Source organism: Dendrobates tinctorius, unplaced genomic scaffold (assembly GCF_039654945.1).
Source record: "Dendrobates tinctorius isolate UK_male_01 unplaced genomic scaffold, ASM3965494v1 ptg000223l, whole genome shotgun sequence".
NCBI lineage: Eukaryota > Metazoa > Chordata > Amphibia > Anura > Dendrobatidae > Dendrobates > Dendrobates tinctorius.
In genome coordinates, this window is record NW_027361890.1 from 3331143 (window position 1) to 3475321 (window position 144179).

Sequence of the window (144179 nt, forward strand, 5' to 3'; positions counted from 1 at the left end):
TTACACTCATTACAGTAGTATTCCCATTGGTCAGGACTCATATTTAAAGGACGCACACCCACTTTCCGGACACGCCCCCCGAGGAAGCAGGGCGAAACGTGCGCGTCGGGGTTCATGACGGGGCTCCCCACCTATCCAGTTCTTACACTGCTGGGATCCAGGTAAAGTTTCCTTGGTCACTCTACATGCCATTTGGGTTACCAGCTGTGACGGTGGTGCCATTTCCTTAGCCATGACTGCTATTTGTTACTATATAAACCTCCGGGAGAGGGTTTTTTCAGGAGCCAGTGGCATGGATTTGCATAGTGAAGGTGAATGCAGCATTTAATGATTCTCGTGTGTCGCACTGAGCTATTGTGTTTACAAGGCAGTTTGCACTCTGAGGGAAGGCATTTAGTAATATACTTGTTGGATTTGTATGAGTACCAGGGCATTTACCATGCAGTATTTTTTATTTATTTGGTGGAGTCAATCTGTCATGTCTTTTGTTTCTGTACTCTGTATGTAATTATATTTCTATGTAGTTTTGTATTTATTGATCATGAATAAATTGAATTTTTTCAATATTCACTTGTTTGTATGCTCATGTGATTTGGTACGTAAATGAATTTACCAGATGGTGGAATTCTATTAATAACAATTTTGTGAACAATTTTTTTTGTTAGGAAGTTCTAAGGGTTAAAAGTTGACCAGCAATTTCTCATTTTTACCACAAAATGTACAAAACCATTTTTTTAGGAACCATATCACATTTGAAGTCATTTTGAGGGGCCTATAATGCCAACATACCCCTAAGGCTAGTTTCACACTAGCGTTTATGAGCGCAGCGACGGCCTGCGCACGGCCGCCGCTAAGCCCCGCCCCTGCCACGCCTCCGCCGGTAGCTCCGCCTACCGGCGCATGACGCTGCATGCGCCCTGCGTCCCCTATCTTTATCACAGGGGGCGCAGGCCGTGCGCAGTATGCATTTGGCGGCGCATGCGTCCTTTTGACGGTGCGCCGACCTGCGCCAAACGCAACCTGCTGCAGTTTGGTTGCGTCGGCGCACCGTAAAAAAGGCGCATGCGCCGCCAAACGCATACTGCGCACGGCCTGCGCCCCCTGTGATAAAGATAGGGGACGCAGGGCGCATGCAGCGTCATGCGCCGGTGGGCGGAGCTACCGGCGGGGGCGGGGCTTAGCGGCGGCCGTGCGCAGGCCGTCGCTGCGCTCATAAACGCTAGTGTGAAACTAGCCTTACCCTAATTCCAACCCTAACTGTAACCCTAACCAAATCCCTAACTCCAACACACCCCTAATCCTAATCCCAACCCTAAACATAACCTTAACCACAAACCTAAGCCCAACACACCCTTAACCCTAAACCTAACTCTAACCCTAATCCCAACGCTAACCCTAACTTTAGCTCTAACCCTTACTTTAGCCCTAGCCTTAACCCTAACCTTAACTTTAGCCCTAACCCTAAGTTTAGCCCCAACCCTAACTTTGGCCATAACCCTAACCATAACTTTAGCCCAACTCTAGCCCTAATGAAAAAATGTGAATAATTTTTTTTTAAATATTATTATTTTTCCCTAACTAAGGGGGGGTTTATTTACTATTTTTTTTATTTTGATCATTGTGATAGGGTCTATCACAGTGATTAAAATGTACCAATAGGAAAAATCTTTCTGTTGGAGCCGGGTGCCGTCCGGCAGATCTCGACGGGCGCATTGCACATGTGCCTGCCATTTTCTTCCTGTAAGAAGACACCGGAGAGCTGTGGGGGATGCCTGCGGGTCCAGGGACATCAGGAGGGATGGGGGGGTGATCGGGGGACCAGGGGACCCTATTTCTCTCCCCTGATGTGCGATCACATCAGAGAAGAAATTAAATGGAAAATCTGACTTTTTTTGCAGTTGTCGCTAAATTGTTGTTAACGGCAATCGCAACATCGGGGTTGGTGAAAACTGAACACCTCAAAAAGAGGAAAAAAATTCCTCCAAAAAATTCAGTTACAAACCAGACAGGCCCAAATGCATCTGCACTAATCAAGGGTGCAGCGGACCCAAGTAAAATGGCAGCTGCACAGGTGCATAAATACCAAATGAAACAGCCAGCCTACAATCAGGGATTGGCCGTGTGGTACACCAGTGCAGAAGAAATAATCCGCATGTGGCAGTGTTCACACAGGGAATGCAGGGCTTCTGGCTCACAACCTCTTAGTAACACCATATAGGGGGGCTGCCCAGTGCCAACTAGAATGCATTCCGTGTGAACAGAGGCCACAAGTTTGCAGAACCATTTGGGCCCAACTGCACCCTGGAAAAAATATAAAAAGTGCACACAAAACATATCAATATATGTAAGGTATTGGTTGATATTAAGGCCTTAATACGGAAGCTGACAAACTGCGTCAAAGTTCCTTACACTTGTCAGTCCCTACTCTAACATGAACACCTCAAAAAGAGGAAAAAAATCCTCCAAAAAATTCAGTTACAAACCAGACAGGCCCAAATGCATCTGCACTAATCCAGGGTGCAGCAGACCCAAGTAAAATGGGTGCATAAATACCAAATGAAACAGCCAGCCTACAATCAGGGATTGGCCGTGTGGTACACCAGTGCAGAAAAAATAATCCGCATGTGGCAGTGTTCACACAGGGAATGCAGGGCTTCTGGCTCACAACCTGGATTAGTGCAGATGCATTTGGGCCTGTCTGGTTGGTGAAAACTGACCTGAATCATGTTCTCTGGGGTCTCTGCTACCCCTGGCTGCTGAGACACAGGAAAAATTACGACGCTCTGGGAGCTATAACCTTAAACCTCAGCACCGTGAATTCACGGCTCTGTGGTTAAAGTACCCTTAACTGCCACCGTTAAAAGGTGTATCAGAAGTTTTTAAGGGGTTAACTAACTAACTTGCTAGTGCCTGGTGACCTGGATGTCATCATGACAACATGGGGTCAGTATGGCAACAATTGGGCCCCCGCGATGATGTTGCGGGGGCGCTGATTGGGGTGCAGAGGGAATCAGTATTTAGAGGGTTAAAATGCTGGGAGCGGTACGGGGACTGAGTGCTGGGTTCAGCTGTCAACTGGCTGACACCCAGCGGCGATCGAGCACGCACATATCCATACATCCAAGGTCAGTAAGTAACAGCATGGATACGTCCAAGATCTTGAAGTGGTTAAAGGGTCGATATTGACTTTTAGATTTGCTACTTCCAATAGATGGCACTAGAGTTCTAGTCCTTTTCCTCTGTGAAGAGGCAATTTGAATATGTAATATTATATTAAAAGTGAAAACACGACACAGTTACTTGCATTGCAGTAGTTTATTAAAGATTTGTAAATTAAATTGGTAAGGCCTCTTTCACACATCAGGTTTTCGCCGTCAGGCGCGATCCGGCGCTTTTCGCCGGATCCGGTTTCCCCCCCCATTGACTTGCATTTGCGCCGGATCGCGCCGGATGGCCACGCGTTTCATCAGGTTTTCGCCGGATCCGGCAATGTGTCGCGATCCGGCGTCTGGAAAAAACGGCTACTGTAACGTTTTTTGTCTCCGGCGAGAAAGCCGGGCACGCCGGATCCGGCGCGTCCGGCTTTTTCACACAATGAAAGCCTATGAGCGCCGCAATGCGCCTGATCCGGCGAAAGCCGGATCTGGTTTTTTTGGTCTGAGCATGCTCAGTAGCTCTGCCCACAAGACATATATAAAAGCAAGACAATGGGACCCACAGCCACACCTAACATGCCACCCAAGAAAGCAAACAAGCGCAGCAGGAGAAGGCAGGAGACCACTGCAGCACCATCAGCACCACCACCACCCCAAATGGAGCAGCAAATGGAACATGCTGAGGAGGGGAGTCCAGCAGCAGATGAGAGACGGTAATTATCAAATCCCCCATTCCTCCAAACTAGGGCCATGGAATATCAAGATATTCATTGGCCCTTTGTTTCTCTTTATTCAACAGCCGCCCAAGAGATGCAGCAGCAGCAGCAGAAATGGCATCACTGGCAGCAGCAACAGCAGCAGCAATACCCACAGCCATGGAGCCTGGCCATCAACAGGACAGCACATCTTCTTCTGGGAGCCCTCCCTCGCATCGTCAGCGTTTGACGGTAAGTTTTTATTTCCAAAATCCATCATCTCTGTAATATATGTCTATTCATTGCCTTTTATTTCAAAACAGGAATCACAAGATGAAGAGGAGCTCCCAGAAGAAGAAGGAAGGGGTGGACAGACACCTGGAGTGGGCTCACAATTGGTAAGTTTTTTGCATCAAACGCAGAAACACAACATCACACTACACACAACACATAGAAAACAATGTTCTGCAGACCACACACAGCAAACAAATGCCTACATCCAAAGACATAACTTTTTTTGTTTTCTTCTCTAGTCTTCCCAATCTGGTGCTCGGCCAAGAGGTCCTCGCAGTGCCTCCCAGGGTCGTCGGCGACAGCAACGCAGCGGTCACCAGCGTGTAAGTATAAATATTTTTGCTTTGTTTTTTTGCACTTTTTATTTCATTTCTTTTGTGGAGGCTAATTATGTTATTTTTGTCTTTTTCTTTAACAGCCTTCACAGCGTGCTCCCGACTCTGACGGTGAGGATGGAGGACTCGATGTGGACCACCTCATCGATCTCGTCAGAGAAAGGGAGCCGCTCTGGAATATGGCTGACCGCCGCCACGCTGACCTTATCGTTACCCGACGACTCTGGGAGGAAATCTGTTCGCTCCTTGTGGGCCGCTGGGAGGACCTCGATGTTCGGGCCCAGATTAAAGAGCGTAAGTATATACAGTACCGGTTGCTTGATGTAAACCAGTGTTTCCCGAACTCCAGTCCTCGTGGTCCCCTCGGATCATGTGTTCAGGATTTCTATTTACTATGGAAATCCTGAAAACATGACCCCTGGGGACCATGAGGACTGGAGTTTGTGAAACACTGATGTTGTATACTAACCACTCCTTTCTCGTTTCAGGGAACAGAATTGTGAATCGGTGGCGGTCTGTGAGGGATCGTTTCAAGAAGGAGTTCAATAAAGAGATGCGGGCCCCGAGTGGATCTGGAGGACGCAGGAGCAAGTACAAGTACGCACAAGCCCTGTCGTTGCTCCGGGAAACAATGGTCACTAGAAGGTAAATATTACACAGCACATGTGAAAAAAAATGTAAGATGTAACTTTTTTTTTTCAGCCAGGGCCATACCATGTCAGTATTTTAATTGTTTTTTTTTCTCTTTATTCCACAGCACGGTGAGCAGCACTCGGGAGCCTGCACGATTGGACCCTTCTGAGGCGATCCCTGAGGAGACCGGCACCGAGGGACACTTCGACCGCCCCGGTACATCTGCACCTTCCCAGCCTTCCCACACATTCGACCCATCTGTCCCATCCACCAGCACAGGAGCATCGTGGCCGCCTACATTACATGAAGCTGCTGGTGAGGAGATCGCTTTCCCTTTACCCCACCCTTCTGCCCCTGCCACCTCTAGTACACCTGCGGGTACTGGGCGACAGCGCCAGAGGGGTCAGGAAAAGAGTTATGCGCCAGAGTTCTTGCATCTGAATGCATCTTTCCAGAACTGTCTAAAAGTCTTGTCAGAGCAAATCTCCGCAGGCTTTCAGCAGATCAACTCCAGCATTCTGGAGGTGAAGACACTTCTGCAAACCATGCATTCAGAAGCAAGATCTTCGCCAAACCACACCTTTTTCAGGTCTGTTGTGGAGCGCATGGCAACACTATCTCCTACCCAGCAGATGCATGTAATGCATTCGTGCCACGGTGCTCTACAGCAGGTTACCTCCCAACCTCCACCTCCCACCACTGTAGTTCCTCCACCTGCACCCCCTCCAGCCACTTTCCATCCTCCCCCTCCTATTATATCTGCACCCCCTCCAGCCACTTTCCATCCTCCCCCTCCTATTACATCTGCACCCCCTCCAGCCACTTTCCATCCTCCCCCTCCTATTACATCTGCACCCCCTCCAGCCACTTTCCATCCTCCCCCTCCTATTACATACCAGCAACCTCACCAGTACCAGCAACCTCCCCAGTACCAGACATCTCCCCACTTCCAGCAACCTGCCCCGTACCAAACTCCTTCCCCGTACCAAACTCCTTCCCCGTACCAAACTCCTTCCCCGTACCAAACTCCTTCCCCATACAACTTTCCATCAACATCATCTGCTCCTACAGTCCCTGCCCAACCCTCCACTCCACCGCCCACCACCTCTTCTGCCTCCCACATGTCCACCCATTCTGTATCTTTTTCCACACCATCACCTCTAACTGTTCCTTCCCCACCACGATCCCAGTCCTCTCTCCACACACCCAGTGTCGAAGTGTCCCGCAGCCCCTCCAGCAGTATTTCCACCCCACACTACACAGATTTGTAATGTGTGTTTTTTAATAAAAATGCCCATTGGGTTTAAAACCTTTATTAAAAAAGTTTTTTGCACTTTAAAAACATTTTCTAAAAAAAAAAAAAATTTTAAATAAAAGTTAAATTATCGTTTCACAATGGTTGTCTGTCATTTCTTTCTGCGGCGAACTATGTTTAAAAAAAAGGTTAAATACAGGGTATTTCAAAGGTAAAAAGGTATTCAAAACCAAGTATAGAACTGTGGGTAAATTTTAGCTTTTTGCCACAGTTGTGTTCCTGGTTGTGTTTGAAGCAAAGTATTTCACCTAAAAAGTTGTGTTTATTGTTGGTGATTTCCTAACAATGTACACAACTTTTGTTAAAAGGTGAAATACTTTGCATAAAACACAACCAGGTACACACCTGTGGCCTAAAGCTAAAAATAGTAAGACCATGACAAGATAGCCAACTTTGGTTGGCAAAGGTATATACTGTTGGTCCAGAAGGTACACAAGTTTGGTTAGGGCACAAATCTTTCACACTCTGTCATCCTGCCAGTGTACTCTGCCTTGAGGTGACATAAAGTATAGTGCAAAATTGTCCCTCATTACTGAAACCGTCACAGAACTTCTAGTGGTAATATTTCCAATGACAACATCCATCTTCGCCAGTAACTTGCTCTTCTCTCCAACCTGCACTTTCTTCTCTACAACCTGTCAAAGAAGGGCTGTAGGAACATGCTATATATAGTTTTCCAGTAGCCAATCCCGTTCGGAAGGCCACAAGGGTCAATTTTAAAAACCGGATCCGGCGTAATCCGTCGAAAAACGGATGAACCGGATGAGACGGATCCGGTTTTGTCTGTCAAGAACAAGACGGATCCGGCTGAAAACCGGATCCGGCACATCAGGTTTTACAAAACATTTGCCGGATCCGGCATTCCGGCACGACGCCGGATCGCGCCTGATGCCGAAAACCTGATGTGTGAAAGTAGCCTAAGTAGTGTGTACAAGCCTTGTGATTAGTTATTTAGCAATGTCTCATGCCAGCAAGAAAGAGGAATGACAGTTTGAAAAGTGATTGAATTTTCATTTGGAATCTGTTGAGTTGTGTTATCCTGAAATATTGGTCCTGGTAATTTATTTTTAATATTCTGAACATCTGATGCAACCCTATAAAAAAGAAGAGAATAAGATTACAAAATTTGTATGGTTACTGTGAAATAAACAGCGTTTACATACGTGTTTCCAGTACATGTGGCATACACACGCGTACCCATTATAATTTATGTAGACATGTCCATTTTTTTTCCTCCAGAATGACAATGTGTACTGCACACACACAGACCGATGACACATGTGTCATCCGTGTGCCATGCACTGGAATATAATGCAGAATAGAAATAATTTTAAATAGAATAGAAAGATTTTTAGGTGCTAAAGATGTGGCCAACAGCCACTGCCGTGTTGCACTGCATGAGACCCGGCGATTCTGAAGAGCGGTGACGTCATTAACATTGCCACTCATCAGACCCGCCGGGTCACGCCGGCTTCTGTCTGACCTGGCGACTCAGATGAGGGGTAACGTTACTGATAACACTGCTGTTCAGAACCACTAGGTCTCATGCAGCCTGATCCAACAGTGGCTGTTTGCAAAGAATACCATAGAATTTGATCGACTTCGCTGTGCCCACGTCGTATTCGGTGGACTACAGCGGACATGTGTGGGATTTTTTGTTCAATAAAGTGATGAACCAGGTAGATAAAGTGTTTTTGGGTGTGTGGTTTTTCTTTGATTACTGGGATAGTAATGGATCATAGATTCAAAATATGTTTAGGATATTCTGTTATTAGCATGGGTTTTGACCAAATATATAGATGAAATTGCATTTTTGATCTTGAATTACAGTTATGGAGGATTTTAAACTTACAGGGTGGGGTACACAGTTTCTTCCATGTCCTGGGTAGCCAAAGATTGCTGGGATTGGTGTAAGGATTGCCATGTTAACTGCAATAAATGACATTTTAGGGTATTAGTCACAGTAAGGTTTCTTATATTTAGTATAGGCTTAGTATTAGGATCATAAGGTGTTTTATTACGTGAACACTGCAAAAATGCTATCAGCGTTTCCTCAATTTTTCTGGTCACCTATCTTACGATGTCAACAGTTTGCATTGTCCATGCTATAAATCAGCAAGAAACCAAGCAAGAGAACATGAGCAAATCAAATGGCCGCTACCATCTTGAAGGATGCTTCTAGTCTTTACACATGGTAGCTATGGGAAGGGCCTGTAATGTGTGTTTTTGTACTAAGAAGGATATTTTATAAGACATTACACCTCAGTTTATGGCATTTTCTAAATTCGTCAGAAAGTGGCCAATCCCTTTAAAGGGAACCTGTCACCAGATGTCTGCAGATATGAGGTTAATCTGCAGGTTAATAGCGTTACTAACCTGCCCGGCACCCGCTCTTAGCCAAACACTGCAGAGAGAAAATGAATTTTATTCCTCCCTCAGCGGTCCCGTATCAGTCACGGGGCAGCACCGGCGTTTTTTTTGTCACAGAATATACAGAGCTGCCGCTGTCACCACTCTCCCGGCCCTGACTAACAGCATTACAGGGACCGCTCTATATTCTTGGAGCGGTGACTGAACCCGCACCAGTGGCACCCCCGTGAATGCAACCGAAACACCGGGAGGGGAAGGGGGAATAAAGTTAATTTTCTCCCAGCAAAGTTTGACCAAGTATGGGCGATGAGCAGATTAATAACACTATTAACCTGCATATTAACCCCATATCTGCAGGTTAATAGCTTTTTATTCTGGTGACAGGTTCAATTTAAGGGAAGATTTATTGATTTCCTATGGTAGGCTGTTATGTACGGTAGGTGCCATGACGATACGATTAATATACAGTACATATTAAAATATAAGCAGAGGGAAAAGTTAGAGGGAGAGAGTCTAAAGGTGCATCCACAATTGTATGATGAAAAAGTTACTAAATATTCAGCCTAATGGAGACCATTTTACTAAATCTTGTCAACGTGCTTTGACTAGCGCTGTGTGGATGTATTCCTTTTCTCTTCTAATGTCTTAAAGAGGACACGACACTTACTAGGAAATGTGTTTTTTATGTGGTATAAATACTGCTGTTTACCTGAATCTGAAGTTATATTACTTTTATTCCTGCACCTGAGAAAAGGCCCCCTCTGCCTGTGCTAATCTAGTCTTTTTAGCCAAGTGGGCAAGTTCCTTATGAAAGATCACGCCCACTTACCTAAATAACTAGATTTATGTGCAAAAAAAAAATAGGCACGTACCTCAGGAATGGAGAAGCACAGGTACAAGAAAAAAAAAGAAAAATGCCAGATTCAGTACAACAACGGCATTTACACCAGAGGAAAAAAATGCATTTTTATGGCAAGTGGCAGATCCTCTTTAACCTTATGTATAGTCATCCTGCTTGAATGGAGTTTTCCAGGATTACAAAACATGGCTGCTTTCTTCCAGTTGAGTTGTAATACCACACGCAACCAATGGACAGGGGTGGTGCTGTTTTTTTTTTTTTTTACTGAAACAGTCTCAAATTTTTTCCTGTAGGCAGGATATTAGTAACAGGCTGAAAGTGAGACATTTGTCATTTACTGAGGGGCAATCTCTGGAATTATTCTGATTCGCTCTTCCAATCTCAGTACATTTAAATGAGGAAATAAAATAAATCTAATCATTTTTTTTTTTGCCATCCACAACCTGCAAATTTTGTGCAGGAAGCTGCTAAAAAAATTATCCATACATCTTAATGGGATTGTTTCTTTAGCACGTGCATGAATTTTTGTAGGTCCCATTAAGTGACTAGTGTCTGATTCGTATCTGCAGCGTGGAATATAATAGTGTAGACGTCACGACTCAGCCCAAATTTTCATAGTTCTTCAGTGAAGCAGGGAAATAAGCCTAATCTCTTCTATCGTGAAACCAAAGGATTTTTAGAAATAAAATTGCATCTTTGTTTTAGCACCAAATAAGAATTTTGATAACTACACAGACAGTGTCAAAATGTTATAAGGCCTCATATTTTAAAATTAATATTTAGTCCACATACTATAGAGGCAATTTGATATAACTGTAGGAATTTTTTTATTATCTTATCACTTGCTGCTCTATATATAATTGACTAATCAAAAATAGTTAAAAATTCCTTATTCTATACCCTTCACTAGCATAAACAAAGTATAGTACTCACGGTTTAGCTCAGCTCGTAGGTCCCCAAGACAAGAGTTGAGAATAGCAGACAATTTTTCCAAGATCTAGAAAAGAAAAGAAAACAACAAAAAAGGTGTTGAGCAAGAGACAATTCTTTTTTTTTTTCAACTATATTTTAATGCTTAATGATATTATACAGGTGCTTCTCATAAAAGTAGACTATCATCAAAAAGTTAATTTATTTTAGTTCTTCAGCACAAAAAGTGAAACTCCTATATTATAGAGTCATTACAAACAGAGCGATCTATTTCACGTGTTTATTTCTGTTAATGTTGATGATTATGGCTTACAGCCAATGAAAACCCAAAAGTCATTATCTAAGTAAATGAAAATACTTTATAACACCAGCTTGAAAAATGATTTTAAAATCTGAAATGTTGGGCTACTGAAATGTATGTTCAGTAGTGTTGAGCATTCCGATATCGCAAGTATCGGGTATCGGCCGATATTAGCTGTATCGGAATTCCGATACTTACTTCCGATACTTTTTTCAGATCGAATACCGGAATCGGAAGTTCCCATAAAGCTAGGAGCCCGCTCGATTTGATTCAGCCAATGGGGATCCTCAGAAGTGTGGGCACATCCTGTTAGGCATGTAGGCATGTTAACTACTGGCATGGCTGTGATTGGCTGCTGAAATGATGTCATGATGCACTATTAAAAACCGCTGCAGCCGCCATTTCTGGTCACTCTGCTGTGAATTCAGTTAGGGACAGGCTGCTGTTGAAGACTGTGAGGGACAGTTAGAAATAGCGATCATCTAAAATATCTATTGCTCTACCCAGGCTACATAATCCACCACTGTAGCATTTTTGTAGCCCAGCAGCGCTGTTTTAATAGCTGTCCGCAAGGGCTGTGTGAGTGCAGAACCACGCTGTGTAGTGTGTCCTGCAGGCACGTCTGCTTGTAGGCCGCCCAGCGTGTGTCTCTGCCTCATACACATTTTTATTTTATTGCTGCTTTTTTTTTCTCCTCTATAGTGTGCTTCCATACGTATCCATATACGTTGGTTGCAAACACTAAAGGAGTGGACAGCGGAGCCTTTCAGCAGCCTTTCAGTGCTATAGTCCATTTCTCTGCACTGTTTTTGGCTGTCTGATAGGTCTCTCTGTGTGTGAGTGCAGCTCACGTTGCAGTGTGTTCTACAGCCACCGCTAGCTGTAGTCCGCTCAGCGTGCGTCACTGCCTCATACATAGTCCTTTTTTTGCAGCTAATTTATCCAGATTTTTGTTCCTATATTAGTGTGCTTCCATCCGCATCCATTGTCATTGGTTGGTTGCAAACACTATATAGGATTAGATAGAGGAGCCTTTTTGCTGGCTTGTGCCCTTCAGGGCCAGCCAGACTAGTATCACCCTATTTTTTGGAGCCTCATCAATTGCATTGTAGGTTAGCTTCCTGCATTGTAATCGCTCCAAAAAGTTTGTGATACTATAGCTTTCAAACTTTGGTCACATCCTTTTCTTAAGAAAAAAATAATTAAAACATGGAAACATGTGCGTACCAAGCACGAGGTGGAGTTACACAGACACACTGAAGATGTAGGCCAACCTTCAGCAGCACCTACCACCTCTTCAGCTTGTGTTGGGGCCTCTTCCTCCAGCTCACACACAGCTGGTTCGGCTTCCTCACTGGAACGCCATGGAAGAACCACTGCCACTGTTGTCGAGAGACCCAGTGAAATTCCACCCACTGAACCACGTTCTCAGTCATCAGCACACTCCCAGGCCACTCACCAGCAATCGGTAGCACAGGCATGGGAGAAAAAGCGGCCATACTCGGCAAACCATCCCCGAGCACTGGCTCTGAATGCAGGCATTGCCAAACTACTGGCCCTTGAGATGCTGTCATTCAGGCTGGTGGAGACTGACACCTTCCGGAACTTGATGTCATTGGCAGTTCCACAATACAATGTACCCAGCCGCTTTTATTTCAGCAGGCAAGCCGTCCCTGCCCTGCAAAAGCATGTGGAGGGAAAAATTAAAAATGCGCTACTAAACGCCGTCAGTAGCAAGGTCCACCTGACCACCGATGCGTGGACCAGTAGCCATGGACAGGGACGATACCTTTCCCTCACTGCCCATTGGGTCAATGTTGTGGAGCCGGGTACAGATCTGGAGAGTGGCTCTGTACGTATTCTGCCAACTCCAAGGATTGCAGGAATGCAGTCTGTACATATTGAGTCCTCCTCCTACTCTAGTTCCTCAGAATCAGCACTGCATGAGCCTGTTAGGCCAGATATGAGCACAGGTGTGGCCAAACGTCAACAGGCCATCCTTAAATTAATTTCTTTGGGGAATCAGAGCCACACAGCACAGGAGCTCTGGAATGCCATCAAGCAGGAGAGTGATGTGTGGTTTGTGCCAGCGAATCTCCAGCCAGGTTTGGTAGTGAGTGACAATGGCCGAAATCTAGTGGCAGCTCTGGGCCTAGGCAACCTCACTCACATACCATGTCTGGCACACGTGCTCAATTTGGTCGTGCAGAGCTTTCTGAGGGACTATCCGGATCTTGATGCACTGCTGCACAAGGTTCGCCTAGAGTGTGCTCACTTGCGGCGTTCCAGCATGGCAAGATCGTGCATTGCATCTCTGCAACGCCGATTCCGCCTGCCAGAACATCGCATCATATGTGACCTCCCCATCAGGTGGAATTCAACGTTACATATGTTGGAGCGGTTGTGTCAGCAGCAGGCAACAGTAATGGAGTACCAGCTGCATCAGGCGCAAACAAGTCGCACTGTGCGCCGGACACACTTCACCACCACTGAGTGGGCCACTATGAGGGACATCTGCCAAGTTTTGCATGCCTTCGATGACTCCACGTGGATGGCCAGTGCAGATGATGCACTAGTCAGCATGACTGTCCCCCTTATCTGTCTGCTTCAAAAAACCTTACAAGCACTAAGTGAGGAGGTTTTTGAAGAGGTCGAGGATGATGAGTCAGAAATGCCATCTGCTTCTGGCAAGTCTGCGCAACGTGCCTCCACACAAAGGCCCAGGCAGGGGACACTTAGTGAGGAGGATGACGAGGAGTCAATGGAGGAGGAGGAACACATCTCTCCAGAGGAGGGAGGTACACAAGGCTCTAGTAGTCAGTGTGTACAGCGAGGGTGGGGTGATGCTGAGAAGGCTGAGATGCTGCCTCAAGCTGAGGACAGCGTTTCCGGTCCAGTTGGCAGTCTGCAGCACATGGTTGATTTCATGCTGCAGTGCTTGTTAAATGACCGCCGCATTGCCAACATTCTCCACACGGCTGATTATTGGGTGTACACCCTCCTAGATCCTCGCTACCGGGACAACTTACAAAGCCTCATACCACAGTTGAACCGGGAGCGAAAAATGCGGGAGTACCAAGAAACACTTGTGCAGGCCATCATGTTCTCCATTCCCCCCGCAAGTGTTGCTGGTAGTGCTTTTCAAAGCAGCCATGTGGGTAGAGGCAGTGGAGGAAGCTCTGCACAAAGAGGTAGCAGAGGCAGTGCCGCAGGACAAGGCAAGGCCAGTATGGCCCAAATGTGGAAAAGTTTTGTGGGACCACCACAAACGGCTACACCATCACAGACGGCTCCAGTCAGCAGGAGGCAACGTTTCCGTCAGATGGTGACAGACTACTTGTCTTGCCCTGTTAGTGTACTCCCAGACGGCTCTTCCCCGTTCAAGTATTGGGTCTCTAAGCTGGATACATGGCCAGAGCTTAGCCAGTATGCATTGGAGGTGCTGGCTTGCCCTGCTGCCAGTGTATTATCGGAACGTGTCTTTAGTGCTGCAGGTGGTGTGGTAACAGACCGTCGCACGCGACTATCCGCCAATAATGTTGACGGCTTACTTTTCTGAAAATGAACAAGGCCTGGATCTCACCTGAATTTGTCAGTCCTCTTCCAGAATAAATAATTGGCTGGCAACAGCATCCAGGTCTCCTGTTGTGTTCATGTTTCTATGACCTGAACTTTATTTCCTGGGCTACAGCAACGCCCGTTGTTGCTCAGAAGTGCTGTCCACACAGACAAAACACTCGCTCATGTGTAAGTGGGGTTCGGTAACGTCAGCTGATCCCCTGCTGTGTGGAGGGCAAACTCTACTGCTGCCTACAACTTCTGACTACCTCTGATTTAATATGTTCTCTGATTTGCCCTCTGTCTCCACTCTGTTTTGAGTATTTCCTCCGGCCTACAACACCGCCTGTTTCTGCTCTCAAGTGCCGTCTGCACAATCCACACTTGTTCCTGTGTTACCTGGGTCCTGTAACATCTGCTCATCTCCAGAGGTGAGTCCGGCAATGTCTCCTGCTTTGTCTACATTCCCACTACTTGTAGTGTAAAAGTGGACAGAGCAGTAGACATTGCCTGACTCACCTCTAGGGAGAAGCTGCTGTTACAGAACCCCAGTAACACAGGAACAAGTGTGGGTTGTGCAGACGGCATTTCAGAGCAGCAACTGGCGTAGTTGGAAGCCAGAGGAAATACTCGAAACAGAGTGAAGACAGAGGCCTAATTGGAGTACGTTGACAGTTTGTTTGTTTCTAGACTACTACTATCGAAAACTGCCACCAAGTAGGCCTCAGCCTACTACATGATTTTCCCTGGGCTCTGACACCGCCAGTTGGTGCTCAGAAGTGCTGTCCGCACAGACAAAACACTCGTTCATGTGTAAGTGGGGTTCGGTAACGTCAGCTGATCCCCTGCTGTGTGTATGGCAAAGTGTCCTGCTCCCTCCACAGTCAAAGAACCTCAGATTTACACCTGATTTTCCCTGGGCTCCGACAACGCCAGTTGGTGCTCAGAAGTGCTGTCCGCACAGACAAAACACTCGCTCATGTGTAAGTGGGGTTTGGTAACGTCAGCTGATCCCCTGCTGTGTGTATGGCAAAGTGTCCTGCTCCCTCCACAGTCAAACAACCTCCGCTTTACACCTGGCTCCAAGTAGGCCTCGGCCTACTACATGATTTTCCCTGGGCTCCGACACCGCTAGTTGGTGCTCAGAAGTGCTGTCCGTACAGACAAAACACTCGCTCATGTGTAAGTGGGGTTCGGTAACGTCAGCTGATCCCCTGCTGTGTGTATGGCAAAGTGTCCTGCTCCCTCCTCAGTCAAACAACCTCCGCTTTACACCTGGCTCCAAGTAGGCCTCGGCCTACTACATGATTTTCCCTGGGCTCCGACACCGCCAGTTGGTGCTCAGAAGTGCTGTCCGCACAGACAAAACACTCGCTCATGTGTAAGTGGGGTTCGGTAACGTCAGCTGATCTCCTGCTGTGTGTATGGCAAAGTGTCCTGCTCCCTCCACAGTCAAACAACCTCAGATTTACACCTGATTTTCCCTGGGCTCCGACACCGCCAGTTGGTGCTCAGAAGTGCTGTCCACACAGAAAAAAACAATCGTTCATGTGAAAGTGGGGTTCGGTAACGTCAGCTGATCCCCTGCTGTGTGGAGGGCAAAGTGTCCTGCTCACTCCAAAGTAAAAATACATCCGCTTTACACCTGGCTCCTAGTAGGCCTCGGCCTGCACCGTGATTGTCCCTGGGCTCCAACAACGCTAGTTGGTGCTCTGAAGTGCTGTCCACACAGAAAAACACACTTGTTCATGTGAAAGTGGTGGTCAGTAACGTCAGCTGATCCCCTGCTGTGTGGAGGGCAAAGTGTCCTGCTCCCTCCAAACTCAAAATACCTCCGCTTTACACCTGGCTCCTAGTAGGCCTCGGCCTGCACCCTGATTGTCCCTGGGCTCCAACAACGCTAGTTGGTGCTCGGAAGTGCTGTCCACACAGAAAAACACACTTGTTCATGTGAAAGTGGGGGTCAGTAACGTCAGCTGATCCCCTGCTGTGTGGAGGGCAAAGTGTCCTGCTCCCTCCAAACTCAAAATACCTCAGCTTTACACCTGGCTCCTAGTAGGCCTCGGCCTGCACCCTGATTGTCCCTGGGCTCCAACAATGCTAGTTGGTGCTCAGAAGTGCTGTCCACACAGAAAAACACACTTGTTCATGTGAAAGTGGGGTTCGGTAACGTCAGCTGATCCCCTGCTGTGTGGAGGGCAAAGTGCTGCTGCCTCCAAATTGTAACTACTTCAGATTTAAACATTCTCTGATTTGGCCTCTGTCTCCACTCTGTCTCTAGTATTTCCCCTGACCTCCAACACCGCCAGTTCCTGCTCAATTGCCGTCCACGCATTCCACACTTGTTCCTGTGTCCCTGGTGTTCTGTTACGTGAGCAGATCCCCCAATGTGTGTCCGAAACTGTCTCCTGCGCTGTCCACCTTCCCACTGCAAGCGGTGGGAATGTGGACAGAGCAGGAGACAGTGGCAGACACACATCAGGGGATCTGCTGACATTACAGAACCCCAGTAACACAGGAACACATGTGGATTGGGCAGACGGCTGCTGTACGCATAAACTGGCGGTGTTGGTGGTCACGTGAAATCCTGGAAACAGAGTGGAGACAGATGCCTAATTGGAGCACGTTGACAGTCTGTTGTAGCCTACAAACAATCTAAAACTGCCAACAAGTAGGCCTCTGCCTGCACCATGATTGTCCCTGGGTTCCAACAATGCCAGTTGGTGCTCGGCAGTGTCTTTGGCACGGGTACTCCCTGTTGCCCAGCCTGGTTGCAGCACGCCAGCTGTTTCCGGGTAGTGTCAAGGTCACTATGCCACCAATCCGTTGTCCTGTCGTCTTGCGGCCGGGTTAGCCGACTCTACGGTGCCTGCAGTTTAGGTGACTCCTATGTGGGCTGCGGGAACTGGCACTGAAGGCTGGATCCATAGTGCCAATGGGACATGGACCCCCTGTAGGACTGTGGGTTTCGGTAACTGCGGCCGGCTTGCGGCATGGCTACTTTGCTTTGGATGGGTACCTTCTGCTACCCACCCGGGTTCCAGCACTGTCAGCTGGTTCTCGCCAGAGCCTTTGGCCTAGGTGCCTCCATCTCGGTATCCGAGGTCCAGCACCGTCAGCTGGTCCTTGGTAGTGCTTTTTAGCACAGGTACCTTCTGCTTAGTAACCGTGGTCCAGCACCGTCAGTTGGTCCTCGGTAGTGCCATTGGCTCTTGTTCCTTCTGCTACCCATCCGGGTTCCAGCACTGTCTGCTGGTTCTCGCCAGAGCCTTTGGCCTAGGTGCCTCCATCTCGGTATCCGAGGTCCAGCACCGTCAGCTGGTCCTTGGTAGTGCTTTTTAGCACAGGTACCTTATGCTTAGTAACCGTGGTCCAGCAACGTCAGCTGTTCCTCGGTAGTGCCATTTGCTCTTGTAGCTTTTGCTACCCATCTGGGTTCCAGCACCGTCAGCTGGTTCTCGGCAGTGTCTTTGGCACGGGTACTCCCTGTTGCCCAGCCTGGTTCCAGCATGCCAGCTGCTTCCGGGTAGTGTCAAGGTCACTATGCCACCAATCCGTTGTCCTGTCGTCTTGCGGCCGGGTTAGCCGACTCTACGGTGCCTGCAGTTTAGGTGACTCCTATGTGGGCTGCGGGAACTGGCACTGAAGGCTGGATCCGTAGTGCCAATGGGACATGGACCCCCTGTAGGACTGTGGGTTTCGGTAACTGCGGCCGGCTTGCGGCATGGCTACTTTGCTTTGGATGGGTACCTTCTGCTACCCACCCGGGTTCCAGCACTGTCAGCTGGTTCTCGCCAGAGCCTTTGGCCTAGGTGCCTCCATCTCGGTATCCGAGGTCCAGCACCGTCAGCTGGTCCTTGGTAGTGCTTTTTAGCACAGGTACCTTCTGCTTAGTAACCGTGGTCCAGCACCGTCAGTTGGTCCTCGGTAGTGCCATTGGCTCTTGTTCCTTCTGCTACCCATCCGGGTTCCAGCACTGTCTGCTGGTTCTCGCCAGAGCCTTTGGCCTAGGTGCCTCCATCTCGGTATCCGAGGTCCAGCAACGTCAGCTGGTCCTTGTTAGTGGTTTCTAGCACAGATACCTCCTGCATAGTAACCGGGGTCCAGCACCGTCAGCTGTTCCTCAGTAGTGCCATTGGCTATTGTTCCTTCTGCTGCCACTACGGGTTCCAGTACTGTCAGCTGGTTCTCGCCAGTTTCTCAGCCTTCTTGTACCTTCTGCTACATTTCCAAGATCAAGCTTTTTGAAATTGTCTTTGGTAATCCTTATTGATCTCCATGACGATGACCCTGATGATGACGACCCTGAAGACCACACCAAAGAAGACCAGAAATATGACCCTAAATAATAAGACCAAGAGGACAAAGAACATGAAGACAACCACCAAGATACAGAACAAAAGACAGAAGAACAAGAAGCAGAAGAAGCAAAAGCAGAGGAACAGAAAGCAGAAGAACATTAAGCATAAGACTAAAAATCAGCATAGAAGAAATCAAAATTATAAGCAGAAGAAGACTAAGCAGTAAATGGGGGTGAGTCCGTTCCTCCTCGTGGTGCCCCTGGAAAATGCCTGCTGCTGCAGGCCAAACTGAACGCTGACAAATCCTGTTGTAAATCTTTTGTGACAGGCAGAACGTAAGGTGTAATCTTATAACTTTTATAGATAAGTACTACAGGAATGCCTGTCACCATAAGAAAATTAAGAAAAAGAAGAATAGGAAGAAGATGAAGAAATAGCATATGAAAATTAATAATAGCCGAATAAGAAGAATATGAAGAATGGAAAAAAAAAATTAATGGGAAGAAGGTGAAGAAGATGAATAAGGTGAAGAAAAAGTTGATGAAAAAAATGCTACTGCTGCAGATCATGAAGGAGAAAGTTTGGGAGAAGTACAAAAGAAGGTGAAGAGCATGGAAGTTGTGAAACATACATATCTGACAAAATATAAAAAAGTTAACATAGTCAATATCTTTTTAACTCCCAACGTCTTGAAAAAAAAAAAAATTGGAATTAATGCTATGCCATGTGATTTGAATAAACCACTATGCCTTTAATGTCTCCTCCTCCTCCCACAATACATTCTACATGATTCTTATTTGTTTTCCATTATGTAGAATTAGCCAACAAGGAAATAAAGGGCTTTTTTTAATTCCGATACCGGAAGTCCCATTGACTTGAATGGGACTTCCGGTATCGGAATCGGCGATACCCGATATTTTTTTCGTATCGGGCGATACCATCCGATACGATATTTTTGGGTATCGAACGGTATCGCTCAACACTAATGTTCAGTAAATGCAATCAATACTTGGTCTGGGCTCCTTTTGCATCAATTACTGCATCAATGTGGCATGGCATGGAGGCGATCAGCCTGTGGCACTGCTGAGGTGCTATGGAAGCCCAGGTCGCTTTGATAGCAGACTTCAGCTCATCTGCATTGTGGGGTCTGGTGTCTCTCATCTTCCTCTTGACAATACCCCACAGATTTTCATAGTGAGAAGCACTTGTATTTATACCTGCTCGATATAATGTCTTATATTCATATTTTAGCAACAAAAAAGGTCTACCTCAACCGTATACTCTAAGGAACTGATTCATTGATGAATGTGGATAACTGGAGTAATTTTTTAAGAGGCACGCACTGCTTAATGAATTATGAGCTTCTCTTAACTGGCATGCGCCTACACTAGAAATGTACTCCAGTCATTAAAGTGGCGTCAATTTTCATGAATTTGATAGGTGAATGCAGCCATGCCGCTTCCCACCCATGCTGCGCCTATATTGGTGTACAGTAGACTCGCATGTGAATGCCAAAAGTCACAACATTTTTATATAATTAGTTGCTTAAAAATATTGCAGGTTATTAAGGTGTTTGACAGCATAATTCTAGAGTAAACACCTTAATACATTGAGACCTAAATATGTGAACTGATCCTGACATTACTCATTGCCTAACTCCAGAACTATAATGAAGTGCTGAATATTAGGCATGCCAAGGATCCATAAAAAAATGGATATTACTGACTGTATAAGGGATCTCATGTACGGATGACTAAAAAATAGGTGTGCAGGTATAGTAAAACGCTTCCATTAAAGTAAACCTTTACACGACACAACGTTTCCATCCACTTTCAAATAATCAGAATGATCAATTTAGTCACTGCCAGTGAGGGAAGCATCTAATTACTGGCAGGCAAGGAGTCTTAAAAGGGTTTTTCAGGACTTCTTTTAATTGGGCTAAGAATAGAGAATTTTCTAAATAATGAAATCTGCATTACTTACCTGTTAAATCCACCATTGATCCGTCATGCAAGTGAGCCCTGAATTGAGGGTTTTTTACGGTAACAATCCGGTGACATGCCGGGCATGACATGATCTTTTCCCACCACAAAAGGGGAATTCAAGGGGTAAGAGTTTGCTAATTTTTTAGAACGTTCCCTACTCTTTGCCTAACTCTAAAGAGACACTAAACGTGTATAAAAAAATAAATATAATTTTGTCCCAGATAGAAAGTTATGAAATATTTGCATTGCACTGTATTGGGGTATTTGTCATCACTGGAAGAAAGTGGCTTTCAAACCCGGCTTTTCTCCAAACTTATTTAGAGTACAGGTGATGGCAGTGAAAAGGGTCAGCAGTGCACCTGTGTGTTCCTCCGAGTGTTCTGCTTATCAGAGCAATCTCCTGCAGCAGAACACTTTTATGCCATCATGCTTACACCAAACGAGTGCGTTCAGCAAATAGACTGGGGAAAAAAAGGGTTTGGAAGCCGCTTTCGAGATATTTGTTTTACCGGAATGAAGACAAATCCCCTAATAAAGTGATTTGCAAAGTTTCGTGATTTTCCATATTTTAACAAATTGTTCAAAATAAAATGAAAGTTTAGCAACTCTAAAAAGTTGGCAAAATAGAAGGGAATGTTACAAAAAAATGAAACGATCATTACTACTTGACTCCCCTCTTATAATGGAAATGACGTCATGCCCAACAGTCACTTGATCACATCAGGATGGTGGAAACATGGTGGATGTAATAGGAGGGCAATGCTTATTCCATTATTTTAGAACATACTGTAATTGAATGTGAACAAGCCTCAGGTAGTCACCTATGGATGCAGTTTTGTGTCTCAAAATTCCCTCAAATGTCAGGACAAAATGTCATTCAAACCAAGTACAGTCACTCTGTGCACCCTTGGCATGGCCAAATATTTTAGTACACCTGCTTGTTTTTAATCTATGTCTATAATCCTTTGGCTCTAAAAAGCCAGAACCATTAAAGAAGATTGAGGTGGAGATCGATAGAAAACAAGCAATTAGAAGGTATACTTAAAGAGTAACCGTTGTTTTAATTTTTATTTTATAAATGAATAGTATACATGAAAATAAGTTACATTGTAATATGCCTTATCAGGTAAATCTGCTTCTTTCTTCTCCAGGATTGATCATTCATTCTCAAAATTCTCAGTTCATTGGTAAAATCTGTACTCATTGAAGACAGTTTGTTACATTACTGTAATAGGAGATGGCAGTTAGTGCTGATAAGATTCTATGAAGATGGGAGGGGCAGGAGCTGGAGACAAAGCTCCTTCCTCCTCCCCTCTCCATTCAGTCCTATGAACACTACTATCATTTTATATCTGAGTAAAAAATCTGTATTCACTGCAGACCGATTTTACCCGTGAATTGAGAATTTTCACTAATCAGTCCAGGAGGAGAAAGAACCGGATTTCTCTGATAAGCTAAATTAGAAAATTGCTTATCTTCACATGCATTACTGATTTCTGAAATAAAAATCAAAAGGATGGTTACTGTTAAAAAGTTTGGCAACCGAGAGTACGCGGAGTGGCGGGACTTGTTTGAACAGTCAGTTTATGCTGACCCTTAGAGGGACTCCGTCAGCACAGAATGACTGTTTTAACCAAGTACAGGCGCTCGGTGCACCATGGCCGGGCCAATCATTTATATACACCTTCCCACCTGCTATTTCCCATCTATATTCGCCCTTTTCTTGCCATGTGAAGCCACAGTTGTCAAGGGAGGGATGGAGATTGAGAGAAAACAAGTAGGTTGGAGGTGTAGTAAATTGATTAGCCCCACCACTCTGCACTGGTTTGAACAGTCATTCTGTGCTGATTCTTTGCTGATAGAGTCCCTTTAAGCCTCTGACTTTCCATTCATCTGTTGAAGAGATATGTGAGTAAAAACAACACAATCTCCACATAAACAGTGAACCATGGGCTGGGAAGAAGCATGTATACTTACTATATCTTTGCAACCACATCCTGAATCCACATAAATCACTTGGAAATTAGTGTCAACTGAAATGCTAGAATGAGAGAAAAACATGCAGACTATTACAGACATGTATATCTTGTGCATATATCAGAAGACAGTTTCACTGTCTGATTTAACATCTTAAAGGGAATCCATCAGCAGGTTTTTGTTATTGAATCTGAGAGCAGCATAACATAGAGGCAGAGAGCCTGATTCCAATGATGTGTCACCTTGTTTTCACTGTTGTAGATATAGGAGTACTGTGACTGCTGAGCTGTGTATAAGCCCGCCCACACCACTGATTGGCAGCTTCCTGAGTACACTGCACATTGTGAGCAAGCTGACAATCACTGGTGGGGTCGGGGTTATAGATTAACTTCACACATGAGTCCTCTAGTGATAATTTCCTGTTGATAAAACATTGATTGTATTGAAACTACAGCACACAGCCTTGAAAGTGACACATCACTGAAATCAAGGTCTCTGTCTTTACATTATGGGGCTTTCAAACTACATAGCAAAGACATGGTGACAGATTCCATTTGAATATGTAGAATCTTTGTATTTAGCTTTTTTTATTATTGAGTTCAAGGCTGATTAATATTTTCAGTCGAAATATAGCCAAAAAAAGAGCTTGCCTTTTTTGAGATGAGCCAAAGACAGACTGAACTTAGTAGGAGATGTATGAAGTGAAAACAGGAACTGCCATTAAGTACACTGGTTTTGTGTTGCTTTTTTTTGCAGCACTCGTTAAAGGGGTTGTCAGGTCCAAAATGATAAGTCTGCTTTCAGTCTGTGTGACTGCAGACTTATAAATACCCGCAGCGCACGAACTCCAGGGATTTGCCGGTTCCTGAGCCAGGAACAGTGGGTAAGTATGCATTATCCATATTACCGGCCCCAGCCCGACAAGTGGATGTGGCCTCGCTAAATACACTTGTATTGAAGGAGGCTGCACCCCATCTAGTGATGCAGCCATCCAGTTGGCGCAAGGAGCAAGGGGTCAACTCTTTAACGATAGGCTATCAATATCTTAGTTGTGATCAACCCTATTAAGGAAAAAAAGAAGGGGATGAATGAGTTTCAGGTAGTGATAGGGCTTTTGTGACAGTGAATAAATGGTGGTAAATGGGGGAAGTTCAGGATCTGGTACCTGACCTGATCTTTAGTCCAAACTTTGGTGCACATACCCAAACAACCCCATTGAAAACAATGTGGACGTGAACTTTTGAGCTGGAAAATTTTCTCTCTCTCGCTCTCCATCTCCTCTTTCTGCCTCTCTCTTCTCTCTTTCCCTCCTCCTCTCCCCCTCTATCCCTCCCTCTCTCTTCCCCCGAAACTCCGAAGATTGCAACGTACTTCTGGGAGAAGTCCGTGTTCGACATTTAGCACCAGGCACTAACCATCCAGTTCGAACCCCGAAAGTTTAAGTTCAGGTTTGCTCCTCTCTACTGGTAAAATATTGGCTTTGAGTTTTCTATTGCTTTTTCACATTAGATATTTAGTTTTAGTTTACAGCAAAATCACGTGATCTTACCTTGTATCGATATCGATGGTCAAGCCGAGTGATAGATTACACAGGTCAACGAAAAAAATTTTTTTTTCTGGTGTCCAAAATATTTTAATGAATTTGGGGTATTTTTGGGGTGCTGATTCTGAATATGTCATCAGTTTTGCCAGATTGGCTCAAGTTTTTGAGATTTTTGGTATCTTATTTATAGCACTTGTTGGTAAATGCGACGCATCATCTCATTAATTTCTTTGGATTAGTACTTGAACTGAGCAGTTCTCAATATAGTTTTGTGTTAATTAGTGTTCTAAAAGTTTGTTCATAGCTTGATTTTTGCACTAACTTTATGTTGTTGTCTGTTTTCCAGTGAAAAGCATGAACTCATCATGAAGAAGTTGTCTTAACGATCCAGACTCATTCTGTTACATTTGTGGTGAATATACACTGCCAAAACATAGAAGAAACATAACAGACTTCGTAAAAAAAGTGTATTTTGCCTATTTTGGGGTTATGCTTGGGGACCAAGACAAGTTTTGGGCACCACACATAGTGTGCAAAGCATGTATCGAATTATTACGAAAATGGAGCAAAGGACAAAGAAAAAGCTTCAAATTTGGTGTTCCAATGGTGTGGAGAGAGCCAAAAAATCATCATGATGACTGTTATTTCTGTGCAGTGCAAGTGCAAGGATTCAATAAGCATAAGAAACGAAAATGGGAGTAACATGGAATCTGCAAGAAGGCCTGTCCCTCATTGTGAAGATGTGCCTGTACCTGTGTTTACCATAAATAACAGTCATCATGATGATTTTTTGGCTCTCTCCACACCATTGGAACACCAAATTTGAAGCTTTTTCTTTGTCCTTTGCTCCATTTTCGTAATAATTCGATACATGCTTTGCACACTATGTGTGGTGCCCAAAACTTGTCTTGGTCCCCAAGCATAACCCCAAAATAGGCAAAATACACTTTTTTTACGAAGTCTGTTATGTTTCTTCTATGTTTTGGCAGTGTGTATTCACCACAAATGTAACAGAATGAGTCTGGATCGTTAAGACAACTTCTTCTTGATGAGTTCATGCTTTTCACTGGAAAACAGACAACAACATAAAGTTAGTGCAAAAATCAAGCTATGAACAAACTTTTAGAACACTAATTAACACAAAACTATATTGAGAACTGCTCAGTTCAAGTACTAATCCAAAGAAATTAATGAGATGATGCGTCGCATTTACCAACAAGTGCTATAAATAAGATACCAAAAATCTCAAAAACTTGAGCCAATCTGGCAAAACTGATGACATATTCAGAATCAGCACCCCAAAAATACCCTAAATTCGATGAAATATCTTTGGCACCAAAAATGCTGTTGACCAGTGTTATTAATACACACTTTTGCGGCAATATATAAATCCTGTGTGGAAACAAAAAAATTTAAGTGTTATTTTCATTTTACGTTACAGTTAAGTGCCTCTTTGATGCCTTTCTGGCAACTTCACACTGAGGGAGTAAGAGAATAAACTCAATCTTGTCTTTGGCTTTATATACTTGGATCTGCCTTAGGTCGGGGTCACACTTGCGAAAAACTCGCACGAGTCTCGCAACTCAATACCCGGCACTGCCGCCGGCACTTACTTGGGACCGGAGTGTGCGGTGTTATGTTTGGGTCACCAAGGAGGAAAGCAAGACCAGCCCAAGCCACAGAAAACCAGAGAGGTTGGTAACTAAGCGGATTGCAGACCCTTGATCCTATTCACACAACTAGCAGTAGCCGTGGAGCATACCTACGGTGATCCTAGATGCCTCGACACAGCCGGAGAACTAAATAAGCCTAAAGCAAGAAAGAGGAAATCTAAACTGCCCCAGAGCAGACCCCAAAGGAATAGATAGCCCCCAAACATATATTGTCAGTGAGACAAGATGAAAACACAAACACAGGCAGGAAAATAGACTGAGCAAACGATGGGGCCCACACTAACTAGACAGGACAAAAGGAAAGACTCTGTCTGCAATCACGCAAAAAACCCTGCAAAAAATACCCAACACATCTGATAGAAAAAAAAAGTCACTAGACTTCGCACACTATATCAGCACTTTGGTATATTCTAAAAGCAGAGCAAAAAGAGGCCAATCTAATAAGGGACAAAAACAAACTGGCACAAGCAGTAACATATGGATGGTGATTCAGCACAGCCACCACAAGACTGAAATAGACAAAACCAGATCAAATGTGAACAATAGCAAAAGAACACTTAGCTTGAGCATGCAGGGTGTTATGGTCGTCGGAACGCACCAGATATAAAGTAATTAGAGGTGCGATCGCCGCCCGGGGTCCACCGCGCGGTAGTTGGTAAAACCGCTGCTGAGCAATGGCAGATGCACCAGAAGGTGATGTAGTGCGCACGGGTTAACGTCACCCGAACGCTAGGAGCGGCTCTGCTAAGACACAGAGTCGCTTGCCAGAGATATATAAAATGGTGCTGGCCCTGTTAGCATCACAGGAGTCAGCGTGTGGCGTCGGAGACGCGAACACCAATAGCTGCTGTTAGTGCAGCGCGGTGGCAACTAAGGCCGCAAGTGTCGGCGCCAAGGACCGGGCACCGACGGACGCTAGTGTAGGCGAAGGAGCACTGAGGCGTAGCTTGCCTCTAACTGATGCTGACCTAGGAACACACTCTGTCACCAATCGTAGTATCCGAGGGAAGGGGTTTCATAATGAGTCAGCCACCAGTCCATGCATCCATCACCATTCACACACATAGCAGATAAGTCTACACTAGCGCATCGCCGAGCCGCCCTGCGGGCTTTTTATAGCGATGCGCTTCCGGAACCTTCTATTAGCTTTGGAAGGACCAATCAGACCCGACGTAGGGCCTGAGCATGTGACCCCTGCTCTCCAGTGAGAGGTCAAGTTGCGGGCATGCCCAGTAGCACGGCATGAGGACTTAGCCTCAGGAGCGGTTCCCTGCAAAGCAGGTTGCGCTGCCATTGCTGCACCAGAGGTGGCAGCAACATCCAGGCTGTCAGAACGAGTTTGAGCAGCAAGCCTGGCACGTCGTGCTTGCTAAGCAACACACAGAGCGGTCGAGGAAGAATGGGAGACCGCAGGATGTCTGGCTCTGGATTCCCACTGTGCAGTGCCAGGAATCCGATACCTAACATTACCCCCCCTCCTAGGGCCCCCTCCCCTCTGACCCTCACTGCACTCAAAAGCCGCAATCAGGAGCGGTGCGTGAATGTTCTCCACCAGCTCCCAGGTCCGAGCCTCGGGACCATGACCCTTCCAATCCACCAAATAAAACTTTTTGCCACGGACAAACCTGCGCCCCACGATGGCGTTAACCTCAAACTCGTCAGACGATAAGTCTGATGACCCGGTTGATGTTTCAGAAAACCGGACCATGTGGACTGGTTTGAGGAGGGACACATGAAACACGTCCGATATGGCCAAATGTGGAGGAAGAGCCAGGCGGTAGACCACTGAGCTAAGTCGCTCGAGGACCTTGAACGGTCCAATGTAACGTGGTGCGAATTTGGGAGACTCAACCCGCAGTTTGATATTCCGGGTGGAGAGCCACACCATGTCGCCAGGGGAAAAGCTTGGTGTGGGTCACCGATGTGTGTCGGCGGACGCCCTCATCCTTTCTTTAGATGCCCGGATAGCATTCTACGTGCGATCCCAAATGTCCCGGGCCTCCACTGCCCAGTCTGCCACCCTGGTGTCAGCTGAGGACACCGGCATCGGGACAGGAACGCGAGGGTGTTGGCCATAATTTAGGAGAAAAGGCATCTGACCAGTGGAATCGGCCACCGCATTATTTAGGGCGAACTCAGCCCAAGGCAGCAAGGATGCCCAGTCATCCTGCCTGGCAGAGACAAAGTGTCGTTAATAGGTGACCAAGGTCTGATTGGCCCTTTCGACCAAACCATTCGTCTCGGGATGGTAGGCTGAGGACAGATTTAGCTCGATGCTGAGTAGGCTGCAGAGCTCCCTCCAAAAACGAGACGCAAACTGGGGACCTCGGTCACTTACGATTTTGTCCGGCATACCATGTAAACGGAATACATGCTTAATGAACAGGACGGCCAGACCTCGGGCGGAGGGCAGGCGTGCGAGTGGCACCAGATGTACCACTTTGGAAAAGTGGTCGGTAACCACCCAGATGACCGTACTGCCACTGGACTTGGGCAGGCCAACAATAAAGTCCATTCCCACCATTTCCCATGGTCTATCCGCTACTGGCAGGGGAAACAAGAGCCCCGCCGGCCTCTGTCTAGAGGGCCTGTTCCGGGCACACGAGACGCATGCCCTCACGTATGCCTTGACGTCTCGAGCCATATGTGGCCACCAATATGACCTTGCCGGGAGTTCGGTGGTCCGTTTATTACCAAAATGGCCACCTAGCCTGGAGGCATGTGCCCAGGCAAGAACCTCCGGCTGTAGCCGAGGGGGCACTAAGGTCTTGCCTGGTGGTACCGACTCGAGAGCGTTAGGAGCCACGGTCGTAAACTCTCCGGAGGGAGAATCAACCGAGGCTCCGCCTCTCCCTCCTCCGCTGAGACCACCGAGCATGAGAGGGCATCTGCTCGGACGTTCTTCTCCCCGGAGAGGTAGTGTAGGGAGAAGTGGAAACGGGAGAAGAAGAGCGACCACCTGGTCTGACGGGAATTCAGGCGTTGGGCCGTCTGAAGATAGATCAGGTTTTTATGGTCCGTGAAGACTTGAAAGGGGGACCGGGCTCCCTCCAGGAGGTGTCTCCACTCGGAGAAAGCCAATTTCATGGCCAGCAGCTCCCTGTCGCCGATGGAGTAATTTTTCTCCGCCGGTGAGAAGGTCTTAGAATAGAAGAAGCAGGGGTGCTTTCGACCTTGAGCATCCTTTTGGTAAAGGACTGCTCCTGCACCGACGGAAGAAGCGTCTACCTCAAGGATAAACGGCTTATCCACATCGGGACGATGTAAAATGGGAGCGCCTGCAAAGTGGGACTTTATGGAGGAAAAGGCCTTAGAAACCTGTTCGGTCCACGCCTTAGGGTTAGCTCCTTTTTTCGTGAGAGCAACCAAAGGAGCTACCAGGGTGGAAAAGTGGGGTATAAACTGGCGATAATAGTTAACGAACCCTAAAAAGCGCTGCACCGCTTTAAGAGAATGAGGTTCCTGCCAGTCCATGACTGCTTGCAGTTTGGCCGGATCCATAGCCAACCCCTGGGCCGAGATGACGTAGCCCAGAAATGGCAAGGATTCCTGCTCGAACTGACACTTCTCCAGCTTGGCAAACAGGGAATTCGCCCGTAGGCGGTCAAATACCCTGCAGACATCTTTCCAGTGGGTGGCCAAATCTGGCGAAAAGAAGAGGATGTCATCCAAATAGACCACCACCGAGGTAGAAAGCATGTCACGGAAGACGTCGTTGACGAAGTCCTGGAAGACAGCGGGCACATTACACAGGTCGAAGGGCATGACCAAATATTCATAATGGCCATCCCGAGTATTAAAAGCTGTCTTCCACTCGTCTCCCTCGCGTATACGGATCAGGTTGTATGCCCCTCGTAAATCTAGCTTAGTAAAGGGTCGCGCTCCACGCAACCTGTCGAACAACTCGGAGATCAACGGGAGTGGGTACTTATTCTTTACCGTGATGGCATTGAGACCCCGGTAGTCGATGCAAGGGCGTAACTCTCCGCTCTTCTTCTGAACGAAGAAGAAGCCTGCCCCGGCCGGTGACACCGACTTCCTGATAAAGCCCCGTGCCAGGTTCTCCCTGATGTATTGGGACATTGCCTCCGTCTCCGGGAGAGATAATGGGTAAACACAACCTCGAGGAGGTTCTGTGCCTGTCAGAAGGTCAATCGGGCAGTCATAGGGACGGTGTGGCGGGAGTGTCTCCGCGGACTTCTTAGAGAAGATGTCCGCATATTGATGGTAAGGTTCAGGGAGCGTGGAGAGGTCTGTAGGGAGCTCCGTAGACGCTACCTGAAGACTGTCCCTGAGACACCTACCCTCGCAGTCCTTGCTCCAGCCCAATATTCTCCCTGAAGCCCAATCAATGTGAGGGGAGTGACAACGAAGCCAGGGAACCCCAAGGAGTACCTGATCGATGCCATGCGGCATAATAAGCAAGGACAGGGTCTCCCGATGTGAGGGGGACTTGGCGAGACCGAGTGGGACCGTCTGATGGGTCACTCGAGAGGGCAATGGTGCCCCATCCACCACCCTGATGGTCAGAGGTTGTGGGAGTAATACCAGAGGGATAATGTGACTCTGGGTGAAACTCGAGGACATAAAGTTCCCCTCTGCCCCGGAATCCAGAGTGACCACTGCCTCCCAGGTGGAAGAACCATTATCTAGGGTACCCCGGAATACCGGTTTAGGCGAAAAGGACTCCATCTGGGACTGGCCACCACCTACAACCATGGAACGGGGTCGTCCCTTCGGCCGCTGAGGACATGTGCCAGCCAAGTGGCCAAAGTGTTGGCAGTGATAACAGCGCACGGAGCCTCGCACCTGACGTGGCTTAGTGCCGGTGCGAGATACCTCCATGGGCTCGGTGGAGGAAGACTCCTGTGCGGAATGGCTCAGCGGTTCGGTAAAGGTGGGAGCCAGGTTAATTTTACGTCTGGATTGAGTCCTCTCCAACCCGCGCTCTGTGAACCGGAGATCAATACGGGTGGAGACGGCGATCAATTCCTCCAGAGTTGTGGGAATATCTCGGGTAGCTAGAGCATCCTTGACGTGCTCAGCTAGGCTTCTCCAGATCACTGGGACTAATACTTTGTCCGGCCACTCCAGTTCAGAAGCCAATGTCCGAAACCGGACAGCATAATGGCTAACCGAGAGTGACCCTTGTGTTAACGACAGCAGTTGGAGAGCCGTATCGTGCGTGACCCGTGGTCCTAAGAAGACCTGCTTCAGAGCCACGAGGAACTGAGCAGGCCCCTGAACCACGGGATCATCACGTTCCCACAATGGCGTGGCCCACTGCAGTGCCCGGCCAGACAATAAGGAGACAATGAAAGCCACCTTAGCCCGCTCTGTAGGAAACCGTGCAGCCAGCAACTCCAAGTGAATGGAGCACTGACTGACGAATCCCCTACAGGTGGCGCTTTCACCCGAAAACTTATCGAGGAGCGGGAGGGAGGAGATTGTCGGCGAGGGCAAGAGTGTGGGTACACGCGAGACGGCCTCAGCGACCGTCTGGGCGGCAGCTAGCGCAGCATTCGCAGCTGAGTTGGTGCTCTCGATAGCAGCCAACCTGCTCTCCAGCTGCCGAATGTAGCGCTGCAGCTGCTGCACGTCTGCCATTGCCAGCCAGACCCTGGCGCTAGTGTAATGTTATGGTCGGCGGAACGCACCAGATATAAAGTAATTAGAGGTGCGTTCGCCGCCCGGGGTCCACCGCGCGGTAGTTGGTAAAACCGCTGCTGAGCAATGGCAGATGCACCAGAAGGTGATGTAGTGCGCACGGGTTAACGTCACCCGAACGCTAGGAGCGGCTCTGCTAAGACACAGAGTCGCTTGCCAGAGATATATAAAATGGTGCTGGCCCTGTTAGCGTCACAGGAGTCAGCGTGTGGCGTCGGAGACGCGAACACCAATAGCTGCTGTTAGTGCAGCGCGGCGGCAACTAAGGCCGCAAGCGTCGGCGCCAAGGACCGGGCACCGACGGACGCTAGTGTAGGCGAAGGAGCACTGAGGCGTAGCTTGCCTCTAACTGATGCTGACCTAGGAACACACTCTGTCACCAATCGGTAGGCGCGCGAATTTTGGCTCATCTTTCATTGTTTTTAAGAAATCTCAATATGGAAGAGGCCAGGAGCCATTTGGTGAGCTGCATTTCTTGCTACATGTTCACAGATTTACCAGTGGAAAAGCCAAACTTCACATGCCACAAATGCAAGCTTGTGTCCCTGTTGGAGGAAAAGTTACAAAATCTCGAAGAGAGGTTAGCTACGTTGAAGACCATTAAGGAAGGTGAAGAGTTCTTAGACAGAGCAGAATTATCTCTTCATGTTACAGGAAGAGAAGAAATTCGAAGTGCACCTGAAGAAACAGCGGAATGGAGACATGTGACCCAGAGAAGCAGGAGGATCAGGAGGCAGTCAGCACCCATACTTCTCAGGAACCAGTACCAGGCTCTTACACAGGAGAGCGATGAAGAAATACATCAGGATAAGACTTTGCCCACAAACAGCAACCTTGTACGCCATCAGAGTCCTCCTGGATGGAGAAAGAAAAATGTTGTGAAGAAGAAACGGAGAGTGGTGGTCATGGGGGATTCCCTGTTGAGAGGAACAGAGGCCGCTATCTGCAGACCGGATATAACTTCAAGAGAAATGTGCTGTCTTTCAGGTGCAAAAATTAAAGATGTGACTGACAGGATATCAGGACTCTTCAGACCTACAGATGACTACCCATTCCTGCTTCTACATGTGGGGACAAATGACACCGCAAGAAACGACCTGGAAACCATCTGCAGAGACTTTGAAGACTTAGGCAAGAAAGTGAAAGAACTGGGAGCGCAGGTGGTCTTCTCTTCCATCCTCCCAGTGGATGGCCATGGAATAAGAAGGTGGAATAAGATTCTGCAGGTGAACAACTGGCTACGTCGATGGTGCCGTCAGCAACTATTTGGATTTATGGATCACGGAGTGAATTACTTTTACGACGGACTACTTGCTAGAGATGGGGTGCACCTTACGACGACTGGAAAACATGTATTTGGAAGTCGCCTTGCTACACTTGTAAGGAGAGCTTTTTACTAGAACAACATGGGAAGGGAAGCAAAAGACCAGAAAAAGCCATACATCTGACAAATGCTATTGAGAACTCTGCTATTAGAAGTGGAAAGGAAGAACAAAGACAAAAGAATCTAAATAATAAAAATATTGGAGAAAGAGAAACCAATCACAAACTAAAATGTTTCTATACTAATGCACAAAGCATGGGCAACAAACAAGGAGAATTGGAACTACTAACACAGGAAAAGAAATATGAAGTCATTGGAATCACTGAAACTTGGTGGGACAATACACATGATTGGAATACAAGACTAGAAGGATACAACTTATTTTCAAGAAACAGACTTGATAAACGAGGAGGAGGTGTCGCATTGTATGTTAGAAACGCATATATCTGCACAGAGATTGAAGCTTCAGAGACTGGGAGTACTGTGGAAACTGTTTGGGTAAGAATACAAGGACAGAACAATGGAAAGGACACCATTGTAGGCATTTACTACAGGCCGCCTGTACAAGCTGAAGATATGGATGAACTCTTTATGCATCAAATGGCCAAGTTCTCCAAAAAATATGACATAGTTGTCATGGGAGATTTCAACTATACAGACATTTGTTGGGAATCTCTCTCAGGCAAAACTAACAGGTCAAGGAAATTCTTATCCTCTCTTGCTGACAACTCTATCTTCCAAAAGGTAGGGGAGAAAACAAGGGGAACTGCTACCTTGGATCTAATCCTTACAAACAGGGAGGAAATGGTTGAGGAGGTAAAAGTGGCTGGGACCCTAGGAGGTAGCGACCATGCTATTTTAGAATTTTGGATAACTAGAGGAGGAAGACCTGTGAAGACTCAGACGTCAAGGTTAGATTTCAGAAAGGCAGATTTTAAGGGATTCAGAAAGAGAATTGGAGGGATCCAATGGCTGGATATCCTTAAAGACAGAAATGTCCAGGAAGGATGTGAAATCTTGAAAAATGAAATTCTCAAAGCACAATTGTTAACAATTCCAAAAAGAGGGAAGAATAGGAAGCATTTAAGGAAGCCAGGATGGATGAACACAGAACTTAAGCACATGCTAAAAAGGAAGAAAAAAATGTTTATAAAATGGAAAGAGGGAGACATATCTAAAGAAGAATATAATGCTGTCTGCAGAACCTGCAGGGAACAAATCAGATTATCTAAAGCTGACAATGAATTGAGGCTTGCAAGAGATGTCAAAAGCAATAATAAAGGATTTTGGGGATATGTCAAAAGTAAAAGAAAAGTCAAAGATGCTATAGGATTTTTACAGGATGAAAATGATGAAATGGTAAGACAGGATGTTGAGAAGGCTGAACTTTTAAATTCCTATTTTGCATCTGTTTTCTCTCAGAAAGGAAATGCAACATCAACTGTTCTTCACTGTCCTATTAAGGGAATAGAAGAATCCAGGATATCTATAAACAGAAAGATAGTGAGGAAACACTTAGCTAACCTAAATGAATTCAAGTCACCAGGTCCAGATGAATTACACCCCAGGGTACTGAAGGAGATAGCAGAAGAAATTTTTGAACCCCTTTCCATAATCTTTGAAAATTCTTGGAGAACAGGAGAAGTCCCAGAAGACTGGAGAAGAGCAAATGTTGTTCCTATCTTCAAAAAAGGGAAGAAGGTGGACCCAGGCAACTATAGGCCGGTGAGTCTGACTTCTATACCAGGAAAGATCTTTGAACAAATTATTAAACAACATGTATGTCAGTACCTGGATAAGAATGAAGTGATTAAACAGAGTCAGCATGGGTTTGTAACTAATAAGTCATGTCAGACTAACTTAATTTCCTTCTATGACGGAATCACTGATTGGGTGGATCAAGGAAATGCTGTAGATATAGTATATCTTGACTTCAGCAAAGCATTTGACAAAGTATCTCATACAATCCTTATTGAAAAAATGTCTAAGTATGGAATGGACAAAGCAACTGTTAGGTGGATTCATAACTGGCTTAGTGATCGGACCCAAAGAGTGGTCGTAAATGGCTGCACATCCAGTTGGAAGAATGTCTACAGTGGGGTACCACAGGGCTCTGTCCTGGGCCCTGTATTGTTCAACATCTTTATCAATGATTTAGATGAAGGAATTGAGGGTAAACTGATTAAATTTGCTGATGACACAAAGCTAGGAGGGATAGCTAATGCTAGAGAAGAGAGAGAGGATTCAAAAAGATATAAATAAACTGGAGAAGTGGGCAGCAACAAACAGAATGGTTTTTAACAGGGAAAAATGCAAAGTACTACAACTGGGCAATAAAAATGAAAAAAGCATATACAGAATGGGAGGAATAGGGCTAAGCAACAGCACATGTGAAAAAGACTTGGGCATACTAATAGATCAGACTGAATATGAGTCAACAGTGTGATGCAGCAGCAAAAAAGGCAAATGCAATTCTAGGATGTATTAACAGAAGCATACAGTCTAGATCACATGAAGTCATTATTTCCCTCTACTCCTCTTTGGTCAGACCTCATTTGGAATATTGTGTCCAGTTTTGGGCACCACATTTTAAAAAAGACATCAACAAACTGGAGCAAGTTCAGAAAAGAGCGACCAGAATGGTGACCGGTCTGCAAACCCTGTCTTATGAGGAAAGGTTGCAGGATTTGGGAATGTTTAGTTTGCAAAAGAGAAGACTGAGAGGAGACTTAATAGCTGTCTACAAATATCTAAAGGGCTGTCACATTGTAGAAGGATCAACTTTATTCTCATTTGCACAAGGAAAGACTAGAAGCAATGGGATGAAACTGAATGGGAGGAGACACAGATTAGATATTAGAAAAAACTTTTTGACAGTTAGAGTGATCAATGAGTGTAACAAGCTGCCACGAGAAGTGGTGAGTTCTCCTTCAATGGAAGTCTTCAAACAGAGGCTGGACAGACATCTGACTGGGATGATTTAGCGAATCCTGCTTTGAGCAGGGGGTTGGACCAGATGGCCCAGGAGGTCCCTTCCAACTCTATGATTCTATGATTCTCTGTAGTATCCGAGGGAAGGGGTTTCATAATGAGTCAGCCACCAGTCCATGCATCCATCACCATTCACACACATAGCAGATAAGTCTACACTAGTGCATCGCCGAGCTGCCCTGCGGGCTTTTTATAGCGATGCGCTTCCGGAACCTTCCATTAGCTTTGGAAGGTCCAATCAGACCCGACGTAGGGCCTGAGCATGTGACCCCTGCTCTCCAGTGAGAGGTCAAGTTTCGGGCATGCCCAGTAGCACGGCATGAGGACTTAGCCTCAGGAGCGGTTCCCTGCAAAGCAGGTTGCGCTGCCATTGCTGCACCAGAGGTGGCAGCAACATCCAGGCTGTCAGAGCGAGTCTGAGCAGCAAGCCTAGCATGTCGTCCTTGCTAAGCAACACCCAGAGCGGTCGAGGAAGAATGGGAGACCGCAGGATGTCTGGCTCTGGATTCCCGCTGTGCAGTGCCAGGAATCCGATGCCTAGCACAGGGACTGAGCTGAAAACTAAAACCTCAGGAGGCAGGAAAAAATCACCAGCAGGGATAGAGGGAGTCGGCTGTCTTAAATCCAGTCAGGAACTCCAGAGCTCCAGTCATCATCAGGTGGCAGGTCTCTGTTAATTAGATCAGCTCCATTACCTCCAGGGATCCCGGAAAGAGAACCAGCTCCACTAGTAACCAGAGGTAGGCCAGAAAATGAATTCACAACAGTGCGGCTGCATGAATTTCTATGCAGCTGAATGCACCGGTCCAAGTGCCGGCAACAGTGCCAGGTATTGAGGTGAGAGTCTTGTGTGAGTTTCTCGCAAGTGTGGGGAGGTTGGTCTGATGGACGGATCTGCCTAAGAAGAGGGGCAGAGGAGCAGCGTAGTGTAGGCTGAGATATAGAGCCATGGGTGACATTTGGCTGTTTGACCATTAGAGGGCAGTAGGAGAGAGTGGTTATGCCATTGGTTAAAGGTTACTGTCAGGTGATAGTGGGCAGAGCTACTGGGACTGGGGAGTATGAGGTCAGGGAAGGTTCTGGAAGTTCCAGTCAGCTAAGGGAGCTCCCTAGAGAGGAGAGTTTGCTGTAGGTAGAAAGATGTAAAAATGCCTACAGAGAGCTACTGACAGTGGAGACGGTCACAGGGGGTGACCCAAAAGAACAGTGGCTGCGGACAGAGACAGACTGTGAGTATCAGATGGATAGCGTACTCTAAAGGGTGAAACGCTGTGGTGAAGGTGCTTAGGGCAGCCACAGTGGGGAAGAGCCATAGAGGACGCCACAAACGGTAATATAAGGAAGAGAAGGTACCCGGGTCTATGTGAATTGTGGACAAATCCTGTCATGAAGTATGTTATTTGAACCTTCCTATTTAAAAAAAAAAACTATTTATTTACTTACAACTTGAGCGTGGAATACCACATCATTGTATGCATAGATTTCAATGTCAGCTAACAATGTTATATGGACTCCATCACTTGAAATTGCACATTGGGGAGGTGACTTGAAGCTCAGATGAAGGAAGACAGTCACATCTGCTGGAAAGACCTGTAGAAAAGTAAATTCAAGCATAGTTTACGATTCAAGAATTAAAAGGCAAAATTATTGATGGTGTAAAGACTTAGGCTGGGTTTGTGGCTTAGTGCTGTGTGGCCAATTGTTCCTCCTCAAAAATTCAGGAAAAAAAATCTCCAGGGGTGAAACTCCATTTCAGAAAAAAGTCCAATATTTTATAGATAACATACTTAAAAATCCAGCATCAAAAATGGAAAGACATGATGACAAATGGGGTCCCTGGTGGTCTGAAATAACACGTTTCGACCATTCAGGTCTTACTCATGGCATAAAAAATACATGCGTTTTATTGTGAACTACTTTTTTGTGACTTTTTTTTTGGCTATGTGGTTTTTCTCGGTGAAATACAATTCTTTTTCATATCTGTATAAACATGCGGTAATTAACTTTGCTGCACACTGTCAAGGGCAGTTTTGCTTATTTCCCCACAAGTTTTTTTCCTTGCAGATTCATTTTTCCAATATGCATTGATTGATTCACAACTTTTTTTATGCTACTAAAAACCCTCATACAAATTTGAAATATGGAAAAAAAAGCCAAAAGCATGGTCCGCATAAAAGCGATCGTGCTTGGTAAATCAATGGAGTAAATCAGCATTTCTCACGAGTATGTAAAAAAACTCTGATTTTCATCCAGAAACAGGTGATTTTTCATCAGTATTGGCATCCGTAAGTCTGTTTTTTTACAACTGTAACGCATCCATTTTTATACATCAGCAGTCAGTAAAATTTACAAGACCAATTACAGTTTCCTGTTCTAATAATTGCAATGTGTCTGAAAAAAATCAGATGCTATGGATGAGCCATGTGGGATCCAATATTCTTTTTTTCCGCACCCATAGATTTAAATGGGCTGGTGTCAGCCAAAACATGGAAGAGACTAATGCATGCTGCAATTTTTTTTGGGGGGCAGCATGGTGGCTCAGTGGTTAGCACTGTCACTTTGTAGCGCTGGGGACAGGGGTTCAAATCCCACCAAGGAGAATTCTGCAAGGAGTTTGAATGTTGTGTCCATATTCTCGGGTTTCCTCCCACACTCCAAAGACATGGGAATGGGAAATTTTGATTGCGAGCCCTAATGGGGACAGTGATGATGTCTGGAAAGCTATGTGGAATTAATGATGCTCTATACTGTAAGTGAGAAAAATAAATAAACATTTGTCCAAGTTGTTTTTTCATGGTCAGCACGATTATTTGAGTTTACCTTTAAGGTGGCTATCCCCAAAAGCATGCAAATTCAAAAGGAAGAAAAAGATATTGCCTAACACTCCTGACTATTACCTGCCTTTCAGAAGAGTTAACTAATAGGTGTATTCAATCGTCAGTGTACAGTAGGTATTTTCCCATACACATTAGATTGTTGGAAGAATATGCAGACATCTATCAAATGGATGGGAAAATGGAAGCAATTTAGGTCAATCCTTCCTACCAGTAAAGGTTTTTACACAGAATCGAACATCAAAATTCTAATATATTCTAAGCTGTAGTATAATGTTAGTTTTCATTGTTCTTAGCTAATACCTTAGGACAATTGGGCTTTTTGGAGACTCCAAATGGCAGCTCACGGAGAACCTATGGCTTCACAGTACTACTCTGTAGGGAGTATGTACATTTGTACAGGACTTAGTATCTAAAATCTTTTTAATAATTGCCTCCACGGTGAAATGGAGGTAAAAAAAAAAAAACGATTCTCTGTTTTGTTTTCACGGTGTACATTGCATGGCAAAAATGAGCTGACATCATAATTTTTGAGGTCAGTATGATTACAGAGATATAAAACTTAATACGTGATACTATTAAGGGTTAAATACCACACATCAAAAAATCTGCTCAGCTCAGTAAGCCTCCCTACTCTGTTATTAACAGTTATGGCAGAGCATGGAGATGGAACTGCAGGGTTTTTACCTCCTGCTCCCTGTCTCATTGTAAACCTATCAAGGCTGAAGGCCATCTTAATGCATTCCTACAATGGGTAGGAGACTAGAATAGGTGACAGTGGCCATCTTGGATTATTCCTCGGAGAAATTCTTTAAATACCTAGTAAGAGAAGAACAGTTTGTCATCTGTTTCTTTTTGACCAGGTGTTATGGCCGCCTTAGCCTAAATGGTTATGCTCATGTTAATAACTTGGTATAGTAAGTTAGACAGCATGAAAATAAGTAAGTTTGCAAGAGACTTGCTTTTTCTATCTGCTGTGGTTTTCCTGCTATGTGAGCTTTTGTCTTACATTCTTTACAGCTCATTTAAAAGGAGATCGACCACCATAACCTGGCCAGTATATCTAGTACTCACCTTGCAGGCTGAAGCGTCCTGTCACCTCTCACGCTGTAGCCTATTGATTTCTATAGTGTACTGAGACACTGCTTACCTGACCCTCTCTTTCAGTTTCTGATAAAGGGATACTGATGTCAGTCCTGAGAAATCCAACCTCCTCTAGCCCCTTATTCCTGTTGCCCACCCTTTGGCTGTTTCCAGAGCAGTTCTCCTAATCACAGATCACTTGAGCCATGTCCTCATTCAAAGGCCCTTAGGCTTTTACCACTATATGCTAATATAGTGAAAACAGTGTAGCCTACAGAACAGGCCATTGACAGACCTAACTGAATCACAGTTCTATGAGTTCAGTAGAAGAAGAAACAAGAACTGTCACTCAAAGTGGAGAGCCTGCCTGTCCACTCTCAGCTCTGTGGTCCTAAAGACATGTTGAGAATACCCCTTTAAATGATCAGAAACAAATACCTACTACTTCGCTGTATTACAGTTGTACTTTAGGATACAATTTTTTATTTTACCTAAGTCCTGTAGATTCTATAAGAGATTATTTGTGAGACACCGACAATGACATTAGAAGGCAAAAATGAGGAGGTACTTACAGATTCCAATCTCCGCGTTTGGACATTGTTGACTAAAGGAATCTGTAAACCAAAAAAGCACATTTCTTTCAGGTGGATAATCAGTTGTATTATTTGATTACAGGTTGTAATTGAACTCCTGCAAAGACACAGCTAGCTGTATACGATGGCAGCAAAAGCTGAACATGAGAATTTTTGGATGGAAATACCGTATATAAATTCCTTATTTCTTGATGCAGGAAACATAAGTAAATATAATGGGTAATTATCTGCAGGTCATAAGAGACCTGGACCATCTTCATTAACGGTGTTTCCACTTTCAGGTTTCTCCCTTCTGTTAGGCAGCGCTGTGTACGGTAATAATAATAGAATCATGCCACGTCATCACCGGCTAGTAGAGGGGAGAAAGATGGAGCCCCCTGTAAATATAAGGAGGGGTTCTGATTATATTAGAGTGTAAGGCAATACACATAGAAAAAAATACATTATTGCACATATTCAATTAAGCATTTAGCAATCTATCACTTTTGTATTATATATTTTGCAGGTAATCTAATTAAGAAATGGGCCCTACCTCTAAAATTGACAAGAGCATTAATGGTATTTAGCAATTATTTGCACTGTTTTTTCCCTTGCAATAGTTTTTTTTGCTAATATTTGTTTCTAGGAGAGACAAAAGAGACGCAACATGGCAAACCATAATGCACCAGTATTGGAAATCTATAACATTGCTAGCATGAGGCCATGGTCCCACATGCAGAAATGTTGCATTTTTTTCCTGATGGTAGCCACACCATAATATACAATAGTCATCTACCTTGTGTATTATGTTTTTGTTGCTTTTCTATGCATTTTTACTGCAGATCTGACAAACTGGGGAGCATTTATCCATACCGTCAGTTCTAGAAAGTACAAACTTAGACTAAAATGTTTTAAAATGTGCCAGATTTATCATGCTGTTTGATAAATCTGTTTAATGTACATGACTGTCTAGATAAGTTCACACCACTTTTTAGTTGGCTTACTACCATGCCTAGCACGTCCCTTTTCAGTGAGGCCACACATCCCTTGATAACTTAGGCTCCAAAAGTGTCTAAAACACAAAGTAGACATTGGGCAGATTGTAAAAGAGTTTTTCTTGTCACATTTGCCTTGATAAATCTCCCTTCAGTTTTTTTTTGTTTTTTAATGCAGAATTTTTATGATTCTGCACTTACAAATGTAATTATATATTTTACGTCATGTATTTTTTAAGCTCACCATGAAAGTGGATAGAGAAAAAAGCACTAAACAACACATGGTTTGCAGCATCTTTAAATGCAGTGGACGTGAGCTTTAATGAAATCACATCCAACATGCTGCAGGAATGCAAACGCAGCAAAAAAGATGCGGTATTCACGCTATGTTAGAACATGACTGAAAAGGATTGTCCACTAATGGACACCTCATTATTAATGCCTCCAGGATTCTAGACAAATTGCAAGACCAAAATCTGCTGTAGTTTCCTCCTGTACCATCACTGCTGCTCTGCTCTGTTCTTTGTTTTATCAATCAGTCCCCTGACCTCTACAGCCAATCAATGGCCACTGATTGTCTGCAGCCTTCACTTTTTAGTCAAAGCAGAAAAACAGTCTTAGTTCTGCTCAGGAAAAACTGTGAATGCTGCAGTGATCATGTGATTATTTAGCGTATGTCACAAGACTAAGGCTGGTTTCACACTTGCATAGGGCATAGCTGCGGAGGGCTGCGTGGTTCCTCCGTTAAGCCCCGACCACTGCCACAACTCTTCCATTCAGCTCCGCCTACGTCGGCATGCGTCCTGCGTACCTATCTTTAACATTTAACATTGGGTACGCAGGCCATGTGAATGTATGCGGATGCCTCCGCATGTGTAATTTTGACGCTGCGCCAAACGCAACATGTTGCATTTTGCTGCGGTTGGCGCAGAGTCAAAACGACGCATGCGGAGGCATCCGCATACATTCACATGGCCTGCGTACCCAATGTTAAATGTTAAAGATAGGTACGCAGGACGCATGCCGACATAGGCGGAGCTGATTGGAAGAGTTGTGGCAGTCGTCGGGGCTTAACAGAGGAACTACGCAGCCCTCCGCAGCTATGCCTTATGCAACCAGCCTAACAGAGAAAGGATCAGCAGCGCCAGTCTGAGGGTAAGTGTGGATTGTTTTTACTTTATAGAGAACCTTGGTGCCATTGATAAGATGTTGTCTAGGGGTGCCCAAACACTATGATTGTGCCAGAGATGTACAACAGCAACACCAGAAGTTCTTTTCTTGTCTCTTGTGTAATTCATAGGATATCTATTTATTGCAGGGAATTATAGGGGCTGTAATTGACACCCCTGATAGTTTAAGAAATGACACAAAGTTATTCCTTTGGACATGTTTCAATGACTGTATTGCCACTTATGTGCAATTAGCACATGCAGCGTCCAACCCGCAGCGGCCAGATGTTACAGCATAGTAGATGGGATTTGTAGAATACCATGTCCCCGGTTCACGCGTGGAGACTGACATGCGGCACTTCTTTCCAGCAGGTCAATTTCTCCTGTGGAGTCGCTAGTCTCCGCAAAAGAAATTTCACCCATAGAATGTATTGGACGTGGTGAGTCCAGACTGTTCAGTGATCACATGAGGATTCACCTGCGTTCAATAAACGGACGCAGAGAACATGCGCTGCCTCTAAAGCGCTGCTACTTCTGTATTGTGTGCCTGTTGAGCTTACAGTATTACTTATCATCTGAGAAAAGTAATAAATAAAGAACTTAGACCAATACCAAGCTGCTTACAAAGGGCACGTGCTAGTCTATGTCTAACAGTTTCACATTCTTGCCCAATATTGATATATCATATTTTAGAGTTCTAAAATATCTGAAAGGTTTACATTTTAACATCAAATAAAGAAATAAAAACCCAATATGTGTTACAGTTATTACCTTAATTTCCAAACCTGCTATTGCATAATCAATTATTTCTGTTAAAATGTTTTCAGCACAAGCAAAAACATTATATTCACCATCTTTCAGGATGGCATATTCATCATACCCATCACTGTCATATTCATTCGATTCGTTGTCAACAAGCTGAAACAGATAAACATTTTTTTCTTCAAGAACTTCATAATATTAATTAAAGAACATCAGTGTGTGGTGGTATTAGGACAATTATTATTCTTTCCCTCTCAAAGGATTATTTCAATCAAATATCTACTTGATTTCAGTAGACTTAGGGTGAGTGCACAAGCTGCGGATTCATCTGCGGAATTAGCAAAATCCGCAGGTAAATCCACAGGTCAAAAGACCTGCAGTTTTATCTGCGGATTAGCCTGCGGTTTACCCCTGCGGTTTCACCCCTCTACAATGGAGAAGGTGTGAAACCGCTGCGGATTCTGCAAAAAGAAGTGACGTGCTGCGGATTTGAAACCGCAGCAAATCCACTCAGAAAATTCTGCAGCATGTGCACTGCGGTTTTTGATTTCCATACGTTATAATGGTACTGTACACCCCAGCAAAAACTGCGGCGGTTCCACAGGGCCAAATCCGCTGCGGATCTGCAGCAGAATCCGCAGGGTGTGCACACACCCGGTGACCAGATAATGAAGCAGAATCTCGTGCATGGGTAAGTCGTTAGTAGAGATGAGCAGATCTTTTTCAATTTCAATTCAAGTGGTTTGCCGAATTTCTCCCCAAAATTAGAGAGACCAATAGGCAGCCCTAGACCATGTGATGTGATAGTGGCAGGGCAATCGGGTGATGGCCTGTCTTTAGCAGTGTGTGAAGTGGCACTGGCCACTTTTTATTTTGGGCAGGTGTGCAATCCTATGGAATCGCAGTGTTTGAATTTGCAGGGGCCTGTGTATTTGAGAAAATCCTTCTCGAAGTTCATCCTCCGCAGATTGATCTGCTCATCTCTAAACTGATATAGGTACAAATTATATTTAATTTTAGGGATCCTTTAAGGGGCAGATTAACTGCTGTCAGCCAGTGATGTGTCAGCTAAACAGTCATATTTGGTGTAAAGCCACTATTTACATCTTCTTTCCTGCTTTTTTTTCAATCCAGTTTTAAATCATACATTGCTAGCTGCAATCAATGAGAGATAGACTTGCTATGTAAAGCATTTTTGAGAAAGGGGGTCTTTGGTAAATGCAGCAATGATTTAAGTAATAAAATATAAATGAAATGGAAAGGAAAATCAACTTACTTTAATGCCATAAGTACATTGACCAGGATCCAGAGTCACAGACTGGAAGATATAGTGGCATGATGATTGACCAATGTTGAAAGGGGCTGCAAAATCACAATGAAGGGGTTAACTTTGTTTCCTTACTCTTCTTGTAATGAATACATTTTAAAATTCACAATTTTCTATCTATTGTTGACTGGCTTAGCAGGAACTATAAGAAAACAATCCTCAGATAACTGACTTTACAGTTTTAGCAGTCTTCCATCATGTGTATGTGGGGTCTCTTCCACACTGATCTAGCCATTTGCGTGGAAGATGCCCTGTGTGTCGTAGAATATCCTTACACACATAATGAAGAAGCTCTTTATACTAAGGGACTTTTCATATCATGTTTTTCAGCATCTACCGAGAAAAGGGGTATTAATATTAATTAAAGTTAATAATCCTTTACCGACATATGACATACAGTTACGTCATATGCAGGCTCCCTGACTTTGATGTGGACTCAGGAGCTGGCAGATGATGGCTGAAATATTCAGCCATCATCTACCTCTAACATTTAGGTGTGGAGCAAAGCTCTGCCCGCAGCTGTTGAATTGTTTAATGCCATTGTTATGAGAGCGTCTTTACAATGTGACAGCAGTGGGGGTGCGTCATTCCATTGAACCATCGGCGCACCCAATGACTCGATTGCGGGGCGCTGATGGGGTGTCATAACTTCTGTGAATTTGCTGAAGAACCCCGTGGTGCCTGTCATGTTGGTACGCATGTGAATGCCAGCTTCAGGCTAGTGCTCATAGGAGAGCATGCTACATACAGCAATACTGTGGTCTTACTCTGTAACGTACAACTGATCGGATAATCAAAGGTTCAAATTCCCTAAGGGGACTAACAAGTACAGTGAAAAGGGTGAAAAGAATGTTTTAAAAAATTTAAAAGTTCAAATCACTCCTCTTTTCCCCCCATTAAAAACAAAGGAATAAAAGAAATACACGTCAAGTCAAAAATACGAGTCATCCTGCAAAATTCAAGCCCTCATATGGCTATGTCAGCAGAAAAATAAAAAAGTTATGGCTCTTGGAAGAAGAAGAGGAAAAAACAAAAACACAGAAAAAGGAAACTAGCCATGTCGCAAAGGGGTTAAATTGAACCCATAGAATAATGTTGAAAATAGGTGTAAAATCCATACTTTTGACCATGTTTGACCATCTTTGTGCTGAGTGTACTTTATTATCTTTACTTTGAAATTTTTGAATACCTGGCATAAAGGAGGTCATATGTAGCCAAATGTATGCCTTTTTTCTCACTATTAGGGTATGTGCACACGTTATGTATTTGGGGCAGAAATTTCTGCACTTTTTCTACATCTCTTGGTAGTGAAAAAGCAGGGACGTTTTTTACATGCGATTTTGGTGCAGATTTTCCCCACTCATAAATATGGGTGAAATCTGAAGCAAAAAACCCTGAACTGACAAGCTGCAGATTTAAAGCTGCAAGTTGCAAATAAGCAGCGTGTAAATGGGACTTCAGGATTCTCATTCACTTTGTTGGCATCAGTATTCGTGACAAATCTGCTCTAAAAAAGTGCAGCAAAAACACAGCAAACATGCAATATGTGCACACAGCCTAATGGCAACTTTCATGTTTGCACCTATGTATTATTTTATATATATATATATATATATATATATATATATATATATATAATTTTATTTGTGTGTTTTTTTTAATTAACATTACTGTGTTTTGCTTGTTTTCTTTTTGTTGAACAATGTGGGGGCGGTGTTTACTATCCAGACGTTTTAGCCTAATCGATCAGTTTCGACCTCTCGAAATCTTGCAACATTTATTGTGCAATTTGTACCCCAGCATCCTAGTGGAGTAGAAGATCTGTCTATTTTATTTTTGAGCTGTTGAAGAATGAAGTACAACATTAGAATCATGTAACTGTTTGCTCTAGAAAGGTGCAAAAACAATAAAAGACAAAAATAAAGGCATGTTTGTTTTTTGTTTTTAAGGGAACCTATCACCTCTTTTGCCGCCAAAAGATGCGGCCACTGCCTTTCAGGGCTTATCTACAGCATTCTGTAATGCTGTAGATAAGCCCCCGATATAACCTGAAAGATAAGAAAAGCAATGTTTTATTATACTCACCCGGGGGGGGGCGGTCCGGTCCGATGAATGTCACAAATCCGGGTCTGGCACCTCTCATCTTTATGTGATGTCGTCATCCTGCTTGCTTCGTATCACGCTCCTGCGCAGGCGTACTGATCTGCCCTGTTGAGGGCTGAGCAAAGTACTGCAGTGTGCAGGCGCCAGGAAAGAAGCGCAAGAAGATGGGAGGCGCTGGACCGGACACCCATCGTACCGGACTGCACCGGACCGTTCCCCCCGGGTGAGTATAATAAAACTTGTTTTTCTTATCTTTCAGGTTAGATCAGGGGCTTATCTACAGCATTATAGAAATCTGTAGATAAGCCCCGAAAGGCAGTGGCCGCATCTTATAGCGGCAAAACAAGGTGACAGGTTACCTTTAAATTCGTTGACCCACATGCACCATTTCGGTGAAAATGGCACCAAAAATACTACCAATAACATAGAGTGCAACTTGTCATGAAAAAAAACTCTCTCAGGTTCGCTAGGAAATGTTGAAGCATTTCAGAGTTCTTACCAAAGAAATTAACACTGGTCAGAAAATGGAGCTTGGTCATTAAGGACAAAACTGGCTCAGTCACTAAGGGGTTAAAATTCTGTGAATTTTGCCATAAATGTGTAAGGTGGCATACTCCTTAACAGCTAGAAATATGGTACTGACAACTTGTACGTGCTATGGGCTTCATATGGAGGTTAAGAGGACTGACCTACCTGTGAGTGCGCTGGAAACAGCATTTAAGGTCTCTTCCACTATTCCCATTACAGAAAACACCTAAAAAGTTAAGAAACACCTGTTATGTCATGTTACACATGACCTACTGCATCAGATCAGAAACTGAAGTGTTAAACATGAAGACAGACTAGAGAAGTGGAATTTCCCATAAGGGCTTGTCAATGAAAAGTAACATGTACGTGTGTGTTCGCACTGCATCTTTTTCTGGTGTTTTTTAATGCCTCCACTTTTAAAGACGCCAGAAAAATGCTCAAAAGAATCTTCCTATATCTTTCAATGGATAAACAACTTACTGTTCAGAAGTTCAGAATTTTGGTGTTTTTTTAAACGTTATAGGCTTTTAAAGAAGCAAAGCATTTAAAAGGAGTAACTTGTCTTCAGGCATCTTCCGCAAGGAAGACAATCCATACCATGTAATAGAAGTCAATGGAGAGGCTTACAAGATGGTGGGCAACTTTATAAGTGTTTTTCAGCATTTTCGACTGAAAAAAAGCCAGCGTTTTATTCATTGACTAATGGATTTGTAAAAATGGCAGGAAATTGCTAATAAAAACAAGCCCAAAAAATGAAAAAATTTCAGAAATGTGATCTGCTTGAAAAACAGATGTGTTTGACCGGTGTGAGAACATGGTCTAAAATTAAAAGTATGCCTAAATTCACCTTATACATCCGCCAACAGTAAATGCTTAGAGAGCTGCAGTGATACCGTATTGTATTGTACAGTGATTGGCACATCCGTCATATGTTGGTGCAGTATAAATTCAAATCAGCCAGGAACTAATGACTGACGGTTATAGAGCAGCAATACGTTACCGTAAGTGGTGAGTTATGAGAATCAACTTTCATTCTGTAGTGCTGCACATACTTATGAAGAAAAACTAGTATCACCTCTGATTTTCTAATGGCGCTTCTCTAGGTTTGATTGACATCCTCTATATTGGTACATTGCACCATTGGTAAGGAACAGATTTGGACAGTCAGAGAACCTGACATGTAGCTTTTGAATTAAAACGTAGCATATACTTACCTTCGGGTCCTGCCATGGGCCCTCCAGTGGTCCCTAAACTAGCAGTCATGTGCCAACCAGGCAGGAATGGAAGAGACCAGATGGGGAATATGTGCCATTTTTGAACTCAACCAAATCCCATCACTTTACTGGCTTTTAACATCCTAATTGATGTGTCACATTTCATTACAATGTGACAAGTCAGTGTATCTTCACCACAATATCGTGATCCCAGGGCTACCCCTGGGTAACTGTGTTTAGCTCCCCCTGCAAGCAAAGATGATCCAGATGGAATTGAGCTCTGTTAGTGTCTGCATTGTATGTAACAGGTAAATTGCTCCTGTTGTCGCTCCAGGGTGATAGCGCGCCATGAACGGTATTCATGTCATGTGTGGAGTGGTGCCCATAAGATAACGTCTCCTATTGGTAATTACAGCTGTTTTCTGTTACATTTAAGGATCACTCTCTCCTGCTACTACATTCCTTGAGGAAGCCTATGTGAAACATCAAATCGAGTGAGTGGCAAGGGAACAATACTCTACCATCTATGCAATCTTTACTTCTCTGACCCTCTTTATAACTCTATTGCATATATATTTATACTGTATATACAGTTACTTCTAGTTTACCTTTTTTTCCAGTTTTCCAGTATAGACTTTGTGGCAGTACAATATTGATATTTTTATTTTGGAACCTATGCTTTCTTATTCTTATTGGTCACTTTACTGTCAATATTTATAATATATTTACACCATATAATTAGTATTTCTGGCTTTGGTTTCATTAATTTACATTACAGTATATTATTGTTTCATTCTAATCATTAATTATTAGTTTTTTTCCGTCTCGTTACTTTAATTGTGTAATAGGTTTTTCATAGCTATTGTCTAGTAAAATATTACATTTTAATATTATACCTGTTTATATCTATTATTGTAGCCCCATCAAATACTTTTTAACGGTGTTCTTATTTATGGAAGCATTTTATGGCGTTTATAATTAGTGCACATTATGGTATTTTCTCCTAAAATAGGTTTCATTCATTTTTGTGCACCAGTTCAGCATCCACAGAGTCACAAAAAAAAAAAACCCAACGCTCCACACTGAGTTTTTCTTTCCAGCATGGTGTGCCATCTGGCATCAAAATTGGACAGAAGCCTATTCTCATAGAAGGCTATAGCATAAGCCTTGGCATCACTCTCCCTCTGGCAGTTTTGCAGCATGCCAGAAAGAATCATCACAGGAGGCTGGAAATGAGAATCAGGCAGCCTTCACCTATTTATTGATGGATAAGATCTCTACATCATCTGATTGCATCTATATGGACATCTTCCTTATGTCTGTTTTTTTAAATTATTATTATTAGTTTATTAAAGAAAACATTTCAGGACTCATTTCTTATTAGCATATGGAATCTCCCTCATTTATTTAATCCTTTCTATCTTGGAGGGGGCTGCACATTGAAGCCATCCTACTACATAGTAAAAACTGATTTATTTATTTAAAAATAACCCTATCTTCCATTTCTGAGACAGGATTATCTTATTACCCATTTTTTTTACATTATTTTCCCTTTTACCCAGTCTGCAAAATAAATAAATAAATAAACAAAAAAAAAAAAAAAAAAAAATTTTTTCCTAACATCTGGGGATCGTGCTTCTGGTCCATAATCCCTATAATTTTCTTTAGCTATTTTAAAAAGAAATATACTTACAGTTTGTGTCACACTTAATGTAACTGCTGTCACAAGATCTTCACTAAGGACGATAAGGTTTAGACTGCAGAAAGAATAAATGAAGTTATCATCATTAGCGAGGACACAAATACACTTAGAGAGTATATTAAACGACTGGCATAAGTTTGACTAACTGCTCAATTAAGCAGCTCTCTGATCGGTCTAGGAGACTGGCTGCTCCAAGGAAAAGTCTATCTTTGTAGCTTATTAGCCAGTAGATCGAAAGATCATCAAAGCTGAGAGTCCTCAATAGTTGATAATCATTTAATGACTAAGTGAAAAGATGTTTATTTCCAATAAAAAGCATTCTAGAATTCTCTAATAAAGCACCAAATCTAATATTTAAATCCAAATTTATTGCCCATAAAATCCAAAATTTGTTACCACAATGGTTTTTCCCTTTCCCATAGTGACAGTTCTCCCTTACGTCACTTGTTGTATTCATTGCACGTTTCCTATGTCCTGTTGTGTATAAATATGTCTCTTTAGATACTGTGTTATACAATGCCTGATGAAGAGACCTGAGTAGTCTCGAAAGCTTTCTATTTGTTACTGTCTTTTCCGGTAGCCATTAAAAGGTATCAATTGTTTTATTTTTGTACTCAAGGGCAATGGTACTTTTTTTGTTGTAGTTTTATTGATCCTTCTAGAATAAAACACCATCAGGTCTCCAAATAAAATGAAGTACAATAGATTTAAAGGAGCCTGACAGCTGATACATGCTGCCAGATACACAGGCTGTATGTATCAGACACCGGCTGTATGATTTCAGCCATCTATGTTTAATTCTGAAACATAGTTTAAAAACCACAGGGGGCCAAACTGCACAGGAGTCTAGTTGGACAGATAGGTCCCCAGTCACGTCTCCTCGTCGGCTGTCCTGGAGTGACAGGTCTTTCCTTGCATGCATGTATAGACCTGGACCTGTTGCTCCAAGGTGTTGAGAGGCCACGAGGGATTCCCCTAGCTGACTAGTCTTGATGTCCAGTGGCTTCTATACTGTTTTTCTGTGACACAGCACAGATGTTGGAGTTAAAAGTATGTGGCTGAAATCATGCAGCCGCGGTCTAATACATGCTGGGTAGAGTTAAGCGACTTTTGGTTTTTTAGGGTCGAGTTTCGTTTCGTGAAACCCGACTTTTCCAGAAGTCGGGTCGAGCAAGATCGTCCGATTATAGGGAAAAGTCGGGGTCGTCCCGAAACACGAAACCCAATGTAAGTCAATGGGGAATAAAGTCGGCAGTGAGAGGAGGACAGGAAACACACCTACAGTGCCCATTTGAATGCCAAAAGCATCAATTCTTCTTACTTAAGCTTGTCAACCTTAATTAACTTCATAATACAAGTTACGCACTGAAAAATGGGGGTTATTTGGCTAAAGTTGTGGGGGGGAGGGCTGGCTCCAGGTTTTCATGTGCCCTGGGCGAAAGAGCGCCCCTTTAACACATACCACAACTCATCATGCTCCGATACGGCAGAGAAATAGCGGTATAGTACAATGAAAAATACTTCACTTTTTACATCTCATGACGAGGCCCATCTATTTCTCCATACAGAATCATTGGTCCCATATAATGTTTGAAACAGTATATGATGAGCTCCACATAATGCTACAGTATATGTTGGTCCCCATGGATGAAGCTCCACTGTCTTATGGGCCCAAATAATGCTCCAAACATAATGGGCCCCATTTCTAATGCTCTAGTGTATAATGGGCCCTGTAAATGCTGCTCCAGTGTCTGATGTCCACCTTTGGAATGATCCAGTGTATGGTGCGCCCCATCTATCATTCTCCAGAGTATAGTGCTCCCCAAAAATTGCTGTCCCAACATTGAAAACAATCAAATAAGTCTCCTCGCTAGGGAATCCCTGTACTAGTCTGGACTCCTCGTCGTCCCCATCTTCCATCTCACTGCACAGTATTTCAACCTTGCAAGTGCTGTGATCCTGAGCAAGCAGGGGAGGCCCACTCGTTGGCGACGGCACTGGCACAGGGCCCCTGATAGTACGGTGGTGTGTCTGATGGCGGGTGGGCCGAACCTGCACTTTCATCTGCAGCTTCCTCTTTGTCACCGTGTAAGATGGAACTGTATATGGGAAGGGTAACCTGAGTTTCATCAGGGTCAGATTCAGGCTGTGTAGAGTGCGAGGGGAATGTAGTGGTCTGGGTCAATGTACCAGCAGGTTCATCAAGCAGTGGCTGGGCATCAGTGCACTTGTGTCGCCCCCAGGAGTACGGTCGCCACAGTGGCATTACCTTCCTCCTAGGGAGTGTGATGTCATGCTTGGGAGCAACGAACGATCTCTCTAGCAGGTTAACTGATTTGGCGGCGTTATTACCACGAGTCATGACCCTCCAGACAGCGTTCATGAAGGCAAAGTGTTTGTTTTACGTGGGCAGTATGGTTGCAAAGCTGAACCTTAAAGGAATGTCCAGAAGGGCACCACCAGGAGTGGAGCCTACGGTTTAATTTGACTCCACCTGGGAAACCTCAACCATGCAAGCTACAGAAAAGATGCACAGATTGCAAGCTTAATTCCGTTAACGAACGAGACTCCGTCATGCCCCGCGGTCCGAGTCCGGCTTACTAGAGGGACATGTGAGGCTCTGGCACATGAGATTGGCCAATAACTGGTGTGTCATGCCCTTACATGTCCGTGGCTGCATGTGCGCTACACTGAAAAGGCCAGCGTTTGTCGCTTACAGGTGAAGATAACCCGCTGAACAACGTTAGTGATGGGGATCTGTGATTACAATTATTACCCGCGAACGATGATTTACCAGTAAGTGCAGGTCAACCGCAGTTCCGGAATTAGGCCTAACCGTCATTCCTGAAAAAATGAAAAACTTACGTGTGCAAACCACAGGTGCTGTAGCTTGCTTAACAGCTCGCCAGCCGTTCTCAGGCCCAGTATGGATTACACGTGATTGCACAAAGGTGAGAAAGGGTACCGTATCCCCGGATAACATGTATGGATAGCGTACACATTCAAAATATATGTCTATACATCAGGAGGCAGGCTCAGACGGTGTTAGGCCCAGTATGGCTTGCAGGTGATTGCACAAAGGTGAGAAAGGGTACCGTATACCCAGATAACATGTATGGATAGCGTACACATTCAAAATATATGTCTATACATCAGGAGGCAGGCTCAGACGGTGTTAGGCCCAGTATGGCTTGCAGGTGATTGCACAAAGGTGAGAAAGGGTACCGTATCCCCGGATAACATGTATGGATAGCGTACACATTCAAAATATATGTCTATACATCAGGAGGCAGGCTCAGACGGTGTTAGGCCCAGTATGGCTTGCAGGTGATTGCACAAAGGTGAGAAAGGGTACCGTATCCCCGGATAACATGTATGGATAGCGTACACATTCAAAATATATGTCTATACATCAGGAGGCAGGCTCAGACGGTGTCAGGCACAGTATGGATTTGACGGCCCAGATTACACAGCGGAGGAGCAGGGAGAGGTAAAGATTGCAAATGCTGGGGCCCTGCCCGAGCAAGGGGGCCCACTCGTGGGCGTCGGTACTGGCACTGGGCCCCTCATAGTACAGCGGTGTGTCTGATGGCGGGTGTGCACCACCTTCAGAGACACTTGATTGCACTATGAGGGACCCTGTGCCAGTGCCCGCACCCAAGAGTCGGCCTACCCACCTGTCCAGGGCAACGGCACTCACACGGTGTCGTGCGTTAGGTGGTGACCCCGGCCATGGGGGGGGGGAGGCAGCACAGTTAGGGAGTTTTAGAGAGTGGCATATGTTGATGTTGGACATTCAGCTGATGCAAAAGGCGAAATAGGTGAAGTCCCAGGAAGAGGTGGACCAAAGCAAGCCATTTTTCTGTCACCCTATGTGTCATCAGGGGAAGGTGGGACAAAATCCTTGGAAACCCATGCATGGTTCATTTTAATGAAGGTTAGATCATCCACATTTTGGGTTGACAGACGGGTCCTTTTTTCTGTCAGGATTGATCCAGCTGCACTGAAGACTCTTTCCGATAGCACACTTGCAGCTGGGCAAGTGAGCTCCTGTAAGGCATATTGGGCCAATTCAGGCCAGGTGTCCAGTTTAGCGGCCCAATAGTCAAAGGGGAATGACCTGTGTGGGAGAACATCGATATGGGAGGAAAAGTAGTTTGTAACCATAGTTGACAACTGCTGTCTCCTGTCACTTTCCATCGATGCAATATTACCAGTTGTGTGAGCGGTATTTGAAAAATCAGTCCACAACATTGTCATGAAACCCCTGTCTCCAACGCCACTTCTTCTGTGCACCACGAACACCTCTGCCAAGCTGCCCCCGGCCCGTACGGCTCGTGTGAGAACCATCACCGCTGCTGTGTGCTGGGAATGCCTCAAGCAACCGATTTACCAGAGTTGCTTGTTTATTAGCCAATATTAGGTCAAGGTTCTCCTGTGGCATGATGTTTTGTAATTTGCCTTTATAGCGTGGATCCAGGATGCTGGCCAACCAGTAGTCGTCATCGTTCATCATTTTGGCAATGCGGGGGTCCCTTTTTAGGATCCGCAAGGCATAATCTGACATGTGGGCCAATGTTCCCGGTGTCAATGATGCACTGTGAGTGCTGGGTGGAGGAGCATTTTCTGGCAAATCCACATCCCTCCAGTCACGCACAAACCCTGTACCAGACCTTGCCACGCCAACATTTTCACTTGCCCCACGAGATGCATCCTCCTCCCCTAAGTAATCATCCCCATCATCCTCCTCCTCCTCTTCTTCCTCCACCTCATCCAGGAGAGGTCCCTGAGCAGACAATGGCTGAATGTCATCAAGGATTCCCTCCTCCTCTTCCTCCTCATCAACATTGGCTGCAGATGCCTGCTCCTTAATGTGCGTCAAAGTTTGCATGAGCAGACGCATAAGTGGGATGCTCATGCTTAGGATGGCGTCGTCTGCGCTTACCAGCCGTGTGCATTCCTCAAAACACTGAAGGACTTTACAGAGGTCTTTCAGCTTCGACCACTGCACACCTGTCAACTCCATGTCTGCTCTCAAAGTGCCTGGCCGTGTATCCTCCCACAAATGCATTATGGCCTGCCTCTGCTCACACAGCCGCTCCACCATGTGCAGGGTGGAGTTCCACCTTGTTGCAATGTCGATAATGAGGCGGTGGTTGGGAAGGTGGAGCAATCGCTGCAGCTTCTGCATACGAACGGAGTGTACAGGCGACCGGCGGATGTGCGCGCACAGTCTTCGCACCTTCTGGAGCAGGGCTGTTAATTCCGGATAATTTTTGAGGAAGCACTGCACCACCAGGTTCAAGGTGTGAGCCAAGCAAGGTATATGGCTGAGTTTTGAAAGGGCTATGGCTGCCACAAAATTACGGCCGTTATCACTAACTACCTTGCCTGCCTCAAGATGTACACTGCCCAGCCATGACTCAGTTTGTCGCTTCAAGTACTCGGCCAGCACCTCGGCGGTGTGTCTGTTGCCCAAACACATCATCTGCAACACAGCCTGCTGACGCTTTCCACTAGCTGCTCGATAGGGGGACACATCGTGTGCAACAGTGGCAGCTGCAGATGGAGTGCTCGTACGACTGCGCTCTGTGGACGAGCTTTCGCTTCTGGAGGAGGAGGAGGAGGAGGAGGGTGGAACACCTACAGCCAACTGTTTCCTATACCATGGGCTAGGCAGCACTGTCCCACCACCGCTGTCCCCTGTGGACCCTGCATCCACCACATTAACCCAGTGCGCAGTGATGGACACGTAACGGCCCTGGCCATGCCGACTGGACCATGCATCAGTTGTGAGGTGCACCTTTCCACTCACTGACTGCTTGAGTGCATGGACAATGCGGTCTTTCACATGATGGTGGAGGGCTGGGATGGCTTTGCGAGAGAAGCAGTGGCGACTGGGTAGGTCATAGCGTGGTACTGCATAGGCCATGAGTTCGCAGGAAAGCTGCGCTTTCCACCAACCGATAGGGCATCATCTCAAACGAGATTAGTTTGGCAATGTGGGCGTTCAAACCCAGTGTACGCGGATGAAAGACTGAGTACTTTCTTGACCTACTCATAGTGTCTGGGAGGGTGAGCTGGACTTGAGAGCTGCATATGGTAGAAGTAGCGGTGGACAGGGCGGACTGAGAGAGGGTTGATGGTGATGGAGTTGGTGTTCTTTCTGATGGCCTAGATTCAGTATTTCGTTGATATAACAGTGGGATTCCCTGACTGCTGTGGCCTTGCAACGACACCTCGACATTTGCTGCTGTGCTAACCGGTGGGCTTACAGTGGGGGAAACAATGTAGCGCTGCTGACTACCTTCTTTGTGATCAGTTGCACATGTGGCACTTGAGGTTTGGTGTTGTGTCCACGCTTGCAAGTGCATGCTGGTTAAATGTCTAAGCATGCAACTGGTATTCAAATTTTTCAGATTTTTCCCTCGGCTAAAGGTCTTTGCGCACTTCTTACAGATAACCTTGGCCTGATCATGAGGATTTTGTTCAAAAAAGTGCCACACTGCACTTTTCCTACTTTGGCAGACATTTTGCGGCCTAGCACGCTGTGATCTTTTGACCCTCTGGACAAGCTGTCCAGCAACTCTTTTGATGTTTGGAACCTGTCTTTGGAGTGCTCCGGGCCTGCCAGATAACAGCTGTTGCGATGTCGATGTCTGCTGTGGATGCTCCTCATCTGAGCTATTGGAAGCAGCACCCTCTTCCCCCAATGGATGCCAATCTGGGTCAACAACTGGGTCATCCATCACCTCCTCTTCTATGTCATGTGCACCTTCCTCTGTGTCACCGTGTATGGTGGTATAGTGTGCGGGAAGGGGCACCTGAGTCTCATCAGGGTCAGAATCTGGCTCTGTACAGTGCGAGGACACCATTTAAGGCATTTAAGGAAACCAGGATGGGTGAACACAGAACTTAAGCACATGCTAAAAAGGAAGAAAAAAATGTTTATAAAATGGAAAGAGGGAGGCATATCTAAAGAAGAATATAATGCTGTCTGCAGAATCTGCAGGGCACAAATCAGATTAGCTAAAGCTGAAAATGAATTGAGGCTTGCAAGAGATGTCAAAAGCAATAATAAAGGATTTTGGGGATATGTCAAAAGTAAAAGAAAAGTCAAAGATGCTATAGGATTTTTACAGGATGAAAATGATGAAATGGTAAGACAGGATGTTGAGAAGGCTGAACTTTTAAATTCCTATTTTGCATCTGTTTTCTCTCAGAAAGGAAATGTAACACCAACTGTTATTCACTGTCCTATTAAGGGAATAGAAGAATCCAGGATATCTATAAACAGAAAGATAGTGAGGAAACACTTAGCTAACCTAAATGAATTCAAGTCTCCAGGTCCAGATGAATTACACCCCAGAGTACTGAAGGAGATAGCAGAAGAAATTTCTGAACCACTCTCCATAATCTTTGAAAATTCTTGGAGAACAGGAGAAGTGCCAGAAGACTGGAGAAGAGCAAATGTTGTTCCTATCTTCAAAAAGGGGAAGAAGGTGGACCCAGGCAACTATAGGCCAGTGAGTCTGACTTCTATACCAGGAAAGATCTTTGAACAAATTATTAAACAACATGTAAGTCAATACCTGGATAAGAATGAAGTGATCAAACAGAGTCAGCATGGGTTTGTAACTAATAAGTCATGTCAGACTAACTTAATTTCCTTCTATGACGGTATCACTGATTGGGTGGATCAAGGAAATGCTGTAGATATAGTATATCTTGACTTCAGCAAAGCATTTGACAAAGTCTCTCATACAATCCTTATTGAAAAAATGACTAAGTATGGAATGGACAAGGCAACTGTTAGGTGGATTCATAGCTGGCTTAGTGATCGGACCCAAAGAGTGGTCGTAAATGGCTGCACATCCAGTTGGAAGAATGTCTCAAGTGGGGTACCACAGGGCTCTGTCCTGGGCCCTGTATTGTTCAACATCTTTATCAACGATTTAGATGAAGGAATTGAGGGTAAACTGATTAAATTTGCTGATGACACAAAGCTAGGAGGGATAGCTAATACTAGAGAAGAGAGAGAGAGGATTCAAAAAGATTTAAATAAACTGGAGAAGTGGGCAGTAACTAACAGAATGGTTTTTAACAGGGAGAAATGCAAAGTACTACATCTGGGCAATAAAAATGAAAAAAGCATATATAGAATGGGAGGAATAGGGCTAAGTGACAGCACATGTGAAAAAGACTTGGGTATACTAATAGATCACAGACTGAATATGAGTCAACAGTGTGATGCAGCAGCAAAAAAGGCAAATGCAGTTCTAGGATGTATTAACAGAAGCATACAGTCTAGATCACGTGAAGTCATTATTTCCCTCTACTCCTCTTTGGTCAGACCTCATCTGGAATATTGTGTCCAGTTTTGGGCACCACATTTTAAAAAAGACATCAACAAACTGGAGCAAGTTCAGAAAAGAGCGACCAGAATGGTGACCGGTCTGCAAACCCTGTCTTATGAGGAAAGGTTGCAGGATTTGGGAATGTTTAGTTTGCAAAAGAGAAGACTGAGAGGAGACTTAATTGCTGTCTACAAATATCTAAAGGGCTGTCACATTGTAGAAGGATCAACTTTATTCTCATTTGCACAAGGAAAGACTAGAAGCAATGGGATGAAAATGAATGGGAGGAGACACAGATTAGATATTAGAAAAAACTTTTTGACAGTTAGAGTGATCAATGAGTGGAACAGGCTGCCACGAGAAGTGGTGAGTTCTCCTTCAATGGAAGTCTTCAAACAGAGGCTGGACAGACATCTGACTGGGATGATTTAGCGAATCCTGCTTTGAGCAGGGGGTTGGACCAGATGGCCCAGGAGGTCCCTTCCAACTCTACGATTCTATGATTCTATGTAGTGCTCTGAGTGAATGTACCAGCAGAATCATCCATCAGCGGCTGTGCATCAGTGCACTCCATGTCAGATTCATCTTGGCCTGGGTAATTCACCATTTCACTTGATAATCCAGGCATGGTATGTGAAAACAGCTCCATGGAGTAATCAGTAGTATGGCCTGCGTCATCCTTCAATCTTGGTTGGGGTGAAGGACACAAGGAAAGGTGTGGTTCATGAACATGAGCCTCCAATGACGACTCAGTGCTTTTACTTTTTACAACTTCAGAAGAGGAGGCGATAGAGCTGGAGGCTGAGTCAGCAATGTAAGACAAAACTTTTTCCTGATGCTCTGGCTTTAAAAGCAGATTGCCAACTCCTAGAAAACTAAGCGTTCGAGGCCTTATGTAGCCAGACGATGACGCAGGCTCAACACCTCCTGCATTCGGTCCTATTTTGCTCTTGCCACTACCATCAGATCCACCACCAACACCATCATTACCAGCTGCCAACCCCCGCCCAATTCCACGGCCTCTTCCACCAGCCTTCCTCATTTTTGGTAGAAATGTAGACAAAATCCAACAAACTATATAGTAATGTAAAACAAGGTACAAGGTGTCTATAGGACAGGGGAGATTTTTAATTTCTGCAGACACTTGTGGACACTGGACACTTTTGGATTGTGTGAGGCCCACTGAATATCTGAGCGCTCTGTCACAGGCTCGATGGCACAGCTGTGACCAAAGTGACTAGAGGATAAGGGAGATTTGGAATTTCTGCACACACTTGTGGACACTGGACACTTTTGGATTGTGTGAGGCCCACTGAATATCTGAGCGCTCTGTCACAGGCTCGATGGCACAGCTGTGACCAAAATGACTAGAGGATAAGGGAGATTTTGAATTTCTGCACACACTTGTGGACACTGGACACTTTTGGATTGTGTGAGGCCCACTGAATATCTGAGCGCTCTGTCACAGGCTCGATGGCACAGCTGTGACCAAAGTGACTAGAGGATAAGGGAGATTTTGAATTTCTGCACACACTTGTGGACACTGGACACTTATGGATTGTGTGAGGCCCACTGAATATCTGAGCGCTCTGTCACAGGCTCGATGGCACAGCTGTGACCAAAGTGACTAGAGGATAAGGGAGATTTTGAATTTCTGCACACACTTGTGGACACTGGACACTTTTGGATTGTGTGAGGCCCACTGAATATCTGAACGCTCTGTCACAGGCTCGATGGCACAGCTGTGACCAAAATGACTAGAGGATAAGGGAGATTTTGAATTTCTGCACACACTTGTGGACACTGGACACTTTTGGATTGTGTGAGGCCCACTGAATATCGGAGCGCTCTATCACAGGCTCGATGGCACAGCTGTGACCAAAGTGACTAGAGGATAAGGGAGATTTTGAATTTCTGCACACACTTGTGGACACTGGACACTTTTGGATTGTGTGAGGCCCACTGAATATCTGAGCGCTCTGTCACAGGCTCGATGGCACAGCTGTGACCAAAGTGACTAGAGGATAAGGGAGATTTTGAATTTCTGCACACACTTGTGGACACTGGACACTTTTGGATTGTGTGAGGCCCACTGAATATCTGAGCACTCTGTCACAGGCTCGATGGCACAGCTGTGACCGAAATGACTAGAGGATAAGGGAGATTTTGAATTTCTGCACACACTTGTGGACACTGGACACTTATGGATTGTGTGAGGCCCACTGAATATCACAGCGCTATGTCACAGGCAGAAATTGGCTAGTGTATCACAAACTACAAGGTGTATGTAGAATTGGGCAGAATAGGAATCTCCCTAGAGTGCAGGTCTGTAAGAACAGAACATGTCCTCGTTTTATTCTCACAGAGTGACACACTGATAGCTTCACTGTGGCTGTGGTAACAGCCGATACACGGTACTGTGTGAGGAGCGTACACCGCTGTATGGTGTGAAAAAATGCACGCTCAGTACCTCAGCAGGACAAAAAAAAAAAATTGGGATTGCTTTTAAAAAAGCAGTTTGTGGAGCAGTGGGTAAACAGCAATGCAGGAATGTCAGGAAGCCTTAGAAGGCAGCCCAACAACCAACACCACTGATACACCACTATATAGCCTCCCCTTGCACTGCACACACAGTGACTGGTGTGTTGTACAGGCAAAATCGCTAGCAGCAGAAGCAGTTTTTTTTTCTTCTCAGTAGGACAAAAAAAAAAATTGGGATTGCTTTTAGAAAAGCAGTTTGCGGAGCAGTGGGTAAACAGCAATGCAGGAATGTCAGGAAGCCTTAGAAGGCAGCCCAACAACCAACACCACTGATACACCACTATATAGCCTCCCCTTGCACTGCACACACAGTGACTGGTGTGTTGTACAGGCAAAATCGCTAGCAGCAGAAGCAGTTTTTGGTGTCTTCTTCCCTGCCTAACGCTCTCCCTACAAAATCATCATCAGCAGCAGCTCTCTCTATTCTGAGATCAGCATGAGTAACATGGCGGTCGGCGTGCACGCCCTTTTATACCCCCTGTGATGCCCCCCAAAGCAAGCCAATCACTTGCATGCCCTTCTGAAAGATGGTGGTGACCCGTGCCTATGTCATCACGTTGCCCACAGTGTCCGTGGATCCTGATTGGCTGAAAAAGAGCGCAAAACAAACTTTTGAAACGCGACTTTGGAGCGTAAGTCGCCGACCTCGTGGCCGTCCTCATCCTAGGGTCGGGTTTCGTTTCATGAAACCCGACTTTGCCAAAAGTCGGCGACTTTTGAAATTTTTCGACCCGTTTCGCTCAACTCTAATGCTGGGCCTGGATCGGGCAGCATGTTTCAGTTGTATCAGCTGCCAGGTTCCCTTTAAAGCGTACTACTTTCACAATGCTTACTTTAAAACTTTTGCCATTTGACTTTTGTTAAAAGGCAGAAGCGCTGTTTGCCATCCAATGAATGGCTTTGGAAGGAGAGACTTGTGGATTTTTTTCTAATGCTAGTGGAGTTTGAAACTTGTTTCTTCAAAATCAATACACTTTCAAATAAAATAGTCAGAATATGATTTTGAGTAGAGATGAGCGACTTTGCCTTTTTTCGGGTCGAGTGAAATCGGCCGACTAAAGGGAAAAGTCGTGTTTCGTTCAGACCGAAACACGAAACCCAATGTAAGTCAATGGGGAAGAAAAGTCGGGAGTGAGAAGAGGACAGGAAACACACTTACAGTGGCCATTTGAATGCCAAAACCATAAATTCTTATTCCTGAAGCTTGTCACCCTTTATTTACTTCATAATACAAGTTACGCATTGAAAAATGGGGGTTATTTGGCTAAAGTTGCGGGGGGTAGGGCTGGCTCCAGGTTTTCATGTGCCCTGGGCCAAAGAGTGCCCCTTTAACACATACCACAACTCATGATGCTCTGATACGGCAGAGAAATAGCGGTATAGTACAATGAACAATACTTCACTTTTTACATCTCATGACTGATATCCATTTAAAATTCTCCAATAGCTCCAAAAACGAACAGTATATTACTCCATACAGTATTATGGCCACCGCATAGTGCGCTATACAGAGTAATGAGGCCCATATATTTCTCCATACAGAATCATTGGTCCCATATAATGTTTGAAACAGTATATGATGAGCTCCATATAATGCAACAGTATATGTTGGTCCCCATGGATGAAGCTCCACTGTCTTACGGCCCCAAATAATGCTCCATACATAATGGGCCCTATTTCTAATGCTCTAGTGTATAATGGGCCCTGTACATGCTGCTCCAGTGTCTGATGTCCACCTTTGGAATGTTCCAGTGTATGGTGGGCCCCATCTATCATTCTCCAGAGTATAGTGCTCCCCAAAAATTGCTGTCCCAAAATTGAAAACAATGAAATCAGTCTCCTCGCTATGGAATCACTGTACTAGTCAGGACTCCTCGTCGTCCCCATCTTCCATCTCACTGCACTTGGCTGTTTAGGCAGAGGGCGTACAGACGTGATGTCATTGCGCTCACTGATCAGAATATCAGTGTCAGGAAACGCGGAAGACGTCATGGCGGTGGAGCAGGGAGAGGGAAGTATTTCAACCTTGCAAGTGCTGTGATCCTGAGCAAGCAGGGGGGGCCCACTCGTTGGCGACAGCACTGGCACAGGGCCCCTGATAGTACGGCGGTGTGTCTGACGGCAGGTGGGCCGAACCTGCACTTTCATCTGCAGTTTCCTCTTTGTCACCGTGTAAGATGGAACATTATATGGGAAGGGTAACCTGAGTTTCCTCAGGGTCAGATTCAGGCTGTGTAGAGTGCGAGGGGAATGTAGTGGTCTGGGTCAATGTACCAGCAGAATCATCGAGCAGTGGCTGGGCATCAGTGCACTTGTGGCGCCCCCAGGAGTATGGTCGCCACAGTGGCATTACCTTCCTCCTAGGGAGTGTGATGTCATGCTTGGGAGCAACGAAGCATCTCTCTAGCAGGTTAACTGATTGGGCGGTGTTATTCCCATGACTCACGACCCTCCAAACAGCGTCCATGAAGGCAAAATTTTTGTCTGACGTGTGTAGTATGGTTGCAAAGCTGAACCTTAAAGGAATGTCCAGAAGGGCACCACCAGGAGTGGAGCCTGCGGCGTAATTGGACTCAACACGGGCAACCTCAACCATCCAGCAACCAAAAAGATGCACACATTGCAAGCTTAATTCCGTTAACGAACGAGACTCCGTCCTGCCCCCGCGGTCCGCGTCCAGCTTACTAGAGGGACATGCGAGGCTCAGGCACGCGAGATTGGCTAATAACTGGTGTGTCAAGGCCTTACATGTCCGTGACTGCATGCGTGCTACACCGAAAGAGCCAGCGTGTGTCGCTTACAGGTGCAGATAACCCGCTGAACACCGTTAGTGATGGGGATCTGGGATTACAATTATTACCCGCGAACGATGATTTCCCAGTAAGTGCAGGTCAACCGAAGTTCCGGAATGAGGCCTAACCGTCATTCCTGAAAAAAGGAAAAACTTATGTGTGCAAACCACAGGTGCTGTAGCTTGCATAACAGCTCGCCAGCCGTTCTCAGGCCTAGTATGTATTACACGTGATTGCACAAAGGTGAGAAAGGGTACCGTATCACCGGGTAACATGTATGGATAGCATAGTTTACACATTAACCCTCTGTCAGGAACAATATTCGCACTAACTCGTAATGGAACAATGTGCCTGTCAAGCACAGGCTAGAAAAATGCCTAGAATATCTAATTTTCTCAATTTCAGTGATCTAAAAGTGATCAGAGACCTTCATAGGGATGTAATAAAAGAGACTACACATTATCAGGTGCAAAACAAACCCATTTACTCAACATAAAAGTAATAACTTTGATATACACAAATTTCAAAACTCCCACCAAATAGCCCCCAATGATATCAAGTAACGGTTATTAAAAAGAGAAAATTTTGGCACAAAAACATTTTCTAGGCACCTAGAATAATATTACACACAGAATTAATCTGAATTAGATCCTGAAGGTTCCCCAGAAAAAACACATTTGCAAAGCAAAGAGCAAGAATTGCAATACATTTTTGCTTGTGTCAGGCAGATTGCATGATGACATTTGAGACATTCATAATTAGAAAGCCTTCTGTTCCCGCTTTCCATGGTGCAGGTGGTGCATCTCCTTCTTTTGGGAGGTAGTACAGGTGTTGGATTTTCATTATCAATATCTGGGCGGAATCTTTTGAGCCTAACTTGAAGGCCAGAGGGGATACCGATGGTTTTCATACTTCTCCTGCATAGCTCTCCAAGCATTAGTTCATGTGCCAATTATTTCAGGTACAATCGTCTACGGAGTGGTTCAAGCTGGTTTTCAAGGTAAATGATTTGTTAATTTATACCACCCAAATTTAGCATAGCGAAAAATATGACCATTGGCCAGCGATTGGTGTTTCTGCTGACGCTGAAAGTTGAGCACATCTGATCAGCTGTATCAACACCCCCTTTGGTTTAATTATAAAATGTAATAATCTTTGGTTTTTGTTGTGCTTCAGATTTAGGATCGATGGCATCATCATTATGAAGCGTTGAGAGAAGAAGTACATTTTTTTTTTCGCGTGGTACATAGGAAACCAAAACATTTCCATCATGGAATGCAAACATACTGCTGTACTGTTTTCTCCCTGTCACAGTAACAAGCTGTGGCGGCAATTCTTTTTTATTTTTTCTTACAGTTCCGACATATGAGAGCTTCTGCGTTTTTAGATAATCAATAAGATCACAATTTGAAAACCAATTATCAGCAGTTATATTGCGACCTGATCCAAATAAGGGCTCAGACATTCTTTTCACAACATCAGTGGGTTTGTTGCTGACACAGTAAGGACCATCTGGCTGTTTTCCAGCATAAATGTCAATGTTGTATGTGTAGGTCTTACTGGCATCAACAAGGGCATAATACATTTTTATTCCATATTTGCTAGGTTTTTATGGTATGTATTGACGAAAACCAGGGAGCATTTCGTCAATTGTGACATTTGCCCCAGGGCGATAGTTTATCTTACAGTTTTCCACAAATTTTTGGAATACATCGCGAATTGGAGCAAGCCGGTCATATGTTTTACGTTCGGTTCGGGTAGTTCTGTCATCAAACCGAAGGCAACAAATAAGAATCTTGAATCTTTTTAGAGACATAACAAGGCTAAATTTTTCAATTCCATCACTTTCTATACCCCAAGGTTCCTCCAAACTTTGCCGATTTGCCCTAGAAGCTCCTGCAAGGTACAATAATCCAAAAAATGCATGCAGTTCGATTTCATCCGTGGGCTCCAAGATTCTGTCACAGATGAACTTGTGCTTTATATTGTCTATATATTGATTAGTGTATATGACAATAGAGTCCAGAATGTCATCTGTGAAAAAAGTATTTCAGCATTCAGCTGCATTTTTTGCATTACGTGCTGTTCCCATAAGTGCAGGAAGGTGAGTGATAATGTTATGAGGTTCCATACATTTTTTTATGGGTGGATTCTTGTTCCATTTGTTTTTTTTATCTTTTCCCATATAATAAGATTCTATATCTTCTTCCTCCTCATCACTGTCACCATCTTGCTCAGTTTCAGAATTTAGTTCACAGACTTCCACCTCATCATGAGAATCAATCTCACTTTCTTCAAAATCCTTATTCATTGTGTGGTCTGCATCATCATCATCATCATCTAACAGCATGTTTCCCACTTCCTCAACCTGATGGGGTTTTGAAAGATCATACATTTTCTTCTCCATTTCAGAAGATAATCTGAAGCAAGAGAGAATATGCATTAGGGAACAATGTGCCTGAGAAGCACACTTTCATTTGTAAGAAAATCTGCCTTATTTATATGAAATATCCACAAACCTTTCTCTATTCATTCATAAAACAAGCTAAATAAACAATAGTAATGACTAAAAACATTACATACCAACCTTGTAAAGTGTGACGTGTTCGGGACCAATGAGCCTGAGAAGCCAGCACAGCTATATCTTCCTTCCTGAAGTTCTGCAGACCAACTGTGGTATCAGGTTTCACACATCAGCTAGAGCCAGGAGACTATCTAGAGGGAGGGGGTTTCCTGAAAATCTGGTGAGAAGGGAGAAATGAAAGTAGAAGAGCTGCGCCTGTCAGATCCATTGTTCCTGACGGAGGGTTAAAAATATATGTCTATACATCACGAGGCAGGCTCATACGGTGTCAGGCCCGGTATGGATTTGACAGCCCAGACTACACAGCGGAGGAGCAGGGAGAGGTAAAGATTGCAAATGCTGGGGCCCTGGCCAAGCACGGGTGGCCCACTCGTGGGCGTCGGTACTGGCACTGGGCCCCTCATAGTACGGCGGTGTGTCTGACGGTGGGTGTGCACCACCACCGTCAGAGACTCTTGATTGCACTATGAGGGACCCTGTGCCAGTGCCCGCGCCCAAGAGTCGGCCTACCCACCTGTCCAGGGCAATGGCACTCGCACGGTTGCATGCGCTAGCTGGTGAACCCGACCATGGGGGGGCAGCCCAGTTAGGGAGGTTTACAAAATGGCCTATGTTGATGTTGGACATGCAGCTGATGCAAAAGGCGAAATTGGTCAAGTCCCAGGAAGAGGAGGACCAAAGCAAGCCATTTTTCTGTCAACCTATGTGTCATCAGGGGAAGGTGGGACAAAATCCTTGGAAACCCATGCATGGTTCATTTTAATGAAGGTTAGATCACCACATTTTGGGACGACAGACGGGTCCTTTTTTTGTCAGGATTGATCCAGCAGCACTGAAGACTCTTTCCGATAGCACACTTGCGGCTGGGCAAGCGAGCTCCTGTAACTCATATTGTGCCAATTCAGGCCAGGTGTCCAGTTTAGCGGCCCAATAGTCAAAGGGGAATGACCTGTGAGGGAGAACATCGACCTGGGAGGAAAAGTAGTTGGAAACATAGTTGACAAGTGCTGTCTCCTGTCACTTTCCATCGATGCAGTATTACCAGTCGTTTGAGCGGGACTTGAAAAATCACTCCACAACATGGTCATGAAACCCCTTTCTCCAACACCACTTCTGATGTGTGCACCACGAACACCTCTTCCAAGCTGCCCCCGGCCCCTACGGCTCGCATGACAAACATTACCGCTGCTGTGTGCTGTGAGTGCCTCAACCAACCGGTTTACCAGAGTTGCTTGTTTGTTAGCCAATATTAGGTCAAGGTTCTCCTGTGGCATGATGTTTTGGAATTTGCCTTTATAGCGTAGATCCAGGATGCTGGCCAACCAGTAGTCATCATCGTTCATCATTTTGGCAATGCGGGGTCCCTTTTTAGGATCTGCAAGGCATAATCTGACATGTGGGCCAATGTTCCCGGTGTCAATGATGCAGTGGGACTGCTGGGTGGAGGAGCACTTTCTGGCAAATCCACATCCCTCCAGTCATGCACAAACCCTGTACCAGCCCTTGCCACGCCAACATTTTCTCTGGACACATGAGAAGCATCCTACTCCCCTAAATAATCATCCCCATCATCACCCTCCTCCTCCTCTTCCTCTTCTTCCTCCACCTCATCCAGGAGAGGTCCCTGAGCAGACAATGGCTGACTGTCAGCAAGGATTCCCTCCTCCTCGTCAACCTCGGCTGCAGACGCCTGCTCCTTAATGTGCGTCAAAGTTTGCATGAGCAGACGCATAAGTGGGATGCTCATGCTTATGATGGCGTCGTCTGCGCTTACCAGCCGTGTGCATTCCTCAAAACACTAAAGGACTTTACAGAGGTCTTTCAACTTTGACCACTGCACACCGGTCAACTCCATGTCTGCCCTTAAAGTGCCTGTCCGGGTATCCTCCCACAAATGCATTACAGCTTGCCTCTGTTCGCACAGCCGCTCAACCATGTGCAGGGTGGAGTTCCACCTTGTTGTAACGTCGATAATTAGCCGGTGCTTTGGAAGGTGTAGCAATCGCTGCAGCTTCTGCATACGACTGGAGTGTACGGGCGAACGGCGGATGTGCACGCACAGTTTTCGCACCTTCTGGAGCAGACCTGTTAACTATGAATAATTATTGAGGAAGCACTGCACCACGAGGTTAAAGGTGTGAGCCAAGCAAGGTATGTGTCTGAGTTTTGAAAGGGCTATGGCAGCCACAAAATTACGCCCGTTATCACTAACTACCTTGCCTGCCTCAAGATGTACACTGCCCAGCCATGACTCAGTTTGTTGCTGAAAGTAGTCGGCCAGTACCTCCGCAGTGTGTCTGTCGCCCAAACACATCATCTTCAACACAGCCTGCTGACGCTTTCCACTAGCTGATCTATAGGGGGACACCTCGTGTGCAACACTGGCAGCTGCGGATGGAGTGCTGCTGCGACTGCGCTCTGAGGACGAGCTTTCGCTTCTGGAGGAGTAGGAGGAGGAGGGACGAAAGCCTACAGCCAACTGTTTCCTATTCCATGGGCTAGGCAGCACTGTCCCACCACCGCTGTCTCCTGTGGACCCTGCATCCAACACAGTAACCCAGTGCGCAGTGATGGACATGTAACGGCCCTGGCCATGCCTACTGGACCATGCATCAGTTGTGAGGTGCACCTTTCCACTCACTGATTGCTTGAGTGCATGGACAAAGCGGTCCTTCACATGAAGGTGGAGGGCTGGGATGGCTTTGCGAGAAAAGAAGTGGCGACTGGGTAGTTCATAGCGTGGTACTTCGTAGGCCATGAGTTCGCAGAAAGCTGGGCTTTCCACCAACTGATAGGGCATCATCTCTAACGAGATTAGTTTGGCTATGTGGGCGTTCAAACCCAGTGTACGCGGATGAGAGGATGAGTACTTTCTTGTCCTACTCATAGTCTCTGGCAGGGTGAGCTAGACTTGAGAGCTGCCTATGGTGGAACTAGCGGTGGACAGGGCGGACTGAGAGAGGGTTGATGATGGTGATGGAGTTGGTGTTCTTTCTGATGGCCTAGAATCAGTCTTTCGTTGATATAACATTGTGATTCCCTGACAGCTTTGGCCTTGCAACGACACCTCAACATTTGCTGCTGTGCTAACCGGTGGGGTTACAGTGGGGGAAACAATGGAGTGTTGCTGACTACCTTCTTTGGGAGTATTTTCACATGTGGTACTCGAGGTTTGGTGTTCCGTCCACGCGTGCAAGTGCATGGTGGTTAAATGTCTAAGCATGCAACTGGTATTCAAATTTTTCAGATTTTTCCCTCGGCTAAAGGTCTTTGCGCACTTCTTACAGATAACTTTGGCCTGATCAGTAGGATTTTGTTCAAAAAAGTGCCACACTGCACTCTTCCTACTATGGAAGACATTTGGCGTCCTTGCACGCTGTGCTATTTTGACCGTCTGGCCAATCAGTTCAGCAACTTTTTGTCTTTTTGTAACCCGGTTTCGGACTCCTCCGTGCCTGCCAGATAACAGCTTTTGCGATGTCGATGCCTGCTGCAGATGCTCCGCCTCCTCTTCTGAGCTATTGGCAGCGGCACCCTCTTCCCCCAATGGATGCCAATCTGGGTCAACAACTGGGTCATCCATCACCTCCTCTTCAATGTCATGTGCACCTTCCTCTGTGTCACCGTGTACGGTGGTATAGTATGCGGGAAGGGGCACCTGAGTTTCATCAGGGTCAGAATCTGCCTCAGTACTCTGAGAGGACAATGTCGTGCTCTGAGTGAATGTAGCAGCAGAATCATCTATCAGTGGCTGTGCATCAGTGCACTCCATGTCAGATTCATCTTGGCCTGGGTAATTCACCATTTCACTTGATAACCCAGGCATGGTATGTGAAAACAGCTCCATGGAGTAATCTGTAGTGTGGCCTGCCGCATCCTTCAATTTGGGTTGGGGTGAAGGACACAAAGAAAGGTGTGGTTCATGACCATGAGCCTCCAAAGACGACTCAGTGCTTGTAGTTTTTAAAAGTTCAGAAGAGGAGGCGATAGAGATGGAGGCCGAGTCAGCAATGTAGGCCAAAACTTTTTCCTGAAGCTCCGGCTTCAAAAGCAGTTTACCTACTCCCAGAAAAGGGAGCCTTCGAGGCCTTGTGGAACCAGACGATGACGCAGGCTCAACACCTCCTGCATTCGGTGTTATTTGGCTTTTGCCACTACCAGCAGAGCCAACACCAACACCATCATTACCAGCTGGCACCCGCCGCCCACTAACACGGCCTCTTACACCACACTTCCTCATTTTTTAAAAAAATGTATCCACAATTCCACCAACGATATGGAACTGTAAAACAAGGTACAAGGTGTATATAGAACAGGGTAGAATTTAATTCTCCTATCACTTATGGACACTGATGTATTGTGTGAGGCCCAGCGTATATCACACCGCTGTAAAACAGCCTTAATTTCGCTGTTGCAACAAAGGTTAGATAGGACGGAAGAAATGGAATGTCCTTACACCCTTCTGGACACTGATGTATTGTGTGAGGCCCAGTCTATATCACACCGCTGTATTACAGCCTGAATTTCGCTGTTGCGACAAATGTTAGATAGGACGGAAGAAATGGAATGTCCTTACACCCTTCTGGACACTGATGTATTGTGTGAGGCCCAGTCTATATCACACCGCTGTATAACAGCCTGAATTTCACTGTTGCGACAAATGTTAGATAGGACGGAAGAAATGGAATGTCCTTACACCCTTCTGGACACTGATGTATTGTGTCAGGCCCAGTCTATATCACACCGCTGTATAACAGCCTGAATTTCGCTGTTGCGACAAATGTTAGATAGGACGGAAGAAATGGAATGTCCTTACACCCTTCTGGACACTGATGTATTGTGTGAGGCCCAGTGTATATCACACCGCTGTATCACAGCCAGAATTTCGCTGGTGTGAAAAATGTTACATAGGACAGGGCAGGATTGGAATCTCTCTAGAGTATAGGTCTGTAAGAATGGACAAACTCCTCGGCTTTCCCTTACAGAGTGACACCCGTATATAGGTTCAATTTGGCCGTGATAACAGCCGTTACACGGTACTGAGAGAGGAGGGTGCACGTACACTGCGGTACGGTGTATGTAAAATTGTCAAGTTCCGTGTTTTTGGATATGGACTGACACACGCTGTCTCTCTCTAGTTTTGAATGTAATCAAACAGCAAATCAACTATACTGTTTGAAAACCAGACAAAACTATAAGGTGTAGGTCTGTAAGAATGGACAAACTCCTCGGCTTTTCCTTACAGAGTGACACCCGGATATAGGTTCAATTTGGCCGTGATAACAGCCGTTACACGGTACTGAGAGAGGAGGGTGCACGTACACTGTGGTACGGTGTATGTAAAATTGTCAAGTTCCGTGTTTTTGGATACGGACTGACACACGCTGTCTCTCTCTAGTTTTGAATGTAATCAAACAGCAAATCAACTATACTGTTTGAAAACCAGACAAAACTATAAGGTGTAGGTCTGTAAGAATGGACAAACTCCTCGGCTTTTCCTTACAGAGTGACACCCGGATATAGGTTCAATTTGGCCGTGATAACAGCCGTTACACGGTACTGAGAGAGGAGCGTGCACGTACACCGCGGTACGGTGTATGTAAAATTGTCAAGCTCCGTGTTTTTGGATACGGACTGACGCACGCTGTCTCTCTCTAGTTTTGAATGTAATCAAACAGCAAATCAACTATACTGTTTGAAAACCAGAAAAAACTATAAGGTGTAGGTCTGTAAGAACGGACAAACTCCTCGGCTTTTCCTTACAGAGTCACACCCGTATATAGGATCAATTTGGCCGTGATAACAGCCGTTACACGGTACTGTGTGAGGAGCGTACACCGCTGTACAGTGTGTGAAAAATCAACGCTCAGTAGCTCACAAGGACAAAACAATAAAGTCTGGATTGCTTTGAAAAAAGCAGTTTGCTCAGCAGTGTGCACACAGCAATGCAGCTACCATGTAGCCTTAAAAGGCAGCCTAATAACCAACAGAGCTGTTGCACCAAGATATAGCCTCCCCTTGCACTGCACAGTGACTGGTGTGTTGTACAGGCAAAATCGCTAGAAGCAGAATCAGTTTTTGGTCTCTTCTGCCCTGCCTAACGCTCTCCCTACAGAATCAGCAGCAGCAGCAGCTCTCCCTATTCTGAGATCAGCATGAGTAACATGGCGGTCGGCGTGCCTGCCCTTTTATACCCCCTGTGACGCCCCACAAAGCAAGCCAATCACTTGCATGCCCTTCTCCAAGATGGTGGTGACCGCTGCCTATGTCATCACGTTGCCCACAGTGTCCGTTCTTCCTGATTGGCTGCAAAAAGGGCGCTCAAGCATAATTTGAAACGCGACTTTGGCGCTAAAGTCGCCGACTTCGTGGCCGACCTCACGCTGGGGTCGGGTTTCGTTTCATGAAACCCGACTTTGGCGAAAGTCGGCGACTTTTGAATTTTTTCGACCCGTTTCGCTCAACTCTAATTTTGAGGCCTCAGTGAGAGTCAATCTCACGACCCTTGGTTTACGAGACCAGTGCTCTAGCCTCTAAGTTATGAAGCCCCTTTTATATCTCAGAGTTTAGCGCTTTGGTCTTGTAAACCAGGGGTTGTGAGTTTGCCTCTCACTGAAACCTGAGAAATTATTTTAATGGCTTCATAGTCAGAATACAATCGCCACAATTCCATTTTCTGAAAAGTTTTACATCATATCCAAGAAATATTCAGTCCAATGCAGGAAATTATTTATATTTATTTTTACTGAATGTGCTTGCAGCAGTTAAAAATAACAAACTCGGTTATACTGACCCACCTCTGCACCAGCGATGACTCTCCACTACTCCTACTGGTCATTATTGACAGCCTGCAGCGGTGATGGGTATGGGTGAGTATAGCTGGGTTTATTCTTTTCAATCTCCACAAGTGTATGCAGTTAAGAAAATTGATAACCAAAACCCCCTTTAAATATCAATTGTATAACACTAGAACTACCGGAGGGATCATTTTGACCCTTTTGCTATTTCTTTTTCCTATAATTTCTAAAATTTTAACAAATGAGTTCTGACTTTGTGACTTTTATTTATTCATGGTAGTGTATATTTTAGGACACAAAAATGAATTGTAACTTTTTCAGGGGCCCGGATTTTACAATTCATACCTATAAGTACTGAAGGGTCAATTTGACCCCATACATAAAAGTAGTAGTAGGCAAGTCACCTAATATTACAGAGTACAGAAAATCACAGTGCGTCTCCCTAGTTGTAGATTGTAATTGTATTTTTGCATATCAGGGATGATTTAGCATTTTGTTTTGTCTAAACTTGTCTGAACATGTTTGATCCATGTCTCTTGTAGCGATTTTTGTCTGCACTTCAGTAGCAAACATTACAGTTGAAGCTACAACTCTGCATGTTTGTACAGTGTCGTTTTATTACTTCTGTGATCTTACAAGTCCCTTTTTGCGACGTATATTTGAAGCATGAGTAAGCAGAGGGGTCTGACAAGTGAAGAAATTTTGAAATGTCTTCAGAATTTATCTGAAAATGAGTCAGAAGAAGTGGCCCATCATCTGCTATGTCTGAACCACAAGCAAAAGGACAAGAAATCCGCGTCGAAAATGTGGTGTTGGAAGATGCAACGAAAACAAAACAACTAACTTGCGCAAGCTGTAACAAACCAGTTTGCGGAAAATGCACTGGCAAAGTGGAAGAAAGTACTGCTTGTGTTAACTGTTGGACACCGCATGCTATGACCATGTAAAAGGAAAATGTGTGCTGTACTTGATCTTAACACTGTTCCTACTAAGTTAAAATAAATGTTCTTTCATTTGTTGGCAATAAAAATGTTATTTTTACTCCAGAGTCAGTACTTTTGAATGGGGGTCAAAATGATCCGTAATGGTAGTTATAGGTATTATGAAACATGCAGTAGTTCTAGTGATAAGACTAATTAGGTCTCATAACAGGAAGCATCAACAAACTACTGTACCTTCTTTTCTTAGTGTACTTACTCAGCTATCGATATTTCAATTGTTGCAGAGTCTTGGCAGAAGTGATAATGAGGACAGTCATTCAGCACAGTAATTTCAGTGGGAAGGCTTATTTCAACCTTGATGTCAAAGCTTGTGATCCTTAGAAGCAGAAAAATAGAAAGAATGGAATTAGCACTTTTCCATGAGTTTACTTACTGAAACAAACATCCAAGCAAACTATTGAACACGGTGCTGATTAACCCATTATAAATCTGGTATCACTTGTGACAGAGTCACTGGCTTTGTGGAGGTAGGGAGGTACGTGTTACTGTGCATTCAGCGGTCAGTGCTGTGAAACAGGGATGTTTATGTGTTTCCAGCACACTAGGTGCTGAGAGGCTAGTGCAGAGTTTAAAGGGCCGGTTTTATGTGATTACCCGCAATGCTCACCGTACCCCTTATCCCTGCAGGACCTTCAGGTGTATGAGGACCTGCAGTGATGTCATGATCACATGACTAGTACATGTGATATATACCTGGACCAGTGGTTCAGTCTGGGTGTGTTGGGAGAGAGGTGGAACTCCCAAGTGGTTCCCATAGGAGCAAAGGACGCTGTGTGCGCTACCTACAGTGAAGCCTGCAGTAAAAGGGCTTTGATAGACTTTAGTTTTGTTTTACCATTTTGCCAGAAAGGCTTTGTTTGTTTTTCAGAAACCCGCGAAGGTTAATGCTGTCTAAAATAAACCAGCAGGTGAATTTCTACTAGGACTGTTCCTGTGTCTACCTTTGTGAAGCAGCGGAGCAAGTCAACCCCTCACTCACTGTAATCTCTCCGACTCAAAGAATAAAGTAATCTAATCACTTATACTGCATGAGGAATGGCATGAAAAATAAATGAAACCAATTCTTCACCTGCTGCTGATTTGTGCATTCTGCCTCCCAAAGATCACAATAAGGCTCGGTCACATTTATTCTGCGCTCTATGCTGGGCACTTACACCATACATTTCTAAAATACGTGATTCAGACGGAAATCTGAATGGAAGATTCCCTATAATGAGACAGATAGAGACACTTTGGACATTGTTTGGCCTATGATCCGGTGGTGTCCGTCTTTTTATGTGTGCACAAAAATGCTGTCAGCCACAGTTTTGTGCACTCCTGAAAAGACAGACACTACTGAACAGAGGCCAGACAGAGTGCAGAGTAAGGGTGCCGTTACACATAGCGATGCACCAGCGATCCCGACAACGATATGGATCGCTGGTGCATCGCTAAGTGGTCGCTAGTGAGCTGCCATACAGGCAGATCTCACTAGCAACATCGCAGGGGTCGGGGGCGCTACTTACCTGTCTGACGCGGCGATCCTGGCGTCCTCCCGCCCGGCTCCACGGGTCGCTCGTCGTCACAGCAGGAAGCGCCGCAGGAAGCTGACGACGAGAAATGATCCAGGAGCTTCTCGCGCGACCAACGATGAGCAGCGGGGGAGCGGGTCAGAGGTAAGTATCACATGCAGCGATATCGCTAGCGATATCGCTGCAACGTCACAAAATCGGTGACTTTACAGCGATATCGCTAGCGATATCGCTGTGTATAACGGGGGCTTAAGTCTACTCTCTCATTATAGTGAATGGATCCCTCAGGAGTTTTATCTGAAACAAGTGATTCAGAGGTTTAGATTGACACCCCGATGTAAGTGCTCAGCGTAGAGCGCCTGATAAATGTGATGCTAAATGGTATATAAAATGTTCCCAGTAAAATCTTTAACTCAAGCAACAAAAAAAAAGTCTCCTCTCAGGTCTGAGATCTGTAAATGGTAATATAGGGTGCTTCCATGTTATTGGTAGCACAAAAGCTCTTGAAAATCACTATGGATGGCTCCCCCCAAAATAAGAAATAAAATCCAGGAGATTCTGTGCTTCCAAATACAAAAGTTCCCTCCATTCCAAATCCTATAGTGTGCCTAAACCATATTTAGCGTCCACATATTTGGCATTTATGGAGCGATGAGAGCCTGCTTAATTTACCGGGTGCGTGCCTCCAGAATCAAGAGCTGAAAACAAGGACTGGAACGTACTGGGCACTACAACATACTGGGCACTACAATGGCGCATTTGCAATTTTCACTAAGCAACATCCATTGCTGCTTGTTTCTGGAAGACACACATTGAGTCAAAATCATCACTACATCGATTGATAAATTCCAAGAAGGATGCAATTTCCAAAATAGGCTCACTTGAGGGGAATTCTGCTCTTCTAGAACTTAGGGGCTCTGCATATAGGGCAAACTATTCTATGAAAATTAGTTCTCCAAGAGTCAAATAGCACTCATTTCCTCCTGGTCATGCAGTATTGTACAGCCACAAATGGAGTATTGCCTTGTTCAGCTGAAAAGGTGTAATAGATTTGGTGCTATTTTTTACCCATTTCCCCTTCTGAAAATGTAAAATTTGAGGCTGAAACAAATTTTTATGTGGTAAAAATGTAATTATTTTTTCTTCACTGCCCAATGGTATAAAATTCTGTGACACACCTGTGATGTCAATATGATCACTGCTCCCTAGATGATTGATTGAGAGGTGTAATTTTTAAAATGGTGTCTCTACCAATATGACATGGCACCGGCATACCATAACAGCAAAATCTGTACTCCAATATGGCTGTACTGCCCTTCTGAGCTTTGTACTGTTCATCAAAAGTAGTTTTTGACCACTTATGGGGTATTTAGATACTTACATTTATATAAATTTCTTGAGGGGTGTAATTTTCACAGTGGGGTGACTTGCAGGGGTTTTTCCCTGTTTAGTCACATTAGGGGCTCTACAAACACCACATGATGTTCGCTATCTATTCCAGCCAATTTTGCATTCCAAAGGTCCTTTCCAAGCTCTGCCGTGTGCCAAAACAGCAGGTTTCCATCACACATGGGGTATCGGCATACTCAACAGAAATTGCACAACAAATTTACAGCTCATTTTACACTGTTACCCTGGTGAAAATGCTAAATTAGGAGTTAAAGTAACATTTTTGTGGGAAATAGTAAAAGTTTCATTTTTCTCCTTTCATATTGATTTAAGTTCTGGGAAGCACCTGAAGGGTTAATAAACTTCTTGAATGTGGTTTTAAGCACTTTGAGTGGTGCAGTTTTTAAAATGGTGTCAAGTTTGGTTCAGTCACATAGGCCTCTCAAAGTCACTACAAATTTGTTGTGATCCCAAAAAATTGGGTAGATTTGGTTGCAAAAATGAGAAATTGCTGATAAACTTTTAATCCTTCTAACTTCCTAACAAAAAAATATTATGTTTCAAAAATGATGCTAATGTAAAGTTGACATGTGGTAAATAATATTTATTAATTATTTTGTGTGATATAACTCTCTGGTTTAAGAGCATAAAAGTTAAAAGTTTGAAAATTGTAAAATTTGCTACATTTTAGCCAAAATTCAGATATTTTCACAAATAAAACAAAAAAAGCGACTTAAATTTAACACTACTATGAAGTACAATATGCCACGAAAAAAAAAGTGTCACAATCACTAGGACACGTTGAAGTGTTCCAGAGTTTTTACCACATAAAGTGACACTGGTTAGAAATGAAAAAATTAGCCTGGTCAGGAAGGTGAAAACAGGCTCTGGAGCTAAAGGCTTAAAGGGAACCTGTCACCTGTTTTGGCCGCTATAAGATGCGGCCACCGCCTTCCGGGGCTTATCTACAGCATTCTATAATTCTGTAGATAAGCCCCCAGTCTGACCTGCAAAATAAGAAAAATAAGCTTTATTATACTCACCCGGAGGGGCGGTCCGGTCTGATGGGTGTTGCAGGTCTGAGTCCAGCGCCTCCCATCTTCTTGTGATGCTGCCCTCCTGCTTGCTTCATCGCTCCCCGGCATCGCACTTCTGCGCAGGCATACTTATCTGCCCTGTTGAGGGCAGAATAAAGTACTGCAGTGCGTAGGCGCTGGGCCTCTCTGACCTTTACCGGCACCTGCGCACTGCAGTACTTTGCTCTGCCCTCAACAGGGCAGATAAGTAGGCCTGGACAGGAGCGCTATGCCGGGGAGCGATGAAGCAAGCAGGAGGACGACGTCAAAACAAGATGGGAGGCGCCGGACCCAGACCTGTGACACCCATCGGACCGGACCACATCGGACCACCCCTCGGGTGAGTATAATGAAACTTGTTTTTCTTATCTTGCAGGTCGGACCGGGGGCTTATCTATTATTATTATTATTATTTATTTATATAGCGCCATTGATTCCATGGTGCTGTACATGAGAAGTGGTTACATACAAATTACAGATATCACTTACAGTAAACAAACTAACAATGACAGACTGATACAGAGGGGAGAGAGGACCCTGCCCTTTCGGGCTTACATGCTACAGGATGGTGGGGAAGGAGACAGTAGGTTGGTGGATTGCAGCAGTTTCGGTGTTGGTTGAGGTGATATCACCGGTAGTGGTGAGAGAGAAGGAGGTAGCGGGGTCATTGCAGGCTGTAGGCTTTCTTGAAGAGGTGGGTTTTCAGGTTCCGTCTGAAGGATCCAAATGTGGTTGATAGTCGGACTTGTTGGGGCAAAGAATTCCAGAGAATAGGGGCTATTCGGGAGAAGTCTTGGAGGCGGTTGGGTGAGGAGCGAATAAGTGTGGAGGAGAGAAGGAGGTCTTGGGAGGACCGGAGATTACGTGAGGGAAGGTATCGGGAGATTAGATCAGAGACATATGGGGGAGACAGGTTATAGATGGCCTTGTAGGTCAGTATTAGTAATTTGAACTGGATACGCTGAGGGAATGGGAGCCAGTGAAGAGATCATTGTAGAATGCTGTAGATGTGCCCTGAAAGGCGGTGGCCGCATCTTATAGCGGCCAAACCTGGTGACAAGTTCCCTTTAAACTTGCGATTGCTTGTTCTTCGAAGTGCAAAACTTACAGTAAATATGCAATATATAGAGAAAATGACATTCTAATATGTATACATGTACAGCACCATGGAATCAATAGCACTATATAAATAAATATTAATAATAATATAGTGTTTATGAGCTTGTTTGGATAAATAAAAATAAAAAAATCAAATTACCACAACCCAATAAAAATAAAGAAAATAAAAAAATTAAAGAAATTAAAATAATTATATGTGATAATTGCCCCCATCCATGACAGGTCTATAAAAATAAATAGAAAAAAATTGAAACTCCAGAATTGCGTTTTATGATCACCGGCATCACCACAACTTGTAACGAATTTCTAAATTCTATATCACCGCTTAAATAAAAGAAAAATGATATAAATTGTATACTGGCAAAAAACTTTGCTCAAATCTGGAGAATCTTGGCGACAAGTCATTTTTACCATGCAAAGATTATTAGAAAAACAAACCCAAAAACAATTGCAGAATTGTGGATTGGTTTTTTTCATAATTTCACCACTCTTTTAAGTTTTTTTGTGTACACTGGAAAAATGAATGATGTCATTCAAAAATACATTTTGTCTGCGAGCCTTCACGGCTATGGCGTCAGAAAAAAAGAAAAAAAGTTATGGCTCTTGGAATCAAATGGGAGATAAAAAGGAAAGCGCAAAAATAGAAAATCGCCAGATTTGGAAGGGGGTTAAGCAACAAAGAATGTTTTTGTTTTTCAGCTTATTATGCATTATTATTCTAGCAAACAGTCATTTTAGGCTGCACAATAGCCTCCTGGTACTAAGGCATCATGGCTGCTGGGTGCGCTTGCACTTAGGTTCTCTGGCTGAACATTACCATTGAAAGCATCTCTAGGTGATGTGAGCATGACGACAATTGGTTTTTGGCTCTGACATACGCTGATGTGCCAGACTGCTGGCAACCATCCGGATTTAACAACAGAGCACGTTCACTGTATTACACATTTGACAAAATTATCAATTTCAGAGTCAGGTCTGAGTGAATCCCCTGAGGAATCTACACGCGAAATGTGTGTTGGAGTGAACAAACAGGCGTGGAACATTTTGGTAAGAACGGTCTGGGGAATTTATGGCAATCATTTATGGCAAATGATGTTAAGGATCAGGACATTGCCAACTATGTACTAGAGCTTTATATAGTGGATATTATATCCATGATTGTTGGTCTGGTGTGTCCCCCAAAATGTTGTGTGACATATGTCTCAATGAATGGGGCCGCAGCACTTCAGTGATACTGAAGTTTTGTGAACATTGGATATGAAATGAAAATAACTTGATGACTAAGGGTTCATGCGCATGATAGTATTTTCTCTCATCCGAGAGAATCGGGACGATTATACAAATCACATTGATGAAATGCTGATCAGTGCTTGGACACAGTGTGATCCGATTCTCTCGGATGAGGAGAAGATAGAGAGAAAAAAAAATCAGACTGCACTCAGATGTCATCCAAGTGCAGTCCAATGTTTTCTCATTGGAGCCTGAATATTGGATTAAACTCGGACATGCTGGCATTTTTTCCTAGGACAGACTCTGTCCTGGCAAAAAAAATGGACACGTAACAGGCCCCATAAAACAACATTGGTCTGAGTGCGATCCAATGTTTTGTCGCATCCCAATTAGACTTAAAATACACTCATCTGCATCTGTCCTAAGAGCAAATAATTAATTTATGAAGTATTCCTGCTCCCCAAAGTGGGTGTCTAATTTTGCAGTCTTTCAATTTTGTAGCTCATTGTTTATTTTTCCATGTATTGCTAATTGATTTTAATCATGAATCACTTAAACATCTTGTATTTTAATAACATGGGAGTGTATGACTCCAAATGTGTGTGAGTGATCTATGTTGGGAGCTGCTATCTGTAACAACTGACTAAACATAAAGGAGGACAAGAATAATGATGAAGGTCATAGCCCAAATGTTAAGATTGAGCCTTGTAAGCATGGTGTTATAGTTGTAACTTTTTTTATCATAACACGCATACCATTATGGAACTAGATATCTTGCTACCTAGCTTCAATGGCCTGTGCTGTGTTAAGTCTCATATTACAGTTTTCTCGCATTGAGGTATTGTTATTGGGTTGTCCGTTAAGGTTAACAAGTGCAATATATGTATCCTGATGGTGGATCTCTCACCTGGAGCATTAAAGCCAATCTGTCGCAAGGTATTTGCAATATAATCTGAGAACAGCATGATGTAGGGACTGAGACCCTTATTCCAGTGCAATCTTGCTGACAGATTCCCTTTAATTTTTTGAGCTGCATGGAATTACATATTTAAATGCTTGTTCGCATGGTCATTTTTATGTTCCATGCTCAATTAGCATATATCCTATAGAGTATTTTTTAATAAAAGCAAAACTATAATAATAAAAGTTTTTAAAGTATACTTACTCTGTGCAGCTAGAGTGAAGGATGACAACAATGTCTAAATAAACACCATCAGTCTCTTGTCTAATCTTGACACTAAGAACGTCTGTTCCAATAATTGAAAGACTGTAGAAAATTGGAAAAAAAAAGGTAAATCAACGTTTTGAATTCCAGATTTTTATTAGCACAATAGCAAGTAGAAAATAGGTTACTATATCATGTGTTTAAAGGGGTTTCCCAGCGCTAGGCTACAAGTCTGTAGTCAGTCTATATGACTGCACACTTGTGAATCCTGACATCTCTCACCGCGTGCTGTAAGGATTCTCCGGTGTCGGTGCCGAGAGCGACAGTCACGTGACTGCAAGTAAGCGAAATGCATATTCCGGGACACATTCTGACTAGACTGTTTCCAGCTGAGCGCAATAATAATAATCTTTATATAGCGCTAACATATTCCGCAGCGCTTTACAGTTTTTGCACACATTATCATCACTGTCCCCGATGGGGCTCACAATCTAAATTCCCTATCAGTATGTCTTTGGAACGTGGGAGGAGACCGGAGTACCCAGAGGAACCCCACGCAAACACGGGGAGAACATACAAACTCCTTGCAGATGTTGTCCTTGGTGGGATTCGAACCCAGGACCCCAGCACTGCAGCGCTAACCACTGAGCCACCGTGCCACCCTATTGCATTGAGAGAGGCCACGCTCATCTAGTTGGAATGTGGACTGGAGTAGCATATGAAATACCTGCTGTCACATGACTGCCACCACTGGCGCCGGCACTGGAGAATCCTAACAACGCACAATGTGAGGATTCACAAGTCTGTAGTCACATGGAGTGACTCCAGACTTGTAATTTAAGACCAGACAACCCCTTTAATACCATGTCGGTAAATGTACCATATTAAGATTCATCACCATAAATATAAAAACTGATTACGCTAATTATTTAAATGTATACTGAGGAGAAAGGAACCTTTAAAGCGTAACTGTGCTTTGCAGTAACTTTTTGTATAAATTGTAGAATAACTTTATATCTGGTCATTATATGACTTGTATTTCCCATTTTTAACAGTTTTCTCCTCTACATACTCTATCTGTAATTTGCAATTAACTGTTTGTTGTGGGAGGAGACGGCCTACAGTAATTTCTGCCATACACAGCTTAGTACAGAGAGTAAGGCCTTCTCCTCATTCACTTTTTAGCTCACAGAGACAAGCTGTACTAACATGGAGGACATTTTACAGCAGAGCTCAGCTGTGAGGTAAAACACTTGCTCTAAAGCTCTGCACCATGTTTTTCTATCTGCCTGTTTCCTTTGCTGCGCCACACTCCTCTACTCACAGGGAAAAATGCAAAGTACTACATCTGGGCAATAAAAATGAAAAAAGCATATACAGAATGGGAGGAATAGGGCTAAGCAACAGCACATGTGAAAAAGACTTGGGCATACTAATAGATCACAGACTGAATATGAGTCAACAGTGTGATGCAGCAGCAAAAAAGGCAAATGCAATTCTAGGATGTATTAACAGAAGCATACAGTCTAGATCACGTGAAGTCATTATTTCCTTCTACTCCTCTTTGGTCAGACCTCATCTGGAATATTGTGTCCAGTTTTGGGCACCACATTTTAAAAAAGACATCAACAAACTGGAGCAAGTTCAGAAAAGAGCGACCAGAATGGTGACCGATCTGCAAACCCTGTCTTATGAGGAAAGGTTGCAGGATTTGGGAATGTTTAGTTTGCAAAAGAGAAGACTGAGAGGAGACTTAATAGCTGTCTACAAATATCTAAAGGGCTGTCACATTGTAGAAGGATCAACTTTATTCTCATTTGCACAAGGAAAGACTAGAAGCAATGGGATGAAACTGAATGGGAGGAGACACAGATTAGATATTAGAAAAAACTTTTTGACAGTTAGAGTGATCAATGAGTGGAACAGGCTGCCACGAGAAGTGGTGAGTTCTCCTTCAATGGAAGTCTTCAAACAGAGGCTGGACAGACATCTGACTGGGATGATTTAGCGAATCCTGCTTTGAGCAGGGGGTTGGACCAGATGGCCCAGGAGGTCCCTTCCAACTCTATGATTCTATGATTCTATGATTCTACTCCTCTCTCCAAAGAGCAGGGGTGGGGTACCTCAGGCCTTTTCTCCGATCCATGGGCAGCTTCCCGGGCGCCGCTGTACTTGGGCCAGCAACTGTGCCTTGATGGCCACTGACCTTTTCAGTTCTTCTCTCTGTGAGCATGTGCAAACAGCGTTCACTACTGAATGCTGAGGCACGTGCAATGAAAGATGACACCAGTGCCAGCAGGAACATGTATTTTGCCGCAGGATTTGTACGGCTCCCGAAGGATGGTATAAATAGCCAAATGGCCCGTTGCAGAAAAAATGTTCCTCACTAGTGATGAGCGAGTATACTCGTTGCTCGGGTTTCTCCGAGCATGCTCGGGTGTCCTCCGAGTATTTTTTCATGCTCGGAGATTTAGTTTTCGTCGCCTCAGCGGCATGATTTGCGACTGCTAGACAGCCTGAATACATGTGAGGAATGCCTGTTTGTTAGGAAATTCCACATGTATTCAGCTTGTCTACAAGTCGCAAATCATGCAGCTGAGACGATGAAAACTAAATCTCCGAGCATGCCAAAATACTCAGAGATCACCAGAGCATGCTCAGGAAAACCCGAGCAACGAGTACACTCTCTCATCACTATTCCCTACCCACGATCTACAGGCTAAATCCATATCTTGAAATCATTGCTTATATTCTCTTTGTAATATATAACTTACCCAGTTATTTTAGTTATAGGGTTGAGTATAGTTGACATCAGGCCAGAGTCCACCAACTGAGGAAGTTGTAGTGCTAGAAACTGACTTTCACATTCACTCGAAAATATTTCATAAACACCTGCAAACGATACAAAAAGAGAAGTGTACGGCTTATTACTTTATATACAAATGACACAAAATACAACACAAATAAAACTGCAGTGTTTTTAAAAGTCTGTGGCATGTCAATTCTTTTAGCTGTTTTGTAGCAGTTTTTTCACCCAATAAGAAGATATAAAAACTCAGCAAAAAAAATAATACAGCATCACATTTGCGCTATGTTTGCAGCCCTTTTGCATTGTTTTTGGTAAAAAAAAGTTAGCTGTATCAACGTGTTACTGTAAAGACAAAGCATACACATATGCCACCTGAAAAGCGCATTTATTTGCTGCGTTTTATACACCGGATATTTTACCTATAAGAGTAAAGGCTTTGGCTGCAGAAAAAACAAAACAGCCAAAATGCTACATTGACGCTATTTCTTTTCTGCCAAGAGTGCAGGTATTGCTGCAGAACAAAAATGCCTAGTGTGAACTTAGCCTAATATATATTATAGCCCCATTAGAGCCTTCTTTTTTTACTTTACATTAAATAATCACGCTGACAGGTTCTCCTTAAATATCTGGGATCCTGCCCTAAGATTTCTGTATTTTGGAGTCATTGATATAACATTAATTGCAAATTCAAAATGTTGGGACAGAGACTTCCGATTCTGATCATTACTGATGACTGGTGATGAACACTGGAGGGCTAGTAGTGCTATGTGTTTTTAAACTATTGGAAGTTTGAGCTTTTATCTTCAATGGAGGAGATCATCCGACTTATCATCATATCTCAGAAAATCAGTATTAAGTACATTTCCCATTTAAAGATAAAATGAGTAGATGCATGTGTGGTAGGTTTATAAGCTGTATGACAAAAGATACTTATGCCCAAATCATACATGCAAAACCTGCACAGCATTCTGAAAAACCTGCAGCAGTGGGATCAGGCCCAAGTTTTGGTGCCTGCTACTTGGACAAAAACCTTCTCATTTCTCATGTTTGACCTTGTTAAAATAAAAACACCGCTACTCCACTACCGTGCCGGCAGCTGTTCGCGGGGCTCATGTGAGGTTGTTACGTCATGTGATCCATGCACCCAATCAGCGCTGACGTCACTGTCTCCCACCTTAGGACAAATCAAATATCAAGGTGAAGTGAGAGAGCAGCCGCAGCCCAGACTTCCTGTTGATGTCCAATATGTCCGAAGGCAGGGACGGTGAAACCGGCACTGATGTAACAACCTCGTGTGAGCCACAGGAACGTGAGTAGGAAGTAAATATAGGTGTTTTTATTTCAATGAGGCCAATCATAAGGAAGGAGAAGAGGTTGTCCAAGTAGTGGACAACCCCTTTAAGTACTTTTCATAAAAAGTGCAGAATGGTATGAAATGTAGTTCTAATTTACCATTTCATTACTATAGTTATACTTAATTACAGTATTACTATTTAGTCACAGTACATACAAATATGGAACTGTCTTTTTCAAAAGATAATGAAAATGATGCTTACGTTGTTCAATGCTTTGGTATGACACGCATGCTTGTGAATTGACTGTCACCGAGGCAGCTGCCAGCAAGAGAAGTGTCCACACCAAGTTCATTTTATGTTGATGAGAGCCAGGAGAACTAAAAAAAAGAAGATAAAAAAATTAAAGTGCATTGCATAAAATGACATCAAAGAGTTATTATGCATATTGTCTCTTCAGAGAGAAAAAGGACTTGAATTGTATAGCGCCACCTGTTGGGAAGGGTTGATAATGACTTGTAGGATTGCTGCTTCCAATAGGTAGCGCTATAGAGTTCAAGTCCTCTTCCTCTCTGAAGAGGCAATTTGCATATTAATTTTCCCAGAGGAACATTAGCCTCCTTACCTTGGCATTACAGAGCCTGTATGTCACTCTCCACAAGACGAAATGCTACCCTTTAGACCTCATCAAAGAGTTAGTAACGTTAACATTTATGATACATGACAGTATGGCCCCTAATAACTAAGACTGGTATTTCAAATGGCAGCTTTAATTATGGGAATGCAGGAGTAAGATGTGCCAAATTCATTAAGAGCATCATGCAACTTAATGAAATCAGTCCATTTTATCAATGTCATACACTTAGCAGGCTAGGAGAATCCTCCGGTGGGCCCCTGTGCAAGACTAGACCACCACCCTCTTATATGATCAGTACTTGGCACTATGTACTTGAATCTCTATGTACAGACAGAGGCAGCATCTTATTAATTTACCAGTCTACAAAGTCCATTGTTATATATATTTGTGATTGAGGATAATGTCACAGTTTATTATTATTTTTATTATGCATTTATATAGCGCCATTTATTCCATGGCGCTTTACATGTGAAAAGGAGAAATATAGACAAGTATAGTAAACATGTGTAAGACAAGGGACACACAAGTACATAAGGAGAGGGGACCCTGCCCGCGAGGGCTCACAGTCTACAGGGATGGGTGAGGATACAGTAGGAGAGGGTAGAGCATGTCGTATTGTGTTTCAGTAGACCGAGGATCATTGCAGGCTGTAGGCTTGTCGGAACAGGTGATTCCTCAGGTTCTTCTTGAAGGTTTCCGTTGATGGTGAGAGTCTGATGTATTGCGGCAGGGAGTTCCAGAGTATGGGGGAAGCACGGGAGAAGTCTTGTATGCGGTTGTGGGAAGAAGAGATAAGGGGGGAGTAGAGAAGGAGGTCTTGAGATGATCGAAGGTTGCGTGCGGGTAGGTACCTAGAGACCATTTCACAAATGTATGGAGGAGACATGTTGTGGATGGCTTTGTATGTCATGGTTAGGGTTTTGAATTGGAGCCTCTGGGCAATAGGAAGCCAGTGAAGGGCCTGGCATAGGGAGGAGGCTGGGGAATAGCAGGGAGACAGGTGGATTAGTCGGGCAGCAGAGTGTAGGATGGACTGGAGCAGAGCCAGAGTGGTAGAGGGGAGGCCAGAGAGTAGGAGGTTGCAGTAGTCGAGGCGGGAGATAAGAGCATGCAATAGTGTTTTTGTGGTTTCGTGGTTGAGGAATGAGCGGATCCGGGAAATATTTTTGCGTTTGAGGAGGCAGGAGGAGGCCGTTGACATTGATGGATAGGTCTGGTGGAAGGGTTGTGTGAGATGGAGGAAAAATTATGAATTCTGTTTTGTCCATGTTCAGTTTGAGAAAGCGAGCAGAGAAGAAGGCTGAGATAGCAGACAGACATTGTGGGATTTCATTCAGTAAGGAGGCGAGGTCGGGTACAGATAGGTAGATCTGCGTGTCATCGGCATAGAGGTGATACTGCAAACCGTGGGATTCTAAGAGCTGTCCCAAGCCGAAGGTATAGATGGAGAATAGTAGGGGTCCTAGGACAGAGCCTTGGGGAACACCGACAGACAGGGGGCGAGGTGAGGAGGTGGTGTGTGAGATGGAGACACTAAATGTTCGGTCTGTTAGGTATGATGAGATCCAGGATAGGGCCAGGTCTGTGATGCCAAGAGATGAGAGAGTGTGACGTCTGCCTGCGGGTCTGGGCTGCAGCCAGGCAACACCCCGAGAAACACTGATACCCTTTACCCCTATACAGGGATCTGGATTTATAGCAGAGCCCAGGAGGCGCTGTCTGAATAGGAGCAGTGACCAGAGCAGGACGGTCGCCAGAAAGGTGTTCCAATACGGGACACAAACGTGGAGATATGCAAGTCTAAACCAGTCGGACAGCAATGGTACAAAAACGGTAGACAGAAGCAGAGTCAGATTCAGGCCGAGAGTCATAAACCAGGAGAGTAGCAGAGGTACAGAATCGTTAGGCAGAGGCAGAGTCAGATTCAGGCCGAAAGTCATAAACCAGAAGAGTAGCAGAGGTACAGAATCGTTAGGCAGAAGGAGAGTCAGAAGTCCAGGTCAAAGTCAGAGTCAGTCAGAAAGTAATTCACACAGTAACACACGGGGGGAACCAAGAATATATCCGGCGGCTTGCAAGACCAGTCCCAAGGTATTTCAGGGATCAGGTCACCCCTCATAGGTTCCTGAACTGATGATGTCATCAGTACCGCCCCCAGGACCAGGCCAGATGGAGATGCAGTAACCTCTTGATGACTGACAGAGGGGCGGAGCCTGCGTCCACCAGATGCCTGCGCAGGTGCCCTTACTCTGTCAGCACCATAACTCCCGGGCGAGCCATAGCGCCTCCTAGTGACCACGACAGGAGCAGCAGACCCAGAATTTAACGGCGACGTGACAGACCGGCGCCTCCTAGAGGCTAAAGCCGGGACAGTAGGCTCTGAGCCTGACGTGACAGAACCACGGCCCCTTCCAGTGGCCGAGGCAGGAACAGCCGTCCCTGAGTCTGACGATAAAGTGGCGGTACGGCGCCTCCTAGTGGCCGCGACCGGAACAGCAGGCACTAAGTCTGGCGGAAACGTGACAGAGAGTCTGTAGCAGGAGGGAATGGTTTACGATGTCAAAGGCAGAGGACAGGTCCAGGAGAAGGAGGACAGAGTAGTGTCGCTTGCTCTTGGCAGTTAGTATGTTGTTAGTGACTTTAGTTAGGGTAGTTTCAGTTGAGTGATGCGGTCGGAAGCCAGATTGTAACCGGTCAAAGAGGGAACAGGAGGAGAGGTGGGAGGACAGTTCAAGATATACATGATTTTCCAGTAGTTTTGAGGCGTAAGGGAGAAGAGATATTGGGCGGTAGTTAGACACAGAGGATTGGTCAAGGGAGGGCTTTTTGAGGATGGGTGTGATTGAGGCATGTTTGAAGGATGAGGGAAAGACACCATTTGTAAGTGAAAGGTTGTAAAGGTGTGTTAGAGATGGGATGAGAACTGTGGCCAAGTTAGGGATGAGGTGAGACGGGAGTGGGTCGAGGGCACAAGTGGTGAGGTGTGATCTTGACAGAAGGGTGGAGAGCTGATCTTCTGTCATGGTGGAGAAGCTGGCTTGTGCAGAACAGGGCGGAGTGGCTAAGAGGGGCATTGGGGGCTGCGGGCCAAAATTTTGTCTGATTGTGTCGATCTTCTGCTTAAAGAAGGAGGCAGTCTTTGGCAGAAATGAGAGGAGGGGGAGGAGGTGCTGTGGGACGGAATAGAGAATTGAAAGTGTTGAAGAGCTGTTTAGGGTTGTGAGACAGGGAGGATATGAGAGATGCGAAGTAAGTTTGCTTTGCGGCAGAGAGCGTGGACTTATAGCTGGCAAGGGACTGCTTGTATGCGCTGAAGTGCTCAGTAGAATGGGTTCTCTTCCATCTCCGCTCAGCGGCCCTGGAAACCCGTCTCAGTTCTTTGGTCAGGCTGGTCAGCCAGGGCTGCCTGTTGATTGTTCGAGTTTTGCTCTGCGTGAGGGGGGCAGCCGAATCAAGCGTTGCTGTTATTGTGGTGTTATAAAAGGTGGCAGCAGCATCTGTGTCATGAAGGGAAGCTATGTCTGTAAGAGGGAGAAGGGATTCAGAGAGTGATTGTAAATTGAGGTGTTTGAGATTCCTGCGAGGGTGAGCAAGTTTATGGAGCGGGGGTTGCGTAGTAGGAGAGGAGAGGGAGGAGAATGTCAGTAGGTTGTGGTCAGACAGGGGGAGGGGTGAGATATTGAGATTAGTGAGGGAACAGAGACGGGTGAAGATAAGGTCCAGTGTGTGACCATCTTTGTGAGTGGCCGCAGAGGACCATTGAGTGAGGCCGAGGGAAGCCATGAGTGATAGAAGTTTAGAGGCAGCTGGGGTGGAAGTGTCAATGGGGATGTTGAAGTCACCCATGATGATGGTGGGGATGTCAGCAGAAAGGAAATGGAGTAGCCAGGTGGTGGAGTGGTCGAGAAAGGTGGAGATGGCTAGTTCTGGGGGGCGGTAGATGACAGCCAGTTGGAGGTTGGAGGGGGAATAGATGCAGACAGAGTGCACCTCGAATGAGGGAAGAGTAGCGGAGGGTGGCAAAGGAATTGGGGTAAAGGAGCAGGTATCAGACAGGAGCAAGCCAACTCCTCCACTATGTTTGTTGCTGGGGCGAGGGGTGTGAGAGAGATGGAATCCGGCATAGGAAAGCGCAGCTGGAGAGGCTGTGTCAGAGGGAGTGAGCCAGGTTTCAGTGATGGCGAGGAAGGAGAGATTGTTGGTGGTAAAGAGGTCATGGATAAATGATAGCTTGTTGCAGACAGAGCATGCGTTCCATAGGGCTCCAGGTAAGGGGGTTGAGGGAGTGGGGGCTGGATGAATGGGTATGAGATTATCATGGTTGCGAAGACGTGTAGAGGATTGTGGCAGGGTGGTAGAAGTGAGTGCAGGGAGGTGTTGAGGAGGGCCAGGATTTGGGGATACGTCGCCAGCAATAAGGAGTAGTAGACAGAGCATTAGAAGGTGGGAGCAGGATAGGACATGATGTGGCCGTGTGTGTCTGGAGAAAAAGGATTGTATGTGGAGGAACAGTTGTGATGAAGAGGTGAGATGGCTGTGAAGGATGGAGGGGGAAATGACAAGTTCCTTACTGGGTGGAGGGATTGCAGGAGTTAGGGAGAAATAGAGTAGTATGGGGGTGATAGTAAAAAGAAGGCGAAACATTGTTGTGGTGTTATAGTCCGTTACCTTACAGTCAATTCCAGTCCAATTCAAGTCTAATTCAAAGTACTTGGAAATTAGTACTTTGAAACTGATGGAGCCGACTACGTCTGGAGCAGACCCATGGTGGTGAATATATGTGCAGCTAAAGACAATCAGGTGTGAGTGAAAGTGGGGTGTGACTGTCCAGGCCAAATGCACAGAGTTAAGCAGAGGTCATAAAAGGGGGAAGGGGTTATACAGACCACTTAGATGTGTGGCAAAGATAACAAGAATGGAGTACAATTATGGATACAAGAAGATGGGTAAGCTATGCATACCATATAAAATACAATGCAGTTCACATGGGGCATTCAGGAGCATGAGAAAGTGGTGGAAATTCTACATTTGCATGTAGATGAAAAATGGGGCCCTGGAGTTGGTTACTGTTGGGGTCTTAGCACCCCAGTCCGACACTGTTCATATGTGTGCCTTACCGGAAATGTGAAGATTGGAATAATTTGTCTAACTTAAGAAATGCCAACACATTTTTAATTAATTTGACATGTCCTACGCCACCCCAGCTCTGTTTATTTTGGCAAAGCTGCACACAACTGGCATGAACATGCTGATCCTACTAAAATTTTTGTACCGCAAAGTGTATTATGCCATTTTATTATGGATAAAACACTTTGATTAACTGGGGCCTAAGTATTCAGTCTTCCTGCTGTGACACTATGGGGAAAAGTAATTTTACAGGTCCCAGATCCTAATTTTACAGGCAAATTTTACAGGGCATTTTTTCAAGAGTTGAAGATGATATATGTAACCCCTCTCCACTCTGCCACACAGATGAAAACAGTGGGCCCCACTTTACTAACAATAGTACAATAGCATATATGAAAACGGGTTTGCTAAACTGGACAAACTAATGCAATACAGATTGTATGTACTTGACCACCCTATAATGATAATTAGATACTTATTCTGTCTCAGAATATAAAGCAAAGCAACAGAAAATATGAAGCATTAACCCGTTGTGATGCTTTAGTAGCCTGTGTAAAAACTGGATTTTTTAAGAGGCAAAATGTGGTATCAATATATTTATTCATCATAAGAACTCTGTTGAATTAAAATAGAATTTTATTATAAGGAATCACTTTTAATACAAGTCCCATTGTCCTCTTGTCTGAAATAGTATTTCTAAATAATTCTTAAAGTATAACCATTGTTTTAATTTGTATTTCATGAACCAATAGTACACATGAAAATAAGCAACTTTGTAATATATCTTATCAGAGGAATCTGTTTCCTTTTCCTCCGGGACTGATCAGTCATTCTCAAAGCTCTCAATTCCAGGGTAAAATCAGTATTCACTGAAGACAGACTTTCCCATTACTGAAGTTGCAGTTGCAACTGTTTTCTCCTATCTGAGTTATTTAAAAATCTATTAGCACCATCTCCTATATCAGTAATGTAAAAATTTGTGTTCACGGAAGACAGATTTTACCCTGGAATTGAGAATTTTGAAAATGAAAGATCAGTCCCAGAGGAGAAAGAAGCAGATTTCTCTGATAAGATATAATACAAAACTTCTTATTTTTACCTGTACAATTGATTTATGCAATAAAAATTAAAATGACGGTTATTCTACCTTTGTCGGTATAGATTAGCAGTATCTTCTTTGCTGTGAAGGCATATAAAACAACAGGACACAACAAATATTAAAGTAAAAAGAAAAGCAGAATATTATCTAACAGACAGATAATACAACAATTATAATTCAGTTTCTTATCAATAAAACTATGCAATAAATATGAAATACCTGAAACCAATATATGGGACCTGAATTGGTAAAATACAACTCTTAGGTTAATGCTGGTTTGCTTCCCCTTTATATACCCATCAACCCACCTCAATCAAGGAAATGTCCTAGATTTCTTGGTAAGTACATCCTTTTTTGTACAATCTCCAAGTTAAATAGCTGTTGGCAACTTCTGGAAACTTTCTTTGGAACGTATGAAACTATTTTCCATATTTGATGAAAATGGGGAGATGCTCAAAAATTTCCCTCTATTTGGGGGCAGAGAGGGCCGCTACAAAAAGCAGCTCTGGTAAACTTTACGTTACCACGTAGAAACTCTCTTATTTGTGGGATTTGATTGGTAGCTTAAACCAAGTCACTTGACCCAAACTGGGGTACTGTTTATGCCATATTTACAGTCTTCTATTCCATAAATTTACCTCCCTGTTTACCTTGAGGAAGATTTGATAATTTTGTTCTTGTGCACAATGAGTTACAAACTGGCAAAATGGCAAAGTGTGCTAAATGAATGGCATCATATATTTACTAGCCATGTTAGGACTTGTTCACACGTTGCGTTTTTGTTGCATTTTTTACTGCGGGAAAAAATGCATCATTTTAGAGTACCACCAAAGTGAAAGGCATTTCTGAAATCACATGCTGCTTATTTTTTCTTGCAGATTTGAAGCATCAGATCCTTTTTTCAAATCTGCCACAAGACAATTATTTTACCAGTTTTGCAGTGTTTTTCACCCATGTAAATGAAGGGGAAAAAATGCAATTAAAAACGCTGCAAAGATGCACCAAAACATGTGCATTTTATGTCAATTTTTTTGTAATTAAAATGGTAAAATAAAATTCAAGCCTTTGGAAAAAAAAATAATTTGTCTAAAAGCTGTGAGAATAAATTTGAGTGGAACTGAATTTTATAAAAATCTGCTTTTACGAAAATGTAGAATTTTTGTAATTTGTTTCTGCTGGCCAACATTTTTCTAAAGCAATAAAGGCCATCAAAATGTCTCACCGGCATTACTCTGTCCCTCGTCGCACCAGTCTGCTTCTTGTCACCTCTTTAGGGCTCATACTCACTTGCGAGAGACTCGCACGATTCTCATGCGAGTCTCTCGCATGAAAGCCCAGCACTGCCATCGGCACTGGGACTGGAGCATGCGGCTACATGTATTTCTATGCAGCCGCACTCTCCAGTCCGAGTGCCGGCGGCAGTGCCGGGTTTTCATGTGAGAGACTCGCACGAGAATCGTGCGAGTCTCTCGCAAGTGAGTATGAGCCCTTAGATTGGTGTTGGCAGCAGTGAAATCCTAAGGCCTCGGTCACTAGGCGTGTTTGCTAAACTCGGGAGGTTTCTGTGCATGTGCCAGCAAAGGTCATTTCCTACTGAGATGTATGATGTCATCGCAGGCACCGCCACCTTTGCGGGCACATGTGCAGAACCTTCCCGGGTCTAGGAAATTCAGAGATTTCACCTCTGCCGATGCCAAACAAAGATGGAACGGGGACCAGACAGGTGGTGGTGAAAAGCACAGGGACCTGAGAAGTGAGTCCCGAGATGAGTATAAGAATTTCTACTATATTTTACATATTAGGGTATGTATATCGACGTCCAGCTCCAGCAATGAGACTCGTAGGTCTTTCCCGCCTGGTAGTCAAGCTCCTGCAAGGACTGGATTAGGAGTCAATCCTTCAATGAGAAAACAACAAGGAAATCCAGCAAGGACTCAGCAAACCAGGTTTGGAGTAAAATAATTCTTTTCTTTATTTCTTCAAAAAAGTTAAAAAAGAGACCCACAAGGATCAGGAACCAGAGTACATGGCAGAAATAAACTCAATTGGGACTACGCGTTTCGGCGGCCTAATCCGCCTTCCTCACGGTCCAAACCTATTTTACATATTATATACTGTATATATATTATGCTCTGGGGACTGGAGAGACCCCAAAGCATAAAGCACATTAAGGCTATGTGCCCACATATGCAGAAAATTTCTGCTTGAAAACCGGACTCCTTCCCAGAAAACGCATGTTTTTTTTCCTGCGTTTTCCGTGCATTTTCTGCACAAAAAACGCTCGTTTTTGATGTGTTTTTTTCCACGGGTCCCCAGACACATAGAAGATAGCTAAAAATGCGGACTTTTCCGCAAAATTAATGAGCATGCTGCGTTTTTTTACCGCGAAGCGTTTTTTTTGCGGAAAAAAGCACATCAATATGTACAAAAAATGCAAAATGCATTAAAATGAATGGGATGCTTCTTTTAAGTGTTTTTGCCAGTAAAAACACTTAAAAAACACAAAAAAATGCTTACGTGGGCACACAGCCTAAATTAGCGGATAATTACTTCTCTGTGATTTCAATTTCCTAGGAAAAAATGCACAGGTGATTTCAGATTTTGTCTGTTCCCTCATCTCTTTTTTGGGTAGCCATTGTCTGAGACTCAATTTTTTATATTTTATGTTTGTCAATTTTGAATGGTGACCTATTGATCGCAATGGTACCATTTTGGGGTACATACAATGTTTTTACTGCTTTGTATTACAGTTTTTGGATGTGGTTCTGTAAATAAAAACTAGACAATTTTTGCATTCACAGCGTTTACCTTACAGATTAAATCATTTTTTCACTTTTGCAAACATAGCGATACAAACAATATTTAATTTTTAATTCTTTTTTCTTGTCTTCGAAAGAAAGGGGATGATTCACACTTCTTTTTAAACACTTTTTACCTTTTGTTTTAGTCTCCTCAGGGTACTTTCACTATAAAACTGCAATACATCAGTATGTAAATAAATACCGGAAATATGGACAATACCAGGGACTATGGCCCAAAAAATAATTTGGGGAATTTCCAAAGCAATTAGGAAACAAATTTACAAAAAGTGGAGAATATTTACCCCAAAGGTAGGTATAAAATAGTAAAAAAAAAATATTTCAAAAAATTGAATTTTATTGAAAAAGTCAACAGTTTTTATAGGCAACATTACAATGGTTAATCCATGAAAAAAATAGTAGGTCAAATGGTGAGGAGGACACAAAAAATGTGACAACATCAAAGACACATAAATGTCATGAATAATTCGATACCAAAAAAAGGATTTTTTACATTAGTAAAGTAGATCTGATAAATGGTCCCAATCCACAAACATTCACTGGAATGATCTCAATGTCATAATAGCCACTAGACGGCACCCAAATGCAAATGTGCACAAATATCATGTAGCAAATAGGCGCCAGTGACACTAATAACGTAGATCACATATCATTGAAGATCAGTGGTATAGATGGACTGTCAATGTAAAAGCAGCAACATCATAAGTGACATGTGCTTTCCCATAAAGTGCCCTGTGCCTGCGTATGTCAGTGGCTCCTGATGCACATTTCACGTGGTCTTCCTTGGAAGGCTATGTTTATTGCAGTATGTAGTAAAATGAAAGACCTGCAATTAAGACCAACACTAGGCTAGACTTCATAGGAGTACAAAGATAGTGGTGATGGGTGCCCTCAGTAAACTTCTGGCTGCTATAGCGACCAGGGCCGGCATCAGAACCCAGTGCACCCTGACAAGTGCCAGGGCCCTGACCAGTCAGGGGTATGCTATGAGGGCCCAGCGCCTGTCCCAGTTTACCTTCACTCACCCTGCTCCAAAGCTGTGGCGTCTTCCGCGTCTCCTGACTGGCGCTTCAGGTCAGAGGGCACTATGATGTTACTTCTTTGCACCCTCTGCCTGAGCAGTCACAGTGTAGAGAGCCAGAAGACACCTGCGCTGAGGAGTCCGAAGGAGAGCAGCGGCCAGCGAGGAGAGGTGAGGATTTCATTTTTTTTATGTTTGTAGCAGTATATGGGCCAATTATATATGGAGTGGTATATAGGGCAAATCATATATGGAGCTGTATATAGGGCCAATTATATATGGAGCATTATACTGTATGTCGCCAGTTATATATGGAGCAGTATATGGGGCCAATTACATATGGATGTCATGGGGAGCAGTAGGAAAACAGGAGACAAGGAACCTGGGCCCCTGAACTGCCCCTCAGGCTAGGGGAGCCTTGTCTTTCCTGAACTCAGGGGTACCCTTGATGGTAGGGAGGCTTGAGTCACCAACCTGTCACTATCTCTTGTCCACCCATGAGCTAAACCCCAAACCCCACCTCAGGAGGTGAACCGTAATGGAAACCATAGATAAACACCAACAGGGATAAAGTAAACTGCAACACAAAGCAAACTATCAGAATGACACAATGTGTGTGGGGGGAACACAATACAAATAGGGAAATGAACGAACAACAAAGTATACTTCACCAGACTACAAATTAAGATTTGAGTAGCAACAGCTACTGCAACACAGGACTGGTATGCAAGAGGCACACAAATTCCATAGTCGGCATCTAGTAATGTTCTGAGCCATTCTTAAAGGGAAAAGGTGTTCCTGTCATGCTGGCGCCTTGGCAGGTAGGCACGAGCGAGGGGATTGTGGCCCCACTGTGCCACAAACCAGACTACCCTGGAAGGGGCGTGACTAGGACAGCTACCTCGGTCTTCGCTGGAGCCTCTGATGGTGAGGTCAGGCTTGTGCGGCAGGTAGCTGCCAGATGCCACTCCAAGGTGGTGTCTGGCTGTGGCTGCTGATCCCACTGGGGAACAGGACTCTAGGACAGGTGCGACTGACAGACAGGCAGGTGAGTAAGGGAGTCAGGCAAGGCTGAGACACTGGCAGGTGAGCACAGCTGAGACTGGCATGCGGGCATGGCTGAGACACTGGCAGGTGGGCACAGCTGAGACACTGGCAGGGGGGCATGGCTGAGACACTGGCAGGTGGGCACGGCTGAGACACAGGGGCAGGGACAACTTGAAAGGCACAGGGACATGGTCAGGAAGGAGTAGTGTATGGAATAGGTAGGGTCCTGTTCGCACAGGAGGTGTAGGATCTGGCACAGGTAGGATAGAAATATGGACAGGTATGAGGGAACAGGTTTGGACCTGTTCACACTGGAGACTGTGGGGAGGAGCTGTGTTTTTTATGCATATTTTTCTTTTTTTTGTATATATTCATTGTTTCTCTTTTTTGTTTTTTACTATTATAAAATGCATATATTATAGCACTTAATTGTCCAGTCAATCATGTTATTGGCCACCATGTTAATATGCTGTTCAGTGTGCACACAGCCAGATCTTAATAAAGACCTTACGTCGAAACACGTAGATCTGTGTTTCCATGCAGTGTTGCCAGACATTATGTGCCTGAGAATATTTTAATGCCATTTTGACAATAAATATTTGTTTTTAACCGTCACCCGACATAGCTGGATCCTTCCATTTTTGTACTGATGTTTCCTTAAGCTCACTTGGATCCGTGCAGGGCGTTGGCTGATGGTGAGACAAGCTGCACATAGCAGAAAGGTGCTTTTTTTATATGGAACAGGTAGGGTCCTTTTCATACAGGAGGTGTAGGAACTGGTACAGGTAGGATGGAAATATGAACAGGTATGAGGGAACAGGTTTGGACCTGTTCACACTGGAGACTGCAGGGAGGAGCTGCAGTTTGGAGCAAGAGGTTCCACAGCCACAGAAGCAGAGCACAGGCCGAACCGCGGGAGTGCGGAACACAGGCAGCACCACGGGAGTGTGGAACATAGGCAGGAGGAAAGGACACAGGGATAGACAAGGAAGGGAAAGGAGCACAGACAAGGAGACTAACAGACATAGGTAGGACTGAGTTCAGATAAGGTAGTGGTTCGAGGCAAGGTACTGGAACAAAGACAGAGCCTCAGATATAGCGCCTCCTGGAGGGCAGAGAGGACAGGAATGAAATTGTTATGAATGAGTCACCAGAGGAGGAAAAAACAAAAATGCAAGCTAAGTCCAGAAAACCGGAGAGGTTGGTAGCTGGCGGATTGCAGACCCCTGATCCTATTCACAACAACTAACAGTAGCCGTGGAGCGTGCCTACGGTGGTCCTAGACGCTTCGTCACAGCCGGAGAGCTAAATAAGCCTAAAGAAAGAAAGGGGAAATCTAAACTGCCCCAGAGCAGACCCCAGGGACAAAATGGAAATTCAGCACAGCCCAGCCGGGGCTGGCTGAACACAAAACTAAGTAAATCAGTAAAATCTCATGGAACAATAGCAGAGCAAAACTTAGCTTTAGAAGACAGGGACTGAACTGGAGGCCAGAGCTCAGAGCAGAGAAATCACCAGCAACCCTATAGGGTGTCGGCTGCCTTATATCCACTCAGAGATTCCGGATGTCCAATCGCAATCCACCTGTTCAGATGACAGGTCTCTCCCATCCAAATCAGTTTGACCACCTCCTTTCACCAGCAGAGGCAGTTCATCGGACATCAAAGGTGAACGAGAAAATGAGCTCACAACAGTACCTCCCCCTTGAGGAGGGGTCACCGAACCCTCATCCACGCCACCAGGCCGATCAGGATGGGCCCGATGAAAAGCAAGAACCAATCTTTCCGCATGAATATCGGATGCAGAGACCCAATAATTATCCTCCTGGCCATAACCCTTCCACTTAACCAAATACTGGAGTCTCCGTCTAGCCAGACGAGAATCCAGTATCTTCTCAACCTCATATTCCACATTACCTTCAACCAATACAGGGTCAGGAGGAGCCACCACAGGAACTACTGGCTCAACAAACTTCTTCAACAGAGACTTATGAAACACGTTATGGATCTTAAATGTAACAGGAAGAGCCAATCAAAAAGAGACCGGATTAGGAATCTCCAAAATCTTGCAAGGTCCAATAAATCTAGGTTTAAACTTTGGAGAAGCCACCTTCATAGAGATATTCTTTGATTACAACCAAACCATATCACCCACCTTAAACCGGGGACCAATGGTCCTATGCCGGTTGGAAAACCGCTGGGCCTTTTCCTGGGAGAGAGACAACTTATCCACCACTTGGTCCCAAATCTGGTGCATTCTCTCCACCACAGTGTCAACACCTGGGCAGGCAGAAGACTCCACATGCCCTGAAGAGAATTGAGGATTAAACCCAAAGTTACAAAAAAAAGGTGACATCAAAGTGGCAGAACTCGCTCTATTATTTAAATCAAATTCGGCCAAGGGCAAAAATGAGATCCAATCATCCTGATCAGCAGAGATAAAACATCTCAAATAAGACTCCAAAGTCTGGTTTGTTCTCTCCGTCTGCCCATTGGTCTGAGGGTGAAACGCAGAGGAGAAGGACAACTGAATTCCCAGCTTGGAACAAAAGGCTTTCCAGAATCTGGAAACAAACTGAACTCCTCTGTCAGATACAATGTTCTCAGAAATCCCATGCAAGCGAACCACCTGTTGCAAAAACAAGGGCACCAACTCTGAGGAAGATGGCAACTTAGGGAGTGGTACAAGATGGACCATCTTAGAGAATCTATTACAAATCACCCAGATAACAGTCATTCTCTGAGAGACAGGCAGATCAGAAATAAAATCCATTGAAATATGGGTTCATGGCCTCCTGGGCACCGGCAAAGGCATCAACAACCCACTAGAGTGAGAACAAGGTTTAGACCAGGAGCAAGTCCCACAGGACTGCACAAAATTCCTGACATCACGAGATAAGGCGGGCCACCAAAAAGACCGACTCACCAAATCTCTAGTACCAAAAATACCTGGATGACCAGACAATGTGGAGCAATGAACTTCAGACATTACTCTCTTCCTCCACTGGTCAGGAACATACAATTTTCCAATGGGACAACGCTCAGGTTTGTCCTCCTGAAACTCGTCCAGAGCACGTCTCAAATTGGGCGAATTGGCAGAAAGAACGACCCCCTCACCTAAGATGGTAGCAGGCTTGGTCACAATAGGAGAATCAGCAAAGAAACTCCTAGAGAGGGCGTCTGCCTTGACATTCTTAGTGCCCAGAAGAAAAGAGACCACAAAATCAAAAGGGGGGAAAAACAAGGCCCACCTAGCCTGTCTAGGATTCAAGCGCTTGGCCGACTCAAGGTAAATCAAATTCTTGTGGTCAGTGAGGACCACGACTTGATGTCTAGCTCCCTCCAACCAATGTCTCCACTCCTCAAATGCCCATTTCATGGCTAACAGTTCCCAATTCCCCACATCATAGTTGCGTTCGGATGGGGAGAACTTCCGGGAAAAGAAAGCACAGGGATTCATTTTAGATGTTACCGGATCTTTTTGGGACAAAACAGCTCCTGCACCAATCTAAGAAGCCTCCACCTCTACCTGAAACGGGAGTGAGACATCAGGTTGCTGCAAAACCGGAGAAGAAGTGAACCTCCGCTTCAGCTCCTGAAAGGAAGAAACAGCCTCTGGAGACCAATTCAGCACATCAGCACCCTTCTTAGTCAAATCAGTCAATGGTTTGGCAATACCAGAAAAATTAGCTATAAATTTACGATAAAAATTAGCAAAACCCAAAAACTTCTGGAGGGCCTTCAAAGAAGTGGGCTGAACCCAATCATAAATGGCCTGTACCTTGGCCGGGTCCATTTCAATAGTTGACGGAGACAAAATAAATCCCAAAAATGAAATCCTCTGTACACCAAAAAGGCATTTTGATCCCTTAACATACAGGGAATTCTCCCTCAAAATCCGGAACACAGTCCGAACATGTTCCACATGAGAGTCCCAATCCCTGGAAAAGATCAAAATATCATCCAGATAGATGATCAAAAATGTATCCACAAAGTCCCGGAAAATATCATTCATGAAGCACTGGAAGACAGAAGGGGCATTAGTGAGCCCAAAAGGCATCACCAGGTACTCAAAATGTCCCTCCGGAGTATTAAACACCGTCTTCCATTCATCCCCATGCTTAATGCGAAGAAGATTATACGCCCCCCTGAGGTCAAGCTTGGTAAACCAGCAAGCACCTTTAACTCTGGAGAATAGATCAGAAATCAGGGGTATCGGATACTGATATTTAACAGTAATTTTGTTGAGGGAACGATAGTCAATACAAGGCCTTAATCAACCATCTTTCTTGTCCACGAGAAAAAAACCAGCACCCAAGGGCGAAGAGGATGGTCTAATATGACCCTTCTCCAATGACTCCTTAATATAAGATCGCATAGCCTCGTGCTCGGGTACAGATAAATTGAAAAGTCTACCCTTGGGAAATTTACACCCAGGGCTCAGCTCAATTGCACAGTCATAACTCCTATGAGGAGGCAAAGACGCAGACTTATTCTCACTAAATACATCATAAAAATCAGCCAAATAGTCAGGAACATCATGCGACTGGGGAGAGGTGGAGAAAACAGGAGTGTCACTAAGAGCACACTGACAACCCCAACTAACCACAGACACAGATTTCCAATCCAAAACTTGATTATGGATTTGCAACCAGGGAAACCCCAGAACAATGGTATCATGCAAATTATGCAACACCAAAAATCTGCAATTTTCTTGATGGTCTGGGGCGACCTGCATTACCACCTGGGTCCAAAACTGAGGTTTATTCTTTGCCAAAGGAGTAGCATCATTACCCCTCAAAGGGATAGGCGTCCGCAGAGGTGTCATAGGAAACCCACAACGTTTAGCAAAATCCAAGTCCATCAGGTTTAGAGCTGCTCCTGAATCCACAAAAGCCTTAGCGGAAAATGTGGACAGGGAGCAGATCAGAGTAATTGCCAGAAGAAACTTAGGTTGTACACCACCCACAGCAAATGTGTGGGCAAAACGTTTCTCTCATTTAGGGCAGATAGAAATAATATGAGAGGCATCTCCACAGAAAAAACACAGCTTATTATGCCTTCTGAACTCCTGACGGTGCACCCTAGACAAAACTCTATCACATTGCATAGGTTCAGACATTTGTTCAACAGGTGGCAACATTTCTCGTGTAATTTTACGTTCACGTAAACGCCGATCAACCTGAATGGCTAATGACTAGAGTTGAGCGATACCGTCCGATACTTCAAAGTATCGTATCGGATGGTATCGGCCGATCTTTAAAAAAAGTATCGGTATCGCCGATTCCGATACCGGAAGTCCCATTCAAGTCTATGGGACTTCCGGTATCGGAATAAGAAAAACCCTTTCCTGCCCTTGTACAGCCTCTCTGGGGTCTGTACGGGCCTTTCGGGGGGCTGTGCCGGCCTGCCAGGGGGTCTGTGCAGGCTCCGGTGGTCTGTGCCGGCCTGCCGGGGGGCTGTGCCGGCCTGCCGGTGGTCTGTGCAGGCTCCGGTGGTCTGTGCCGGCCTGCCGGTGGTCTGTGCAGGCTCCGGGGGGCTGTGCCGGCCTGCCGGGGGGCTGTGCCGGCCTGCCGGTGGTCTGTGCAGGCTCCGGGGGGCTGTGCCGGCCTGCCGGGGGGCTGTGCCGGCCTGCCGGGGGGCTGTGCCGGCTCCGGGGGGCTGTGCCGGCCTGCCGGGGGGCTGTGCAGGCTCCGGGGGTCTGTGCAGGCATCGTCCGATGGGACTACAAGTCCCATCGGGCGATGCCTGCTACCATGACAGTGATTGACACATTAGCCAATGATGGGACAGTAGTAGTCCCATCATCCGGCTAATGTGTTAAATGTAAAAAAAAAAAAAAAAAAAAAAAAATTACATGCTACATACATACAACATGCATACTACATACATGCTACATTCATACTACATACTACATACATGCTACATACATACTACATATATACTACATGCATGCTACATACATACTGCATGCTACATACATACCACATACATACTACATACATACTACATATATACTACATGCATGCTACATACATACTACATGCTACATACATACCACATACATACTACATATATACTACATGCATGCTACATACATACTACATGCTACATACATACCACATATATACTACATACATACTACATATATACTGCATGCTACATACATACTACATATATACTACATGCATGCTACATACATACTACATACCACATACATACCACATACATACTACATACATACTACATACATACTACATGCTACATACATACTACATGCTACATACATACTACATATATACTACATGCATGCTACATACATACTACATGCTACATACATACCACATACATACTACATATATACTACATGCATGCTACATACATACTACATGCTACATACATACCACATATATACTACATACATACTACATATATACTGCATGCTACATACATACTACATATATACTACATGCATGCTACATACATACTACATACCACATACATACCACATACATACTACATACATACTACATACATACTACATGCTACATACATACTACATGCTACATACATACTACATATATACTACATGCATGCTACATACATACTACATATATACTACATGCATGCTACATACATACTACATGCTACATGCATGCTACATACATACTACATACATACTACATGCTACATACATACCACATATATACTACATACATACAATACATTCATACAATACATACATAGACATACAGTACATATAACATAGAGTAACATGCTTACCAATACTTGTCACATTGTTCCCCGAAGCCATTGTCGTCTACGGAATAAATATTAACATAACAAACCACAAAAATACTCACCCACGATCCGAAGCAGTCCACGAGTGTGTCCCACGACGATCTTGGGTAGAGAACTGCAGCATCAGATGATGCTGCCGTTCTCTACGGGCTGCAGGAATCCAATGACGGAAGGTAGGTATCCTTCCGCACTGTATTCCTCCGCCACTTAAAAAAAAAAGTCCCTAGTCTCACTTTATGCCATTGCTGTGTGGGAATTTCCCACGCAGCAATGGCATAAAGTGAGACTAGGGACTTTTTTTTTTTTAAGTGGCGGAGGAATACAGTGCGGAAGGATACCTACCTTCCGTCATTGGATTCCTGCAGCCCGTAGAGAACGGCAGCATCATCTGATGCTGCAGTTCTCTACCCAAGATCGTCGTGGGACACACTCGTGGACTGCTTCGGATCGTGGGTGAGTATTTTTGTGGTTTGTTATGTTAATATTTATTCCGTAGACGACAATGGCTTCGGGGAACAATGTGACAAGTATTGGTAAGTATGTTACTCTATGTTATATGTACTGTATGTCTATGTATGTATTGTATGAATGTATTGTATGTATGTAGTATATATGTGGTATGTATGTAGCATGTAGTATGTATGTAGTATGTATGTAGCATGCATGTAGCATGTAGTATGTATGTAGCATGCATGTAGTATATATGTAGTATGTATGTAGCATGCATGTAGTATATATGTAGTATGTATGTAGCATGTAGTATGTATGTAGCATGCATGTAGTATATATGTAGTATGTATGTAGCATGCAGTATATATGTAGTATGTATGTAGTATATATGTGGTATGTATGTAGCATGTAGTATGTATGTAGCATGCATGTAGTATATATGTAGTATGTATGTAGTATGTATGTAGCATGCAGTATGTATGTAGCATGCATGTAGTATGTATGTAGTATGTATGTAGTATGTATGTAGCATGCAGTATGTATGTAGTATGTATGTAGTATATATGTAGTATGTATGTAGCATGTATGTAGTATGTATGTAGTATATATGTAGTATGTATGTAGCATGTAGTATGTATGTAGCATGCATGTAGTATGTATGTAGTATTTTTTTTTTTTTTTTTTTTTTTTTTTAACATTTAACACATTAGCCGGATGATGGGACTACTACTGTCCCATCATTGGCTAATGTGTCAATCACTGTCATGGTAGCAGGCATCGCCCGATGGGACTTGTAGTCCCATCGGACGATGCTTGCACAGACCCCCGGACATCAGCACAGCCCCCCGGCAGGCCGGCACAGCCCCCCGGCAGGCCGGTACAGACCCCCACAGGGTGCACAGACCACCGGCAGGCCGGCACAGCCCCCCGGCAGGCCGGTACAGACCCCGGGCAGTCCACACAGCCCCCCGGCAGGCCGGCACAGCCCCCCGGCAGGCCGGCAGAGACCCCCGGAAGGCCCGAAATGACGGCGCATCATGATGCGCACACACCGCGCATCATGATGACGTCAGGCCGTCAATCAACTGAACTTCCGATTCCGATGCCGAATTCCGATATTGAAAAAATATCGGAAGTCGGTATCGGAATTCCGATACAGCAAGTATCGGCCGATACCCGATACTTGCGGTATCGGAATGCTCAACACTACTAATGACATAGAATCGTCAAGACCAGAGGGAACAGGAGATCCCACCATAGTATCTTTTACGGTTTCTGACAAACCCTTCCGAAAGAGAGCTACCAAGGCACCATCATTCCAGGTAGTAAGGACCGCCCACTTTTGGAATTTTTGACAGTATAACTCTGCAGAATCCTGACCCTGGCTCAATGCCAACAGGGCTTTCTCAGCTTGATCAATAGCATTAGGTTCATCATACAACAACCCCAAGGCTTGAAAAAATGCGTCCACATTAGTTAGAATAGGATCATCAGGTGTCAAAGAAAACGCCCAATCCTGGGGATCGCCGCACAGCAAAGAGATGACTATTTTAACCTGCTGCGCAGAGCTCCCCGATGAGTTAGGCTTCAAGGCAAGAAAAAATTTGCAATTATTCTTATGCAAATTATCTCTTCAGAGAGGAAGAGGACCAGATCTCCAGTACCACCCACCGAAGGCAGCAATCCCAAAAGTCAATGTTGACCCTCTAACGAGCCTAGTTACATGACCTAGGATAAAAACCAAGCCAGAGTCTCCACTTGCAGACACTGTGTTCCGGGGCACTGCCCCTCGTCAGTGCAAAGTGGGAGATCCGGTCTGGCTGTGAGAGAGGCGTCCGACCGATATCCAAGAAGTATCATTTCTCCTTGCGGAGAATGACATGCCAAGCATGTCGAGGTGAGGAGACTTAAAGCCGCAATGCTCCTCTGGGAAATATGCTAATTCTGCAAATTGTCTCTTCATAGAGGAAGAGGACCAGAACTCCAGTGCCTGGTCCTCTTCTGGTCCTCTTCCTCTCTGAAGAGACAATTTGCATAATTAGCATATTTCCCAGAGGAGCATTGCGGCTTTAAGTCTCCTCACCTCGACATGCTTGGCATGTCATTCTCCGCAAGGAGAAATGATACTTCTTGGATATCGGTCGGACGCCTCTCTCACAGCCAGACCGGATCTCCCACTTTGCACTGACAATGAGGGGCAGTGCCCCAGAACACAGTGTCTGCAAGTGGAGACTCTGGCTTGGCTTTTATCCTAGGTCATGTAACTAGGCTCGTTAGAGGGTCAACATTGACTTTTGGGATTGCTGCCTCCGGTGGGTAGCACTGGAGTTTTGGTCCTCTTCCTCTCTGAAGAGACAATTTGCATAATTAGCATATTTCCCAGAGGAGCATTGCGGCTTTAAGTCTCCTCGCCTCGACATGCTTGGCATGTCATTCTCCGCAAGGAGAAATTATACTTCTTGGATATCGGTCAGATGCCTCTCTCACAGCCAGACCAGATTTCCCACTTTGCACTGACGAGGGGCAGTGCCCCGGAACACGGTGTCTGCAAGTGGAGACTCTGGCTTGGCTTTTATCCTAGGTCATGTAACTAGGCTCGTTAGAGGGTCAACATTGACTTTTGGGATTGCTGCCTCCGGTGGGTGGCACTGGAGTTCTGGTCTTCTTCCTCTCTGAAGAGACAATTTGCATAATTAGCATATTTCCCAGAGGAGCATTGCGGCTTTAAGTCTCCTCACCTCAACATGCTTGGCATGTCATTCTTCGCAAGGAGAAATGATACTTCTTGGACAATTATTCTTAAAATTCAAAAATTTAGACCGAGCCCCAAAAAACACATCAGGTGTAGGGATCTTTGGTTCAGCAGTATGTGAATGAGCCAGATAGGTGGAGATTCGCCGCACTTCAGCAGTGAGCTGCTCCACACAATCAGACAATTGCTTAATCTCCATTAAGAAAAAAATTCCTCCTACGGCCCCAGAGAAAAAGAGGAAAGAATATACACAAAAAAAAAATTCTGACACTTTTTTTTTTTACAATTCCTTCCTGCTATTGAGTACCCTAGAATCTGTGGTATGGCTGGTGATTCTGTTATGAATGAGTCACCGGAGGAGGAAAAAACAAAAATGCAAGCAAAGTCCAGAAAACCGGAGAGGTTGGTAGCTAGCGGATTGCAGACCCCTGATCCTATTCACAACAACAGTAGCCGTGGAGCGTGCCTACGGTGGTCCTAGATGCTTCGTCACAGCCGGAGAGCTAAATAAGCCTAAAGAAAGAAAGGGGAAATCTAAACTGCCCCAGAGCAGACCCCTAAGCAATAGACAGCCCCCAACATGTATTGTCGGTGAAAAAAGATGAAAACACAAACACAGATAGAAAGACAGGCAGAGCAAACGATGGGGCCCAACTAACTAGATAGGACAGGACAGAAAATATGCTGGCTGTAATCCGCAAAAACCCTACCAAAAATGTCCCAACACGTCTGATAGGAAAAAAGGCCCTGAAGTCACTAGACTTCAAAATCCCTATATCAGCACTCCGACATATTCTGAGGACAGAGCAAAAGAGATCAAACCGATCAGGGACAAAATGGAAATTCTGCACAGCCCAGCCAGGGCTGGCTGAACACAAAACTAAGTAAATCAGACAAAATCTCATGGAACAATAACAGAGCAAAACTTAGCTTTAGAAGACAGGGACTGAACTGGAGGCCAGAGCTCAGAGCAGAGAAATCACCAGCAACCCTACAGGGCGTCGGCTGCCTTATATCCACTCAGAGATTCCGGATGTCCAATCGCAATCCACTTGTTCAGATGACAGGTCTCTCCCATCCAAATCAGTTTCACCACCTCCTTTCACCAGCAGAGGGAGTTCATCGAACATCAAAGGTGAATAAGAAAATGAGCTCACAACAGAAACAAGGCAAGGAGCAATAGCACAGGGGCCAAGATATTGTGCCTCCTGGGGGTGTACGGACAGGTAAAAGGCAAGGCTAGAAACAAGGACACAGAGACCGGGATATTTTGCCTCCTGAGAATGCGAAACACAGGACAGAACTTGGCAGCTCAGCAGCAAGACACTAACTGAGTTAGGACATTGCACAGGCAGCTACCACTGGGTGGAGCTGCCCTAAATACTAGAGGCCTCTTAGTTATTGGCCAGGAACACATTAGACAGGTGCATCCTGAGTCCATAAGAACCAGAGAGTTCTGGCGCCACCCCCTATACACAGCCAGGAAGCATGCAGAAAGCAGGCAGGAAGCAAGAAGCACACAGCATAGAGTCGGCAGCAGACGGAAGTCACAGCATGGCCTGGAGAAGTGAGTAAGTTGGTGTGTGGGGGATGGGAGACCATGCAGTGATACTGGCAGGGTTGTAACAGTTCCCAGCAGCCTCAGGCTTCAATTGACACTAATCGAAATGTTAACTTCTGCAAAGCTGAACATCAAACATCAGAAAACAAATCATTTGAAAGTGGTCTCTTAATTTTTGCCAGAGCTGTATATGAAGCATTATATGAGGCCAGTTACAGTTGTGGCCAAAAGTATTGACAGCCCTGCAATTCTGTCAGATAATACTCAGTTTCTTCCTGAAAATGATTGCAAACACAAATTCTTTGGTATTATTATCTTCATTTAATTTATCTTAAATGAAAAAAACACAAAAAGAATTGTACTAAACCCAAACTGGATATAATTCCACACCAAACATAAAAAAGAGGGTGGACAAAAGTATTGGCACTGTTCGAAAAATCATGTGATGCTTCTCTAATTTGTGTAATTAACAGCACCTGTAATTTACCTGTGGCACCTAACAGGTGTTGGCAATAACTAAATCACACTTGTAGCCAGTTGACATGGATTAAAGTTTACTCAACCTCTGTCCTGTGTCCTTGCATGTACCACATTGAGCATGGAGAAAAGAAAGAAGACCAAAAAACTGTCTGAGGACTTGAGAAACCAAATTGTGAGGAAGCATGAGCAATCTCAAGGCTACAAGTCCATCTCCAAAGACCTGAATGTTCCTGTGTCTACCGTGCGCAGTGTCATCAAGAAGTTTAAAGCCCATGGCACTGTGGCTAGCCTCCCTAGATGTGGACGGAAAAGAAAAATTGACAAGAGATTTCAATGCAAGATTGTGCGGATGTTGGATAAAGAACCTGGACTAACATCCAAACAAGTTCATGCTGCCCTGCAGTCCGAGGGTACAACAGTGTCAACCCGTACTATCCATCGGCGTCTGAATGAAAAGGGACTGTATGGTAGGAGACCCAGGAAGACCCCACTTCTTACCCCGAGACATAAAAAAGCCAGGCTGGAGTTTGCCAAAACTTACCTGAAAAAGCCTAAAACATTTTGGAAGAATGTTCTCTGGTCAGATGAGACAAAAGTAGAGCTTTTTGGGCAAAGGCATCAACATAGAGTTTACAGGAGAAAAAAAGAGGCATTCAAAGAAAAGAACACGGTCCCTACAGTCAAACATGGCGGAGGTTCCCTGATGTTTTGGGGTTGCTTTGCTGCCTCTGGCACTGGACTGCTTGACCGCGTACATGGCATTATGAAGTCTGAAGACTACCAACAAATTTTGCAGCATAATGTAGAGCCCAGTGTGAGAAAGCTGAGTATCCCTCAGAGGTCATGGGTCTTCCAGCAGGACAATGACCCAAAGCACACTTCAAAAAGCACTAGAAAATGGTTTGAGAGAAAGCACTGGAGACTTTTAAGGTGGCCAGCAATGAGCCCAGACCTGAATCCCATAGAACACCTGTGGAGAGATCTAAAAATGGCAGTTTGGAGAAGGCATCCTTCAAATATCAGAGACCTGGAGCAGTTTGCCAAAGAAGAATGGTCTAAAATTCCAGCAGAGCATTGTAAGAAACTCATTGATGGTTACCGGAAGCGGTTGGTCTCAGTTATTTTGGCTAAAGGTTGTGCAACCAAGTATTAGGCTGAGGGTGCCAATACTTTTGTCTGGCCCATTTTTGGAGTTTTGTGTGAAATGATGAATGTTTTGCTTTTTGCTTCATTCTCTTTTGTGTCTTTTCATTTAAGACAAATTAAATGAAGATACAGTAATAATACCAAAGAATTTGTGATTGCAATCATTTTCAGGAACAAACTGAGTATTATCTGACAGAATTGCAGGGGTGTCAATACTTTTTACCACAGCTGTATATATGGAGCAGTATTTAGGGCCAATTACATATGGAGCAGTATATGGGGCAAATTACATATGGAGCAGTAGCCCTGGTTGCTGCTGTTAGAGGAAGATGCCGACTGTATGAAGTCTCAGTCAGATGTCTGTGTTTCATGTATCAGTTCTATCCATAACTTTCACTAATAGAGATCCCTTATATATTATAAGCTATATGGCTTTTTACATGTCCAAGTTCTTTTGTAGATCAAGTGATTCACAAAAAAATGGAAAAATGGAGTATCTTCTGCTTTTTGATTCAAGTTACAGATCAGATTGAGCCTTTCAACTCTTAGTCAATAAGAAATCAAATTGCTATTCTAGTTGCTTCGTTATGCAGTCCAAAGTTCATAATTATTTGATAGGAGAAGCTCGAGAAACCTCTGTGCAAAACACATTGATGATAAAAACTGACATAATGACCAAGAGCTTGTTCATATGCTGCATTTTTATGGGCATTTTTGTCATATAAAAAAATCCAGTGATTTACAATACCAGCAAAATGAATGTGATTTCTGAAATCTTATGCACTTGCTGCTAATTGTTTCTTTGTCTATTTAAACCAAATCTTTTTTTTTAAATCTGCAGCATGTGAATTCTTTCTAGATTTTTATAAACACAATCTTTAGAACAGATAACATAGTTTTGGTCCATTAAGCCTTATCCATAGTGGTAAAGGGAGCAATAATAGCTTGGGACACTCTCATAATACATGAAAACACAAGAAAAATAGAGCGCAAAAAGGCCAACATAAAAGATATATCAATGTTTATTCAAAAACATATTAAACATAGAGGATAAAAGGTAGTAATAATCACATTTTAGACAAAATTAATAGTTGATTACACAGGCATAATATACAGGGTCCACCTTTGTTTTAGTGGATGTGTAAGGGGTTGCAAAATATAGCTCTCTTCCAACTCCTTTAAGTGTTGCCCAGTTCAATATAATTGTGATTTATTTATAATGTATATTACTGTGTATTTATGTACAGTATCAGCTTTACCTTTTTCTATCTAAATGTGTAAAGTATTTTTTGATGTATAGTGACCTAGCTGTGAACTATAGTGACATTATAGTGACCTAGCTGTGTGGTAAATAGTTAAATATAGGAGTGGCATGGTGGATAAGGCAGGGAGGACTTCCTGATAGTTTCACTTCAGGGCCAGAGCGACCATTAGCTCAGGTAGGCTGACTAGCCCTGGACAACACCATGCCATGCAACGTTGAATAAGTCTAAGGCCCAGCCATATAGTATCCGTGGCCAGGACCTGATCAGATGTAGCAAAAGCAACAGTGCTAGTGGTGCAGTATTAGTGTGACTGCAGTTGGTAGAGAAGACTAAGTATGGGCAGGTTGCTCACCATGTAGCTGAAGCTTATTGCATGGGCTGATGCCCTCAGAACCAGGGCAAAACGGCTGAGGGAGTCCTCAAATGGAGTAAGGCTGAACAGAGAGGATGCTGAGGGATCGAAAGGTATGGTCCATCCCGGAAGTGGGCTTAGTGACAGAGAGAGAAGGACAGGGACAGAAGAAGTTGCACATTGTGAAACTTGATGTTGATGCTGGAAAGAATGCTGATATGCTGTGTACAAGATTCAGTAAAGTTTCCTATTTAAAAGTTGAGTTGGACTGTGGCTCAATTTGTATAAAACCGGACTGAGAAAATCTCCATAAACGTACAGAGGATCCTGACGGTACTGGTGAAGGAGCCACAGGTATGCAGAGTTGTGCACGGAGTGTTCATGTGAAGGGAAGTCAGGGTGTGCTAACGCAAATGCTACAGTCATATGTAAAAGTTTGGGCACCCCTATTAATGTTAACCTTTTTTCTTTATAACAATTTTGTTTTTTGCAACAGGTATTTCAGTTTCATATATCTAATAACTGATGGACTCAGTTATATTTCTGGATTCAGATAAGGTTTATTGCACTAACAGAAAATGTGCAATCTGCATTTAAACAAAATTTGACCGGTGCAAAAGTATGGGCACCCTTATCATTTTCTTGATTTGAACACTCCTAACTACTTTTTACTGACTTCCTGAAGCACTAAATTGGTTTTGTAACCTCATTGAGCTTTGAACTTCATAGCCATGTGTATCAAATCATGAGAAAAGGTATTTAAGGTGGCCACTTGCAAGTAGTTCTCCTATTTGATTCTCCTATGAAGAGTGGCATCATGGGCTCCTCAAAACAACTCTCAAATGATCTGAAAACAAAGATTATTCAACATAGCTTTTCAGGGGAAGGATACAAAAAGTTGTCTCAGAGATTTAACCTGTCAGTTTCCACTGTGAGGAACATAGTAAGGAAATGGAAGAACACAGGTACAGTTCTTGTTAAGCCCAGAAGTGGCAGGCCAAGAAAAATATCAGAAAGGCAGAGAAGAAGAATGGTGAGAACAGTCAAGGACAATCCACAGACCACCTCCAAAGACCGGCAGCATCATCTTGCTGCAGATGGTGTCACTGTGCATCGGTCAACAATACAGTGCACTTTGCACATGTCATGTCGGACGCTGTTCACACCACAGCATCCGGCAGGCAGAGGTAGTTCCACCTCCAGCCACTATAGCCTCAGTAGCGCCGGCCTCATCTTCAGGCTCTCGGGGGTTAATCCTGCTGGAGACCAGGTTGGATGGTTAGTCACGCCCACGGTCTTTAAATAGTCATGCTGGCCTATGGGCGTCGCCGATTATAGCTTGTGTTTCATACCAAGTGGTTCCGGTCTGGAGTGGAGGTGTTCAAGAGAGAGAGATTCATATCTGGTGTCGTATGATCCGTCGTTATCCTTTCTCCTTCCCATATTTGTGTTTAGTTGTGCCCTGTTCACATTACTGTTTATTCCTGTGTGTGTGCGGCGCAGTGCAGTTTAAGTTCTCCCTGTCTGTCATTATTTGTGTGGGAGCTTTGGTGGTGACTTCTCACTGGGTGGAGGGTGGAGGGTTAAGTGCAGGGCTGAGCAGGAGATAAGGAAAGGTCGGAGGCTCAGGCATTTGCACCTTCAGCAAAAACCCTGGGTTGAGGGTCAGACAGGGTTTCCCCTAGTAAAGGGACACCACAGGGGCCCCGGGTCTTTCAGCCTTAGTTGAACTAAGCCCCCGTGACATTATAATCGGCCCACATTTTTTCAGGAGTCCATGGATCCATTAGATTCCATAACCCGCCAGTTGGCGGCGCTGTCCATACAGGTCTCCGAGTTGAATGGGGCAGTTCAGCAGCAGGGCCTGGTAGTAGCAAAGGTGCAAACGGCATCTGCAGGTATCGGTGCAGAGCCGAAGTTTCCGCTGCCAGAACGATTTTCAGGCGATCGCAGCAAATTTGTCGTATTTCGGGAGGCCTGCAAATTATACTTCCGCATGCGGCCAATATCCTCAGGTAATGAGGCCCAGCGAGTAGGGCTGGTGTTGTCATTACTGAGTGGTGACCCCCAAGCATGGGCATTTTCCTTACCACCTGACTCTGCTACATTTCATTCGGTCGATAATGTTTTTTCTGCCCTCGGGCTCATTTACGATGACCCTGACCGACTGGCTCTAGCGTAATCTAAAATCCGCGCCGTCCGCCAGGGGGAGCGCTTGGCAGAAGACTATTGTTCGGAATTTCGCCGCTGGGCTGTAGACACACAGTGGAATGACCCAGCACTGCGGAGCCAGTTTATTCATGGGGTATCAGGGAGGGTGAAACAAGCCCTCCTGATGTATGAGACTCCGGCATCATTGGAGTCTGCCATGAGTTTGGTGATACGTATTGATCGCCGTTTTCGTCAGGGGGCACAGGAGACGCTACCTCTGGGGGAAAACAGAGGTGCAGGTGTGGTTGAAGTAGATGAGTCCCCTGAACCTATGCAGATTGCTGGCGTGGCACAGGTTCAGCCTCGCGCTCCGGGAGTCCGGAAGTCCGGAGCATGTTTCTACTGTGGTAAAGGTGGTCATTATGTTAACGTTTGCCCGGTACTACCTAAGAGGGTCACACCGGCGGAAAACTGTTAAGCTCAGAGGGTATGGAGGAGACCCAACTGAGCGTATGCATATCCTCCATGATGGTATCTCAATGTATGCTCCCTGCCAAGGTTATTGTCGCCGGCAGAGAGCTACCTATATCAGTGTTCGTGGATAGCGGTTCCGCCACCAATCTCATAGATGAGGAGTTTGCACACACCGCCGGGTTTAAGATTGAAAAACTTCCTCACCCCATACAGGTGGTGACCATTAATGCTGTTCCCCTCCCTCAAGGGGAGATTACTGAGTTTGTGGCAGAGGTGAAACTCCACATTGGGGTCCTACATTCTGAGTCGGTTACATGTAGGGTCCTCCGTAATCTCCCAGCTCAAATGGTCCTGGGTTTTCCATGGCTGTCCAGGCACAACCCGGTAATTGATTGGAAAACTCAGGACATAGTACAATGGAGTGGTTTCTGCCAAGACAATTGCTTGGCCACATGTGTGTCCGCCGTGACTCCCAGCCTGCCGGAGGCTTTGCAGGATTTCGCGGATGTTTTCTCTGAGAAGGGTTGCTCAGAACTGCCTCCACATAGAGCCTATGACTGTGCTATTAGGTTAAAACCCGGGGCCAAATTACCTAAGGCCAGGATGTTTAATATTTCTGGTCCTGAGAGACAAGCTCTGAAAGACTACATCGCGGAGAGTCTGAGTAAAGGTCACATCCGGCCTTCGTCCTCGCCTGTAGCCACGGGGTTTTTCTTCATTAAGAAGAAAGATGGGGGGTTACGCCCGTGTCTGGATTTCCGAGAGTTAAACCAGATTACTATCCGTGATCCCTACCCAATGCCGTTGATCCCGGATTTGTTCAACCAGGTAGCGGGGGCAAAATGGTTTTCCAAGCTGGACCTCAGGGGGGCGTATAACCTCATAAGGGTCCGTCAGGGGGATGAGTGGAAGACGGCGTTTAACACTCCTGAGGGTCATTTTGAGAGTCTGGTTATGCCGTTTGGGTTGACCACCGCGCCTGCCGTTTTCCAACATTTTATTAATGATGTCTTTGCTCATGTCCTGGGGAGATTTGTGATTGTATACCTGGATGATATCCTCATTTATTCTAGCGATCGGGACACTCATTTGCAGCATGTTAGGCAGGTGTTACAGTTGCTCCGGGAGAACCAGCTCTATGCTAAGCTGGAAAAATGTTTATTTTTTGTCCAGGAGTTGCCCTTTTTGGGATATATTGTGTCCGCAGCTGGTTTTAAAATGGACACCGCTAAGGTGCAAGCGGTGTTGCAATGGGAGAGGCCGGAGAGTCTGAAAGCACTCCAGCGGTTCCTTGGGTTTGCGAATTATTATAGGAAATTTATAAAACACTTTTCGACTGTCGCCAAACCGCTCACGGACATGACAAAAAAGGGTGCCGATCTGGCGAACTGGCCTGAGGTGGCTATACGTGCATTTGAGCGTCTGAAGAATAGTTTTGCTTCAGCCCCCATTCTGGTGCAACCAGACGTGTCTAAACCTTTTGTGGTAGAGGTTGATGCGTCGGAGGTGGGAGTGGGGGCAGTACTGTCTCAAGGCTCGTCCTTGAGCGAGATGCATCCATGCGCCTACTTCTCCAAGAAGTTGTCGCCGGCCGAACGGAATTATGATATCGGCAACAGGGAGTTGTTGGCCATCAAACTGGCTTTTGAGGAATGGCGACACTTCTTGGAGGGGGCGGCTCACCAGGTCACAGTTATCACCGACCATAAGAATCTGCTCTACCTGGAGTCGGCCAAGCGTCTGTCTCCTAGGCAGGCTCGCTGGGCATTGTTTTTTACTCGTTTCAATTTTCTTGTGACGTACCGTCCCGGGGCTAAAAACACCAAGGCGGATGCTTTGTCTAGGTGTTTTCCGGGGGGAGAACCTCGGGAAGAGCCGGTACCCATCCTCCAGAAAGGGGTAGTGGTCTCGGCTCTCACGACTGAGGTAGAGGCGGAGATTGCCGAGGCCCAAGAGGAGGTACCACCAGGACTTCCCGCCAACAAATCATTTGTACCCCTGCATCTTCGGCCTAAGGTGTTGAAGGAACACCACGATTCGGTACTGGCTGGTCACCCAGGGGTGAAGGGCACCTTAGAGCTGGTATCGCGTCGTTTCTGGTGGCCCAAAATCCGGCAGGACGTGGTCTCGTACGTGGCAGCTTGCATCACGTGCGCTAGGGCTAAGTCACCCCGAACCCGTCCTGCTGGCACGCTACAGCCTCTGGGGGTACCCAATAGGCCATGGACAGAAATCTCCATGGATTTTATCACTGACTTGCCAGCCTCGGCAGGGAACACGGTCATCCTGGTGGTGGTTGACCGTTTTTCAAAGATGGCGCATTTTGTGGCGTTGTCCTCTTTGCCCAATGCTAAGACGTTGGCTTAGGTATTTGTGAAGGAGGTGGTCAGACTCCACGGAGTACCATCTGACATAGTATCTGATAGGGGTACGCAATTTGTGGCGAGGTTTTGGAAAGCTTTTTGCTCAAGGTTGGGGATCAAGTTGTCACATTCATCGGCGTTTCATCCACAGTCTAATGGGCAAACTGAGCGCATGAACCAAAATCTAGAACAGTATTTACGATGCTTTGTGTCCGACAACCAGGAGGAGTGGTCTACTTTCCTTCCTCTGGCCGAATTCGCATTAAATAATCACCGCCAAGAGTCATCAGGAGAGTCTCCATTCTTTTGTGTGTACGGTCAACATCCTCAGTTTTGTACCTTACGTCAGGGTGACTCCGGGGGTGTCCCGGAGGAGGATCAGCTAGGAGCCCAATTGTCATCAGTCTGGAGACGGGTGAAACAGCGTTTGTTGAGCATGAGTGCCAGGTACAAACGGGTGGCTGACAGTAGACGCGTGCCAGGTCCGGACCTGTGTGTGGGTGAATGGGTGTGGTTAGCTACGAAGAACATAAAACTCAAAATCCCTTCTTTAAAACTGGGTCCAAGGTTTATTGGGCCTTTTAGGATTTCTGCCATTATTAACCCAGTGGCTTATCGGTTGGAACTTCCCGCAGTGTACAAGATACACAACGTGTTTCACAGGGCTTTATTGAAAAAGGTGGTAGGCTCTGTGGACACAACGCCGATGCCACCTCCAGTCATGGTGGATGGCGAGTTAGAGTTCGAGGTCGCCAAGGTAGTGGACTCTCGAGTAGTACGCCGTACTCTTCAGTATTTGGTGCACTGGCGGGGGTATGGTCCAGAGGAGAGGTCTTGGGTTCCAGCCTCAGACATACATGCGGATCGGCTGGTCAGTTCTTTTCACCGTCGTCATCCGGACAAGCCGGGTCCTATGAGTCTTGAGGGCCCTGGGGTCCCTCGTAGAAGACGGGGTACTGTCATGTCGGACGCTGTTCACACCACAGCATCCGGCAGGCAGAGGTAGTTCCACCTCCAGCCACTATAGCCTCAGTAGCGCCGGCCTCATCTTCAGGCTCTCGGGGGTTAATCCTGCTGGAGACCAGGTTGGATGGTTAGTCACGCCCACGGTCTTTAAATAGTCATGCTGGCCTATGGGCGTCGCCGATTATAGCTTGTGTTTCATACCAAGTGGTTCCGGTCTGGAGTGGAGGTGTTCAAGAGAGAGAGATTCATATCTGGTGTCGTATGATCCGTCGTTATCCTTTCTCCTTCCCATATTTGTGTTTAGTTGTGCCCTGTTCACATTACTGTTTATTCCTGTGTGTGTGCGGCGCAGTGCAGTTTAAGTTCTCCCTGTCTGTCATTATTTGTGTGGGAGCTTTGGTGGTGACTTCTCACTGGGTGGAGGGTGGAGGGTTAAGTGCAGGGCTGAGCAGGAGATAAGGAAAGGTCGGAGGCTCAGGCATTTGCACCTTCAGCAAAAACCCTGGGTTGAGGGTCAGACAGGGTTCCCCCTAGTAAAGGGACACCACAGGGGCCCCGGGTCTTTCAGCCTTAGTTGAACTAAGCCCCCATGACAGCACAAGGAGAAGCTGTATGGGAGAGTGATGCGAGAGAAGCCGTTTCTGCCAGCACGCCACAAACAGAGTCGCCTGAGGTCTGCAAAAGCACATTGAGACAAGCCAGTTACATTTTGGAAGAAGGTCCTGTGGACTGATGAAACAAAGATTGAGTTGTTTGGTCATACAAAAAGGCGTTATGCATGCGCTGTATTGTTGACCGATGCACAGTGACACCATCTGCAGCAAGATGATGCTGCAGGTCTTTGGAGGTGGTCTGTGGATTGTCCTTGACTGTTCTCACCATTCTTCTTCTCTGCCTTGCGGATATTTTTCTTGGCCTGCCACTTCTGGGCTTAACAAGAACTGTACCTGTGTTCTTCCATTTCCTTACTATGTTCCTCACAGTGGAAACTGACAGGTTAAATCTCTGAGACAACTTTTTGTATCCTTCCCCTGAAAAGTTATGTTGAATAATCTTTGTTTTCAGATCATTTGAGAGTTGTTTTGAGGAGCCCATGATGCCACTCTTCATAGGAGAATCAAATAGGAGAACTACTTGCAAGTGGCCACTTTAAAAACCTTTTCTCATGATTTGATACACCTGGCTATGAAGTTCAAAGCTCAATGAGGTTACAAAACCAATTTAGTTCTTCAGGAAGTCAGTAAAAAGTAGTTAGGAGTGTTCAAATCAAGAAAATGATAAGGGTGCCCATACTTTTGCACCGGTCAAATTTTGTTTAAATGCAGATTGCACATTTTCTGTTAGCACAATAAACCTCATTTGAATCCAGAAATATAACTGAGTCCATCAGTTATTAGATATATGAAACTGAAATACCTGTTGCAAAAACCAAAATTGTTATAAAGAAAAAAGGTTAACATTAATAGGGGTGCCCAAACTTTTACATATGACTGTATCAGCCACAAGTACCACCCTGTACCTCCCTCACAGATGGCAAGGACAGAATATAGCAGAGAATTACCTAAAGCACTAGTGCCAATCAGGTCAATGTTCCCATGTGGGTACATACTTCCATGGGAGATCAATACTCAACGTCTCAGAATGCAAGTAAATACAAGAATAATAGAATTGTATATTAAGTGGTAATAAGCTAGAGAGACCAAGACTGGAAAGTCCACCATAGGTCAAAGAATTTGGTGTATATCACTTTAAGGGAACAAGAGGTAACATATCATGCTAACAACTGCTCTTACCCATTGTCTCCACTTTAGGACACTGTATATTCAGCCCCAACGAGTGTTTCACATGGGTTTCCTCGGGGGGCTGTCTTTCTATATATTTGCAACGCTTTTTCACATAAATTAATAGGGTAAAAGCACATAAATAAATAGTGTAACATTGCATAAAAAATGCATGGATTTTACAAGCACTCTGGTTTTTGGTACAGAAATATCTGCTGCAAATACTCAATGGTACACATGACCTTATGCTAAATAAAATTTGTCTTTTTTATCATTGAGGAGAAAAAAGTACGTTTAATTAATACCTTTTTCAGCCTGACACCAGTCATGCATGGTGCAGGCACAACTACTGAGCCCACTGTATACAGTTGTGGCCAAAAGTATTGACACCCCTGCAATTCTGTCAGATAATACTCAGTTTCTTCCTGAAAATGATTGCAAACACAAATTCTTTGGTATTATTATCTTGATTTAATTTGTCTTAAATGAAAAAACGCAAAAAGAATTGTCCTAAAGCCAAATTAGATATAATTCCACACTAAACATAAAAAAGAGGGTGGACAAAAGTATTGGCACTGTTCAAAAAATCATGTGATGCTTCTCTAATTTGTGTAATTAACAGCACCTGTAACTTACCTGTGGCACCTAACAGGTGTTGGCAATAACTAAATCACACTTGCAGCTAGTTGACATGGATTAAAGTTGACTCAACCTCTGTCCTGTGTCCTTGTGTGTACCACATTGAGCATGGAGAAAAGAAAGAAGACCAAAGAACTGTCTGAGGACTTGAGAAACCAAATTGTGAGGAAGCATGAGCAATCTCAAGGCTACAAGTTCATCTCCAAAGACCTGAATGTTCCTGTGCATACCGTGCGCAGTGTCATCAAGAAGTTTAAAGCTCATGGCACTGTGGCTAACCTCCCTAGATGTGGACGGAAAAGAAAAATTGACAAGAGATTTCAACGCAAGATTGTGCGGATGTTGATAAAGAACCTCGACTAACATCCAAACAAGTTCAAGCTGCCCTGCAGTCCTAGGGTACAACAGTGTCAACCCGTACTATCCGTCGGCGTCTGAATGAAAAGGGACTGTATGGTAGAAGACCCCACTTCTTACCCCGAGACATAAAAATGCCAGGCTGGAGTTTGCCAAAACTTACCTGAAAAAGCCTAAATCGTTTTGGAAGAATGTTCTCTGGTCAGATGAGACAAAAGTAGAGCTTTTTGGGCAAAGGCATCAACATAGAGTTTACAGGAGAAAAAAAGAGGCATTCAAAGAAAAGAACACAGTCCCTACAGTCAAACATGGCGGAGGTTCCCTGATGTTTTGAGGTTGCTTTGCTGCCTCTGGCACTGGACTGCTTGACCAGGTGCATGGCATTATGAAGTCTGAAGACTACCAACAAATTTTGCATCATAATGTAGGGCCCAGTGTGAGAAAACTGGGTCTCCCTCAGAGGTCATGGGTCTTCCAGCAGGACAGTGACCCAAAACACACTTCAAAAAGCACTAGAAAATGGTTTGAGAGAAAGCACTGGAGACTTCTAAGGTGGCCAGCAATGAGTCCAGACCTGAATCACATAGAACACCTGTGGAGAGATATAAAAATGGCAGTTTGGATTAGGCACCCTTCAAATATCAGGGACCTGGAGCAGTTTGCCAAAGAAGAATGGTCTAAAATTCCAGCAGAGCATTGTAAGAAACTCATTGATGGTTACTGGAAGCGGTTGGTCGCAGTTATTTTGGCTAAAGGTTGTGCAACCAAGTATTAGGCTGAGGGTGCCAATACTTTTGTCTGGCCCATTTTTGGAGTTTTGTGTGAAGTGATGAATGTTTTGCTTTTTGCTTCATTCTCTTTTGTGTTTTTTCGTTTAAGCAAATTAAATGAAGATAATAATACCAAAGAATTTGTGTTTGCAATCATTTTCGGGAAGAAACTGAGTATTATCTGACAGAATTGCAGGGGTGTCAATACTTTTGGCCACAACTGTATACATGCACCCAACAGTACATACCAGAGCTTCTTTTTTTGAGATGGGGATGAAAGAATTTTTCTAAAGTTTATGATTCCACTTAGCCACTCTTTACACCTTTTAAAACTCTCAATGAAGATTCAAAAGTGTGAAACACATAAAAAAACTCAATTTTATGACCTAATTTACAGTAGAATTTGCTTATGTACTATTTGCTTACCAATTGGCTACGTACAGAGGTTGTTCTAGGCATGTTGGGTCTCCCTGACGAAGGATGCGCTCCAAAACGCGCATCCGGGAGTGCGCCACACTCGAACCAACGACCACCCAGGTAACCATTTCTCCATACATCCATCTATTATAGGTTTATATGGATGTTGTTCTCACTTTTCAGGTATATGCACCTATATTATCGCACAATATTGGAAGTGTCTACTTCTACTTCAGAGCCACCTTCCTAACAGGCACCTATACCTTCCTTGCATTACACTGGTGTGTATCTTGATTCTCTTAGTCTAACAGACACCTCTATTTGTCTATTGACATCTACCTCTATTTTATATATTGATTTCTGCAAGACAAAATAACTCTCCTTCCCTGTTCCTTCTAATGAAGTACTCTTATGGTTCACTCAAAATGCTATTTACTTAATGGAGATACATATACCATGGGATTGCACAGCCAATACCTGTAAATAACCTTCAGCTTACCAGACATGGAATAATAACGTAATAGACAGGACACGTTTACTTTGGTTGGAATGGTATTTGGGCACGGAATTTATTAAAGATTCACATACAAAGCTTTTAAAACTTATAACCAATACCGCAGCTTTGCCAAAGCTCAAGGCCATTTACCATTTCAATAAACCTGATGTCCATTCAGTTCCCTGTATGACTTACCCAAAGGCCCGTGACAAAGCAAAAATTAAGGGAGGAAGGGGCAACACTTCCTCCTGGCAGCGATGTGGAATGACAAACCCTCCTCATCGCTGCCCCTTCTTATCCCCTCCAACCCTCTTCTGTTTTCAAACAATATGACCTATCAGCAGACGTCACTGGGGGAAGAAATAAACTTCACCCAGCGACGTGCCACTGACAGGCTAATACCCCTAACCAATTCTTAACCCTAGAATAACGGGGAAAACACCTGGTGGGAAAAATTTTCCAACCAGGCTTAACCCTTAGAAGGAGAGTTAGGCTATGTGCACACGTTTCGGATTTTGATACGGATCTGCAGCGTTTTTAGACGCGCATAATTGCATCAAATCCGCAGTGTAGTGCACAACCAACACCGCAGGTCCAGGCTGCTCCCATGCCATCAGCCCCTGTTTGGGACTTCTGAAAATGCTCTAATTAATCTTTTAATTAATCTAATTAATCTTTTTCTTGACACTACTTGAGTATGGTTTGAGAAAGGCCTCCTAGTAGGTCGAAACGTAACCATAATATACTCATATCCTGGATTACGATATTATACCCACATTTTGGATACTTCTTTTGTCTGCGGTGTTACACTATTTGATGCATTTGAAATAAAATAAAAATCCAAAAATTTCACAAAATCTTCAGGATTTTTTGCAAGATTAATCCACACTTGAGTGCGACTGTTTATCTACTGACTACTGTTTGTGGACCCTCCACGTACAGTCAGCACCTATCTCCTCCACAGCAAGAGTGCGCGTCTTTCTTCTTTTGCTAGTGCACAACCAATGTTAGTCAATGGGAAATTCAGAAATGGTGTGCATATGCACGGATTTGCAGCATTTTATTTTCCACAGCATGTCAATCGATCTGCAGAGTTTCTGCACCCATTGACTTCCATTGAATCAGTTAAATCTGTAAGCAAAACTGCAGGTGTAAAAAGATTTGCGGTTTTGCTGCGGATTTGCATGCAAAAAACGCTGCAGATAGGGTGGAGGAAGAGTGTAAGCGGAGACTGTGTATGTGGGTGGAGGCTGTGTGTGCAGAGAATGTGTGCGGGTCTGTCTGTGGGTGTCTGTGTGTATCTGTGTGTGTGTTTTTGGGTGTCTGTGGGGGTCTGTGGGTGTGTGCGCGAGTGTGTGCCTGTGTTTAGGCAGGCATCATCTGATGAGACTACTAGTCCCATCCAGCTATGTCTGCTGTTACATATAACAGTGATATCATTAGCCAATGATGGGATAGTAGTCCCATCATCCTGCAACTGCTGAATAGTAAAAAAAAAAAAAACCCACATACAGTACATGCTCACCAAATAACTAATACCCAACGCCCTCGATCGCCTGCAGAAAAAATAAAATAAACCAACAGTATACTCCCTGTTCCGATGTAATCCTTTTAATAACGATTATCCCACAACGATCTCCCATGTAGAGCTGTCACATCGGGAGATGTGACCGTTCTACAGGGGCTCCGGTGTACAGTGACTGGAGATGATCCTTTGCATTGTATCCCTCCGCTGCCTAGAAGTCACCAGAGTTCGTCCCGTCACTTGCAGCACCACCATGTGAGAATATTCTCACGCTGGGGTAGTGCTGTAAAGTGAGAGCATGAACTCCGATAAAGTACACTGCAGGAGTATTATCTCCAGTCAGTGTGTCAAGTGAGTCACTGGAGGCCCTGTAGAGCAGTCACATCTCCCGATGTAAGAATCCAGCTCAAGGAATAAAATATCAAGTTTATTTCGCAATTCAGTAAAACAGATAGTTCAGAAAAAAAGGATGCTATGTTCATTTGGGTATACCCATGAAGGCAATTACCTTGGATTTATCTGCACTTGGATGCATTTCGAACACGAGGTTCTTAAACTCAGGCTGAGCTCTGAGAGGAACATTGTATAATATAAAGAAGATAAACAGGTGAAGGTAATAATTACAAAATTCATTACAATCAATACAAAGACACAAAATATAGCAAAAAATATGACAGATTTACATAAAAATTAAAAGGAAGTAATTAGATCAGTATGCAAAAACCAAAAAATCAAAAGTGTAACATGAATTCTTTTCTTAAATTGAGACCCGAAGGTACACATGTGTCCAACAAGAAAATCCAAAAGCCTTCTTTGTTGCGTAGCACTTGTTCTCGGTCACCTCCTCTGGGATGTTTTCTGATATGTTCAATTGCATAAACCCTGCAAAAAGAAACACTTCTATTGTGTGCAGACACAAAGTGTTTGGAAACATTAGACATATGTCTGGTAGAAGTAAGAAAAATATCATATAAATGCTCCCGAAACCTCTCTCTTAATTTACGAATAGTGGATCCTACATATTTTAATTTGCATTGAGTGCATTCAATAATGTATATGACATAACTAGAATTACTATTGTCTGCAGGGCAAGTGGGAAGTGAGAGGCTAAGTGCCGGAATTGGCGCATCTTAGAGATGTGCCATTTCTGGGGCAGATGAGAGATGGTGTTTGTATCAGGGGAGCAATATCCATGGTCCCTTCCTAGACTATTAATATCAGCCTGCAGCTGTCTGCATAGCCTTTTCTGGTTAATAATAATTAGAGGGGGACCCCACATCATGTTTGTTGAGGCTCCCCTATTTTAATAGCCAGTAAAGACTAATTATACAGCTGTGAGCTGATTTTAATAGCCTGGGAAGATCCTTGGGTATTACCCCCTTCCAAGGCTATAAACATCTGCCCCCAGTTGCTGGCTTTCCCTGTTCTGGTTTTGAAAATTGTGCAGGAGCCAAAACAATTTTTCCCCCTTTTTTAAATTAAACAGATATTGCATTTAAGGCCAGGGTCACACTTGTGAGAAACTCGCAGGAGTCTCACACCACAATTCCCAACACTGCCGCCGGCACTCGGGACCGGAGTGTGTGGCTGCTTGTATTTCTATGCAGCTGAATGATCCGGTCCGAGTGCTGGTGGCATTGCCGGGTACTGAGGTGTGAGACTCGTGTGAGTTTCTTGCAAGTGTGACCCCAGCCTAATGCAGAGTGTGTGAGTGTGTCTGTATTTATTTAACTCTTTATGTACCATTTTATTATGTTCATTACTAAACATCAGCCTTGGTATTACCTATCTATCCATCTATCTATCTATAGATATATCTATGGACAGACAGATATATCTATCTATATATAGATCAATCTTTCTATCTATAGATATATCTGTCTGTCTAAACATATATCTATCTGTAGATAGATCTATCTATGGATATATGTCATGATACGCAGAAAGGGATGTGGGAGGAGTTCCCCAGAGGGCGCTGCAGGGCTTGAACAGAAACTCAGCGAGAGTTAATACCTGCCGGAAAGCAGTGCAGGTGTCACAAAGTGAAGTGCAAGCAAGTCGGGTAGGACCTGCCAGAGCTGAGAGTCTCTGGCAGGGCACACATCCAGTCCCTGTACCCGCTGCCTGATAGACCCTTGGTAGCTCTGCCCCCTCCAGGGTAAAGGCAAGCTCCCAGCAGGGGAGCACATCCTGCCAAGGGCAGGCCAGCCTGGGCTCTGCTTCTGAAGCAGGAACTTCCTGTTTCTTCTTGGGCTGCTAGCTCAGCCCACCAGCTAACCCCTAATATCCCTAACTCTAGCAAACAATACATATAATGGAAAAAACACAGGAACATCACACATGACATTGACAAAGCATAACAATAGCAGATGCAATACATTGCAGGGCAATAGACATAAATGACCACATAAAGAGAAGGAGAGAGAGGAGGCAGATGAGGGTCTCTGCCACCTCCTTACACATACAGGTCCCTTTAATGGAAGCAGAATCAACTATGCATACATTTACAAGATGGAAATAGTCAATAAATTTGCTGTGATCTTCAAAGCCTGATACAGTGGGGAAAAAAGTATTTAGTCAGCCACCAATTGTGCAAGTTCCCCCACTTAAAAAGATGAGAAAGGCCTGTAATTGACATCACAGGTAGACCACAACTATGAGAGTCAAAATAAGAAAACAAATCCAGAAAATCACCTTGTTTGATTTGGCAAGGTTTATTTTGCAAATTATGATGGAAAATAAGTATTTTGTCACCTAAAAACATGCAAGATTTCTGGCTCTCATAGACCTGTAACTTCTTCTTTAAGAGGCTCCTCTGTCCTCCAGTTATTACCTGTAGTAATGGCACCTGTTTGAACTTGTTATCAGTATAAAAGACACCTGTCCACAACATCAAACAGTCAAACTCCAAACTCCACTATGGTGGAGAACAAAGAGCTGTTGAAGGACACCAGGAGCAAAATTGTAGCCCTGCACCAGGCTGGAAAGACTGAATCTGCAATAGGCAAGCAGCATGGTGTGATGAAATCAACTGTGGGAGCAATAATAAGAAAATGGAAGACACCACTGATAATCTCCCTTGATCTCGGGCTCCAAGCAAGATCTCACCCGTGGGGTCAAAATGATCACAAGAATGGGGAGCAAAAATCCCAGAACCACACGGTGTGACCTAGTGAATGACCTGCATCGAGCTGGGACCACCGTAACAAAGGCTACCATCAGTAACACACTATGCCGCCAGGGACTCAGATCCTGCAGTGCCAAACGTGTCCCCCTGCTTAAGCCAGTACATGTCCGGGCCCATCTGAAGTTTGCAAGAGAGCATATGGATTATGCAGAAGAGTATTGGGAGAATGTCATATGGTTTGATGAAACCAAAGTAGAACTGTTTAGTAGAAACAAAACTCATCTTGTTTGGAGGAGACAGAATGCTGAGTTGCATCCAAAGAACATCATACCTACTGTGAAGCATGGGGGTGGCAACATCATGCTTTGGAGCTCTTTCTCTGCAAAGGGACCAGCACAACTGCTCTGTGTATAGGAAAGAATGAATGGGACCATGAATCGTAAGATTTTGAGTGCAAACCTCCTTCCATCAGCAAGTGCATTGAAGATGAAAAGTGGATGGGTCTTTCAGCATGATAAAGATCCCAAGCACACCCCAGGGCAAACAAGGAGTGGCTTTGTAAAAAGCATATGAAGGTCCTGGAGTGGCCTAGCCAGTTTCCAGACCTCAACTCCATAGAAAACCTTAGGAGAGATTTAAAAGTCCGTGTTGCCCGGCGACAGGCTCAAAACTTCACTGCTCTAGAGGAGATCTGCATTGAGGAATTTGCCAACACACCACCAACAGTGTGTGCCAACCTTGTGAAGATTTACAGAAAACGTTTGACCTGTCATTGCCATCAAAGGATATATAACAAAACATTGAGATGAACTTTTGTTAGTGACCAAACACTTATTTTCCACAATAATTTGCAAAATAAATCTTGCCAAATCAGACAAGGTGATTTTCTGGATTTGTTTTCTCATTTTGACTCACATAGTTGTGGTCTACCTATGATGTCAATTACAGGTCTCTCTGGTCTTTTTAAGTGGGAGAACTTGCACAATTGGTGGCTGACTAAATACTTTTTTTCCCCACTGTATATATTCACTTTTATTCACTTTTTAGCTTTATTTTCTAATTGCATTTTTTTGCAACTAAAACACAGTGATGTTAGCTGAAAGTCTCTCGCTCCCCTCCTCCCCCTTTCCAAAATTAAGATCTGCGTGAATTCATAGGCCATGAATCTAAAATTAATTAGAATTTCAAACAATCCGATAATCTTTATATAAGACCCTTCTTTATTACCATTATACTGTATTCCTTTAAGATGGGATAATTAAGTTTCCAGTTTCAAGACATTGCTTGAAAATGAATATATTGAGAATCGCTACGCGGATATTTGCTGTGTACACGGAATAATTATTTTTAAATAGAAAGCTTCTTCAGGAGCGCCCATTGTCTATACGGATAAATTGTATTTGATATTGAAGAAGGAACTGATGTGTTTAACTTGGATGCCAATGTCTCCAGGATATACAGTAACTCCTTTCATATTTCCTCCTGTCTGTGAAAACTACCGTAGTTTATATCCTCCTGAATCTGCAATTCACAAATATTACAGTTAATCAGAAAATAGAAGAATACCAAATATTCAGACATAATGTTAATCTGAATAATAATGGGCTTTGTCCAGTCCATGCAGGGCTGCATGAGGTGGGGCTAGAGTTGGTGAGAATTGATTTACCTGACCTGGGTCAATTGGCCATGTCAGAAATCTATGCTGGCTGGACAAGAGCCATTCCGCCTTTTACCTGATGGCATTGGTGGCTCTTCTTTCAATGGGAACCTGTTTTATGACATAGCAGCTAAAAATATCACCTTATTCAGCATCTACTATGCATTCCCTAAATCTTTCTATAACCCCCCGACTCCCCTTGTATATTCCCAAAAACCTTTTTTAATTTCTCCTGCGCTGTATGGTAATCGTCATGGTTTCAGGCCTCTGCATTCCTCCCCCCGGCTACTGCTCGCCATCCTCCTGACATGGATAACGATCCACATCAACATGCGACATATCGCGCCTGCTCAGAAATATTGCATGTTGCACCTGCGCAGTATGCTTTGCCCAACTGCAGGCAAAGCTGAAAAACAGAAATACACATGCCCTGGCAAACATAGTTCCGGTACCTGAAGGTTTTTGCTATGTAATCAAAAGACAGCTGTGACACTTTATTAGGCTGTGTGCTGTTGCCTGCTTACAAGTTATTTTCAACAGGAGTTTATCTCTGTCCTGACTGCAGCTCACTGAACTGTTAAACTGACCACGCCCCTTCATCTCATAAGCAGCTCACTGTCAATAGACAATGTAAACAGCTGCGGTGTGGGCGGGGTTAGATTTCTGTGCTCTGCTACATGCTTCATCTAAGAACTCCGATTGTGTCACAAATGCTGCACCCAGTAAACTAAGTATGACATCATTGGAATTAGGGCACCTTTTCATAGATTATGCTGCTCTTGATGAGGTGACAAAAACTTGGTGACAGATTCCTTTTAAGTATTAATACAAATATTTGTGCAAAATCAATTGATATTCTGCTGCTCTCCATATACAGTACTATTTAATCTGGATTAGTTCAGCAAGTCAATTTCTCACTAAGGCTAGTCCAGGCTCAGTAACTGCAGTCATGTTCCCCTTGTCAATCTTTACCCACGACCAGGGGTCGTGGGTAAATACTTCACCGAGACAATCAGGTTCAACTTGCATATGTCGAATGGCAACATAAAGGCTGATCACATTGTTCTACAGCCAAACTGGTTTAGAGACAAAAACAGTTGAATTTATTTTTTTGTGATGTTGAAAACAAATATGATTCTTAAATTTGCTAACTGGCTCTAATTTTTAGGGTCCAGAGGAGATTGTAATTTCTTATGACACCTTTCATGCAGGACAAATTGTGTCTATTATTTTATCATCATTATTGCATTGTTAGTATCTAGTCTATTACATTATCTATTTAATCGATTGAGCCTTCAGTATTCTATGATCAAAATGCCAACTCACTTCCGATGATGTAATCGTAATTAGAGTTACATCACCTACTTTTATAAATGCTCTCAGAGTAAGCTATTCAGTTTTAGGATTACTTAGCTTAGATTTTGCTACATATGCAGAGAAGTCACTTTTGCATCACAAAAGTGAAAGTTAACTTCCATGTTAAGAAAAGCCTACAACCTGTATTTTGGCTGCAGAATAGGAAATCAGGACAAACGTTGGGCTCCAATATACAGGTGCATCTCACAACATTAGAATATCATCAAAAAGTTAGTTTCAGTTCTTCAATACAAAAAGTGAAACTCATATATTACATAGAGTCATTACAAACAGAGTGATTTATTTCAAGTGTTTATTTCTGCTAATGTTGATGATTATGGCTTACAGCCAAGGAAAACCCAAAAGTCTTAATCTCAGTAAATTAGAATACTTTATAACACCAGCTTGATAAATGATTTTAAAATTCGAAATGTTGGCCTACTGAAATGTATGTTCACTAGATGCCCTCAATACTTGGTCGGGGCTCCTTTTGCATCAATTACTGCATCAGTGTGGCATGGAGGCAATCAGCCTGTGGCACTGCTGAGGTGTTATGGAAGCCCAGGTTGCTTTGATAGCAGCCTTCAGCTCATCTGCATTGTTTGGTCTGGTATCTCTCATCTTCCTCTTGACAATACCCCATAGATTTTCTATGGGGTTAAGGTCAGGCGAGTTTGCTGACCAATCGAGCACAGTGATACTGTTGTTTTTAAACCAGGTATTGGTACTTTTGGCAGTGTGGACAGGTGCCAAGTCCTGCTGAAGAATTAAATTTCCATCTCCAAAAAGCTTGATGGCAGAAGGAAGCATGAAGTGCTCTAAAATTTCCTGGTAGACGGCTGTGCTGACTTTGTTCTTGATAAAACACAGTGGACCTAAACCAGAAGAAAACATGGCTCCCAAAACTATCATTGATTGTGGATACTTCACACTAGACCTTAGAAATCAAGGTCCCAGAAACTGTAGCAAGAGTGTAGAGGCACACAATCCAATCTACTTGAGGTCTGCCGTGGTGAGGCTAGCGCCTCTTGCCGGCCAGTGCACTAGCCAGGGCAGTAATAGGTGACAACTAAGGACGAGGTTCCTGTTGGCGGTGAGGGGAAGGACCCACTTAGGGCGTTAGTGGGATGCAGGGACAGGCTGCCCCCATTTTCCTATGAGTAGGGCCTTCCTCTCCCCAATACCATCCAGTTGTGTGTGTGTTGTGCCGTCCGCTGACCGACCACCCATTGAGTCGTGTCTAGAGATGAGCGAGCACTAAAATGCACGGGTGCTTGTTGCCTAGGTCGAGCAAATTGGAATACTCCGGTACTCGGACAGAACATCGAGCCCAATGTACTGTAAGTCTATGGGAGACCGAGCATTTTTACCACGATCCCCCCGGGGATTCTTTCAAGGTCTAAAAATGTCTGAAAATGATGGAAACACTGCTCAAATGACACAGGAACATCATGGCAAATGCCCCTGAAAGCATTTCTGACTCCTAGGTCACAGCTGTAGACAATGTTATCAGAGTTTCATGCCATTTTTACAGGTGCACAAAAAAACATACAAAAACGAAAGCAAAATGGATTTTGCTGGGAAATATGTTAAGGAACATCCTTTCCAGGTTAATGACTTTTATCTAAGGCAGAATAATTAAACCAAAACAAAAATGTTCCTCCACCACTTGGGCTATGTTCACACACAGCGTTTTCGAGGTGTTTTGCAACTTTTGCATGGCTTTCAAACAATACAAATGCGTTCACTGGGAAATGTCATTGTAACATTTAACAACCCTAGCTGGCGATGTGGTGTGTGAAACATAAGCAGACACAGCAGACACATCTTGTTTCATTTATGAAGGAGGGACTGTTAAAGTCACAGAGCTTATTTTTTTACATGGGCATCAGGCAGCATTAATCTTCTTAAAGGGCCATTATTAAACAGTGGGTCTCCTATGCTGTTATTGCCTATGCAGCGAGTGGATGGGCTGCCAAGAATTATGACGCACCCCAATACCACTTTCACGAGATGTACAGGAGGGCTTCATGAAAAAATGTTGCATTGAATGCAAGGCCTGGCCTGCCCCAAAGTTACATGCACCCCAATAAACTTTTGAAGCCAAGTACTGGAAGGGCACAGGAAAATCCACTTCACATTATTCATTTCATACTCCCATACTGGTTTCTTATGCACTTACTGCAAGGCCGCCTTGACTCAAATTTGCACGCATCCCAATCCCTCCTTGGAAGAAACATGGAGGAGGGCCTCATAAAAAAAATGTCTCATTACAAAGGAACGGGTCTCCTAGACTTGTAATGCGCTGGCAAACATTTTGCCCTGTGGGGTACACCTTAACCTTTTTCATAACAAGTATTTTACACCCAGCATAACCACTCACCCTTGTTAAGCAATCGACACTGGCTGTAGCAGTATGGAACGCGTTAATCCTGGTGATCTAGTGGCGGCGGATGATGAGACGTGGAGGAAGGTCTCATTAAAAAATAGGCCCAATTTAAAGGAGTGGGTCTTCTATACTTGTAATGCCCATACACTGAATGCATGGGCTGGCAAACATTTTCCCCTGTGGGGTACACTTTAACCTTTTTCATAACATGTATTTTACGCCCAGCAAAACCACCCACCTTTGTTAAGAATTCGACACTGGCTGGAGCAGCACGGAACACATTAACCCTGGTGAAGTAGTGGCGGTGGATGATGAGACGTGGACGCAGGCTTGTTTAAAAAAATAGGCCCAATTTAAAGGAGCGGTTCTCCTAGAGTTGTAATGCCCATACACTAAATGTATGGGCTGGCAAACATTTTCCCCTGTGGGGTACACCTCAAACTTTTTCATAACAAGTATTTTACGCCCAGCAAAACCACCCACCCTTGTTAAGAATTCGACACTAGCTGGAGCAGCATGAAACACGTTAACCCTGGTGATGATAGTGGCGGTGGATGATGAGATGTGGAAGAAGGCCTCATTAAAAAATAGGCCCAATTAAAAGGAGCGGGTCTCCTAGACTTGTAATGCACTATACACTAAGTATATAACATACATAGTAACATAGTAACATAGTTTTGAAGGCTGAAGGAAGACCTTATGTCCATCTAGTTCAGCCTATTTTTAGTGCAGCTGTTCTGCATTGTTGATCCTGGGGAAGGCAAAAAACCCACAGAGTAGAAGCCAATTTTCTCCATAGGGAAAAAAATTCCTTCCCCTAAGCTGGGTCAACCATCTACCTATAATATTCTGGTATTCGTAACTTTCTATACTGTTACTCACAAGAAAAGCATCCATTCCTTTCTTAAATTCATTCAGTGAGTTGGCCATCACCACTTCCTCAGGAAGAGAATTCCAGAGCCTCACTGCTCTTACCGTGAAGAACCCTCTTCTATGCTGGTGCAGAAATTGTCTTTCCTCCAAAAGAAGAGAATGCCCCCTTGTACTTGTCACAATCCTTGGTACAAACAGTTCATTGGAGAGATCTCTGTATTGCCCTCTGATATACTTGTACATATATATTAAGTCTCCCCTAAGCCTTCTCTTTTCTAGAGTAAATAGACCTAATTTTGATAACCTTTCTGGGTATTGTAGTGAACCAACTCCATTTATCATTTTAGTAGCCCGCCTTTGAACCCTTTCAAGTTCAGTAATGTCTTTCTTGAGCACCGATGTCAAAAATTGCACACAATACTCCAAGTGTGGTCTGACGAGTGATTTGTACTGAGGGAGAATTATGTACAAATCACATGTCAGATCACACTTGGAGTATTGTGTGCAATTTTGGACGTATAGGCTGACAAAAATTTCCTCTTGGGGGGTACATATTTTTTTAAATTAGGTGACAGGCATCATAACACGCTTGCCAAAAACTAGAGTGGCTGGAGCATGACGGAATACTCTATGTTCACCCTGATGTTCGACTGGTGATGGATGGTGATGATGAGGAGAAGGAGGAGGAAGACTCCAAATAGCCAAAATCAGGAAGTGTATACCCATGTGTGGGTGTGAAGAGGTGCATGGGAATACAACTCCCAAAAAGATACTACATTGGAGGTTATGTATCACTTTCATCATTTGGTGGTGTCGAGAAGTCTGGCCCAATCCAGCCCTTGTTCATTTTTGTAAGAGTCTGCATTTTCCGTTGACAGGCGAATGTGCTTATCTGTGATAATTCTACCAGCTACACTTAAAACCTTCTTCTGACAAAACGCTAGCGGCAGGCCAGGACCTCCAAGCCATAGAGAGCTAGTTCATGCCACGTGTCCAGCTTGGATACCCACTAATTAAAAGGCACAGGGGAATCGTGGAGGACATTGGTACCGTCAGCAAGGTACTCCCTCAGCATCTTAGAAAACATTCCAGTCCTTGTGACATTACCCCGCGCCTCAGGGCCTGGGCGATGGGAGGGTCTGAGAAAACTGTCCCAGAACTTTGCCAGTGTTCCCCTGCCTCTGCTGGATTGGAGTTGAGTCTCTCTCGCGAGTACTACTTGGTTGTCCGATGAACTGTTATGTCTGCCACCAGTGTTTTGAGATGGGAATTGTTTTAATAATTCTGCAACAATGGCCCTCTGGTACTGCACCATTTTAGTACACCTGTCTGCCTCTGGAACAAGAGATACAAAGATATCCTTGTAGCGTGGGTCTAAAAGTGTCACTACTCAGTAATGACTGTTGCCCAATATTTTTACAGTACGAGGGTCACAGGAAAGGCAGCGCAACATAAAGTCAGCCATGCGTTCCAGACTGGTAACAGGCAAGCCTTCTGTGTCATGAACTCATTTTCTGCTCCACCAGTTGAGAGTTCCCCTTCCGTTCTCCCTCTGGTGGTGACAGGAGGTAGTGCTGTTGGTTTAAGTGGTAGTGATCTGCCACCTGATGAGGAAGATAACGATTAGATCTCTGGAGTATCAGACTGGATATAAGACAGCCGACGCCCTATCTGGGTGCTGGTGATTCAGTCTGCTTCTCAGGTCCTGGACTTCAGCTCTCTTCCAGTCTTCTCAAGTTAAGTTTGTTTTTTTGCTAATGTTCACACTTGCGCTTGTTGGTCAATTCAGTTTTTTGTGTAATCAGCTTGCCCCTGCTGGGGCTATGCTGAATTTCCACTCCTATTAATCAGTATTTGCCAATCTGCTTTTTGTTCCTTATTAGATTGGCCTCTTTTTTGCTCTGTCTCAGAATATTTCAGAATGCTGATATAGCTTTAGAAGTCTAGTGACTTCAGGGTTAATTTTGCTATCAGAAGTGTTGGACAATATTTTTGTAGGTTTTTTTGGCAGATTGCAGACAGTGTCTTTCCTTTCCTGTCCCTTTTAGTTAGCCGGGCCCCATTGTTTGCTCAGCCTATTTTCCTGCCTTTGTTTGTAATTTCATCTTGTTTCACCGTCAATACATGTGGGGGGGCTGTCTTTCCTTTGGGGTCTGCTCTGGGGCAGTTAGTTTTCATCTTTTCCTGCTTTAGGCTTACGTAGCTCTCCGGTTGTGACGAGGCGTCTAGGACCATTGTAGGAACACTCCACAACTGCTGCTAGTTGTGCGGTTAAGTTCAGGGATCTGCAATCTGCATAGTTACCAACTTCTCTGGTTTTCTGAGACTTAGCTTGTTGTTTATTTTTTCCTCCTCGGTGACCCATTCATAACACTTCTGTGTCCTCACCAACAGAATGACTGACCAAGGTGACCTCCTCCTCTCCCTCCCTGTACTCAGGCCATCCACGCTGAACAGACGGTATGGCAGTTGTCCTTGTAGTACCATCTATAGTACATGAAAGTAGCTACTGTTCTTCCTCCTCCTCTTCCTCATTGTCAACCAATCCACATTGAGATGACATGAGGCTGGGTTGTGTGTAATCACCCTGTATGGTTCCTTGCTTCATGTCCTTGTGCTCCGCCTGCAATGCATCCTCTTTCATTGTGAGCAAAGAGCTTTTCAGAATGCAGAGAAGTGGAATGGTGACGCTAATTATGTCATCATTGCCGCTCATCATTTTGGTGGACTCCTCAAAGTTTTGGAGGATAATACATATGTCTGACATCGATGTCCACTCCTGAGGTCTTATGTGTGGAGTCAAACTTGAATAACGACTGCCTTTTTGATGCTGGTATTCAACAACTGCCCTCTTCTGCTCACAAATCCTTTCCAACTAAGGAAGTGAAGAGTTCCAACACGTGGGGACCTCACACACCAGTCGGTGAGCCAGAATCTGCAATCGCTGTTGAAGCACGGCAAGGGCAGCTGAAGCTGTAGCTGACTTTCTAAAATGGGCACACAGGCGGTGTACTTTCACAAGCAGATCTGGCAGCTCTGAGTAGCTTTTGAGAAACCGTTTAACAATGAGGTTAAGCACATGGGCCAGGCATGGTACGTGTGTCTGTTCGCCTCGCCTCAGAGTCGCCACCAGGTTCCTGCCATTATCACACACAACCATGCCTGGCAGGAGGTTCAGCTGTGTTAGCCACACATCTGCCTGCTCTTTCAGAGCTGTCAACAACTCTTCAGCATTGTGCGGTTTGTCACCTAAGCAAATTAGCTTCAGCACAGCCTGTTGCTGCTTGGTGTTGGCAGTGCTGCAGTGCTTTTAGCTTGTGACTGATGTGCTCATTTCAGAGATGGAGGCTGAAGAGGAGGAGGACGTGCAGGAGCTTTACATTGTGGGGGCAACCCTGATTGACGTAGGGCCCACAATCCTTGGCAAGTTCTGACAAGGGTCCCGGCTTCCACTATGTTAATCCAGTGTGCCGTCAGTGAGATGTACCATCCCTGGCCACAAGCACTTGTCCATGTGTCCGTGGTTAGGTGTACTTCCCTAGTAACTGCATTGTTGATGGAACGGGTAATGTTGTGGGACACATGCTTGTGTAATGCCGGGACCTTGGGACGGCCGCCACCATCAGGTTGGCTGTGTATTACCTAATTTACATAAGAAAAATGGAGTGCTGACTTCAGAAACATGTAAAAAATTGGATTTAGATTTTATTATTAAATTGAACATGTATACAGCACAGTACAAACAACAAGGAGGGACGCCTGCATGTGATGGTGCTTCCGGGTGCAGTTCCGCACTGCGCATGCGCCGCTTTGGGCACCACGGTAATTAGTCTGTAAATAAAAAGGACAGACTTACTACACTAACTATCCCTGTTGATAAAGCATCCCGCGAAACGCGCGTCCAGGGTCTTCTTAGGGGATCTGTCAGCACTGTTGCTTATTTAGATGGGTAAGTGTGCCTAATCGGTTTGATTAATCCTTTTGCACTATGCACCTTATGTTCACCCTCCCAGGGTTACTGCTTTTACCCTGGTAATATTATGTGGGTGATTGGGTCATTATTTATATAACTCTAGGCTTTTGGCACTAACTTCCCCATGGCAAATCTCCTAATGACTACTTGTGTGGAATCTTTCCTTGTTGTTTGTACTGTGTTGTATACATGTTCAATTTAATAATAAAATCTAAATCCAATTTTTTACATGTTTCTGAAGTCAGCACTCCATTTTTCTTATGTAAATTCTATATTGCGGAGTTTCTTCCCTTGATAGCTTTATTTAAGCGTTTTATATACAGCTATGAGATTAGTTGTGATTTATATAGCTGTGGTTGTTCTTGAGTATCAGCTAATATTGGCTGTGTATTACCGCTTACGTTCCAGTGACTGAGGTATGGCAACTGAAGGTAGCGCTGGGACAAGGACGTGGACGTGCTTGATGATGGTGCTATTGACTGTGGGCAACGGCAGGTGCAGGGCAAGAGGCATCTTCACATGCACCGTGGACAGGGGATTGGCTTGCACGCACAACAGTGGAAGAAGCAGGGGTGTCTCCCGCAGACAATGTTCCTGGAGCCTGGGGTTGGGCCCACAAAATCGGATGCTTTGCTGCCATGTGCCTGATCATGCTGGTGGTTGTAAGGCTGGTAGCTTTGCTACCCCTGCTGATGCTGGCAAGGCAGGTGTTGCAAATGGCCTGTTTGGGGTTATCAGTAGAGTCTTTAAAAATAACCAGACTCAGTAAGACCTAACAGTTGGACTGGCAACTTCCGTCATGCTGGTGTTACGGTGAACAGTTGCCCGCCTTCTGTCTGCAGCCACCACACTGATTCTTCCTGCCTGAAGGGGTGCTACGCCTCCCTCCCCCTGTGTGCTGCTGTCCTCGCTCTGCATGTCCTCCTGCTAACTGGGTCAGTTACTATATCATCCACCACCTCATCTTCCACTTTCACATCCTGGTCCTCCTCCTGACTTTCTGGCAATTGTGTCTCATCTTCGTCCACCTCTTGTGACCGTGGCTGCTCAAATATTTGGGTATCGCTACATGGAACCTCATCTTGCCCCGCTTCAAGTGGACCAGGTGAGAGGCACGAATCTATAAATGGACAACTAAACAGCTCTTCGGAGTGTCCGAGTCTGGTATCAGTTATCTCAGGGCACTCAGCATGCTGGGAGAAAGGAGGTTCAGGGTGAGGAATATGCAGTCCCGATTCACGGCTACTAAAAATTGATGGTGTGGAAGACAGTGTGATGGTGGTTGTGGATAAGTAACTGGAAGTATTATCCGCTATCCAACCAACAACCTTTTCACACTGCTCTGGTTTCAATAGTGCTGTCTTGCTGCGGTCCCCTAGGACTTTGGACACTAACGTCTAGCGAGAAGATGTGGGTGTATTTGGTGGTGCAATTTCAGCTTGCCCACGGCCTTGGCATGCACCATCACCATCCCGTCCACTTCCCCGTCCCTTGCTATGCGACTTGCCCATTGTAAATGGACTAGAATATTATACATGTTCACTACAAATGGCAAAATTGGGAGCAAACTTGTATGTGATACGTGTGAGGGAAAACCACACTTTAAACTATCTGGACTGTAGTTAAAAAGGTTTTTTTGGTTATGAAATTGCTGTCAATAAGTATGGAAACAGACTGCAAAAACACTAGAATATGTAGGCCTAAAATGGCCAATTTTTTTTCACAGATATGTGGCACGGAGATACCACACTGCCAAATATGTGCCCTGTTTTTGTTTAAAAATGCAAAATACTGCTGTATATAACTAGAGCGACACACAGGAAAACACTGGAATAATGGCCTAAAATGGCCAAACTTGGACAATGCAGATATATGAGGCCTGGCACGGAGATACCACACAGCTAAGGGTACCATTACACTTAGCGATGCACCAGCGATCCCAACCATGATATGACCCGGTCAGGTTCGCTGGTGCATCGCTAAGTGGTCGCTAGTGAGCTGCCAAACAGGCAGATCTCACCAGCGACATAGCAGCGGTCAGCGTTCGCTACTTACCTGTCAGACGCGGCGATCCTGACGTCCTCCCGCCCGCCTCCACGCGTTGCTCGTCGGTACCTCAGGAAGCCCAGCAGGAAGTGGCCGACGAGAAACGGCAAATGGAATTCTAGCGCGATCAGCGACAGACAGCGGGGGAGCCGGTCGGAGGCAAGTATCACATGTAGCGATATCGCTAGCAATATCTCTATAAAGTCACAAAACCAGTGACTTTATAGCGATATTGCTAGCGATATCACTATGTGTAACGGGCCCTTAAATATGTGGCCTGAATTTTTTTGAATGCAAAATAGTGCTGTATATAACTAGAGTGACAGACAGCAAAAAAAAATGTAATTTAGGCCTAAAATGACCCAATTTTTAGCTCACGGATGTATGAGGTGTGTCACAGATTTACCACACTGTAAATATGTGGCTTGTTTTGTATTCTTTTTTATGCTAAATAGTGCTGTATATAACTAGAGTGACAGACAGGAAAAAAAGGCATACCGGCCTAAAATGCCCAAACTTAGAGCACGCAGATATGAGGCCTGGCACGGAGATACCACACTGCCAAATATGTGGCCTGTATTTTTTTTAAATGCAAAATAGTGCTGTATATAACTAGACTGACAGATAGCAAAAAAATGGAATTTAGGCCTAAAATGCCCAAATTTTTAGCACACAGATGTATGAGGCGTGTCACAGATATACCACACTGTAAAATATATGGCCTGTATTTTTTGGGGGGGGTTTCAGTAAAATTATGTCAAGGATTTGTGTAAAGCTGCAGCAAAGCGGTCTATAGGAGCGCTAAAGGAGAGGCAGATTCCACCTGAGGAAGATGGCTGTGACCGTAGAAACGCGTTGTGGGTATTGGAGGAAGAATAAAAGCTGATTTTTAAAACCTTTTTTATGGTTTCTGCCTCTCCTTTAGCGCTCCTATAGACCGCTTTGCTGCAGCTTTTCACTTATTTTCCTCTCCTTGAGGACCAGCGGCAGGAGCAGTTGGAGGGCAGTCGCTTGCGGGAGGGCCTGCGGTTTTTTCAGCGACGCTGAAAAGCTCCAGGACCTTTGGTATCGCACTTACGGCTGTGGCCTGCTACAAGATATGTCCAGAAGCTGGTGAGAGACGAACCGAACAGGAGAGCGGAGGTTGCTGACAGCCACGTGCAGTGCCCTCCTGGGGTGAGAGGACATGCTCCCCACCCACTACTAACATTCACACCGTGGTTGTGCAAGGGTGGCACAACCCTCTAAGGTGAGCACCCTGTTCATTTAGTTAGGGAAATCAATTTTAATACAGGTACACTCATTGCGCCTCTCATTTTATTTTTTCCTTAAGAAATTGTGTAAGACACTCAAAAAAATTTCTACTCTACTGTACCACATAAAGATGAGAGATTTCTTTGCACACTCAAAAGTGATTTTTGGGACCCCTTTAAAATTGCTGGATTTTCATGCTGTGCTAGGAAAAGGATCGGACTGTATTGTGCAGTGTCAAAAAGCAAATGGAGAAAAAAAAGGGTTCTGGATTGCTTGGCAAGAAAATAATCTCTATTAACCTTGCAAAAAACATTTGCCTAGCCAATTATACCTGGGTCTAGGTATAAACAGTCAATATATGCTATAGGTAGCAGCAGCAGCCAGTAATAGAATGGAACCTCTTGATGTATGCAATGATATCTATATACACACATACAGTGCCTGCAGGCCTTGCACTGATATGTATAGTAACAGTTATTAAGGTTGAAGGAAGACTTTAAGTCCATCTAGTTCAATCCATATCCTATCCTAACTTGCCCTAACATGTTGATCCAGAGGAAGGCAAAAAAAACCCATGTGGCAAACAGTAATCTTCACATTGGGGAAAAAAATTCCTTCTCGACTCCACATACGGCAATCAGACTAGCTCACTGGATCAACACAATAGTAAGGAAACTAGTGTATATACCCTGTAATATTATACTTTTCAAGAAAGGCATCCAGTCCCTTCTTAAATTTTACTAGGGAATCACTCATTACAACATCATATAGCAGAGAGTTCCGTAGTCTCACTGCTCTTACAGTAAAGAATCCACGTCTGTGAGTATGCTTAAACCTTCTTTCCTCCAGACGTAGAGGATGCCCCCTTGTCCCCATCACAGGTCTAAGAGTAAAAAGATCATTAGAAAGGTCTTGTTATTGTCCCCGCATATATTTATACATTGTAATAAGATCACCCCTAAGCCTTCGATTCTCCAAACTAAATAACCCCAAGTGTAATAACCTGTCTTGATATTGCAGACCCCCTAGTTCCCTAATAACCTTGGTCGCTCTTCTCTGCACCCGCTCCAGTTCAGCTATGTCTTTCTTATACACCGGAGACCAGAACTGTACACAGTATTCTAAGTGTGGTCGCACTAGTGACTTATATAGAGGTAAAATTATGTTCTCCTCATGAGCATCTATGCCTCTTTTAATGCATCCCATTATTTTATTTGCCTTTGCAGCAGCTGCCTGACACTGGCCACTAAATGTGAGTTTGTCGTCCTCCCATACACCCAGGTCTTTTTCAGTGACTGTTTTGCCCAGTGTTTTACAATTAAGCACATAATTATACATCTTGTTCGTTCTACCCAAGTGCATGACCTTACATTTATCCCCATTAAAGCTCATTTGCCATTTATCAGCTCAAGCTTCTAGTTTACATAAATCCTCCTGTAATATAAAATTGTCCTCCTCTGTATTGATTACCCTGCAGAGTTTAGTGTCATCTGCAAATATTGAAATTCTACTCTCTATGCCCCCTACAAGGTAATTAATAAATATGTTAAAAAGAAGCGGGCCCAAAACTGACCCCTGTGGTACCCCACTGCTAACCGTGACCCAGTCAGAGTGTGCTCCATTAATAACTACCCTTTGTTTCCTATCCCTGAGGCAGCACTTAACCCACCTACACATATTTTCCCCTATCCCCATTGTTCTCATTTTATGTATCAACCTATAGAGCGACATACACTACCCTGCCTACCTAATACTGGAACCTATATACTCCTGAATTAGTCCTTAAAAGGACTGTTGGTTTAGCTGGATTTGAGTTGTTTAGGATGGTAGACCCCACACTGACTAATAAATCCCCAAATCTGACCCTATCTCGGCAGCAGCTCTCCCTACATTATCTCAATCCGGAACTGAATGCGCTCGGCAGGTCGACGCCCGGTCTCTCATTCCACTGATGATGCTGTGCGGCCAGCCAATCACTGCACGACCACAACAAAAGATGGCTGCAGCGTTTCAGTGCCTGGCAGACAATCCCTGCATCGTGATTGGGTCTCTAAAGACCGCCAAAAATGCTGTTTGGAGACCCAGGTTCCCGCCGAGTAAATCCCAGAAATGCTCGGTGCTCGCAGAGTACACCGAGTACTGTGATTCTTGGGCGAATAACGAGTAGTGGCGAGCACTTTTGGAGCACCTCCAGGGCAAGTGGGGTTTCACTTACTCGGTACCGGGCCGGTATCTTAAAGGGATGTGTCGTGGTGGCAGTGACCCGGTCCGTGGCCCTGAGTGTCCGTGTAAAATAAGAGGATTGATGCTGAATAAAGTTTATATCTAGACAGTTTGTGATGCCACCTGTGGTATCTGGTCAGAAGGGGGACCAGCGCTGCAGTACAGATCCTCTGGGACAGATGGTGGGATGCAGCAGAGGTGTAATAGCTCTCCACAGGCATAGCTTTAGTCCCAGGGCAGTTGAGAAAGATGTTGAGAGGTGGAGGAAGATGTAGTGTGAAGCAAGGATGTAGTAGTGCTGAGAAGGTGATGCAGGGAGAATTCAAAGGACACAACAGAGTGCAGTTTCTTTTACCTTTTACTGTGCTTTGTAGGTACAGTCCAGGATTCAGATTACAGATGGTACAGGAGTTGATCAACCTGGAAGCAATTTGGGAATCTCTCTATGCAGATGGGTTGTGAGGTCTCCTTTTCTAGTGTTATTCTGAAGTACTTGTAGTTATGAATTTCACTCAAGTTCCTCTTTCTGCTGTTACTCAGAAATCCATTCGCATGACAGGCCGCTGTAGCCCTCTCTCTCTGGCTCAAACACGTTGCTGCTGTGTCGTCGAGTCTCAGTTGGGAATAAAGTTGTCACAACTTCTATTCCTCCGATTTCTGCTGTAGGATCATTAGTATCACACACAGCCTCGGATACCGGGGTCCGGCCTTTGCGCTTCAGCTTGGGGACGAGCTCTGCTCTAACTCTAGTCCCCAGCTCATCTCCACACGTCCACACTCTTCCCTCTCTCGGCACCAACTAACTAACTTCCTTCCTCCCGACCACAGAGAACAGCTCCTCAGCAGTTAGGTTCAAAGCTCCCTCTACTGGTCTGGAGTAGGAACTGTGCTGTGTGCTGGAACTACCTGTGAGATCCTCATTGCTTCC

At 44.5% G+C, this 144179-nt stretch overlaps 1 protein-coding gene across 1 annotated transcript; it reads right to left on the reverse strand.

The window, feature by feature from the left end:
• Positions 1-6409: 6409 nt before the first annotated feature.
• LOC141059048 (uncharacterized) lies at positions 6410-93006 on the reverse strand. Its single transcript, XM_073555257.1, has 17 exons — positions 92941-93006; positions 86123-86238; positions 84532-84649; positions 81758-81859; positions 74464-74583; positions 50187-50250; positions 47445-47505; positions 44598-44683; positions 43331-43477; positions 40396-40437; positions 37350-37496; positions 25609-25643; positions 24258-24293; positions 22709-22772; positions 10590-10653; positions 8280-8356; positions 6410-7521 (listed from the first exon to the last, which is right to left on the reverse strand). The coding sequence occupies exons 2-17, from the start codon at positions 86211-86213 to the stop codon at positions 7495-7497; spliced, it is 1281 nt and encodes a 426-aa protein (XP_073411358.1). The 5' UTR covers positions 86214-86238; positions 92941-93006; the 3' UTR covers positions 6410-7494.
• Between the last annotated feature and the right edge of the window lie 51173 nt (positions 93007-144179).

Bases quoted from the DNA above. Each gene is read 5' to 3' on its own strand.
- LOC141059048 (XM_073555257.1), bottom strand. From the start codon at position 86,213: ATGAACTTGGTGTGGACACTTCTCTTGCTGGCAGCTGCCTCGGTGACA. The intron at 81,860-84,531 runs GTAAGTTATATA...AATTTTCTACAG, and splicing joins CCTATAACTAAAATAACTGG to TCTTTCAATTATTGGAACAG. The intron at 22,773-24,257 runs GTAAGATCACGT...CTCTCATTCTAG, and splicing joins ACCATCGATATCGATACAAG to CATTTCAGTTGACACTAATT.